We start from the raw sequence: 128,152 nt of genomic DNA, 5'->3' as shown, positions 1-128,152 counted from the left end.
AAAAATGTCATTTTAGTAGCATGACGTTGAGATATTAATTATTATTATTTTTAAAGTCAAAAACAATAAATAAAGTTGCAATTTTTGGATACTTAGGTTGGGGGAAAATGTATAACATGGGAATAAAGTCAAAATATCAGGAGCAAAGAAGGTGAAATATTTGGAAAATTATACCAAAAAAAAAAAAATCAAATGAGAAATTTGACCAGAGTAAAGTCAAAATATTACGAGGAAAAAAATCGATTTGTAATTTGAAAAAATGTGAGAATAAACATGTAAAATGAGGAAAAATATCATTTCAGTAACAATGTTGAAATAAAGAAAAAATACGTTATTTTTAAAAAAAAGATTTAAAGTTAGAATTGCGAGAAGAAAATTTACAAGAGCAAAGCTTAAATGAAACAGATGGAAAATTTTAAACATTAGCAGAAATGGAAAAAACTGCTGTAATTTTACGGGAATAAAGTCAAAATATTAGTCATATTCGAATGAAGAACAGAAGTGCCAATTTTACAAGAATTAACTCGTATTATTATAGAAAAAACGTCATTTTTAGTAGTTTTTTATATATAGCTTCTTAGCATATCTCAATGTGTTGGTTTACAAAATATCAAAGTGGCCCTTACATCCTTTCATTTTTCAGTATGTGGCCCTCGCTGGAAAAAGTTTGGACACCCCTGACTTAAAACCTCATTCAGATCCAAATGTGCAAAATGCAAATTCTAGCAATTTGGTCTTAAGATTTTGATCAGGAGTGTACAATATACAATAATATCCCATAATGCATTTCTTCCCAGCAGAGCAGTTCATTGGCCAATGGCTGCCATGGGCCACCAGAGGGAGCTCGTGAGAAAAAGTTAGCGTTTCCTCACTGACTCGCAAGCGACACAGTATTTAAACAATTAGTTGTAGTTGTGAAGTACAGGAGATGTCACGGGATTACAGCATGGTCATAAATTAGCCACACCGCTGTATAAGCCGCAGGGTTCAAAGTTTAAGAAAAAGGTTGTAGATTATACACCGGAAATTAAGGTAACCATTATTATTATTATTATTATTATTATTCTCGTAACATTATTTTTTTTCCGCAACCTAATTTTCCAAAAATTACAACTTTATTCGTTGTTTTGTTTGTTTTTCATAATATTCCAATTTAAAAAAAAACGTCTTTCTTTAATATTTCAACATTATGCTACTAAAACGACGTTATTTTCCCTCATAATATTACGACGTTATTCTCGTTAAAATTATTACTTTTTTCTCGTTAGGTGACAACTTCTTTTCTGTCAATGTTTTGACCGCATGGTTGTGAAATTACCGCTGATTTGTCCATTTTTGCTATTGTTGTTGTAGCTGTAGTTTGCTTGTTCAATTATATTTTTAGAATGTGCCGCGAGATAATAAAAACAAACAACCGCAGGCCGCAAACGGCCGCCGGGCCACACTTTGGACACCCCTGCTGTCAAGTCTGCTCTTTCCTCACACGATGTGCAGCGCTACAAGTGAGATCCACTATTTATTGTCTAATAGCACTTCCTGTCATTAAGCAGCAGACAGCAGCAATGTAAGCCTTAAAGGCCCCCGCCCCCCCAAGGCCTGGCCTGGCCTATGAGCCATCTTGAGTCTACAAGCATGTAATCTGCCTCTGGTCCATTGTATAGCAAACAAGAAAACGGCTTGCGGTAATACTTTTGAGTGGCTCTCGTGGGGTGAAGAGGGTGAAAGATCGGCAGGCATGACCCAAATCTTTGACCTTAAGCTTGCTGCCGCTGCTGCCGTGCTTTGCAGGTCATGGAAAGGATTAGGAATATGAAGTATTTTGCAAATGGCGTGGTATTTGTAAGGTACATAAAAAAGGATACAATAAGTTAACATGGCTAAAAACAGTTTAAAATGCATAAATATGCTTAAAGTAGTTAAAAGTGGTAATAATTCATAAAGATGTTGGATATGTAAAATTCAGTTGTTAAAAACAGACACCCCACTATTTTAAAAATATGTTTGTCTCTAAAATAATTCAAATCCCCATTGTTGGTGTTCAGGTGTAATACCGCAAGTCCACTAGGGGGTGCTGGTAGCGATAGTGGTATAGAGGAGGTATTAAAGCGACAGAGGAAGAATAAATCCTGCTGGTGAAGATACAACAACTCATTGTGGATTGTCTTCCTTATTCTATACCACAGGTTAGTAGAAAGTAGAAATAACTCACACAAACAGATGTAAAGAGTGGAGAATGTTGATAAAGTAAACAGCTACATGTAAAGTGGTACGTTATACAATGTATTGTTGAGCATTTAAGCACATGCTAAATGGCTAACGCTAACAGGCCTTGGTGCATGGTGAACAGCACTAAGCAGGCTAATTGAAATCTGTGAATTGACTGTGTTGATGATGTTATTGTGCTAAAGTTATGTTATATAAGTATACATTTTGTCCCTAAATTGTCACTTGATTGACATGTGAAGAAAATGCCTTAACATCAGAAATGCTGTTGTATAACTGTTTAATCAGTGTTCAAATGAAGGTTAAACTGATAATACTTGAAGTGTTATTTTTCTAAGAAGAATAAATCCTGCTGGTGAAGATACAACAACTCATTGTGGATTGTCTTCCTTATTCTATACCACAGGATTATAATTCCCACCCCTCTTCAGGCGGGAGGGGCAACATATTCAGCATATGGCATTGCAGAGCAGAGCAATAGGTCTTCTCACGTTACAAAGAAAATCCATTTGATTTTCAATTCCATGTAATAGCTGTCATTTGAGCTGTGTTTTTTTGCTACATTTTTACTACGGGTGTCCAAAGTGCAGCCCACCATTCATTTTTTATTGGCCCGCATTTTTATAGAAATAAAATTAAGCAAACAAAAATAGAGCAAAAACATGATAAGATGAAATTTTGATACTAATTAATAATAACGCAAAGCTTTTAAAATATGTACATAATTTTTAAGCTTTTTTACAAAGTATATATATAAACTATCCTCTGCTTTAAATATTCAAACTAAGTTCATACACGTTGCAACCAAAAAAATTGCAGTGAGGGTTGAATAATTTGGATTACAACCGCATAACTTACATTTACATTTTAATGCTAATATTTATATCAAAACCCGGAAATAATTTGAGACCGCGGACATCATGAGCTAGCAAGCTTGTTGCTGTGTATCATCACTCGCGCACCGACATCAGTGTCGGCGGAAAAGCCTCTAGCCGGTGACGCCTTTTAATGCCGATATTATCGGACATCCCTCCTCTGTACCACTGCAAACTGCAACCACAGTAATACACATATCAAATAGTGGAATGAAAACCTTTCTGATTGCGTCAATCCGAACTTAGCATTATTCGTTTTCTGTAAAGTACAATTTTTGATGATCTTCCTGTTTGACAGTCGTGTACCTTTGAAAATCCACACGAAAATCCACATTTTCAGCATGTCTTTTGTTTCCTACTGTTGTAGGTTCCAGTATGTAATTGATTGTTATATGCAACTTTAACTTCAATATAGATTACCATTATTTGAATGCCCAACTGTTTGCTTAGAGGTCCCATCCTTTCTGTTACTGATCGACACGTTCCTGCTGCAGCCATCTACAGCTGGTCTGTTACTATTTGACTGGGACTTGTGTGCAGAAGGACAGTGACTTCAGCGCAGGGGTCATTTCCAGTCGGCCAGCAAACCACCCACTAACACATTCCCAGCATTGTCGGGCACAGTGATGTTTCATGCGGGAATGTTTCGTCCAAATAACCATCCTGCCGAGACCCTGCATCGTCAAGGGCACAGATAAGATAGTCCTGAAACAAAAACACGAGTCATTTGGGAGCCAACAAATAAATCCAAGACCTTGACCTAGGGGGGCGTTCGCCCAACACACTCATCAATCCAACAAATGCATTTGAGTTTTGAAAAGAAGACGCTGAAGGGAGAGGAACACATCATTTTGACTTCCTCTTGTTTACAGTAAGCTATTGCTCAATTGCTCTGCAAAGGGCGTCTTGCAATGAAAAAGCCTTTAGACATACATTTAAGACCAGTTGAACACTTGCAAGAAGAGCTTCAAAATGCAAAAACAAATGCAAAAAAGAAGAAATGTGAGCGAGACCATTTTTTTTTTGTGAGTAAGCAATTTATTGCAAACAAGCATTAAAGGGATAGTTCGGATTTTTTGACATGAAGTTGTACGACATCCCCATCGGCAGTGGACTACACCAAAAGTGACTTACCCCCCCCCCCAAATGGTCCCGTGAGGAGTCGGAGATGCGTGACGAGGAACGTAGTTCCTCACAGTTGCTGGGTCCATTAAAGTAAAAGAGTTTGGCTTCTCAAAACAACATGCGCTCAAAAGAGTACCGTAATGCATTTGCATCCTGAAAATGCCTGCATCATGAATCATGAAAATGCTGCCTCCTCAAAAAAATCACCTCACGGATCGCTCCCATGAAGACGCTCGCATCTTCTTACGCTGTGGAACACACACGTAAACGAGATGGCCGCGCCGCTCCGTCGTGGAAGAAGATGCCAGCTTTCTTCCACCTTTCAATGTCCCATGTTTGGTGCTCTCCTGCAAATTTCGAATGGGAACTTTTGTGCCGTTGACGGAGACTAGCCTTCTCTCGCAGATGCCATGTGATGGTTATTGGACTGCACTCAGCACCACTAACAACCTTCATTTGGTGTTTGGATGGACAGCCAATGGGATCGTCTGGCTCAGGGCCAGTGACAGTTTTTGGGTCGACCACTTGACTTTTACCCTCAGGATCGTTTAAGAAGTTTGAAATGTCTTACTGTGTCCAACCTCAGCAGCAATGGCGCGCTACGAGAGGCCTTGCTCATGCAGCTCAACAATCCAAGCGCGTTCAAAGAGAGAAAGCTTTTTTGCCTTTGCCATCAAGAGATCATGACAGTGTGAACACCTGAGAGAAAATTACACTGGATCCAAGATTTTGATTTTTAAAGGCTGTGGTCTTAAACTTTTGAACAGCCTTTACCTTTAATGTTTGTTTCCGATAAATTACATTTTTTCAACTGGTCTTAAAATTTTATGTGAGCAAAGTCAGGAAATCTGGAAGATCTGGGTTCGAATCCCCGCTCGGGCATCTCTGTGTAGAGTTTGCATGTTCTCCCCGTGCGTGGGGGGTGTTTCTCCGGGTACTCCGGTTTCCTCCCACATTACAAAAACATGCACGTTAGGTTAATTGGCGATGTGAGACGCCTCGTCACCTTGATACCTGCAGAGGAGCAGGTATAAAAAGACTGGTGTGACCATCAAATATCAAAATTTGTTCCATCAAATTTGACTCATTTGACCTATTTTACAATATAACGTTGAAAGCAAGCATCACGCGACTGGGCATGTATTCATCAATGAGTATGCGCGATTCTTGTGAAGCATGTCTTTCAAATCTTGATCAAATATGAGTTTGATCAAGCTTGATACCTCAACTGTCATTGCAAGGAGAGAAAAGACCGGAGAGACCACCGCGATGCAACATCGATACTGTTGTTTCTAAGCTACGACTGTGTGAGTTGTGAGTAGTAATTTGATGCTATTTGTATTTGATTCGTAACACAACCGTTAACCCGGGACCGTGTAGGAAAATATTTTGCCGAAGATTTTCAGCAAAAACCGAATCATACAAAAACGAGGGCATTGGAAAACCGAGGTTTGACTGTATAACTAACAATGTAAACTTTTTTTTTTCGGGTTCAAATATAAATGCTGTCAAATGCTGGCTTCAAAATAGACGAGACAAGTTCCGTGAGAATAAAGAGAGGAACAATTTATTAGAAACTTGCATGCAAGGGGACAAATCAATACAACCTGAACGGACGGCTTCTAGAGAAAATGTCTAACTTCTACAGGAAAAGATGTTTCCATATGTGCATATGCCGGGGGAGGGGTCATGTAAAAGGAGGGGCTAATCTATCTTAAAATGCCCAGACGTCCAAGGCTGTTGAATCTGAGAATGTGAAGGACATGTTCTGGAGACGAGAGGCCTCGAGCCTTTGGCAGATAATCATAGGAACGCCGTGTGACATTAATGTGTATCATAGCAGAAATAGAGTACAGGCCACACGCAACACAACCCCGTGGTCCCGACCCCGTTAAAAAGGCAAGAAATTCCGCTAAGTAACCCTGACAAGGCACACCTGTGAAGTGAAAACCATTTCAGGTGACTACCTCATGAAGCTCAGTGAGAGAACACCGAAGGTTTGCAGTGCTATGAGGGATCTAAAATATAAGACATATTTTGAGTTGTTAAGTAGATAATTCCACGTCTCCATTCATAGTTTTGATGCCTTCGGTGAGAATCGAGTCATGAAAATAAAGAAAAGGCATCCAATGAGAAGGTGTGCCCAAACTTTTGGCCTGTACTGTACATACTGTATGTATGTTCGTGCAGGTAACAGCACGTTAGCATGTTGGCCACACAGCCAGGAGATCGGGAAGATCTGGGTTCGAATCTCCGTCGGGCATCTCTGTGTGGAGTTTGCATGTTCTCCCCGTGCGTACTCCGGGTACTCCGGTTTCCTCCCACATCCCAAAAACATGCATGTTAGGTTAATTGGCGACTCTAAATTGTCCGTATGTGTGAATGGTTGTTTGTCTATATGTGCCCTGCGATTGACTGGCGACCAGTCCAGGGTGTACCCCGCCTCTCGCCCAAAGTCAGCAGGGATAGGCTCCAGCATTCCCACGACCCAAGTGAGGATAAGCGGCATAGAAAATGGATGGTAAGGTAAATTACGGTAAGGTATATTTGTTGTTTAAAATCTAGATTTAAGTTTCTAAGAACTGTCGATGAATTCAGTTATTTGCTTCTCGTGGCAACGACAAGCATTTGTCACTGAGGTTTCGGCGGTCTGTTGGAAAATGGAAAAACAACAGAGCATAAAACAAAAGCATCTCATTCTCATTCTCAAAGACTTCAGAAGCGGTCTCACGCTGGCATCGCGACTTCGAATGTGCAGTGTAGCAAAGACAATAGAATAAAACAAACAGTGTTTTCCGTGTCTCAGAGAGTTCCTCATGAGGCAGACAAGTAGCTTTGTGTGCCTTCCAGACGCGTTTAGAGGAAAGCACTGATTGGTTTGTGCTATGAATATTCCCATCATCGAGGTAAAGGGTGATGGAAGTCAACAATGCATGTGCTGCAGGTCGTGAAGGTGTTGCAAAGTAGTCATCAACAATGACCTTCTTCCAGAATGTATGAGGTGTGTGTACATACATCGCTGTTTGCGTGTCTTGTTTCTTCTCCTGGCTTCTGCTAATCTACCGACCCCAGATGGAGAACAGTGGCTGGGCAGATTGTATTTCCTGCTTGATTTAATATTTATAGATCAGCATCCTACCCTGCCACACACTCTGCATGGTAAAAGCGGAAGAGTGCCCCTCACCCCCTCCACCCCTGTGCGCTTGTAACCTGGCTCTCTGCCTTCAGACTGCTCATGTAGGATGCAAGGCCTTGTGAATGATGGAGACGTTCATATGAGCCAAATTCTTGAAAGGAAAACTGAATTAACCGCGTAACCCGAGCGGGTGTGAGGAATAGGAGTATGGATTTGCTTCCGTAGAGGAATGTGCTATGAGCGGCCACATGACACCATAACAGGCCCAATGGACAAACGGGTTACAAGTTTAACATGTCTATTCAGCATCTCGGCAAGGCAGGTTTGAAAATAGGATGCATTAACAGCCACGTCTATGCACATTTATGGGAACTGCACATCCTGTGCACCACTTTCATTTCAGACAGAAGGCAGAATTGGACTCCTCACCACATGAACTTTATTCAAAAACTTCTATAATCTTCTTGTAATTAGACCTATTACAGCTGGATTGATTCTGATCTAGTGTTTGGACTGGGATCGTGGACTAACACCCCTATAGTCACTTTTACGCTTGCATTATCCCACATAGTAGACATAACTGTAAATAAGTCCTTTAAGACCTGCAATTGACTGGCAAACAGTCCAGGGTCTACCCCGCCTCTCGCCCAAAGTCAGCTGGGATAGGCTCCAGCATACCCGCAACCCTAGTGAGGACAAGTGCTATAGAAAATGGATGGATGGATGGAAGCCCTTAAGACATAAATAAAACTTGTGCTCGTGTGTGTTGCTATAAATGTGCTCCCTAGGGAAGCAGAGTGAGGGACGGACAGGAAGTGACGTTGGGGGTTCGGAGTTGAATTTTAGCTTGGTGTGGGTTACGGCCGCAACAGGAGCCTGTGTCTTTATTTGGGATTTATGACAATATATTGCAATCTACTAATTTAATATCTATTATGTTACCTTGCGTTACTCCTCATGAGGCTGTATGGCTGACAAAAGGGCTCACTCTGTTCATGCCGTTGTTCTATGGCACAAACGCGCCATAGTGCAGAAACTGTGATAGTGAACAGAATGACAATAACTGTAATGCACACAATTGTAATAACTATAATCATATTGCCGACATCGCCGCCACTCTAGTAAAGCCAACAACATAATAACACCCTGGTTAACTCAGTGAGTTATGTGGGACAGCCGACCCCCGAGACCGGTGAGAGATCACACCCCACAAGGGCAGACGGGCACCGGGGGCCACACAACAGGAAGCCCAGAGACGCCCCCGCAACCGGAAAGGAGGCCACCCACGGCGGGAGCGCCAGCCCTCCACCCCCAGAGAGCGGCGCCCGGGCCACCCCAAGCCCGACTCCAGGGACAAAGGAGGCGTATAAATATTTTTGAAAAACCATGATAAAGTGAAGCTGCAAAATTCAAACTGCGAAGTTGCGAGGGACGACTGTACACCATTTTAAACATACCGTATTTCCATTTGGCGCACTTAAGTCTTAAATTTTGTCCAAAATGGGCGGGGCGCCTTAACGTCCGCCTTATGTGTGTACCAGTTCCAAAATGTGTAAGTGTTGCTGTGTGACTTTTATGAGCGCTCCGCTCGACTGACTGGGAGCGTCTCCTGCCGACACGCTGCTTATATAGAGGAAAGGTGGACTTGACTGAGGACGGTAAAGGCACGCATTAGTAGTTATATAAGTATATTTTATGAAACGGCGCCATCTATCCATCCGGGCAAGGAACAGCAACATCCAGCGGATTACAAGGAAAGCTGGCCATCTTCCTCTCCTGCAGCAGTAAAAAACATTGCAGACAAACACATCCAGCCCGACTACATCACGTGCCGCTCACTTTCGACATCCCGGTGAACCACACTGTAGAGAAGGGAACCAAGCACGGTAGCGATACACACGACGGGGCACGAGGAGTCGGCTTTTACTGTTGTGCTTGGTTGCCATGGTAATGGACAGAAACTGCTACCTTTGGTGATTTTTAAGAGGAAGACGCTGCCTGAAGAAACGTTTCCAGACCAATCAAAGGTGCAAGAGACCGGATGTTTTTTTCCCACGCGTCACGATCCCTGTGTATCTGACTCAACGCGCGCCCATTTCACAGCCGCTGTGAGTGCGGGCACAGTGATGTTTCATGCGGGAATGTTTTGTCCAAATAACCATCCTGCCGAGGTTGCCGAAGTGCAGCAAATGAACTTGGAGCTTGACATAATTCCGGGAGGCTTGACGAAGGAACTCCAACCGCTGGACATCGGTGTCAACACGGCGTTTAAAATCAAGTTGCGAGCGGCGTGGGAACGATGGATGTCAGCTAGCGAAGACAGCTTCACAAAGGCTGTGAGGCAGCGTCGTGCGAGTTACGCCACAATTTTGTGAATGGATCCTTTGGCTAACGTGTCTGATGCACTGTTTTGCGAGCTTTCTCAAAAGCCAGCATAATTTCTGACGCGCCGCACGGCAACGAGACTGACTCTGACAATGACGAGAGGGAACCTGGCGTGTTTGATGGAGAACTTGCCCCGCTGTTCATTTGGGATACAAAAATGAGGACTTTAATGGATTTCTGGATTGATCAAAAATAACGTGGGTGCATTGTTAAATACTTAAAGCGACATGTGTGGCGCATGTTGGACATAATTCACCCTTAGGAACTTTATGTCAGTTGCAGTTTCGCCTGGGCCCTTATGGTTGAGGGACCCTTGTCTTTGCAGTAGAGAGACATGTGCATTTCGCTCTGTCAGGTTGTAAGCTCGAGAGGAGCAGGGAAATAAATGTTGCCAGTTGCTGTTCCAATAACTCCGCCTACGACTCCTTCTTCCTGGCACCACATTGGTGACCCCGACAGTGGACCTGTAGTCTCCGGGACCACGGCGAACACAATGGCGGACAACGCCACACTTAAGTTGCCAGAGTACTGGGAGTCGGCACCTGAAGCGTGGTTCGCGCAGGCCGAGGCGCAGTTCGGTCTTCGCGGCATTGAAGACGACGAGAAGAAGTTCTGGCATGTCGTTACGGCGCTAAACAGCAGGACCGCGTCCCAGGTGGTCCGCTTCATCACCTCGCCGCCGGCCCGGGATAAATTCGGCGCGCTGAAGGGACACCTACTCAGAGTGCACAGCCTGTCCCGGCGTGAGCGGGCCCGTCGGCTACTGGACATTAGCGGCCTTGGCGGACGCTCACCGACTCAACTAATGGACCATATGCTGAACCTCTTGGGCGACGAGGAGCCGGGTTCGCTCTTCAGAGAGCTGTTCCTGCGACAACTCCCCGTGCAAGTGCGCACCGCCCTCGGCAACTCCGACGTCTCGGACCCGCGCGCTCTCGCAGAGGAGGCAGAAGCCTATTTTACTGCGACCCCTCATACGGCGCACGAGCAAGTGGCGCCGGTGCAAGCACCTTCCGAGTACCTGGCCCCTGCGCGCGAGATGCGCGCATCAGCCGACCAGCGGGGGAGTCGACGGGAGCGCGACCATCGAGAAGGCTGGTGTTTTTACCACGCCCGCTTCGGGGCCAAGGCGAGGGCATGCCGGCCGCCATGCACTTACTCAGCGGCGGGAAACGCCGGTGCCCGCCCCCTGTAGTGGCCGGGGTGGCGGGCACTCCCAACCAGCTGCTTTTTGTGGTGGATTCTCTCTCCGGTCGCAAGTTTCTGTGCGACACCGGCGCGCAGAGGAGCGTGATACCGGCAGCGCCTGGGGAGCAGGCTGATGCTTCACCCGGTCCAGCACTCCGTTCAGCGGATGATACGCCTATACGGACGTATGGATTAAAGACTTTGGATTTGCGTTTTGGCAGTCAACGGTTCGTGTGGGAGTTTGTCGTCGCGGACGTCGCCTTTCCCCTCCTTGGGGCGGACTTCCTTTGTGCGCACAACCTGCTGGTGGACGTTGTTAATGGACGCTTGGTGGACGCTCGGACATTCCTTTCCATTCCCGGGGTCAGGGGTGCGGCCGGACTTATTTGCCTTTCCAACTCGCTCGCGGAGGACAATGTGTTTTGCCGGTTGTTACGTGAGTACCCAGACCTCACCCGCCCTACCTTCTCCGCCGTCTCCGCTAAACACGGTGTCGTTCACCGCATTGTCACTTCTGGCGCACCAGTGCATGCCCGCGCGCGTCGCCTCGATCCGGCTAAACTGTCTGTGGCTCGGGCCGAGTTCGAGAACATGGAGCGGCTGGGGATTGTTAGACGCTCCAGCAGCCCCTGGTCGTCTCCGCTACACATTGTGCCCAAGCACGACGGAGGGTGGAGGCCGTGCGGGGATTATCGTCGTCTTAACGACGTCACCACGCCCGACCGATACCCTGTGCCTCACGTGCAGGACTTTTCGGCGCACCTCGCCGGTTGCGTCGTGTTCTCCAAGATCGACCTGGTGCGCGGCTATCATCAAGTGCCTGTTCACCCCACCGATGTTCCCAAAACGGCCGTCATTACGCCGTTCGGACTTTTCGAGTTTTTGAGGATGCCGTTCGGGTTGAAAAACGCTGCGCAGTCTTTCCAGCGGTTAATGGACTCAGTTCTACGGGACATGCCGTCCGTGTTCGTCTACCTGGACGACATTCTTGTTGCCAGCGAGGGCGTTCAGGAACACTTACAGCATCTGAGGGACTTGTTTGAGAGACTGAACGCCCACGGTCTTATCGTGAACCCCGCGAAGTGCGTTTTTGGGGTCGAGTCTGTACAGTTCCTCGGCCATCTCGTGGACAAAGACGGCGTGGTTCCACTCCCCTCCAAAGTAGAGGCCGTCACCGGTTTCGCACGTCCACGGTTGGCGCGGGGACTCAGGGAATTTTTGGGGATGGTGGCTTACTACCACCGTTTCATACGTCACGCGGCGCACGTCATGCGCCCACTGTACGAAGCGCTCAGAGGTACGTCTCCCAGCCAGGTCATTGAATGGTCGGCGGACAGGTTGGCGGCGTTCGAGGCTACCAAAGCTGCACTCGGACAGGCGGCGTTGCTGGCACATCCTCGGCCCGACGCCGACGCGTCTGATTACGCAGTGGGGGCGGTCCTTGAGCAGTGGGTTGACGGCGCCTGGCAGCCACTTGCCTTTTTTAGTCGCCAATTGGCGCCTCGTGAGCGCAAGTATAGCGCTTTCGATAGAGAGTTATTGGCCCTTTGGTTAGCGGTGCGTCATTTCCGTTTTCTTTTGGAGGGCCGTGACTTCACCGCGTACACGGATCACAAACCCCTCTCGTTCTCGATGTCGCGCACGGCGGAACCGTGGTCTGCGCGGCAACAGCGACAACTTTCGTATATTTCGGAGTTTACCACCGACATCAGACACGTCTCGGGGAAGGCCAACGTAGTGGCTGACTGTCTGTCCAGGGCGATCGCCAGCACGGTCCAGCTTGGTTTGGACTATGCCGCCATGGCACGGGATCAAGAGCATGATGACAGCGTGCGGGCTCTCCGTTCTGCAACCTCTGGCCTTCACGTGCAGCGCGTTCCAGTTGGCGACTCGGGTGCCGTTTTATGGTGCGACGTTTCTTCCGGTGTTGCTCGCCCTTTAGTCCCTGCACGCTGGCGGCGCAAGGTGTTCGATGCGGTACATTGTCTTTCCCACCCGGGTCGTAAACCGTCCGCAAGACTGGTGTCCCAAAAGTTCGTGTGGCGTGGTCTCAAGAAGGACGTGCTGGCGTGGTCCGATTCCTGCGTTGCTTGCCAACGAGCCAAGGTGCAGTGCCACATCAAGATGCCCCTCGAAACCTTTCAGGTACCTGAGCGCCGTTTCGACCACGTCAATATTGACTTGGTTGGGCCGCTGCCCGAGTCACAGGGGTTCACGCATCTGCTCACTATGGTTGATAGGACCACACGTTGGCCCGAGGCCGTTCCACTGTCGTCCACGTCCACGGCGGACGTAGCGCGGGCGTTTATTGGTACGTGGGTGGCACGTTTTGGAACACCTTCTGACCTTTCGTCAGACAGAGGCGTGCAGTTTACGTCCGAGCTTTGGGGCGCTGTTGCCGGCAGCTTGGGAGTTAAACTGCACCGCACCACTGCTTATCACCCGCAGGCGAATGGGCTGTGCGAACGTTTTCACCGTTCCATGAAAGCTTCACTTCGTGCGTCTTTATGTGACGGGGACTGGGTAGATCGGCTTCCATGGGTGCTGCTAGGTCTCAGGTGTGCACCCAAGGAAGATCTGCGGGCGTCTTCCGCAGAGTTGGTTTACGGCCAGGTGTTGCGTGTCCCCGCAGATTTTGTGTCTGAAGCGACCGTTCCATGGTCGGCCGCGAGTCAAAGGGCTGACCTGTTGGAGTTTGCCGGCAGGTTTGCCCCGGTCCCGACCTCGCGGCACTGCGTGCCCGATGTGTGCGTTCCGGCTTCCTTGCGTTCGGCGAAATTCGTTTTTCTCCGGCACGATGCGCATCGCGGGCCCTTGCGGCCACCTTACGACGGCCCGTATAGGATTCTGGAGCACAGGGACAAATGTTTAGTGTTGGACATTGGGGGCCGGAGGGAAACTGTCTCACTGGACAGAGTTAAACCTGCGTGTTTGGACCCTTTTCTGCCGTCGGAGGTTGCAGTACCTTCCCGCCGGGGTCGTCCCCCTGGTCGGCGTCGGGTGGAGTTAGCGGATTCGTCGGTTCCTTCCCCCTCCGCCTTGGGGCCGCCGCGAGTCTCTTCCCCCCGACCTTCCGCACCTGCCGCCTCCCCACGGCGTACGCGTCGGGGTCGGGTGGTAGTGCCTCCTACCTATGCTGATTTTGCGTATGGGTGAATTCTGGGGGGGCTTGTGTGGCGCATGTTGGACATAATTCACCCTTAGGAACTTTATGTCAGTTGCAGTTTCGCCTGGGCCCTTATGGTTGAGGGACCCTTGTCTTTGCAGTAGAGAGACATGTGCATTTCGCTCTGTCAGGTTGTAAGCTCGAGAGGAGCAGGGAAATAAATGTTGCCAGTTGCTGTTCCAATAACTCCGCCTACGACTCCTTCTTCCTGGCACCACACATGGTATGTTTCAGCGTGCATACGTACGCCCAATAATAGGGTGCGCATTGTGGGTGTGTTAAATCCAGAAATACCACTTGTAACTGAGACGGCGCCTGTTAATACAGTGCGCCTTATGGTATTAATACGGTAAAATACAGTATTCTGTACATAAGTCTGAAAAGTTGGAAATGTAGGAGAGGGCCCCTTTCATGGTTTCTCAATCATCTCAGATTTCAGAGTTTGTTCTGGAATTTGTACGTTAAGACCATTGGAGTGCATCATTCAACACCTGAAACCCTGCCCCTCCCTAAAGATGGATTTTATTTGCCTGCCAAGCCAAACCACCACACCCTGCAGCACCCGGAGTCACCCACCGCATCTTGTCTGTAAGTCCGTCACGCAACCGGTGACTACAACAACAGCTTGCAGAAGTTGCAGATGAATCTCATACCGTAGCCCAGGGGTAGGGAACCTATGGCTCGGGAGCCAGATGTGGCTCTTCTGGTGGTTGCATCTGGCTCTCTGGCTTTAACACAATAAAATGTTTTTGTTGTAATTTTATTTGACAGAAATCACAGGGTTAAAAATAACATTCAAAATATAAAACTTCTTTATGCACTTTAATCCATGCATCCATTTTCTACCGCAAGCACAGAAGTCACATTAATGGTAAGAAGTATTTTACAGTATTTATTATTGGTTAGCTTCAATATAACAACGTTATTAAAAATAATAATTCAGAGACTTACAGTATTATGCTCTAAAATTGTTGGTCATGCTTAATAACACACATTTAGTTGTATATGGCTCTCACGGAAATACATTTTTAAAAATGTGTCTTTCTTGGCTCTCTTAGCAAAAAAGGTTCCCGACCCCTGCCGTAGCCTCATGTCCTCATTCTCACTATACACCACCCACTGCTGTGCTAATGTTTAAATAAGCAGCTGACACAGCCTTTTGATGTCTACATGATACCACAGTGACCTAATACAGCACGCAGCCAAAACCCAAATTACCTTACCTCCTTCTTGACTTCCTGTGCATGTCGAATACTTAAATACACATACACATACATTGAGAATTGAGCACCACATACCGCCATACACACAGTGTACGGAAACAGCAAATGAATGCAAAGACTCAGCAAGGAATTAGTTTGACTTTTGTGGCGTCACACCATTCTTGAATCCAGCAACACAAAAACACTCTTAACCCGTTGTAAAGAACTTGATGTTATCCAGGTTCAAATTTCAGTTTGCCAATAGCTGAGGTGTAAAATATACAGTATTTTCACGACCATAAGGCGCACTTAAAAGTCTTAAATTTTGTCCAAAAATTGTCCTTATGATGCGGAGCGCCGTATGTGTGTACCGAGTTCCAAAATCTGTAATTGTTGCCGTGTGACTTTTATGGGGTTTTTTCCACACGCGTCACCACAAATTAAGCAAATTAACTTGGAGTTTAACATCATTCCGGGAGGCTTGACGAGGGAACTCCAACCGCTGGACATCGGTGTAAAAACGGCGTTTAAAGTTACGTTGCGAGCGCCGTGGGAGCGATAGATGGCAGCTAGCGAACACAGCTTCACTAATGGATTGTGGATGCTTGGGCTAACGTGTCTGATGCACAGTTCGAGCTTTCACAAAAGCCAGCATCATTTCTGAGGCGCCGCACGGCAACGAGACTGACTGACAACGGCGACAGGGAACCTGGCGTGTTTGATGGAGAACTTGCCCCGCTCTTCATTTGGGATATAAAAGATGAGGACTTTGATGGATTTTTGGATGAGGATTTATCAAAAATAACGTGAGTACATTGTTAAATACTCCAATAAAGTACAACCCAACTCAGTTTTGCTCTCGCTGGCTTTTTAAAAACATACAATAGCAAGCATGCTAGCGTATTGTCGCGTCGCTGGGGAGCACTTCCTGTTCCCCAGCGTGCTTTGCGGTAGTGTTTTGGTGCGTCGCTGGGGAGCACTTCCAGTTCCCCAGCGTGCTTTGCGGTAGTGTTTTGGTGCGTCGCTGGGGATCACTTCCTGTTCCCCAGCGTTCTTTGTGGTAGTGTTTTGGTGCAAATGCTCTTAAAGTTACATGTTTGAGCTACATAGTTGTTAGTTATTCTGCAAAAATAGAGGTAATGTCTTGTCTGTGTTTGCGTTGCTGTGTGATGTTTTTAGTTGTGCACCATGACTTAGACTGTTGTGTTGAGTGATGACCATCCTGATTTCAAGTGGGCTTGTTAAGTCGGTTGGTGCTAGCGTGCATACCTGTGCCTAATAGCAGGGTGCGCCTTGTGTATGTGTTAAACACAAAAATAGCACCTGCAGCTGAGACTGCGCCTTTTAATATGGTGCGTTTTATGGTCGTGAAAATATGGTAGTCAAAACTCAGTTAGCATCACTTTCAGTTGTGCTAAGTTACAAAATGGCAACCGGAACCGGAAGTCAGCAGTGTAGCCCGTCTATGATGTCATCAGCGGCTGACTCTAAAAATGTTAACACAAAACACATTTTTATAGTTTTACATGCATAGAACAATTTGAAATGCATATACATGATGGATTCAATGAATAAATGAACATTTAAGGTTACTTTTACCTTCACTGAAGACGTGATTCTTGATGCGAGCGTTCCCAAAGACACGATGTGGCAGCGAGACACAACATGGACACCGTCTTCGTCTTTTCACCTTCTTTATCCAATCAAAATGTTGGCACTTGATGGGTTATTGAGGCGAGAAACACTATTGAATTCAGGAAACGACTCATGGCAAAACAGGAAGGTGGTGTCCGTGTGGTGTCTTGCTGCCACATCGTGTATTTGGGAACAGTCACATCAAAAATGACGTCTTCAGTGAAGGTAAAAGTAACTTTAGATGTTCATTTATCCTTTTCATTCATCATGTAAATGTATTTGGAAATGTTTACTGCATGTAAAACTATTAATTGTAAAATTACAAAAACGTTTTGTGTTAACATATTTGGCTTTCTGGAAAAGATGAATTGGATTTACATTATTTTGTATGGGAAAAATACATTAACAAATAATGACGCTAACCAAGGTTCCACTGTAAATAAGGGTGTCAAATTAAAAGATGAATTGTGATTAATTAATTACAGTTATAATTTGTGTGTTTTTCTTAAAAATTTAGTTAATCTAATATTTAATCTCTAACTATTCTGTTTCTGTATTCCGGTTGCCTTTTTCTAAAATCTGTTTTTATGCGTTGGGCTCCTTGTGCTGGAGTTGTTGGTGAGTGCAAAACAGTGCTCAGTCACACCCTGATGTGGACATTGATTGAAAAAGAGATGAATTAGATCAGTTCATTACAGATCACACCTAATTAATGAATCTCTCCATTTTTTAAAATCTCTTGACAGCTAGAAATAAACTCAAAATGTACTGGGATGGAGTCGATTAACCTCTTTGGGCAAATCTGCTGAACAATATCAACAAAATATATTTGTTATCACATGCAATTGTTCGAGCAAAACAAAGTCAATAGTGCAAAATGAGTAAACTCGCGCTCCACCAAATCCCTCCTGTGTCCAAGGACTTACTTCCTGAGCCTGTAAACAACATATACAATATATTTGAACAACACTATACAAAAACACATCTATTTGTGAACATACACGTAGAAGAGAACTAAAAAATATCAATCTCATCCGGCTAGTAGCGATCCGATAGCGATACTACCCTTGTACTGATGATAGGTATATTTGGATCAATGCGCCCATCTCAACCGGGCATCTCACCTGTATGTTCCAGTCCAAAATACTGCTTTAGCGGCACATACCACTACTGTGGGGGCGGGGGTCTCCACGGAGTCCGTGAAAAACAGGATTTGTCTTGATAATGTTTCAAGTTTTGTGGTTCACACAGTGCGACGTTACCGTGTCTCCAAAATACAATCTCTTTATCATCTCTCATCCCCATCGCTACGATGATGATAGTCGCAGCATATGGATTCCCCCCTCTCCTCAGATGAAGAGTAGTCAGAGGAGGAAGGAGGAGGAGGAGAAGGAGGAGGAGGAGAAGAAGAGAGCGGGTTGGAAAGAGGAGGGGGGTACGCTCCTAATTTACTGAGATACCTCATGTGACCAATGCTGACAGTCTCGCCGCGGGTGGACGTGCTTCTTTGCCATTCTTGCTTGCTTTCTTCATGCATATTCGGGAAGGAGATTCCACGCAATCGTCTGCTGCGTCCGGAGCCCTCAGGTTACTTCCCCGGGTTTCACCGTCATGGCCTGGAGGCGATCGAGAACACGGTTCTTGTATCACCCAATCCGTTATATCAATTAGGATCGGGGTTGTTTGGGAGCAGGAGGCTCGGAGAAGAAAAGGTAATTTTATTTCATGCTTTTAAACTCACCACTTCAACAATGAGACGCGGTTATTCCCTGTCCTGTCTCACGGCGGTAATGGGGTTTAGGGTAAATCGGGGCTCCCTGATTATAATACAACGCAAGTGTGAATGTTATCTGTGCTCCCCTTGTCCAGCTGTCATTGTTCTTACACAGCAGTATTTGTAATACGTGTCTTTTTTGTGCATGTGGTCGTCCATTGCGTGCAAAGTTGCGTCAATAAGCCAGAGTGCGGTCACATTTAGCCCACTAGTGCAGGCCTGCCGACGACATCCCACCGTGCCAGCATAGCCTGGTTAGCTTAGCTAAGCTAACATTTAACATTCGCCGCTCGCTGACATTTGCAGCAAAAGCACACAGCAGCACCAACATTTGACATTTCCCTACCTATTAATAATTGAGCTCTACAATAAAAATCCAACAAATGTAGTCATTCCAGTGGCTGTCTTATGTGGCGATGCTGAGGTGAATAGTAGAAAATGGACCGCAAAGTTCCGTTATGTTTGTTTAGCTAGCAGCTGTGGCGTTTTCCAGCTTCTGGCGTTTGTTTGAACTGTATTCCAATATGCGTCTGATCTTAAATTTAAGCTCACACTGACTTTTGAGCAGTTTTGTAACTTTTGCGTGCGTAATAATGAGAGGTATACGAGGGGAGGTAGGTCACATTTAGATTGGCTGTTGGCCAGTTGTACTAAAGATGACTGGTGACTTTTTGCATGTAATTTTTTTTCTCGTTCGTATTTTAGTAATTTGTAGCACACGTATTACATTATTTGGGTATATAATGAGGCTTCTCAGAAGATTTTGAATCAGTTAGCCTGGAAACAAGGAAAACTTGACTTGAAACTCCTTTTTGGAAGTCCTGACCAAAATAACAGTATAAAATAGTTTTGAGACATTCTCAAAAGTCCGTGAACTACTGCTGCCCAGCTAAGGGAGGAAATTACATCAAATTTGGACTATTAACTGATAAAAATACTGCAATCACATTCATTTTAAGGATAAAAAAACAAATGAAAAAGAAACTTGCTGCAAATGCCAAAAACACACAGAAACCCCAAAAAACAAAAACAACCCTCACCCCCCCCCAAAAAATCATATTTTATATTTTGCAGAATAATTTAACCAGAGTACACACGGCAATAGTGCAAAAACAATTACACAGTTTTTATAGCAACATAACTGAAATGTGAATCAACACTAACTTCAGTATATGATAGCATAGCCCAGGGGTGCCCATTATGTCGAACGTGAGCTAGGTCGATCGCATAAACGTCATTTTGTAGATGTCCCATAACGTCAGTCAGCTGACCTCAAGCTCCCCTACGGTTGACTCTTGCACCCCCACGGCAATGGTGAACACACGTCTCAAACAACACACGGAGATACAACTTTCATATTTATTATTCCGATAACGGATAAACTGACTCAGCAGTAAGATGCCTATAGCTATAACAAAAGTTATCCGTTCACTTGTAGCGGCTAGTTATGTAGAAAAAAAGGGATTGTTCGATGGTATATTTATAAATATAGTAAATATACAGTCATGGGCAAAATGATTAGACCACCCTTTCTTCAGTTTTTTGTTCATTTGAATGCCTGATACAACTAAAGGTACCTTTTTTTGTTTGGGCAAATATAAGAATGACAACAAAAATAGCTCATAAGAGTTCAATTTTTTGACAGTGCAATGTTATAGCTATTTATGTAAGAACTTAAGTCATTTTGGTTATTATCAAGAAAACCATGGAAGTTGTTAGATATCAGCTCTTAAATTAAACTCATATGAGCTATATTTGTTATCATCTTTATATTTGTTCTAACAAATGCACCTCTAGTTGTACCAGGCATCAAAATGGATCAATAAACTGATGAAGTAATAGTGGTGTAATCATTTTTTCCATGACTGTATATGTTTTCTATATTTATAGTAGAAGGTTGCTCTTGGGACTTGGTCATTTTAAAAGTAGCTCACAAACTGAAAAAGTGACAGCACTCCCGGCTTAGCCTAACCAATACCTTAGGTGTCTCACGCCGGCAGTGACAAGATTTGTGGAGCTGAAATGGAGCACAAACGGCTTTTGACACAGAGTCAAAAGCCAAGATAACACCACTAGATCAGAATGGCGCTATTCAAAGAGATAGCTATGGCTACCAGATCGTCTGTAACAAGAGTAGGGGCGGCTCCGAGGAGGTCAACATTGCTGACAGTATGCCAAGACGGTACTATCTTGACGACACAATAGCAAAGTTGATCGGAATTCCTAAAAAAGGTCGGTAAAACAGCCACCAAAAATAAGGCCATTCCAGACCCAAACTTGAAAACGTAAGGGGCATATCCGTCTCGCGGGTCGCCACTTGCTATGTCTGCTCTAGATTATACATGCATATCCTCAAGGATAAAACATGATCATAGTTTTTATCACAATTTATGGATAGCCTGATATTAAGATGAAAAGGAAATGCGGTTGAGAGCAGTTTTATGGTGCTGGGCTACAGTCCATACGACTGTCGACAATTTGAGATCTTGTGTTCAAAATAGAGAGTGGACCACTCTGCTGGAGAGAGCAGTGTTTGCTATCACATGACATCCAGACTAAGTTACATTTCCCCATTTAATAACCGTGTCAGTCTAGTGAAAATTATTTTAAACTTGAAAACTGTATCTTGAGAGAACCATAAATTAGTCCGCCCCTTTTTTTTTCATGTAACTTTCACACTTTTCGCAGAAGTGAGGGTGTGGTTTCCTAAAACCGTGCTTGATAACCATACCTCTATAAACTGCTCATACGCTGCTCATTTCCTGTAGAAGCAGACGTTAGTTGCATTGTGTATCTCTCTCAAAGCACCAACAAAAACGGCGCCTCCGGTCCACAGTGCATTGCGCTATCACGTACCCTTTGGAGCCCTATAAGCGGCAAGCTTATAGGGCCCCCGCCCAAAAAAATTCTACTGCATTTCAGCCCTGCCACAAAAGGACCAACTGGCATCATGTTAGTGACTCTCTGGTTAACATAGGTGAGAATGTTGACAAGGACACAGGCTGGAGATGACTCTGTCATGCTGATTGAGTTAGATTAACAGGCTGGAAGCTTTAAAAGAGGAGGGTGGTGCTTGGTATTGTTGTTCTTCTTCTGTGAAACATGGTTACCTGCGAGGAAACACGTGCAGTCATCATTGTTTTGCACAAAAAGGGCTTTACAGGCAAGGATGTTGCTGCTAGTAACATTGCGCCTCAATCAACCATTTATCAGATCATCAAGAAGGATCACTTGTTGTGAAGAAGGCTTCACGGTGCCCAAGAAAGTCAAGCAAGTGACTGGACTGTCTCCGAGAGTTGGTTTAGCTGCGGGTTCAAGGCACCACCAGTACAGCGTTTGCTCAGGAACGGTAGCAGGCAGGTGTGAGTGCATCTGCACGCACAGTGAGGCAAAGACTTTTGGAAAATGGCCTGTCATCAAGAAGGGCGCATAGAAGCCGCTTCTCTTCAGAAAAAACATCAGGGACAGAATGGTATTTTGCAAAAGATACAGGTATTGGACTCCTGAAGACGGGGTCCAGTCATTTTTTGTGATGAATCGTCTTTCCGATTGTTTGGGGCATCCAGAAAAAATCTTGTCCGGAGAAGAAAAGGTGAGCGCTACGGTCAGTTTTTGTCATGCAACAGTAAAGCATCCTGAAATGATTTAGGTGCGGGGTTGCTTCTCAGCCAAGGGAGTGGGCTCACTCACAAGTTTGCCGAAGAACACAGCCATGAATAAAGAATGGTACCAAGACAGCCTCCGAAAGCAACTTCACCCAGTCATCCAAGAACAGTCTGAAACAGTCAAATATAATCTTTATCCTGGTGAATCCTACAGTCTTCTCACCTGTTATTGATAAGCAGGGTGTTGAGGTGGTTTAGCAGTACAAATATCTGGGAATGGTGCTGGATCACAGGCTTCGAGTCTCAGGTGGATGCTGTATGTAAAAAAAAACAAAAAACAAAAAAAAAGCTAATCGGAGGATCTATTTTTATCGTAATCTTGACAGTTTTGAAGTGGATAACACTTAAGAAAATGTTTTATTCTTATTTTATTGAATCAGTGCTGACTTTTTCTTTTATCAGCTGGTAGGGCTGCTCACCCTCAAAAACAGGGACAGGTTGCAGGGCATCACTAAAGTGCGCAGCAGAATTGCTGGCACCACACTTAATGGCTTAACTGTGTTGTATCAGAGGCGGACTCTGAAAAAGGCTCAATCACTCCTTGTTGATACCAGTCGTCCCCTGCAAGATGAGTTCAGGTTGCCTCCATCGGGTCGCAGACACGGTGTTCCTAAATGTAGGACCAATAGGATGAGGAATTCTTTGGTTCCGGCAGCCACTGTTCTGCTGAATAACTGTTTGTAATGTTGGTGTTGTATTTATTTTTGTTTGTAATTTTGTATTTATTGTTGGTTTAGTGTCTCATACTGCTGGGTGTAGAACAAGGTCACATGCAGTAACATGTATATAAAACAATGTTGTTGTTGTTGTTTTTTTACAGGGCTTTATAGTCGAAATAGGTGTGTCCCATGATGTGCATTATTAGCTCCTTTGTGCTAACTGTTCTTCTCTTTTTAGAACGCATAGAAAAGGGAAACGTGTGCTCATGGATTGTGGATGATGTGCAAAATTCCCAAAAAGTGCAGTTTTTCTTTTAATGTAACTGTCAATAAAAGCCTTGGAAACATACGAAATGCTTGCAGTTATACTTTGGTATATCATAGTAACATCGGGCAAATGTATCAGAAAACGCTGAAGAAGCAAACATTGTGAAAACCAATACTTGTGTCATTTTCAAAACCTTAGGCCATGACTGTAATGATCGCATGCACGACTGGTGAGCACAAGCAAAATGTAATGTTTTTGGCTGTCAGAATGGTTATGTTAATTGATAATGTATTCATTGATTGCTTTTAACAAAGTTAAGAGACTCTCAAAGGTGGACTTTCATAGCTGTAGCATTCATAGTAACACGCATGTTGTGTAATCGGCTGCATTTTGATTGTCGGAAGTGGGCATCTCTGCAGTGGTACAAATAGTTCAATGTGGAAACTGAATCAAAACAGTAGCCTGGTCGCTTTTGTAGAAGAATCAGCTTTTCTTGGTTGCAACACTACAGACTAGTGGAAATTAAACAGAATATCGAATATTGTATGTGGAAATTGAATTCCTCTCTCTCTGCTCCTCTGTCGTGCAGGTGATGACCTGGATGGTGCCATGTGAATGAGTGAAGACCATGAAGCACACACACAAGCTGCTGTTCGTCCTGTGCCCCATGCTGGTCCTAGGCTTTATTTACTACTCCTCTGGGAAGCTACATCTACACGTATGGGGCCAGAAGTCACGTAAGTCACACCTGTAATCTGACTGTTGCCACCATTTATTCATCACCACGTCATATCAGTCAGAGCCTGTTATCTTTTTGGAAACCTGTGTCCATGTTCTTCTGTTTTAATTGTATTATGTGTCTTTCTGTGTCCCTGATTTGTGCTGTTTGCTTGTGAGCCGTCTGCCCTTTCCAGTCTGTTTTCTTCCATTCAGACCGTCTCTTTAACAAATTCTCTTGTTCTATCAGCTGCTGAAATAATGCCGAGACCAAAAATTAAGTTTAACCATGGACTGTTATCTTCTATTGGAGTGAATACAAAACAATTATAAGGCCAGTGTACTTGAGGAAATCAGCTGTTGCGAACTGAAAGCCCAAGAAGCCGCTAGTATTTCCTCCTGATTTACATATTTCTCTTTCTATTCTAACTTCTACTCCTCTCCCCATTAGGTGTTTTGTGTCGGCCTCCTTGAGCAAAGTTAGCAACGACTGCTTCTCACAACTTCAACTAAGCAATGTGTGTATGTGGTCAAGATAAGTCTAAGTGGGAGATAAATCCTTCGACTAGACTGTGTGTGTGTGTGTGTTCAGCATAATAATAAACAGGATGTGATATCCCAGTGATAAATGTTATTATTGATAAATGTTGTTTTCTGAGGAGAACAGAATGTACCGTACTATTTAGACATAACGCACTACTCTAGTCAGGTGGAAAAATATTTCCTCTAACTCATCATTTATTTCCTCCTTTCTCTCAGTAACCGTGTGAGACTGTCTTTGTTATTTAAATTATTGAAATGATACTCCAGTGCAGTGATGTTGTGGGAAAAAATCTGATCAAACTTTCTTGTGCCGGTTTTGTTGGCCTGTTCATCTTTTAAAGATGAAGCTGTAGAAATCAACAGATGCACCCAAGTAGGTTGTGCAATGGAATATTTTACAGCCCTCTTTCTAAAAGTGATTACATTTACAGTTTCTTTTGACTTTTGAAACCACCAGTAGGAAATGGCGTCTTGAGATTTCCACTTTAAAATATGAAACGGTACCTCGTTAAAAATGTCGTTCTCCTACAACAGATTCTGAATCTGTTTCATTTTCCACCTAAATTGGCTTCCTGAAGGCTTGTGTACCAAGTTCAGACTCAAAATAATTCCTCTGTAATGCCACATTTTGGGCACACTACAACCTACTAAACAATGAAATGTATACTTTATTAGGTTACATTCATGTCAAAAATGTACTGTAAATTCCGGTATGTAAGCCGCACCCACTAAATTTAGAGGAAAAAAACTGATTTGTTCTTATATAAGCCGCACGTGTCCACATCATAAAGTGGCATATTGTTGCGCGCATGAGTCTGTGAGGACCAGTCAGCTCTTTATTTGACAGGAGCCAATCATGAGCTATGAAAAAACTCACAATGAGCTTGTCAATCCATTGCAAATTGCAGGAGGTCATTACTCAATATAACAGTCTGACTCACAGTGTCATCTTACAAACAAACTCATCACACAGCAACTTAACACTCAAACCTCAAATATAGAAACATGTATGAATAAGAGTTTAATTATCCAAATCCGCCATTTTAAAGTGTTCCCATAATGCATTTTGTTTGAGAAAACCACGTCTTTGTTTTTGTTATAAATAGCCAATTTCGATACAAAACATCTTTGTTATAAGTAGCCTAATTTGTGCTAATAATGAATTTAAAATGACGTGTATGTTTAACAGAAGACCTATACTTACCACACATTTATAAAAAACAACTGCTTTGGTGGCACAATCCAAGCTTTGAACGCTAGGAAGACCGCCAACATTGACAGACTTAATGGCTCAAAATGGCTACTAAAAAGTCATCCGAAGTGTGGAAGTATTTTGAAAAGGTTAAAGGTAACTCCGGAAAGTGAAGTGCAACTTGTGGCAGGAGCGTCTTGCATATCACAAGTTATTGTTTTTCAAGCCTTGTTGTTCCTATTGTATGTGCACTTTTCTGACGACAGCGATTGTTTTGGTTTCGTTTGTCTTGCTTTACAGTATGTGTCACCTAAATAAATTTAACGTACTGTTGTTGCACACCAACCATGCTTATTTGTCTATCTGAGTGTTTTAGCCAGTTTACTTGAGGTGGAAAAAGTCTCAAATGAGATGTGTTTGTCAGGATCGCCATTAGCTCTGCTCTAAAAAAAAAAAAAAAAAGGAAAAAAAGATGGCTATGGACAAATTTTAACAAATAAGTGCGCCTAATATATTTAGGCGCACTTGTCTATAAGCCGCAGCTGTCCATGGGATATTTCCACAGACGCATGATAAACCTTGCAATTTTACCTACACTCGATGTTACCAGCGTCACTCGTTAGCTCCAGTGCGACACGAGATGCTTTTTTTTTTCCCATCGGAGTTCAACAGCTGCTGTGGTCCAAGCAGTAATTCTACACTTGTTTAATCTTAAGAACACACTCGCTGCATAAGATTTCAAAACATGTGATTATCTTCTATTGTGGAAGTGCACTACTTTCTGTTTCTGCGTTTTAAGCATCATGAGAACTGTAGTGTTTTTTAATTTTTTTTAATCCATAAATTAGCCACATCATAGTTTAAGCCACAGGGTTCAAAGCGTGTGAAAAAATTAGGATCTAATAGTCGGTACATAGCCAGGTGAAATCCCCATTTTTGCGCTAAATGGCAAAATGACCGCAGCCACGTGTGGTTTGTATCTGCCTTCCTGCCTGTCATAATAGATGCAGAAACACCGACCACAGACAGTTCCACGGTTTGATAAATTACATTGCGGGTGCTAAATGATTAGATTGCATTTTCTCCACCGAGTGTTTTGTGAGTTGTGATATTCTGCATATTCACAAAGGCAAACACGCAGAATGGATTGTGAGTGCGGTTTTGCTCATTCGACAGACGCAATGCTCGGTGCGCCCTGCTAGTCCATCGACTTTGTGCCCACTTTCAAGTTTGCATGTTTTTATACACTCAAACTTTTAGTAGTTCAGGCCCATTGTATCAATATTTGCAAGTATAATATTCAAGACTTTGTCTTTGTTGCATTCCTTTGCTTAGTGTCCTTAAAGGGGTAGTTTGGATATTTTTACATGAAGTTTTATGACATCCCCATCAGCAGTGTAGTCCATCAACAATGATTTACCCCTTACTTGGTCCTGTGAGCCCAGTTGTGGTCGAATTTTGGTGATGAGAAATGTAATTCCACTTAGTTATTGGGGTTACTTAAGTAAAGAGTTTGGCTTGTCAAAACAAATATGCATAGAATAATACACTTGCATGACAAAAAAGGCCTTCTCAAAAAAAATCAGGTCTCACAAATGGCTCGGCAAATGTATTACGCTACTCTTTCAAACAAATATTGTTTTCAGGAGCCAAACTCTTTACTTAAGTAACCCCAATAACTAACTGGAACTACGTTTCTCATCACCTAAATCCGACCAGAACTGGGCTCACGGGACCAAGTGCGGGCTAAGCCACTGTTGGACTACACTGCTGATGGGGATGTCATACAGCTTCATGTCAAAAAATCCAAACTATCCCTTTTAAGTGTCACTCAGAGACCCTGCAAAACTGGGACATCATAGCCATAACACTAGATCAGGCATTTTATTAGCCTGTGCCCTTTTCCCGCATGGAATCCAGCAATATTTCAGAATAATGCTGTAATTGTGTGTACACACCATGACTCAGCTTCCCAAAATAAGCTAATTAGCTCCATGGCAATGCCAGCACCGATGTAGAAAAGACTTGTCCGACAGCGGCAATCGCTGTATAAACACGACCTTGCCCCGAGTGTATATACAGTATCATGGTTCCTAAAGGCATGTTTGGATGAGTGCGTGTGTGGATCAACTTGCAAAGAACCCTGACCTGAATCCCATCACAACTATCTTTGGGATGTACTCAAACAAAGATGTCCCTCAATGCATAAGCAGGCCCTCTCTCCTCTCATATTCTCTGACCTCACAAATGTGATTATACCTAGATTAATGAGAGGAAGCTGTTGAAGTATATTTTCTTCCATTTGAGCTTTTCGTTGGTGCCGCGATCACTTGGCCAACTACTTTAGCATATGATATGAACATGTTCCTATCCAGAGTATGGTTGAGAGTAACGTCCTATCCTTAATGTTTTCATGTTTCCTTCAAGTTTTCCTGTGGGATTTGCCAGCACAACTACTTTGGATTAGTTATGGGATTAATGAGGAATGTTTGCCCCATTAACTGCTTCACACCACCCGACTGTGCCCAGCGTGATGTAAAAATGCTGCCATGTGGCACACTAGTGTTCGGAATGAATGACCGCAAGATAATTCATAGGTGGACTGATTACAGTGGTGTCACCAGACTCTACCATCACTTGTAGTTGTTACACTGCTAAAGCATAGTCAATATTAGCAGTGACCACGTACCACAGTTCACCGCTCTCCAGTCACTGGAAGCAACTAGAGTCTGTGGTGTTGACTAATGTGTCGCGTGCTTATTAAAACATATTGTACGTCTATTTTGAGCTACAGCCATGTGTGTGTATGGTTTGGAACGGTAAACCCTGATCTGGCTTGTGTTTCCACCATAGCTCGTGTAGGCAGGATGGTGATAGCTGTGTCAGCTATGTAAAAATGTGTGATGTCTTACCAGCGTGACACAGTGTAGCTTGCCAGTGAATGCAGCAAAGAGGAATGCGGCACGGTACCTTGCTCATCCATAAACAAGGAATCCAAGCGGCTTTATTCACCCCCACCGCCCCAAAAACCATAATCCACGCTATTTGGAAAATGGTGTCTTTGTGTTGTTCCGGGATACTGTTTTTCTTTTTGTCACACTGATATGATTAGCAATCATAATCCATCGAATTTAGCAATATTTAGAAATATTTGTGTAGGTTTTTATGGTCCCTACAAAAAGTCAATTCTCAAGTCACTGAACTTCAGTTGACTTTCACCATTTAAAAAAAAAAAAAAAAAAAAAAAAAAAAAAAACTGGCTTAATTTGACAAACATGTCCACATAATTCCAAAGTGCCACTAACCAGGTATCAGTGATCACTATAGCCTAGGGCACAACTGGACGTACGATTTTTTGCCATTCCCCAAATGGCTGCGTTTTTTTGTTGTTGTTTTTTTTTTATTGTGGAGAATGTAATTGTCGTGACCATGAAGGAGTACAATCTCGACACGCATGGAGGACATACGAAATATCTGTATGTGCATTGGCCGCGCTAATTACGCATGTGGGTTGCACGTGTGGCGCGCGACACATACAGGAGTCTGCAAGTGCAACGTACGCAAAAATTGACATTTTGCCCAAACCTGACATCAGCAAAACATATAAAAGGCACACGTTGCCTGTACGGACGACGCAAAAAGATATATGAAGTACATACTGTATGTTTGTCTTGCAACCTGGAAAAAATGGTAGCCCACATAGTTTGTTTGACATGACAAAGAACCTCTGCGGCCAGTCTAAAAAATCAGCACAGCACATGCGTGCCCTCCATGTGTTTCCTGTGTTTTTTGCATGTATACCTGCCATAGGAGCCCAGTTGTGGCGTAGTCTTAAGAGACGCATTTGCTGTCTGCAGGCTCGTGGTTCCAGATGTTTGGCTTAAAGAGGGTTAAAGGTTAAAAAAAGAGGCACATGTTGACAGTCCTGCCTGTCTTCTACTCTGGACAGCTGACCTTTGCTGTGTCATTAAGAGGATCACTTCTCAATAATCATTCTTACTCATAGACTTAAGTACCACAGTTGTTGCGCCTCGAAAAATGGAACCTATGGAGGATTATGTCCATATCATACTGTATATTGACATAAAGCCTCTCTGGTATCGACCCTTCTTGCTGCCATGCACTCAGGAGCTGAGTAGATGCTTAGTCATAGGGCCTATTTTCATCTCACTGTGGGATATGAAAATCCATCTGATCTTAAAGCTTCTGTATGTCATGGGGAGAGAGGCCTCTTCCTGGTTTTGAGTACAAAAACTTCACCCTGTGTAACATGTGCACTCTTTACGTTTGTTGTCAGGTAATGATAGTGATTTGGCTGACTTTAACCACACTGGACGCCCTATGGAAATCTACGTGAAACTTTACCTTCTCTTCTGAGCTGGCCTTGCTGATGTACTCATCCAGTTCTATGTACATTTGACACACCATAATTTTTGACCCATTTCTTTTTGACCTTATCAAACTTTTTAATTAATGCGGACCGCTTATCTGCAGACATAGATTAGTGCTTAAATTCTGCTCTACCTGATCCTAAAGAAGCCTTCTCATCTTCCCTTTCTCTGCTGTTGCTGTGTGTACCAGTATGTTGGTAGGAGTTTCTGAAAAGTAGTTTTTCCTATGCCCAAGGCTTGCTACCTCCGAAGAATCTGGTCTAAGCTAATGGGACTGCTGCCAGTACTTGGCTGGATGAGGACTCATGTTGCTGTAGTATATGTAATTAAAAAAAAAAAAACAACAACTTTTTCTACCCCCATCCTATTTGGACAATCTGTTTTTTTCCCCAAGTGCTCTCCGGTGACGTGGCCAAGAATGGTTTTAGCTGACAGGCACAAGCTGTCTGTATTATTCATTCAAGTCTGAAATCACATGGCCGTCTGTATGGTCATGTGAAAATAAATTCAAAAGGCCAACCGGGACACTGTTAAAACCTTATGTTAACTTTTCTAGTGCTGCATGACGGTATTGTCTTCTTTAGAATAAGCACTTTGCTTGTAAGGAGTCTGACGTAATATCGATATACCGAACAATCGCAATATTTGACCCTACAGTGGATTATCGATGTGCTCTCGGCGTGTAGCCTTTTTTTTTTAATTGCAGTGGAACCTTGCCTAGCGTCATTAGTTAGTCCCAGAAGGTCCGACTCTTAACTGAAAAGTACTGTAACTGAATATATTTTTACCATAAGAAGTAATGTAAATCTAATTAATGTGTTCCAGAAAGGCAAAAATGTTAGCCCTACAGCCCTACTTGTAAATGTAACAAGACTAATTTTAGGGGATGCTTTGAGCGATATCGGCCAATTTACGTGGAAAAGCGTCTGATCGGCATATGCCGAAACCCTGATCAGAGCATCCCTTCTAATTTGAATGTAATTTAAAAGGACTGAGTTGTCAGACATGTGGAAATGTGGAAATCCACTATGTTAAACGCAGAATTTGCATTATCCTACCCCCAAGTTTGTTTGGGGGTAGGATGACACATGAGTCCACCCCATGTGGTGTTGCTACATCAAATATATGGGCAGTGGCTTATATGGTGCTTGTTATAGCCTGTTTTCACATTCAAGCGCAACTGAACACTATCAAAAGTTCCCATTGTGTATTAAAATCTAGATGCACTTTTTCAAATGAAAACGCACATCATTTTCAAATTTTTAGTGCTTCCAGGGTCATTAAGCTTGTGCAAGGAGCCTGCTGTAATACATCCCTTACACACAGCTTAGTTTTCTCCATCAGGGATTGTCTTGCTTTATCCTATTGTGCCCATTCGCATATCCACTTTCAGCAACAGAGTAATCAACTAGAGGAATTTGATCCCTCAGAAACCTTTGCATAGACAGGTTGAGCTTTTTTTTTTATTTTTTTATTTATTTTTTTTTTTAAAGCTGTTGAATTTGACTGGCATCAAGAGGAGCATGTTTTCATTTTTTATAACGTAGTTTTATACTTTTTGGCAACATTAAAAACAAAAGAAACGCAGCTAGGGGGAATTTCAAGACTAACAATAAAGATACCAGATACCCGGCTCGTGTTCTGTTCTTGCTCCTTCAATGTGAAAGATGTACCTTGAGCATCCAGTCACATGTTCTCACCGTCTCAATAACAGTTTGCTTGCACAGTCGGAAGGGTTGCTGAGTGCATGATGCACACGCACGCACACACATTGTTGTTAGGTATGCAATGCGGGATTTAATTATATTTACTGTATACAATATTGTATTTGTGTTTTGGTGTGCAGGTTCCCAAAATAGCCCGCAATAAGTGAAATCTGTGAAGCAGCCAACTTCATTATTATTTTTATTTATTTATTTTTTTTAACAATTATTATATGTTTTAAGGCTGTAAAACCCCTCACCATACACTTTACACGTTTCTCATACAGGCAATAACATTTTGTCACATTTCTCTCTTGTTTAAACACTCTATAAAAAAAACCAAAAAACGTTCAAACCTTCGTTTGGATTTTAATTATCAACCTACAGGTCAGACACAATAAATTATTAAGTCACTCATGCGTATTTCAGTCCTGTGATCGTGCCGTTCCGATGTACTGTTGCGTTTTTGTATCCTTGCTAAAACATATTTCTGCAGTACTCCTCCTGTTGCGGTCCTCCTCCTTCGAACCGAAGATTCATTTACAAGCTAGCGATGACACAGGAGACACGGCAGGGCGGCACGAAGGAGATTGGCTGTATACCACTGTCAATCAGGATACAGAAAACAATGGGCGGTGCAGACAGAGAGTGAGAGAAGAGACACTCAACTTCCCACAGTGCAATTCTTCTTAAAGGGCCAGGTGCGGCCTGTAACGGCGTTCATATGCTGTAATTAAAAAAAAAAAAAAAAGCACAAAAAATTTCTACCAAACAGCGAATACACCAAAGGTGAACTGCAATAAAGCGAGGGAGCACTGTACTTTATTTTCTGACATGACAGTAACTTTTTGATGTACACAAATGAGGCTTCCATCACATAACCCAATTTATTCATGTCTTGTGGTACTGTTGACAGACCTGACACACATTACAGTACAATATATTATTCACCATGTAACATCTTCTTAGAATGGGTTAATTTTAACAGCCCTATGAGACATGCACACACAGTCGGTAAATGAGTAAGCGACACTACACCCCTCCATGATTTGTGAGCACCTCTTGTTACATAGGACTGAGCAATCATTTCCTCTTTTTGTTGTAGCGTTGGGTTCAAACCACTCTCTCTCTGTGCCTGTTTAGTTCCTGTTAAGTCTTTGTTGTGCGGCTGTAACTGTATGGAAACAGTTGCTCTCAGAGCTTGCGCTCGCAGATTTTTCAGTGTCTTAATCGACTTTTGTTTTCAGAGCTTGATGCTGATGTGGCAGCAATAGTCCTGACTAAAGGGACTGAAGTGAAAAGAATTGCAGGTAGTGGGACTGGGATCGTCCATTTCAACTGACTGTCTAACTGCGGGCAGCTTGGTGGTGGTTGTTGATTTTCATAGAATATAAATCACCTCTAACTGATCATTTTAAGCTTTGGCTTTATTACTTTCAACTACCTTTCATTTTTTTTTTTTTTACTGTCTGTGTTCATTCCATATTCATGGGTAGAGCTGCAATAATAACCTAAGCGCAATGAGTGCTTTTTTATTTTAGTGTTGGGATGATCAGTGCTGCATTATTTATTCAATCTGCTGGGCATAAATGTACTAATCTGTCTTTCTCCTCCTCGTCCTTGTGTGCCTTCAGACACAGATTGGTCTCAAATGCGTCTAACTGACCCTTTTGTGTTTCAGAGCTGGAAACGGAAACCTCCGTGGGACGAATAGTAGGCTCAGGTACATCTGCAGCTCTACCAAATGAACCCTTACCCATCCTTATTGTTCCTCCACCATTCAAGTACCAATTTTAATTAAAAAAAAACAAAAACCCTACTCCAACAGCCACATTAAGGTGGAAAAAATGCCCACGTCTTCAGTATTATCAGCCCTTTCATAAGCCACAAACCAGCACAACATGTTAAAAGAATAAAATCCAAGTAGTGAAAGAAGTATGTGCATTGTGATGTAACACTGCCCTCTGCTGTCGTGGTTAAATAGCTGCATAATGTAGTCTGCAATCGAATGCCGGTGCATTCGCTATCCTGGATTTTAAACGCCCTCTATTTGCCACCCTGCCTTATGCTTCTCAACAGAAACATAATGCATATACACGCACATTTGTCCACCTTGCTGCTTTGGTAAATGTCCTCATCCTCCAGGGCATTGCTTGGATCCTTCCCTAATGAGCTGTCATGCATTCCCATTTTGCTTGTCTTTATCTTTCTCCTTCAGCTTCTCTGTGAAGACGAGCTCCACAACCACAGGCGTAATACTCTGCTCTTTCTACTTCCCACTAATGCTTATCTTGATAGACATTGTCTCCTCTCGTATTCTGTGGTCTCTGCATTGAATAGAACCGAACTTTTTTAACTTTAAGCATCACTAGAAACTTAACGATGATACTGTGTCACATGTTTCAATGTCAGTTGTATCTCACCAAGGGAACCTCAGAAATGTTTTTCTAGACATGACATTGGTCAGTTTTATATGGGTCATTTTTAAAACATTTTGTCTGATGGTAACTTTACTAGTAGAACGTACCATTTTGATTTAATTTTAATGTGTTTTTGATGAACATCTTTTATGGTACATACAGTGATCCCTCGTTTATCGCCCTTTATTGGTTCTAGACCTGGCCGTGATGAGTGAATTTTCACGTAGGATTCCTTCTTTAAAAATTGTATGTTTTCGTAGTTATGGCATAGAAAACCAGTTTACGAACTTCAATTTTTTAAAACATTATTAGAGCCCTCTAGACATGAACTAACACCCATATAGTCACCTTTACGTATTACCTAATATAGTAGGCATACTACAGTACGGAGGTTAGCATGTTGGCCACACAGTCAGGAGATCGGGACGACCCGGGTTTGAATCTCCGCTTGGGCATCTCTCTGTGGAGTTTGCATGTTCTGCGTGCGTGGGTTTTCTCCGCGTCCTACGGTTTCCTTCCACATTCCAAAAACATGCATGTTAGGTTAATTGGCGACGCTAAATTGTCCTTAGGTATGAATGTGAGTGTGAATGGTTGTTTGTCTATATGTGCCCTCTGATTGACTGGCGACCAGTCCAGGGTGTACCCCGCTCAAAGTCAGCTGGGATAGGCTCCAGCATACCCCTGCGACCTTTATGAGGATAAGCGGCATAAAAAATGGATGGATGGACTACAGTACAGACTTATGCTTGTGTGTTGCTGCTGTAAATGTGTTCCCTTGGGGAGCTGAGTGGTCGGGGGACAGGAAGTGATGTCGGGGGTTTGGAGTTGAGTTTTACCGGGTTGTGGGTTATGGCCACAACACTAGCTTGTGATATTATTATGATTGTTATTATTGTGCCTGTTGTATGATAATTTAAACCTGCAATAAAAGCCTGTTGTTCCGGTGATCAAGTCTGGTGCTTGTCTCATTGAACAATTACTGACACCTAATGACCAATGTTGACCAATGTGAATCGTCGTCTTAAATCTTTCTATTTGTTTTTTTTAGTTAATTTAGCCATTTTTATGCTTGAAAATGCTTAATTTAAGCCAAAATACACACAGTTTGCTTAAATATTCATATTTTTAAAAACTAATAGGCCGATTTATTAATTAATAACCGTGATCAAGTGATGCCGCAAAATTTGAACCATGATGTGGCGAGGGACGACTGTATACAGTATCATAAACAATTGGTTGATGGGATACATTGTGGCCGTCCAAGACCATGTATCTCTCCTGAATATGTTCTCATCACTTCATAAATACGGGGTGTCCTAAAAATGTATACACACTATAACAGTCATTATTACAGTCTTTTTAGACTTGATCAGATGTAAATAATAATGGCAGCCAGACTAAACTTGAAACAAAGGTAAGTCATCCGACAGGATGCTGGAAAATAAGGCTAAAGTATACAGACAGTGTCAAAGGGATTTGTCATTTGATTTACCATTCCTGGAATGAAAAGAAACAACATTTGTAGACTTCATTGCATTTTATTTTCATGTTTTGGCCTTCATTATAATTCAAAGTGTAATACATTTTTGGACACCGCTGTATTTGCATCATTCTGTGCCTCCTGTCTTTTAAATGGCTTTACCCTCTTCAACACCATAGCAGGCACCTATTGGCCGCCGCTTCGGTTGTCCATAGGTGATCGCTAACTTTTATTCCTCACTTTACTTTAGACTCAACAGATTATTTTGGCTGGCTTCTCCCTAACCTTGCTTGTTTGTCTCAAACCCTTTAATTCCAGTTCTTCTACGTGTAAAAATAAGTGTTGTGTACACCTACAGCAAGTGCAGGTACAGACAATGTGTTAAATGGCAAACAAACCAGTGTGAATTAACCCAATATGTTATGTTGTACATTCATTTGATCTTAAACCTACTGAACCCTTTTTTGTTTTTCTCTTTCAGTGTTTGATAATCAGGGCTTTTTGCTACAGCTAGACACAAAATTGTGAGTATATCCTTTTAAATTGTTTTATTGATGCACTACACCGCACTTTCAAGTAGTAGTGAGATTGCCTTCACTTTGTCATACACGGAACAGCCGAATTCGCAGTTCGATATCAACTGTGACAAATAGTTTGGGTACAGTAGGTTTTACAGCTCTTCTCGCTGTATACTTGGTTGATCAATGGTACTTTGTGAAACAACAAAATGTAAGCATTCTTCAAATGAAATGATGTAGACACGTCATCTAATTGTTAGGGATGCTTCAATCAGGGTTTTATGATACCGATCACATGGATTAACTGTAAATTTTTCAATTTATTTATGTGGTATAGGTCAGGGGTGCCGATAATTCCAAGGGCCTCTGGCAAATAAGTAATTATTAAAAAATAAAGCTTTTGGTGGATTGTCTTTATTTATTTTTAATTTTATTTTGCCTTTATTTTATTATTTTGCCTGAAATGATTTTTGTACTATTTAACACAAACCTGAATGTAATTTGATGCATGTTTTTGAGTACTATAATAAAATACATAATTCAATAAATTACTTTAGTTCAAGATAACAAAATCTACAGAATAAAATAATCTTTTATTAAATAGAAATCCTGTCCTGCTTAACTTAGAATAAACTGAGTGTCCAGGTTGCAGCGGTTTCCAACTTTCATCACTATTAGAGGTGTCAACTATTTGTGTTTTATTTACGACTGGCAACATTTAAATTGTACACTACTTTATTTATCAAGCGGATCTCCACTCAAACAGTGTGGCCATCATGTTTATGCTATTTTGTGGTCATTTGTTATTACAGTACATAAACGTTTAATGTCTGAATTCAACAGTTCTCTCAACTAATGAGTTGAAGCAAATATTCTTTGACCCTTTGGTGAGCGACTCAAAATAAGCTAATGTAGTATCACCATCATAAGGTTGGACACACTATGTGTTTATGTTCATTAAACAACCACACACAAATTGAGTTTGGAGGAGAAGACAGAATAATGACAATGAAAACAACCAGAGAGCAAAATTGTTCAGCGACACTTGAAAAAGTTAGTACGTACCCCATGAACTTGATATTCACTTCTAGCTTCCCCGTGGGACAAAATGAGCTCTGAGCTATCCGCATTGCTTGTTTTAAAAACAAAATGTCAGTGTAGTACAAAGTCACATTTGGAGTCCGAAGACGAGAAGCTAGACGGGTAACTCTAGTTCGCAAGCTAGTTAGCTGCCGCCACTGACAGCTAGGCAATGTGTGTGAAGAAAGATGCAAGGTAAGTCGAACGGCAATACGTTTGATAACCGGCTGGCATAGATTGGCGCACCCTGTGTCAAGCTGTCAAAGCCAGTTTTGTTTCTCGCGGCAATACGGGACGTGCGTCCGTTGTGCGTCCCTTGTCGGCTCAACACGAGTGTTGGCAGCCCTACATGACACAGTACACGTGTAGTGTTTGCCGCATTTATCAGCATAAACCGATCATGTGTTTCTTACAGAAATCGGCCGATATTAATCAGAGCATCCCTACTAGGGCAGGGCGATATAGCTATTTTTAAAAATGTTTTCTGTGTTTAACCTGGTGATAAATGTGCATATTTAACTTTCCAAGCACTACAATTGTTTTTAACCAGAGATGTGTAATTTGTACTTTACAAGTGGTCCTCAGGTGACGTACGAGTTCAGTTCCTAGACTGATGTAAGTCAAGTTTTGGTGTAAGTGGGATCTTATACCATTAATGCTGTCAATACTGGTGCCTATTTCTCAGGGGTGTAACAAAATCGCTTGTTGCAAGAACTCTCGAGATTAAAACGTGACAAGATTTCTTGTTCACAAAAGAAATGTCTCGTGGGCACTAGGCCTGGGACAAGAATAAATGAATTAGAAATGAAAATTAACTTGTTAATTTTGCCTGCCTCGATATATTGACACGTGCATAGGTGTTTTGCCAGTCATACAGTCTCTTTGTCTCGGTGGGTGTAGGCAGAGACCCAAGCTCGTCTATCATCTCGCCTCTTGAACTGAGTCTTGTGACACCCCTAGTATGTCTCCTTTCTCAGAACTACGATATTCATTTTCACTTCTGTGGTAATGGCTTTTCTTATCTGCACGGCATTTCCACCAGAAGAGCCTGCATTATGCTTAGGAGACATAATGAAGTGCAAAAAGTAAACTACTGTAATAAGCGATATTATGCTTATTCCAGGTAGTGGCGAACGAGGCACACACTACATCCTGGCAGCGTGTATTCATCCGCTGCGCATGCTGAAACTGGTTCTCGAGTTATTAACGACTTTGCGGGAGCACATACTGTATGTAACCACACAACGCAGAAACTCTTGATTGCCGTAACCCGAGGACCACATGTATTTACTCCAGAGTGGCTGTGAAATTGCAAATGTGTGTCAACCAGACACTCCTGATCAAAATTGTAAGACCAGTTGAAAAATTGCTAGAATTAGCATTTTGCACATTTTGGTCTTAATGAGGTTTTAAGTAGAGCTGCAATATGCAAAAACAAGAAGGGGGAGTGAGACAAAAAACATTTTGAAAAAGTAATTTATTGAAAACAACAATTGAACTGAAATAGGCTGTTTATCAGCTGATCAAAAATTTAATACCACAGGCTATAAAAGCCAAAATCTGCTCAAAATTAAAATGTTCTGTCAGGCATTCACACTGTCATGCCCTCCTGATGGCTAAAGCTAAGAAGCATTCTCTTTTTGAACGTGGTCAGATTGTCGAGTTGCATAAGCAAGGCCTCTCGCAGCGTGTCATTGCTGCTGAGGTTGGGAGCAGTAAATCAGTCATTCTACATTTTTTGAAAGGTCCTGAGCATTATGGAACAAAAAAGTCAAGTGGTAGACCCAAAAAAAACCACACCTGCGCTGAGCCGGAGGATCCGATTGGCTGTCCATCAAGACACAGGGCGGTCTTCGACCCAAATTAAGGCCCTTGCTGGTGCCAACTGGAGCGCAATAACCATCAGACGGCATCTGCGGGAAAAGGGTTTAAAAAACAAATTCAAAGACCTTGTCTCCTTGAACGCCACAAAATTACCCGTTTAGAAACGTAGAAAAAAGTTTTATTCTCTGATGAGAAAAAATGTAATCTTGACGGTCCAGATGGCTTCCAACAATACTGGCATGACAAGGAGATCCCACCTGAGATGTTTTCTACCCAGCACAGTGGAGGGGGGTCCATCATGGTCTGGGGTGCTTTTTCATTCAGTGGAACACTGGAGCTTCAAACGGTCGTCAAACGGCGGCTGCTTACATGCAGATGTTGCAGCGGGCATCCCTCATGGCTGGCTGTCTGTGTGGTAACAGCTGGGTTTTTAAACAGGACAACGCTGCAGTTCACAATGCTCGCTTGACCAAGGACTTCTTCAGGGAGAATAACATCACTCTTTTGGACCATCCTGCATGTTCACCTTATTTAAATCCCATAGAGAACATTTGGGGATGGATGGCAAAGGAAGATGGGCCGCACGGTGGTCTAGTGGTTAGCATTTTGGCCACACAGTTACAGTCTGGAGATCGGGAAGACCTGGGATCGAATCCCCGTTGGGCATTTCTGTGTGGAGTTTCTGTGTGTGTGTGGGGGTTTTCTCCGGGTACTCCGGTTTCCTCCCACATTCCAAAAACATGCATGTTAGGTTAATTGGCGACTCTAAATTGTCCATAGGTATGAATGTGAGTGTGAAAGGTTGTTTGTCTATATGTGCCCTGCCATTGGCTGGCAACCAGTCCAGGGTGTACCCCGCCTGTTGCCCGAAGTCAGCTGGTATAGGCTCCAGCATATACCCCCGCGACCCTAATGAGGAGAAGCGGTATAGAAACTGGATGGCAAGGGAAGTTTATAAAAAAATGCCCATCAGTTCCAGACAGTTGATGCCCTTTGTGAAGCCATCTTCACCACTTGGAGCAATGTTCCCACTAGCCTCCTGGAAACACTCGCATCAAGCATGCCCAAAGCAATTTTTGAAGTGATTAACAAGAACGGTGGGGCTACTCATTACTGAGTCCTACTGAGAACATGTTTTGTTCTTGTTTGGAGAGTTTTTTTTTTTTTAAGCGGTGGTCTTAAACTTTTTATCAGCTGATAAACAACCTGTCTTTTTTTTTTGTTTAAATTACAATCTCCATTTTTTTTTTTGCATATTACACTTAAAACCTCATTAAGATACAAATGTGCAAAATGCAAATTCTAGCAATTTTTCAACTGGTCTTAAGATTTTGATCAGGAGTGTATGTCTATGGTATCTGTTTTGAGTATAATTTGCGCTATATTTTTCACGCTCCATCTCCATGAGCACACAGGCGATAATTATAAGCAACTATCACCACCATGGCTCTTACAGGCCATGTCTGTCGACACGTTCCACACAGTGAAAACACTTTGTCAGTACATACCATTAGGTGTTATCACATGGGCTCATTGTGTCTTGTGCGACTTCTTATAATGCTGTGCTATTAATACGGACATTTACTGTTTTACCAAGTTGTTTAGCATTGATGATGTGTAGATTTTGAGCAAATGCTCTTTGGTCAAGGTGCTGCTGTGGCATATTGGGCCTCCCTCTCCTCTCCCTGTTTATTTGAGCTAGATTCACAGAATCAAGTTATTTATGATTCTGCTGCTAATCTGGCAATTCTAGCTTTAGCCCTGCCGTCATGATTATTTGTACAAGGCCTCCTCTGCTTTGTCTCGCCACACACAAATGATTTCCTGAGCGCTTGGTGACTTCCTTAGCATCACTCAAGCAGATTGTTTGACAAGCTTGGTTTTGAGTGTTATCACTGTGGGTTTGATTAATCCGTGCTTCTGCTCTTTTTATATACAGGCCACCAGAGTTGGCATACAAGTACGGCAATCTCAGTGAAGGAACATGCAAGCCAGGATATGCAGCGGCGAAGATGACAACCATCTATCCAAAGTGAGAGGGATTGCCTTTTTCATTTAATTTGTAGAGATGTTCTTTTCTCCAAACCAATAGAGGAAACACATTTGTGAAAAGTCGGACTTTGAAATTTCAGACCTCTGCAAATAAACAATTTTAATTGCATGTCATGATGGGGAAAAAAGATACAGAGCCGGATGATGTCACCTCTGTAGCCAAGTGTGCCTGAAGGGTTTTGTGATAGAAACAGAGAAACCCCCACATTCCTGTGCAATCTTCCCCAGTTTCAGTCATGTTGCTATCATCTCGTTCCCAACCACAAAAACTCGACTGTTGTCCTCATGCTCCCCCATTGGCACAAAAGAACCATTGTCATTTGAATACAAGGTCCCCCATCTTTCTCCTATCAAATTCTGGATCTTCACAGACTTTCTCTGTGAACTACAGCAACCAACTTCCTGTCTGTCGTACCATGACTCATCACCCGCTTCCTTGTATCCAGCCCACACAGAGAATACTCTACGGCCCCCTCTGATGTCACTGGCTCTTTTGATTTCTTGGGGTCCTCTTATTTGTTGCCCGTCATGGTCGATCTATAGGACATTGTCCCATTAGGATTCTTGGTGCTCGGAGCATTTTCTGGCCTGTGGGACTTCACTCTAATACATAACCTAGATATGGAGCAATCTCCAGTGTACCAAATTGATCTGTTATCTGCTATAATGGTTTACTGAAACATTTCAATCCACAAAAAAAAGTGGAATGCAGATTGATTAGGTAAAACTGAGGCACTGCCCACACGAAAACCCGGGATTTTTTTTGACTGTTTGTTGTCCACACTGTGTCGGATCAGTAAATAGTTGCATCCAGACGATGTAATACATAAGGTACACCTACCTGTGGCCCTGCGAACAGACAGAACCAAGTGACACCAAAACTATAGAAGACAAAATAGAAGAAAAAAGGGTGCGCATAAAGTGGCCAGCTTGTCTGGACTTAGGATGAAGTGGAATTACTTGTGCAAATCATTTTGGAATATAAGACAACAAAATATCAGAATGTTGACAGCGGTGAGTCATGCCAGTTGAAATATTCATATGTTATGTTGCCTGGTCGGCAACGCTCCCTTCTGGTCATGTGACGCCCACGGGGTGACGAAAGTGCGTGGACAACATAATTTTCAGAAAGTAGTGGTTTCCTTGTCTACACCGAAACGACAGCAATGTTGACAGATAGTTCTCCTATGGTATACCCAGAGCAGCGTTTCTGTGTGGATGAAAGGCTGAAACGGCAAAATACTTTCTCGTTTTGACCCGAAACCTTTCCTGTGTGGACTGCCCAGGATTACAGTCAAACCTTAGTTTTCGTACGCCCCAGTTTTTGTATGATTCGGTTTTAGTCTAAAATTTTGCCTTTTTTTATGCACCATCTCAGTTTTCATACAATACTGCACGTAACACCCATACTGTATCGTCCCACAAAATATAGTGCCCAAACAAAAAATAACAAAGCACCCTATGCTTTGCTGACTCACTGTCCTTGCATTTTTTGATTGTGAGTGCTAAATAACTCACCATGGGGCCAAAGAGAGTTGCAAGTGCCAGCACTTTGATAAAGAAGGTGATAAACACTAGGGGTGTGCTGATACAACTTTTTCACTTCCGATACAATTCCGATATTTCAGCCTTGATATCGACCGATATCGATCCGATATCAACACAAATCATACATACTGTACAGTTGTCCCTCTCTGCATCACGTTTCGAACATCGCTCATTTCAAAACTGTATTAACCCTATTAGCCAGAGTTTTCAAGAAAATGTTCAGTTTTGATACTGCCATTTCGAAAGGTTGTAGCTTGAAAATGGTTAGAGATAAAGGCGTACTGGAAATGAGAAAAATCCTCAGTATGACCCAAAGTTTGTGATGAGAGTAAATTCAGTAATCTCATTTGCATATTATGATGTCACCAGGTTCAGAACTTACCAGATCCCTGTCTCCACGATGCCCGACAGGCTCATCGAAATGTTTCATCCACTTGTGATACTCTTCCTCATCTCTGAAGCAAACCCAGCTGTCATGATCGTCCTTTACAGCGGGATCTTGACCACTGCTGCGTCTACCGCTATCTGCAGTGCATTCTCTGCCGCGGATTCTCCCATGGATTCTATCGCGTCTGCCACTATTTCTGTGTTGTTGTTTTTTTTTACATTGTGGCTACCCCACTCACCATTAGCGTTGTTTGGACCACAAGTGCTATAACCACCACGTCCCCTCCTGCCACCCCAAATAGGGTGAAGCAAAGCATCGGCTCCATATGTGCTGCTTGTGGACGGTCATGGTGAGCGGACTTTCTCCCGCCAACGAACGGGGGTTCAAACTCTATAAAGTCATAAACTTTGCATAGAAACACAACCACAACTGTTGCTCAGATTGAAGTTACAGATGTCCGTCATCTCCTGGTGTAAAGTAGTAACAACACGAGGCACCATATTTGCAGCTATGACTTGTTAAATTCAGCAGTGTTGCTTGTTGCAATTTTTGCGACTTTGGCACCCAAAGGGTTAATTAATAAATGGTCACTGTTATGTGGTTGACGGTGGCCCATTATTTGTGAAATACTGAAAGACAAAACATTGATGAGACAAGACATTACATTACATTACCATAACACTGCATGTAGTGTAAAGGTGACTATAGGGGTGTTAGTTCATGTCTACAGGGTTCTCATAATTGCAAATATATACAGTATATATATATATATATATATATATATATATATATATATATATAGGAAGTCATAAACAACTTTTCTATGCTTTAACTACGAAAATATTCCATTTATTAATATTGAATCCTACAGTACTTGGAAATGGTGGAAATTCACTTATCGCAGTTGGGTCTGGAACCAATTAACAACGATAAACGAGGGATGACTGTACTTTTATTAGTTGTTTCGTTGCGTGGGATTTTAGAAAAGTGTGATCGAGTGATATTACTCAAAAAGAGAAGAGTCAGCAACAGTAGGAATGAGGAAAAAAACAACACATGTACTTGATGCATCTGGTGCATACTTTTATTGGCAATAGGCATGATGTAGCGAGGCTCGACTTGCTCAATGAAGCTTTTAAACCCGACATTACTCACCTCCGGCAAGACCTGGCGATTTGTTCTTATACCCAACACCTTTGTGCCGTCCTGTGGGAGTTTCTTACTCTTTGCAAATGTGTCAAACAGCAGTGAATGTTTCAGCAAGCTGTGGTGTTGCAAAAACCCTGCTTCAAAAGCATGATGGGGTTGGTCGTATTAAACTTCCCCGGTCCTGTGCTGCCACAAGAAACTTGTGCATGACAAGTTTTGCACTAAGCTGTAACGTCTTTTTCAGACTTTAACAAAAAATGCAGACAAGCTGTTGTTGTGATCACGAGGGTTCTGCATGCTGACTAGAAGTGCTGATGCGGAGTATGGAATGGACTGTTTGTATCGGAGTGCCAATATTGGAGATTTTAGATACAGTCCTATATAATCCGCTACTGTTTTTTTTTTTGTGTGTGTTGATTTCAGATCGGGACACCCCGATCTTGCAAGGATGTACGGAAGGTCCGCATCAGCAATGAGTTCCATCCTTTCATAATTTTATAATTATTTTAACATGTAAAGCTATAATTGTTCTGTGTAACATTTATTTTTTATATTTTTGGGAAGGGATGAATTGGATTTATATTTTCTATCAGAAAAATGTTTGTACGTTTTGGTTTTCGTCAAACCTTTTGGAACTAATTAACGAAAACAGAGGTAGCACTCTATATTAAATGTATTTTCAGCGTATAGATAACCCATACAAACGTAAATAACTGTCACTGTTCCCTGTAAATTACAGCTTGGTTTAACAAGCTAGGCAATGTGGATCTGTGAGGCTGTGTTAGCAGTGTCCTTCTTGGTATTGACTTCCTTTTAATCAGCCGCACGTGTCGCATCAAAGTTCTGTACAACACACAATCACAGATGGGAGCCCACTGATTACTTACTGACTTCAACACAGTTACACCATACAGGTCAATGATCACAACTTGTCCGATCCCGCACGCTGTGTGTATTTAAGCGTTTGTGTGTGTGTGTGTGGTTGAATCGACACAACTGTGCACATCTTGCTGATTGCTGTATTGTTTTGGAAGGTAACAAAATGAACATTGAGATAAATATTTTGACAGTGCAATTTTGACCTGAGGAGAAAACCGATCAATCAGACTGTCCCAGTTAGTGTGTTGTGTCAGTAGGTGTGCCGGTTAGCTGTTAGGGAGAAAAAAATGACTTAACCTCCAATTTTTTTGTTTCCTCAATGTTTGTCTTCTGACGCTCTTGCTCTCTACAATCCAATTAATTTTCCGCAGCTACCTCTTTCTCTGTTTTACCCCAAACGGTATGGATGGAGTCCTTAATCAAGTGTTGCCAGTGAACTTCCAAGTGGCACGGTTATGAAAATATTGCCAGTGAGAGATGGATTTAGCAGAGGAAATGAAGACAATGTGTTTTAGCCTCTTGGCTGTTTTGCCAGCCCTCACTATTTAACAACAAGCAGTCCCCTGTCTCTGCTTGGTCAGGATGTTAGCCAGTGAGTGACTGGTCAGGGCTCAGTGACTTGCATTAATCTCCGTGCTTTGCTTTGAAGCCGGAGGATAATGAGGCTATCTAAAGACAGATTAGGGTACATGGAAAAGAAACTAGGTGGAAGTTACACCGGAAGGCCTCCACCTATTTCTGCCATATTTGGTCATTATGCTGGTGATGTTTCTTGTGAACCTGTGGCAGTGTTCTAGTAACAAGCTATCTAGTGTTAGAGTCCTACTGAGAAACAAGGAAAAGTGATCATTTTTGTTACCATCTTGATGATTTTTGTACTTTTTTAAGGCTTGAGGCAGCCATTTGTCATCATAATGCAACAGTTCTGCACAAACAACACCGATACAAACACCTGAGACTAGGGAAGCATACTGTACCAAAAAACGTGCCGATGTAAATGGTAGTAACCATCCATCCATCCATCCATTTTCTCTGCTGCTTCTCCTCATTAGGGTCACAGGGCTATGCTGGAGCCTATCCCAGCTGGCTTCGGGCGACAGACGGGGTACACCCTGGACTGGTCGCCAGCCAATCGCAGGGCACATCTAGACAAACAGCCATTCACACTCACATTCATACCTATGGACAATTTAGAGTCGCCAATTAACCTAACATGCATGTTTTTTGGAATGTGGGAGGAAACCGGAGTACCCGGAGAAAACCCACTCAGCACGGGGAGAACATGCAAACTCCACACAGAAATGTACCAAGGGAGAATCGAACCTAGGTCTTCCTGATCTCCAGACTGTGACTGTGTGGCCAACATGCTAATGGTAGTAACCACACCAACAAAATAAGTAGATATTGGTGCCTCCTTCCAGTGCTAAAGTAATAGTATTAATGTTAACTATTTTGTGGCACTGAAATGAGGCAAAAATGGGGTATAGTTACTGTCGCCATAGTGTTGCGCTTGACTTTTGATTTTCACTTGCGCAGTCGATGGTGAGCATCTAGCTAAAATGCTCAGGCCAAAACGTCTTTAAAATAGCTTCATTTTCATTAATTTTCATTGAGTACATGACTCTTATGTAAGATTCAGTAGCAAACGCTGTTGTAACAGTAGTCTAACTTTGCCTCAATTGTGTGTCAATTATCAGTTTCTGCTTGAATTGTGCGGAATGCTAAATAACCCTCCATGAGGCCAAAGAAAGAGTGCCAGCAATTTGCTAAAAAAATATGAGGAACATGATTGAATTCATGAAAGAAGTCATTGCAAAGTATGAAGGTGCCATCCTCTCCCATTCTTCCTCTACGCGTGACGCTGTCTTTGCCAAGAAGAGTTTACAATAAAGGTAAAAGTGATGTTAAATGTTCATTTGTGCATTTCATTTGTAGTGTGTCTGGAATGGATTAATATGATTTACATTATTTCCCTTTGGGAAAATTGCTTTGGTTTTCATACCGTTCCGATTTTGGCTGACCTTGAACAAAATATATAAAAATAAACCTCTCTGAAGGACCTCTGTATATAGTTTATATAAGAAATGTATATAAGAAATTTAATTGGTTTTAGCCTTTTTTTTTCTTTTTTTTTACAAAATGAAACCCACACACCCTTGATTTTTTTAGTGCACGGCCCTCAGTGGAAAATGTTTGGACATCCCTGAGTTAGATATTAAAATCCTACTATGCAGTTGAAGAAAAGCTTTTGCACTCCATCTGTGCCAACATCTGAAAAGAGATGTAAAGATTGTCTCCCCTGGTGTCACCACACCTTAGCATAAGGTCAAATAAACACACATCCATCCTGCAGCCCCAATCGAAGAGATGACATGGCATTTCAGCACTCAGGTCGCGGGTGTGACTCTCAGGAAACAGCTTTCTTTTGATTTCCCAGCATCAATTTGTCAGAGGGATAGATAAAGACACACAGCACACAGGATGGGGAAGAAGGGATGCTGGAAATTAGAGGTTGCAGAGTGTTAAAGCATTGGCAAACACTATTTATTTGCTTTCTTACACTGTGCTGTCACTCTTTAGAGGGAGACAAGTGTGTTTGGTTTGATGCGTATTGGAATAAATTATCCTTGTAGGATGTCTGTTTTTTGTGTGGACGACTCAACTCTTCTTTCCTCTCTCCTCGGTCTCACTAAAGGTTCATGAAAGCAGCACCCATGTTTCTTGACCCGGACTTCAAACGACTGGGAAAAGTCAGCAGTTATTTGCCTCCGTTTGGATTCAAAACGCAAGGTAAGAATGACTTTTTGTGCACTTCATGATTGTTTTTGTTGTCAAGGCAGACCAATGATAAAATCAGACACCTTTTAGTGACAGTGCTGCTGTTTATTTTTAATCGCCCGATTTAGATCGATGAGTTTAACTGTTTATTTTTCGTATTCACAAGAAGAGTTTACCTCATCTGTTGTCTATCTACCTACTGATCACTTGAGACTGAAATACATGAAACGCTTCAGATATAAAACCACTTCACAATGGGACATGGGAACATAGGAGATAACATTATACAAGCTTCGGTGATGTACTTCAAAGCTTTGGTACAGCAGTGAATGTTACCTTTGTGCTCTGAAGTGTTTTCTGTCGCGCACGCACACACGCACACAGATGCCCTCTCTGTTGCACTCGTTATCAACGGTGCACGCTCTGTGTAAGCTTTACACCTGCTTTCTGTTTTCTCTACGGGCCACGATAGCAGTGAGGTTTTCCTTTTATTGGCGCTCAGGTGGAGAGGTGATACGTGTCTTGAATAGCGCGCCACAAAAGCTTCTATATAGGGATGAGATATGCGCTGTCAGTAGTTGATGTGGTTCTTTGAACATTTTAAGTTAGGATTTATCCATAATATTTTCACACTAAATTACACCTACTGTACCATACAGTATTCATTGTCAAAATATGGTTGTGTTTACAAGAGCACTAAAAGCTTAATCTCATTTACCTCATGTTATACGCATTTGGTTGATGACTGCAGCCATGCCAGTTTTGTTTTTCAATTTTTAACCAATTCTAACGTGTATTAGCTGCAATGTGCAGTTATATAATAATTTACTTGTCAGAATGAATATAAAAAAACAACCGCACAGAAAAGGTCTGCAATGTTAAAATTCCTGCTTTCCAGTTGTATGATGCAGCTTGATGAAATGCACAGACTTGCACACAGTTTTTTTTTTTTATTGTTTTGGCTAACTGTCAGAGCAGGATGTTACAGTACAGTAGTGTTGTCATACTGGCATTTATTGCATTCAGTATTGTTTAGTAATGATAGAGCTGTCAGTCGATAAAAATATTAAATCATGATTAACTGCATTTTGTCCATTGTTAACTCATAATGAATCATACTTAATTACAGATAGAAATAAGTTTTTATCTATGAGTCGGGATGTAAATCTCTTTGTGGTAAATGATTTGATACGCAACTACAATAACTACATGACATTTTATGTAAAGGGATATCAATTTTGGAAATATGGGCCATAATTTTATAAACTATTATATACATTTACAAATCTTCCAGTTTTTGAATGATTAATGTGAGCGCCGTTTTGTCCCACTTTGTTTGAACGCACTTTCCAACTTTGTCCCACGCCCAAATGCTGATGCTATGTGGGAATGCATAAAAGTACGATTTGCTGACCTTATTGAGTGCTAATGTGCATATTTGGCGTTCGGTACACAACCTCTCTGGAAAAACAAGTCCAGGCTCGTACTGGTGGGTCTGTATTCATTTCTTGCTTAAAATTTTATGTTGTTCCTGTCATAGTTTTACACAATGCATAATACTGTAAATAAGATATAGTACAGTAGATTCAAATAACTTTGGTCTTGTTTTGAGAGCAATCTGCCAGGGCTTTGACACTAAATTTACCAGTCAAAATACCCTGTTCTTTGTCCATTTCTGCTCAATATTTGATCCCACTTGTGGCTCCACAGTCACCACTACTTCCTCAAACTACGGTGTGGGCCGAGGGTCAAACTGGACGTGCGCATTAATCGTGCGTCAAAAACAATTGTGCCGACTAGACTTTGCACCTACAGTAAATAGACTTTGACAGCTCTAATTGATAACTAATCACTTGTAAGATTATTTTAAAAAAGGTTTGCATATACTGTAAATTGAGGACTATTGAGCGCACCTGAATATAAGCAGCACCCAGCAAATTTGAAGAAAAAAAAAAGTTCATAAATAGGCCACATATGTCTATAAGCTGCAGGTATCCACGTTGTAACATGGGATATTTACACAGAAAGACACACTATAAACCTTGCAATCACACTCGGTGTTCCAGCTTACTACCATAAATTCCGGTGTATAAGCAATTACTTTTTTCTCAAAGTTTCAACCCGGCGGCTTATACATCGGTTTGGCTAATTTATGGCTAAAAACTACATTTTCCATGATGCTTGGTTTGGTCGTGTTGTAATCTCGTGACATCTCCTATACTTCAGAACTACTACAAATCGTTTAAATATGGATTTAGGATATCAACAAACAAGCAATTACTAGTATAGTCCATCATAACGGCAAAAAAAAGTTCAGGAAACGCAGAGAAGCCAGCGTTCTCGTTTGCTAACCCTGTGCTCTCGTTGAGTGGAGCCAGTATGCATGCACACACTTGAGTGAGAGAATAACAAGCACAGTTTATACTAAAACCAAATGTAGAACATTGTTGCATTTGGAATTACTCAGTAATAGTGGTCAACCGGGTACTCTGGTTTCCTCCCACATCCAAAAAAAACCATGCATGTTAGGTTAATTGGCGACTCTAAATTGTCCATAGGTATGAACGTGAATGTGAATGGTTGTTTGTCTATATGTGCCCTGTGATTGGCTGGCCACCAGTCCAGGGTGTACCCCACCTGTCGCTCGAAGTAAGCTGGGATAGGCTCCAGCATGCTCCCGCGACTCTAAAGAGGAGAAGCGGTATAGAAAATGGATGGATGGATGGATAGTGGTCGACCGATTATCGGCTGGGCTGATAATGGGGGCCGATATTTGAAAGCCATCTCAGCGTGTGTGTAATTGGTGACAAAAATGTATTATTAGTATCAACTTTTTCTTTTTACATAACACTTTTTTGCTTGTTTTTCCTTGCTTGCTTTTTTTTTTTTTTTTTTACAAATATTGAATTTTTTTTGCATACCTTTTTATCATGTAATATTATGTTTTTATTTTCATAATATTCTGACTTTATCGCAATATTATAACTTTTACCCAATCAATTTTTCCTTAATATTGCAACTTTTAAAGACATACATATTTTAGTCTTTAATATTTCAACTTTATTTTTTCTCTTAATCTTTATTCTCTTAAAAATCACAGCTCTTTTTTTTTCTTTAATTATTTTAGAATTTGCTGAAGGCCAATAAAAGAACAGTTGTGGGCCATAAATGGCCCCCGGGCTGCATTTTGGACACCCATGGTTTATATACTGTACACTTCATATATAAACTGTATATATACATTTTTAACAGTTGTAGAGTTTATAAACTTGCAGTACTGTAGTTTGCAATCAACCAACAAAACAAATCATGTACAATGGGTGCCAAACTTTGGAAAAGTGTCACGCAGACAACAGCAATATTATTGCATATTCTTCAACATAGTTGGATTGAATTAAAACAATGACTACTTCTTTCATCACAATTATAGTTATGTCAAAGTTTACAACAGTGAAAGCCTGATGAAATACCATTCTTTGATCACTTGATGTTTTTATATTGTTTGGGCTGCACTCTTCCCAGCAGTGTGTCTGTGTTTATATGTTGCATGATAAAGATTTTTGTCATTCAAGAGTTGTGTGGAGACCCTTTGTGAACATACAGCTTTTAGTCTTTGCCTGTGCCACGAGACATACTCGACTGAAATGTTTACTTTGGGTACTTACAACAGTTAGCTATCATGTCATCCTCCTGGAAAGAGAATCCTACCCATTGAGATTTGTCATTTTTCACCCACTTGGATTCAGGTGTGGTCCTCAGCGATGTGTTTATGCTGCTCAGGGTGATGCTTGACGCCAGACATCGACACCACATCCAAACAATGGCCTTTTGCTTTGCTCTCTTCCCTTCAGCAGTTTAATCATTAGGCTTGTTTGCCAAAGTGAACGGGTTGTATAATGTCTTGACAGTCTGGATTGAGGCTCTTATTCACTCTAACTTTTTTTGTTTTTTTTGGCCCCTCGTGTGCAGACTACTATGCACTCATTGTATTAATTAGTGTAGAAATTGTCCCAAACTTTTGACTTGAGTGGGGGGAAAAAATCCCTCAAGAAATGCGCTTATGATAGGACCATACAAGCCATCTTTCCATGATGCCATTTATTATTATGATATTATTAATAGGTCTGTCAAAAAGAACTTGTTAATGGCGGCAGCTAAATTATTTGATTATGTGCATCATGGCAAGCCACACCTCTCCCATATGACTGCAAACGGGGGCACATCAGGGTAGCATCCACACTGTCACACAGAGTGACGCTGTTTTATGACTTTATTCTGACTTGAACACATCAACAGCAGTGCAATTCCATATATATATCCCTCACACTCATTATTATATCATTATATCATTATATCCCTCATTATTGGTAAAAAAAAAAAAATTGAAAGACAAGTTATATGTAGTATTCTGGTCACGAGGTGTCAGTAATGTTACATTTAATGAGACATAACATTAGATTACCTTAACACTGCATGGAGTCAGCCATGGCATGTCCGATATGGCATAGTGAAAAGTAATTCTCCTCTCATTCAGTGTGGAAGTGGAAAGTTTTTGGCTTCTTACTTGGTCCTTTTCCCCCACCCCACTTGAAACCCTTCCTTAAGTTTAGAATAAGTAAATTTGAGGCTCAGTAGTTATCTCTGTAGCATGTTTTTGAAATGCAAGCTGTCTCTTGTGTCCCTGCAGTGGTACTGTAGCTTGTGCAATGTGGTGTAAGCAAAGAATATTCATTCATCCATCCATCTTCTTCCACTTATCCGAGGTCGGCGTTCCCAAGCCAGTTGAGAGACATAGTCCCTCCAACGTGTCCTGGGTCTCCCCAAGGCCTCCTATCAGTCGGACATACCCTGAACACCTCCCCAGGGGGGCGTTGATCCCGGATGACAGCGCTTCTCACCTTATCTTTAAGGGAGAGCCCAGCCACCCTACGAAGAAAACTCATTTTGGCCGCTTGTACCCGCAATTTTGTCCTTTCGGTCACTACTAAACAAAGAATATTAGGTGTGTAAAGGTGACCATAGGGGGGTTATTCCATGTCTACAGGGCTCTAATAATGGTAAAAATTGTATTTAGAAAGTCAAGCAACGTTCCTATTCTCTAACTATGAAAAATATTCAATTTCAATATATATGGTACATTCAATATACTGAATCCTACTTTGCGGAAATTCACTTATCACGGCCGGGTCTGGAACCAGTCAAGCTCAATAAACAAGGGGCGACTTTAAATGGATATTATCACGCGCTTCGTAACTAGTAATTTGTTGCATTTAAATCTCAGAAAATACACTGAAAACCTGTGAATTCAACTTAAATTGCCGTGTCTTTGGACGCAATCCCTCATTGCTCATAATAACACAGTTAAAAGTGTGATTAAAATGTTTTGCTACTATTAAAGAGGCCGGTGTTAGGTTTTTCTAGCTCTCTTAGCTTGATTAAAATTTTTAGGACAGGACATTCCAAGTGTCCTGTCATTTATCTTTCTTTTAATAAAATAGACAGTAAAAAAATGGGATGTACTGTCGTTCCAAATGCTGTTTAATCATGATTGATTAATTTGTAAGATTTCACAGCCATTATTATTTTTAATTTTTATTATATAATTTCCATTATTTCAACTGGGAACTACCTAGTATGATATTATGGGTGGAAGAATTTCAAGTATGAGGCACCTAAACATGGCGAGGAGGAGCGGTAATATATGTAACATCTGAGGCCGGAACCATGACTCTTGCAGAACACAACGTTGAACATGGCAGGAATGTACACTATGACTAAACATCTCCGTTCTTCAGCCTGCGATCCCAGGGGTTCTCGCCATGCAGGGAGATGAGCTCAATATCTCCCACTTAACCGGGAGAATGTGCTTGTTTGAAAACAGCATTCCTCTCTAAGTGTTTTTATGGGAGAGTTTCTTCATACAGCCTCATACCTTTTGGAATCCTGCTTGTCAGTTTCTTCCAGGTTCACTATTCTTAAAAAAAAAAAAAACACACACATCAGCTTTTTTCCTTCATTAGCTCCATCGCCACTATTTCCGAGTGTTGATTTTGTCACTCCTTATCTGTAAGTGAATAAACGGAGAGAGGTGTTCTTTGCTCCGAGTCAACTTAAGACCACCTAGTTTTATCCACCTGTAGTTGTATGTGAAATCCTTGGCACTTTGTTGATTCTTTTGAAGCAGTTAACCACTTTTGACTATTAGGAACTTACAGGTGTACATATATACGTTTGTTTTTGTATTAATGGCATTCATTTCTTTATTCCGCAGAGAGAATCATAGACAGCATTTTAACCACCACCAAAAATTTTGGACTTGGAGATGAGCTGGACAGGTAATTTGATACTCATTTGGATGTCAAAAGGAAGTCAGTCTCTGCATTTGATCTTGGTCACTAATCCTTAAACTGTTTGCTTTTCAGTCTCAGCTGTAAAAAATGTATTATTGTGGGCAATGGAGGCATCCTCTCCGAAAAGTCGCTGGGTTCCCGTATAGATGACTATGATGTTGTGGTCAGGTGAGACATAGCTTTTGACGAAGACACTGTAGCACAAAGATTTCTTATTTTAAAAGATGAATTCCTCGATTGGAAAATTAACAGTGAAATTAATTGTTAGATGTATTTTTACCCATCATCTGTTAATCTCGTAAGACCGATAAGTAAGTCAAGGGTTTTCTCAGTCAGTAACGACTGAACACATGAATCTTACTGATTAAAAACAGCCATGCGCAGGTGGTGAGTGTAAAGTTCTCAATTTGTTGTTAATTAGGATTAGGATTGGCACTCATTACATTATTTCTGAAACCCATTTCATTCACTTTATTGCAGGTTGAATGAAGCCCCGGTGGCTGGTTACAGCAAGGACGTAGGGACCAAAACTACAATGAGAATTACCTATCCAGAGGGAGCTATTCAGAAGCCTGAACATTATGAAAAGGACTCGCTTTTTGTTTTTTCTGCTTTCAAACCACTGGACTTCAAGTGGCTTCGACAGATGGTCTTCAAGGAGAGACTGGTAAGAACTTCATTGCTGATATTGTGATTTGTAAAGTCACACTCATCTACTCTCTATTACTGTGTCGCACATTCTTAAGTTCTGTACACATACCAGTTCAACAGACATCATTCACATGCCGATTATATTCATTTGTGTATGTTTACATGCTAGTAATTTTACCACATAATATACAAGTATTTGATATCAGTGGTGGATGCACACTCCACGATCAGCAATTCCTGTGATTGCTGGGATCCTTACAAAAAGCAGTTTGATTTGGCAGAAAGACGGAACAACAACGTCAGCCACAAATATTATCACTGCACATTATCACGGTGGTTCATCGTACCGAGAATATCTCTCCTTTCTCTCTGGCTTTCAGGCATTTTGTCTGTTTAAGACACTCTTAGGCTTCTTAAATGCTCTCTTTTCTCCTCTTAACAGTTTGTCACCATAGGAGCTCTCTTCAGGCCGAAGAAAAATCTTAAAATTCGAGGAGTTCTACGATTTGTTTTAGGATGTCCCTAAAAGCTACTTTTAGTTTTAGGGCCGCACATTGGCTTAGTGGTTAGCATGTTGCCAGCATACCCCCGTGACCCTCGTGAGCATAGAGCGGCATAGAAAATGAATGAATAGCGGTGGAGCATTTGCATTACTTATAAAACACGTCTTTGTTACGTGTCCTGATGTCCTAGTGAGTGAGCATGCTTTGAGTATGGACTTGGTGGATTATTTTGGAGTCTTTCATTTGATTTCTATTCTCAAAGATGGTAGTTATCATCAGTGGCATAGCACCAAATTCTGGGCCCCGTACATACTGTAAGCCTCTCACACTCAGTACGTCTACATGCACTAAAAAAAACTATTTAATGCGTGATTTTGGTTGAAATCAGCTTTTTTGCACTTCATTTGACAGTCAATGAATGCACCACAGTTATGTGCAATGAAATGCAAAAGTGAAAATTACCGTATACAGTGTTCCCTCGCTACATTGCGGTTCACCTTTCGCAGATTTTTTTAAGTGCACTTTTAACAGCGTTTGAATGCACATTGTTTTCTGCGTCCTTGTGGTGTATTAGAGCGATCTGTCAGTGCTCTGTTGTGTGTCTGCTATTGTATTTACTACTGCTACCATTAGAGGGTGTTGTATACTCATGTTGAAGACATGTGCAGCTCCACCTGGCTCAGTGTGTTTGTGTGCCTGTACGAGCATTTTCGGAACACACATTAGACGATTTCCGGCTAAATATAGAGCCACAACAGTCCTTATTGGCTAAGGGAGAACCTGTCCATTGTGTTTGGCGTCCTGATTGCCTGTAGACCATTGCCAATCAATCTCCTTTGTGCCGTCGCCAGCTAACTGCGTGAGCTGCTTGCTAACCGCCAATAAACAATAGAAGAAGAAGCTAACCGGCTAAATGAATCTTCGGTTCAAGGAGTTAGACGAGCAGGACGACGACGATAGGAGCAATATGTTTTAACATACAAAAACGCTACAGCCGAACGGCGCCAGGTGAAGCACGGTCACACGTGAGTCACTTAATGATTTACTGTGTCCAACCTAGTAGATTGACCATAAACTAAATCTGAACTTGAGTGTGTTTAAATGGAGAAAGGTGTTTAAAGTGTAATGTGAGGGGTTTTACAGCCTTAAAACATATATAATAACTGTAAACAAATAAAGTTGGCTACTTCAAGGATTCCACTAATTGCGGGTTATTTTGGGAACCTGTCCCCCGCGATAAACATGGGAACACTGTACATAACTTTCTCCCTGTCTTCTATCACCTCGTCCTTGTTGCCAAATGCTGGCACTGTGTGTGAATGTACTATAAAGGTAAGCTTTGATGACATTAGGTGGAATGAATCATTTAGCATTTTTGCAAGGTGGGAGTAGGTAGTCACAGGCAGTGTTAGTTTGCTTAAGCAATGTCATTATTGAAATTTCACAACAAGTGTATTTTATAATTGTAATATTTATGATGACATATTTAAACTTTAAAAAACTTTAGATTCCACCTCCCCATGCTTGGCGCCCTGGTACACCATTCCCACTTTTCCCTTCACTTCTACACCCCTGCTTATCATACATCTACTAGGGATGATAAAATAAAACAATGTCAGATTTTTTAAATGAGAGCAAACCCAATCAATAACTAACACTGTCATGTGTGATGTTATTCTTATAGTATATAGTGTACTGGGATGTGACCAACACAGCACACCATACACTTACTGTAGCAATCTGTCCACCAATAGAGACCTGATGCAGTACCTTGGCTGACCTGTGAGAGGCAGCAATTCGCTGCAGGGTACCCAAAATACCGGAAAATAAAATAAATAATGAGACGGAACTGTTAGCTTATCTGGTAACTGTACAGCAGTGGCAATTTTTTATCAAGTCGATTGTTGTAAAGCTTGCAAGAAACAAACACGAGTATTTGCTACAACTCAACTGCTACAACTTCTTTGCTTCCGTCTTCATCATTCTTCATTTGTTCCTGATTGGCTCTTGCTTTGTCAGTCCAAAGCTTGCAATCTGGACTCTGTTGACCCCACAGAACAGGATTCTTATCGTAATTATTGATCATGTTCAATACTTGTGATTGCCACTCTTAACACAGCTCAAACGACAGGATCATCTTTCAGAGCCCTCTTAGGATCGGATCGATTGGTCGGGCGGATCTGGCTCACCATCGACCCGATAATCTTGGTGTATTGTCACATTTTGTGTGACATTAAAGTTTATGTGAACTTATTTAAAAGACTTGAAGATGTTTCACAGAGTCTATTTCACTCTTTCATATTTAGCTTTTTTCCCCCCCACATAATTTCTGATTGACTGACTTCCACCCCACAGAATTATACTGCTGTACAGAAGACCTCTATTTGTTTTAGGCTGTTTAACTGTTTGAGTGTCTGAGTTATGTGTTCTCTTTTTAGCAAAACACAGCAGCCTAACCTCCGATTACATTCTGTACATTCCTTCCCTGGGAAATCCTTAAGAGGACATCATGAATGTCAACCGTATGTTGGAGAGGTTTTAGATGGTTTAAATTCTTAATGTGGAAGGAACGGTTGAGGAGGGGGAAAAAAAACAATGGCTAGCGTGCAGGCCTTTCTCTCTGTGGTAACAGCTGACGTTCAATTTTTTTTTTTTTTATGTTATACTTCTCTTTAGATATTCTGCTTTTAAAAGGTTATGAAAAGCGCTCAAAATCAGCAAGTTCTGACTGACCATACTGTGTTCTTATCTCTTGGAATATATTAGACAGTTACTTTTTAATGGCTTTATCTCCTCCCTATTCATGGTCACCATAAAGCTCTCATAAGCACTTTAGCTTCTCTTTGTGTAGAGCCTTCCAAGTACCTCTACAACTGGGATTATTTCAAGTCTTTTCACTGGACAATGGGAGGCCTATTAAAGCATTTTATAGTCACCAAAGTCATTTTAAAAACGACTAACACATACTATGTATGGCTTTGTTAATCAGACCATTCTCGACCATGTTCTACTCCAAAGCATGCCTGAAAGGTAATATAGTAATCTAGAGACCTGTATGCCCAGAAAGAATATACTTTTTTAGGTTAGATATTGCGTTGAGTCTACTGTAATTTAGCAGCCAGATTTGGGGAAACAACTCCAGGAAGGAAGTGTGACATGGAGCGCCTCTTGAGAGGCCAACAGTTATTACTGTTGTCATTAGTCATGATGGGAAAAATACACAGTGTATTTTCAGTATATGTATCGGAAAAATAATTAACATAAAAGCTGGGAAGACATGAAGTGGTTTAAGTTATACTGAAAAGTGAAAGAAGACTTATGCAGTACAGAAATAAGATCCCTTGTTTATCGCAGTTAATTTGTTCCAGACTTGACCGTGGTAAGTAATTGTTCCGCAAAGTAGGATTCCTTATTTATAAATGAAATATTTTTGTAGTCAGAGCATAGAAAACCTGTTTACGACTTTCTAAATATGTTTTTTAACATTATTAAAGCCCTCTAGACAAGACACCCCTATAGTCACCTTTACACTCGTATTACCTTACATAGTAGACATACAGTACAGACTAGAGATGGTCGAGCATTGTTTTTTACTCAGTAGCCAGTCTCCATACAGTGTAAAAAAACTTGAGTCAGTAAAAGGAATTGAGTTTACCAGCGCTAGGACAGCCTCTTACTCGTGTGTGTTACTATAACTGTGTTCCCTCAGGGAGCTGAGTGCCAGGCAAACAGAAAGTGCTGTTGGGGGTTCAGAGTTGTGTGTTAGTTTTAAACTATTTCGACTGATTTTTCAAGGCACACAGAATATTGTGTGCTATGGCTATATAAACATGGAACCTACCAAAAGAAAGATTAGTCTCGTCTTTCATCAGGAAAAAGTTTGTTTCTGCCCTTTTTTTGTTCTGTAATCAGCAGTAGAACATAGGTAAGTTTCAGGAAAATATCAGTTCCCGACTAAAACAGCAGGAAAAGAGCTTTTTATGAAAAGATACATTTCAAGCATAGCCTCCACTATGACACTTTTTTTTCTTTTATGACAGCACAAATATCTAATGCATTGTTCACAATTTTCACATTTGGCACTAAACTGTGTGTGTGTGTGTGTGTGTTAAAATTTTCCAACAATGCGTAGCTTTCTGCACTGTACACTCAACCAACTCAACTGGTTCTCTCACTTCTTCCTTGCTGTGGTGTGTTTTTACATGCAAAAGATCCATGCTGAGCTCCTATCAAATGCACTTCTGCCACCTTGTGGCCGTTTTTATGACGGATCTAACAGTGACCTCTTTTAGTGTACAGTTGCGTCATCATCTCTATTTGCCTCTTGTGCAAAAAAACGTAAAAGACTTGTAAATACGTCTTTGGGATTGAGCGTTCTGGTTTATAAAAACATATAATGATGGGAAGTAAAATGGATAATAAAGTCAAATGGAGCAAAATATCTTGGTTGTTTACTTGATGGCCTTCCAGACTTTGGTAGTAGCCTGTTGATTCTGATACATCAGAAAGAGAGGACAGTGGAAAGGCCAATGGATCTGGCCTCTGGCGTTCAAGTCAGTAGTCTTTGATCGACGGAACAAGAATGTTTCAAGAGTTTAAACATCAGGTTTGCTTGTATATCATGACGACTGTAGAAGAAACCTGACGTGCAAGAATTATTGTCATACCTGGAGACTTATTTGATGGCTGTACTGGATAATTTAGTATTTTTTTTTTAAAACATAGCATAGAGTTATAATAGAGCGATATATCAACATCACCAGGTGTTTCCGCTATAATTGATTTTAAGGACCTTTTTAAAAATGTTCTCGGTCACAGCATTTTACTTATCGCACCATTAGGGTTTGGTATCATTTACATATTGTCCGATACCAGTGCCAAATTGGTACTTTTGAAATGATGTCTGTGCTTTAAAAAGGAACGCGCACGTTGAACAGAATAGCAATTGAAATACTTCAATAATATAAAATAAAATCATAAGTAAGTGATAACTTCACCAATATGAAATAAAATTCACAGGAAATTGTCATAATCACAGCAAAACCAGCAGCACTCGAGAACATAGGGAATTATATACAGTATAATGACACAATGTCCGTGAATGCGCCTTGTGTTCTTGTCTGTGCTATTTGCTTACTACGCCGCCATGGGGTGCGTGCCATGTTTATGGGCAACTTTGTCAAGACATTGACATTGTCTTTGTTAGACATGACATCGAGTGGGTCAGTCCAACACACAGTAGCAAATATCTGGAGAATATCTCTTTAAGCGCTCCATAAAGAGAGGACAGGGACTCATCGCTGCAGCTCACGTTGTGTTCCAAATACTAGTCTATTTTAAATAGATATAGATGTTTGAGTAGAAGAGATTTTGCAATTTGCATCGCCGCTTGTCACTGACCGGTGATGGTGGATCCTGCAGCAAAACCAGTTGAGAGCCACTGGCCTAAAGGAAGGAAGTACAGACATAAATTATGTTTTTAATGGGACGTTAAAAACTGCACAAAAAGAATTTCCTGTCAAATCTTAATTCAGTTAAGTTTTGTTACACTCATTGTGTGCTCTGTACATTCACCTTGAAAAATACAGCGAATAGCACCTTTTTTTCCAAAACAAAACTTGTTACTGCGGCAACTTTCTGTTCATGATTGAAAGTGGGTTTTGAGTCTTAGCTTGAAAGGAACTGTAGTCGTGTTAAAAGACTGTTATCCTGGCTTTATTTAGCCTGACTCACACCTAACACTCGCTAATGCATTGGAAACATAAACACGAGGAGATGCTATTGTGTGCGTATGGACGTGTGTCCTTTGTGCTCTCGCTGGCACATTTCTAGCAGCCATGCATAACTGCATTTTTGCTTCAATCAAATAAAATATATTAGTAACGGTCAGAAGGGCATTTGGTTTAGGATTACTTTAGAAAGAATAAAGATGACTCCCAGCCAAATGGCAGCAAGCATTCATCCAGTTGCTGTACTTCATGTAACTTTGCACTGTTTTATGTCAGTCCATTTTCTAGGTTTTTCTGTGCAAAACCTGTAAAACAACAGCTGCAGGGGATGTAGGGCCTTTTCACTCTGCACAGTGCCTATGAAAGCATGTATAGTCCCTATTTGTTCTTTTTTAAAGAACAGTGCTTGGTACGAAGCATCCCCTCACTTAGCCTCTGGTCAGTGAACTTGACTCTGCTGTGCTTTTGTGGCTTGCCAGGTGCCCACGGCGTGGTCTAGGCTGGATGAGCAGAATAGGAATCTGTGAGGCAATTGCTAAATCTTTTATTCAGTGTCTTGGACACACACACTCACACTCACACGGCTTATTTAGATTAGAGAAGCTACATATGAGCAGCTCCTTCTCATGGCTTTTCTGTACCTACTTTGCATATTACATCTACACTGTAGATGGTTTTCCCATTGCTGCATGTATGCCACAGCCAGGTTGATTGCTCAGTTCCATGCGATACTCAAACGTGTTTTTGCTGAATATCTTGTCTCTAATTTTGATTGGAACCTTACCCTCGGTGTACAGTCATGGTTCATGCAACCTGTCAGTTGTTTGTATACACAGTGATATTTTTCAAGGAGAGCCAGTGAAGGGAATACAGCAAGCCGTAAACGCATGGTTTGAAGGTGGAACATTGGTGTTCTTTCACCCCAGTTTGTTTACAAGAGCTCTCCATGCTCCCCACCGGCCTAGAAGGTAACAGATGGATAGACAATTCAAGAAATATGGTACTTACCAGATATTTTGAGGAAGCTGCTACTTGTCTATTTATAACATCTCATAAGTACCATATCACTCAATATGTTGTCACCCCCCCATTAATATAAAAATTTGCGTTTTTGCAGGCAATGTCATTTTGGCTGAAATGTTTTTTGTAACTAATATTTAAAATCTAACATCTGTGCAGAAGTCAAAAATAGATACATACATGCATTCATAAATATTTACATACTTGTAAACATGGGATTCAAACCAACCCCCTTGACTAACATATGGTCCAGATGTCACTGATTAGCAGTGAGAGTGTTGTGTTTCAAAGATGACTTGCCTACCAAGCCTACGCTCATTTACACCCGGACCTGCACCTTCACCCTTTTACAAATACAGTGGCGCCTCGAAAATGTATTCCATAGGAAAAAAACGAAAATTCAATTACTCCATTACAGACACCTAGTGAAAAAATCACATTTGATAGAGAATAATTATAGTTTTACATGCAGAAAAAACAGGGAAATGCATTTAAATGACAAATGAAATAGATAAATGAACATATAACATCACTACCTTTTTATTGAGGACTTCTTGGTGTACACGGTGACGAGATTTGCTATCAGTTCTTCATTGAATTCAAGTGTTTCTCACCTTCTTTATCAAAGTTCTGGCACTTGCAACTGTTTTTGGCATCATTGTGGGTTATTTTGCAGCCATACTGAATAAAAATATCACAGAATGACATTCAGAAATACGCAGTGCGCTTGACCACCTCATCAGCACAGGCACACAGTGCTTATTTGGAGGAAGGAAGTAGGCAGAGTTTTTCATCATTCTATGAAGAAATAAACCGCACACACACACACACACACACACACACAATAAAGGTGATTAAAGGATTTCCTAGCTGGGATCTGTTTATTATAGTCTCAACTCTAAAAGAACCATAATCCATTCTTCAGAGACTGATTCACCCACGCGTGAATGCTTTGTTTGGGCACTCGTGGGATGATACATGGGCAAACAGACTCGTTTGTTAGGAGAAAAACAGCGAGTATGTGGGAGCGAACAATGCACGTAATGGGACACACCTATTTTGACTCTAAAGCCATAAACAAACAAACAAACCTCCAAAAAATACCAACAACAATATTCTATTTACGTAACTGACCTGCATATAAACCAAGCTACGGCGACATTGTTACTGTTGCAGCTAACACGAATAATTATTTTTGTGGAGTAGTGACGCAGTGCTTCGCGCCACTGCCAAGAGATACCTGGCCCTCTCCAAAACAATGCTACAGGACACCAATCTGCCTGGGAAACAAGAAACAAGCATATGAACAACTACGAATAGACAACCAAATTATCTGTATTAGCCCACGTTCCATGTTTTATTTGTACACTGCGAGATGGATTGAGTATATAGCTGTGATATCAAGCACTGTGTGCTCTATGTATCCGAATCGTTAACACAGTGACTTACTCGATGACAGTCTTCCAGCTGGCGTGGGGTGTCTCTTCCAGTTGATTTTAGGTAGGTAGAAAAAGTTTCTACCCTTGCAAGGTTTATTAGCGCTAAGAATTATTCGTTCGTTGTAATGCAATTTTTTCAAAGAATGTCCTCCTTGCCATATACAGTACATGAAGCCTTTCCATCAATGGTAGCACTGTATGCCACTCAGTGCAGCAGACACTCCAACTCCAGCAGACACAACACTCCATTGGCAAGCGCCACATTTACACCACAAAATCATGCCGGTCCTCACTCTGTGCCCCCCCCCCCCCCCCCCCCGTCTGCTTCGATGCTCTACTCTCCCTTCTTGCAGGCTCAGCTTCTAAAAACTGTAGCTCATCCTTCGTATAGTCAGGCTCAAAAAGATAAGGTTCTGGATCTTCATTTGTCTAAAAGTTGTCGTCGGCGGAGGCTCTCGTGAAGTCTGCCAAGATTAGTAGTTGCAAACATAAACACGCTTTCTATGCTGTTGTTGTTGATGGAAGTACGTTAGTTCCTATCTGACATCAATGCGCACAGAAAAGAAGTTTCGGTAATGCTTAAAATGACCAAAATGTGGCAAAATCCTGTAAATATTGCATGTTATCATGAATGTACCTGTTAATGCATGGGAACAGCATGTATATAAAACCATAGAACAATTTTTGAGTTGTCTCAGATGGCTTTATAAGTCGAAATACGTGTTTCCCATTACGTGCGTTATCATCTCCTTCCTGCTAACTGTTTTTCTCTCTCTAGAACGCACAGAAAAGGGAAAGGCGTGTGTTCATGTTTCAGGATGTGGATGCTGGGCAAAATTCCAAAAGTACAGTTTTCTTTTAAGTTAGACTGGATGCTTACAATGAGATACTTAACATCCCTACACTTTACTAATAGGCAATAGCGGTCTGAGCTTCGATTGCATCCCACACAGACGCATTGGATTTACTTTTCCCTATCGGGCGAGTCACATGATTTTTATGCCTGTGTAGTCAAATCAAAATTTTGTCAATGAAATACCAAAGATATATTGACATCACGTGGACATGATTATTGTAACAATGAAAAATACCCTGCATAATGAGAGGACGGATCGTGTACCACAATGCCAGTCTAGTTTTTGATATATTTAGAGATGTGGCAAGTGGAATACATTTTCCTTTCAAACAGGCTTTTAGAAATTGCCCAACATGTACACAGTCCTAACAACCTCTAAACAGCTTTAATTGTGTTTGTTGGCAGTTCAGAGTTGTCATTTTAGTTTTTCAGTGACTTTAAGTCTACCTTCCGCAATCCAGTCTACATGTGTGTTATTGTCCACTCCGTAATTAACGTCACCTCACCCAACCACATCCTCAGCCTGGTTTACAAGACTGGAATTGCAAATTATGTGATGCTTCCTTGTCAAGGAATGAGGGGTAACTTACTTATATCATAGATGTAATGAGCTCATTCCAGAGAACTGCATAAAAGCACTATGGAAAGCCAAACCTTCTAATCCCAAAAATTGGATTTGTTTGCGATTGCTTCTGCTGGAAGTCAACTTAAGTGAGTTTTTTTTGTGTTGAGTTTAGACTTTGTGCAGCTGCAAAATCATGTCTTATATTTATGCATGTGTATATATCATTTAGTTGCTCCTGCTGCACTGTCTTTTTAACATTTTGTTGATGTTATGGGTAGGGGTAGAAGTGCAAAGTAATACATGTCTCATCTTAAATTCTTATCCATTTTCCATTTTAGTACAGTGTCACTTCTTTTGGTGTTTTATCCCCCACTTCTCTAGGCTTACTGTAGGTCTCCTCGCCCTTTGACAGTATCTCGCTCTAATCCCGGGCATTAAGATCTTTAGTGATGATTTCTATGGCCATGATTTTCCTGACAAATAAACTTAATGTTCGTACAGCCTTTGTTGTAGTCGAGATGGAGAGGCTGAAACTTGGAATGGTATTAAAGAGGGATTGAAACCAATTAGGGTTGCACTTCCACTAAGTTGGGCAACATTTAAAAGACTAAAGGATCGTAACATACAGGAGATTACATCGGGTTGCTATGGAAAATGGCTAGAAAATCAGTAACATATCAGGAAAAAAAATACAACCTGTACTGGCAAGATTTATTGCAAAATAGGAAACCTCATTAGTTAGTACAAAATAAAAATTCTTCATTGTGTGGAGCCACTAGGTATTCATCATTTCTTGTTGTATTAAACTAGGCCTTTTAAGAATCATGTTAGTATTATCATATACAGTCGTCCTTCGTTTATCGCGGTTAATTGGTTCTAGACCTGACCGTGATAAGTGAATTTCCACTAAGTAGAATTCAATATTAATACATGGCATATTTTCGTAGTTATGGCATAGAAAACCTGTTTGCGATTTTATAAATACAGTTTTTAACATTATTAGAGCCCTCTAGACATACAGTAACACCCATGCCCTTTGCATTTGCATTACCCAATATAGTAGATATAATCAGAGAAAATTAGATATAAATAAGATAACATAGACTCACACCTTAGCAGTTTGTTTTTTCTGGACAGCGTACTTCCTGCGGTGGCTATTGTCTCGTCATTGTATTGTAATGGCGGCATTAAATGGCTTTAAACTCTTATTACCTAATATGGTAGACATAATAAGAGTAAATAAGCAATTTAAGACTTAAGTAAACCTCCTGCTTGTGTGTGTCACAGTAAATGTGTTCACTAGGGGACCTGTGGCGGGCGGACAGATGTGTGGACGACAGGAAGTGACGTACGAGGTTCAGAGCTGAGTTTGAGCTTGTCGTGGGTTATGGGCCTAACAGTAGATGATGTTGTTGTGCCTGTTGTGAGATCATGTCAACCTGCAATAATGGCTTGTTGTGGCGGTCATGTATAGTGCCTGTCTCAACGAACAATTACTGATACCTAGTGGCCAATGTAGAATCCTACCTTCACGGAATGCCTCTTCTGCCTTGCATTTGTATTTTAGTTCATTTAGCTATTTTATGCTTGAAAAGGCTTAATTTAGGCCAAGAATTATCATGAATTATTTTTGAAAAGCGCGATGCCGTGAGGGCGCGATGTTTGAATTGCGATGGACAACTGTACAGTGGAACCTCAGTTAGCATACGCCCCAGTTAACGTGTTTTTCGGTTAATGTAGAAAAAAGTTACACCAAAATCTTGTTTTCTGGTTAGCGTACAATATGGCGTGCACCTTGCCATGTTATTAATACACTGCGTGAGCCCAACTGTGTTCTTAATGTGTGTTTTTTTTTGTTTGTTTTTTTTTTTAATTTATCACAAAACGACCTTGTTAGCGTCATTTTAGCTTTCTAATACATGGAAACAGGAACCGGAAGTCACCTCAGTTGCCCATGTATGATGTCATCAGGAGTTGACAATGGAGCCAAAGAAAGTTGCAAGTGCCAGTATTTTGACAAAGAATGTGGAAAAACACATAAATAAATGAACCAAGTAAATAAATAAATTCAGTAAATAACTCAGAGTATAAAACAAAGGTGGTGTCCGAGTGGACCTCGCTGCCACATCTGTCAACAATCACATCTTCAGTCAAGGTAACCGTGATGTTAAATGTTCATTTATCTCTTTCGTTTGTCATTATGCATTCTGAAGTGTTTTCTTCATGTAAAGCTATAAAAACGTGTTTTGTGTTAACATTTTTGGCTTTCTTGAACAGATTCATTGGATTTACATTATTTCTTATGGGAAAAATTGATTCGGTTCGAGTTTGACCTTCTGGCACGGATTAATGATGTTCCACTGTGTTCATCTCCTTTGTTTCACTGAACACGTGCAGTGTCCAGATGAGAAGATGCTAGAAGTGTTAGGTTATAAAATTGGGCTTTACAGCTAGAACCACCAGAATGTTTGTTTAAATTATACAGAGAGGCAATAAAATGGCTGTAGGTCCTATAAGCTGCTTGTGAGTATCCATGTACAAAGTCGGACTGTAGTTTATGTTCGGGCAATTTTTATTTTATAAATGCGTGCTTATATAAAACCAGCCTTTTGTGCATCTTGTGGGTATAATTGTTTTTAAGAGAGCGTCCCCCTAATCAAGATCATTTATCCCGTGGGAGAACAAGTCAACATGTGTACAAGTAGAAGTGGAACATTATTTTAGGTTTAGTTTAGTGTATGTTGCAGTTCCCAATTAAAGCTTGTTTTAACAGGTGCTTTATTGAAGCGCATATGCACACACACTGTCGAGTTGAACCATAAACAGTTGCAGGAGATGAGAAAAAGCCATTTCCTCTCCAGCCAGTGAAAGCCCAAACTCCAAACTCCTGCTACTCTCTTCTGGCCACCTTTAATGCATGTGTGTCAGAGAGAGTGGTGTAGGACCATTTCTGCAGCTTCCTGTTCTGTCTGTGTTCAAATGCCACTGGCGCAGCCGTGTTGCTCTTGCCTAACTTGCACACTCACACAGGGGTAAGCAGTCAAGCCAAAGTGGAGGCAACATCCTGTTCCCTGGAGGCTGTTTGTGAAAGCTATTTGAGTGCTACTCCCACTCTTCTTGCTACTTCTATTGTCCGTCTTACACAACATGCATTTAACCTTTTAAAGCTGCTCCCTATACTCTTACTAGTACTGCATTTTACTGTATATGCACCATTAAATTCTCACACCAATATGCAAAGAGCTCTAAAAACAATACAGTGGAAGCTTGTTGATTGATAGCAGTCTTTATTGCCTTTATAACAGTTGAGGAAATGTTTTTACTGACCAACTGCTTGTTGAGAAGAGCCGTCATGGATTTATTAATTAATAAATCATGCTGCTTTGTGGTTGAATACGGCCTTGTAGTCAAACAAATATGCATATTGAAGCTAATTTTTACATAGTTTGAACAAAGATACAAATAAGGCATTCGGAAGACTCATTCAATAAGTAATGTTACTGTAATGTTTGGTGAGACACACACACACACATTAGACTTGATTGCCGGAGAAACAGGCTTTTATTGCACATTTTAATTATCTCATAGCAGGCACAATAATCCCTAATAAAAATCCCTAATTAGAACACGACTACTATTACAGCCGTAACCTACGCCAAGCTAAAACTCAACTGTGAACCCCCTACCTCACTTCCTGTCTGCCTGCCATTGGGCTCCCCTAGGGAACACATTTGTAGCAACACACACTTAGATGGCTTATTTACCCTTATGTCCACTATATGTATACTATACTGAATAATACAAGTGTAAATGTGACTACAGGGATGTTAATTCATGTCTAGAAGGCTCTAATAATGTAATTATCCATATTGAAAAGGTCATAAACAAGGTTTCTATAACAAAAATATTAAATTGTCTAAACAAGGATAACCAAGGGATTATCTTTTTTCAAAAAATTAGAATCTGTAGGTGAGTATACTGTGAATATATAGTGACAAAGTCACTAAGGTAACACCGACAACATACATTCGCAGACAGTCCCATTATAATGTGTTATGAGCGAGAGCAAACAGGCAGCGCCACATCTATTTGTGGCGGTCCAAATGTATCTGTGGTGGTCCACCACGAATAAATGAATGTATGGGAAACACTGAGTGTTGTCCTAGTAGTATTACTATAAACTGAGCCGATGACGTTCACTGTAAACAGCTGCAGCCAACACACCGCAGCAGTGCAGCACCTTTTCTCCAAAGGCACCTGCACTTGTCCAGTTTTGTGAAGATCATCAAAGAGTTCTCCACCCCATACATGCCGGGTCATTGCTGTGCAAAGTGAGGGCGTGTATTGTGTGTACCATTTAGCTTGTCTCTGTCCTCGAATAAAGAAAAGTATGCTTGACTGTTTTTATTCAGCGCACTCAAGACATACACACATCCACACAGCATTGCTAAATAGATTCCTGGCAAACACAAGCTGTGTTGACAGGAGAGATGAGCTGCTGGTCCTGTTACAGCTTGCCAAAAGCACAGCACTGGGCCTACGTTCAAAAAGAGCCGCCACTGTTGTTAAATCCAGGAGACTTGTTACCTACGCCAGCGTACACGCACAACACACACAGTCACACACAGTCATGCACGGATGTATCAAAGGTAGCCGAACAAGCGCTATTTGAACAGGTGATTCCCATTTTCATTTTCTGATCCGCCCGGCTTTATTCCTTTTAGGAAGTCACACTATTGGCCAAGTCCATCACGCACTGCCGGTTTGTTGCATGGTCCGTCTGTTTATCATGCGACACCTTAATGTGGAAAAAGAAGATGAATGTCACAGGAGGTGCGAAGTGATTGTCAGGAAGTTGTGCTAAGGTGTAATGCGCAGACAACAAGGCTTTGCATTTGATGCTTTGCATGACTGACGAGAGCAAGTGCATTTCATTAAGTTGAATTATTGTGTTCAGGTGCTGCAGCTTGTCTAACATACTTCCCGAGCACCTAATGATGATGGCTTTATGTAAAAAGTCTTGAGGTCTCTAACAACGCCCTCAGGTCAAGGTGTGATTTGATTCACTTCCTTTGAAATGCCATATTCTCCCTCTGATGTAAGTCGAGGATAATGTTTCAACTCCGCCATGGAGGGGGAGGGGATCCTCCTATCCAGTCAGAGCAGCCTTTGTATGTCATTTCTTATCGAATGAGATATGTAATACATGCTGTACATACTGTATGGAAAGAAGTCATGTGCAACTGCTGTATCCAGATTCACAGAGCTGTGAATATTTCAGTGAATTTGTCTCAACAATTAAAAATCCATTTGCTTGACAAATGGAAACACACATGTGCTACAGAAACGCATTTGCATACTTGGAAGAATATTGTCCCATTATAAACAACTGCCACCAGAAAGTAACACATAAACAAGCCCATATTGATGAAAACACTCTTGAAGGGACCGTATTTAACTCGCTCCAAAGTATATTTTTTAAACAGAAAAAAGGCAAAGCTCTCATATTACCAGTCAATCTGTTTTTCTACCCTCATGAGCTTTGGGTAGTGACCAAAAGGACAAGATCGCGGGTGCAAACAGCCAAAACGACTTTTATCCATTGGGTGGCTTGGCTCTCACTTAGAAATAAGGTGAGGATTTTTGCCACCCGGGAGAAACTCAAGTAGAGTCGCTGCAGAGCAGCCAGATGAGGTGGCTAGGGCATCTGGGTTGGATGTCTCCTGGACGCCTACATGGGGATGTGTTCAGGGCACGTCCGGCCTGCAGGAGTCCTTAAACATGGACATGTTGGAGAGACTGTGTCTCCCAGCTGACCTGGGAACACCTCAGGAGGAGCCGGACAAAGCAGTTGAGGAGAGGGAAGCCTGGGCTTCTCATCTGACGCTACTGCCCCAGCGACCCAACCTCGGATAAGCAGAAGAAGATGGATAGATAGATGAAGAGCTTGTACTAAAAAGATGTCTGTATTTTTTACAAAAACGAATTAAACTGCATAAAAGTGGACTCGCCTGTCTCGTATACACATACATGTACATAGCGCTTGCACATATACAAGTGGCAATTTGAAGTCAATTTGCTATACTGTACATTCAATAATAGCTAACTTTATTGGCTAAACTTTGCCAAATTGCTATCATTAGCTGATAACAAACACGAGTAGTGCACTTATGTGTGTTACGTTGGCGTAGCTTACGTATCCAAAGCAGGAAGAGGGCAGATATAATGCCGCTGCCCACACCCTGAGGGAAGCAGTATCCCTCACACACTAATTACAGTTGTCCTAGGAGCCCCTTGACCTTGTTTCCCAATTAAGGAAGAAGTCCATCTTCTGGGTGGCTTTTGTACCAAACAGCCTTTCAGCTCACTCACTGCAAATGTATTCAGATAGTTGCTGGTTTTGTGTTTTTATCCTAATGTTCTTATTTTGAAATGACACACATTTGTCTTTCTTTTTTTTCCTGGGTTGTGCCGCACCCCAGCGAGGAACAGAGGGTTTTTGGAAGTCTGTGGCTCAGCATGTGCCTCGTGAGCCCAGCGAGATGAGAATCCTGAACCCCTACTTCATCCAGGAGGCTGCCTTCCAGTTCATCGGCCTGCCGTTTAACAATGGCATAATGGGAAGAGGGGTAAGACGCATGCAGGCACACACTTGCACCTTCATGATGAGCCAGCAGTCAAGAATTACCCGCATTAGGCTTGGAAATTGGCTTATAATTTCCTCTTCTGTGTGTAAGGACAGAATCAGGAATTTGTTCAGGATCACAGAAAACAGGCAAAAAGTATTCGCCTTCCTAAGGTGATTGAGAGTTGGCAGTCAGTGGAGCCTAAAATGCTCTCATCTGGCATGAGGGCATACAAAACAAACGGGAGAAAGTAAAAGAATCAATCCGCAACTTTAACTCCATACTAGTAACTGTTGATTTCATTGTAAGAAAACTGCAGTATTTTGTAGTGAACCTTACCAATGCCAGAAAAATACATAATTACAGAATCTTTGTCACACAGCCAAATGTCTTCACAAATGATCTGCTCTTAAACTGTTTAACTGTTTACCTTTCCCTAAAGGTCACAAGTGTAGCACCGCCACGTTTTTCTCAAATTGAATTTTAAGAGAATGTTACATAATGTTGTGCGCAAGAATATTAAAAAACTATGTCTGTCGTTCAAATGATTTTCTACAATTGTGTGTGTGCATGGTGTGTTGCATAAAGACATGGAATAGTTGAATGCAAGGCAATCAAACAGAAGTGAAAGCTTATCTTCCACTTCAGAAATAATGAATGTAGCACATGAAAATAGCGCCTCTCACATGCCTATCTGCATTCTTACATGAAGTCGGGTCTGTATGACTACATTCTTGCATGTGTCGCGATCGCTATCCTGTTAACTTGCTTTAAAGTAGCCGGTCCATATTTGGCTAGATTGTATCGCTCTGCCAGAAGGCCGGTTTATTTCCAGAAATATTTGTTTAAAACACGTGAAGGTGTGTGTTCTCATAGTCTAGTGTCAATGGCGAGAGCATTGTGGGTGTACGTGCGTACGTGTTCAGGGTCATGTTTAGCCGGAAAATAAAGCGGGAATATTATGTGAACTAGTGGGGACGTGAGTGTATCACCCCAGCGTTGCCCTATGTGTCCATCAGAACACCCCTTCATGAACCTAACATGTGTTCAACATGTGGGCATCTGGTGGGCGTGTGTGCGCGTCTGCTCATTTGTATTAGCACATTTGTGTTTCTGAATGTAGTGCTGTTGTCTCATGCAATACCGATGGCAGGATTTTGGTCTTTTTTTGGGCCCTTCCAGCCTTTTCCCATCTCCCCTTTTGATCATCATACTGTATGTTTATGTATATGGAAATGAATGAGTAGGTTGATTGGTTATGTTTAGCTTTTGTGTGTGTGTAAATTAATCTGTATCAGAGCGCTCAGTAGGGGGTTGGCCATCTGCTGGTCCAGGTCCACCTACCCCGAGGGCTGCAAATCAGGGTAATGATTTAAATGGGGTCTCCCTCCACTCTTTCTTCTTTTAAACAAAACACACACACACTCAATCTGTACCCCCACACCTCCCTCCCTGCGATCTGGGGCAGCCCAAGGCGATTAGGAAGCACAGTTCAACCCTGTAGATCAGTGTCATAGAAGGGGGTCACGTCTTACAGGTAATAGTTAATCACCCGGTGTTCAAAGTCAGTTAGCAGAGGCGAAGACAGAAGGGGATATGGGAGTCGGATGGGACCCTTGTGTCCCTCAGCAAGTTTAACACCAAAACATCGCGAGGGTATGAGATTGATCAAGAATTTGTATATGTTTCACCACAGAACATTCCAACATTAGGCACGGTTGCCATAACGATGGCGCTGCATAACTGTGATGAGGTGGCCGTAGCCGGTTTTGGCTACGACATGAGCATGCCCCACGCCCCACTGCACTATTACGAGACTGTCAAGATGTCTGCTATCAAAGAGGTGAGTGTTACACAGATTTAAGATGCTTACATTTTCATTTATAGACAAACACTGCATAAATCTGTAAACAAGTCATTTGGTAACTTCTATACATAAAGCGTACAGGTCAATGTAGTCTAATAATAGCCACTGCTTATGTAGCTAAATGAGTGACCTCAAGGCAGATGCGAGTATACTATTTTACAGCTGTTTGAATGACTTGCATCAGTGCCGTGCAGTGAGGTTCACGGCGAATGAGGCACTGATTCTTTGACAGTTTTTTTTTTTTTAATGTTAATATGCCACTTTATTTTCAAATACAGTCATCCCTTGCCACTTTGCGGTTCAAAATTTGCAGCTACACTTCACATATTGAAGCATATTTTCTTTATTTTTGCCTACATTAAGCATTTTCAAGCATAAAAATGGTTAAATGAACTAAAAATATATAAATATGAGACATTCAGAAGATGCATTTGAAGACGCTATGACTGATATGTAGTATTCTACACTGGTCACTACGTGTCAGTAATGTTACCGTAATGTTCGAAGAGACCACAACCACCAGTCTTGGTTGCCGGAACAACAGGCTGTTATTGCAGGTTTGAATTATCACGCACAATAACACCTAATAGAAATCCCTGATAAAAACAATGTCCTGGCCGTAACCCACTCAACTCTTAAGCTCGGACATCATCTGCTGTCCGCCCGCCACTCAGCTTCCCTAGAGAATACATGTATAGTAACACGCACAAGTCTTAAATGACTCATTTACTCGTATTATGTCTACTATATTGGGTAATAAGAGTGTAAAGCTGACTAAGGGGTGTTATTTCATGTCTAGAGGGCTCTAATACTGTTAAACGTATTTATAAGGTTGTAAACAGGTTTTCTATGCTCTTAACTATTTTAACTATTCCATTGATTAAATAAGGAATCCTACTTCATGGAAATTCACTAATCACGGTCGGGTCTGGAACCAATTCACTGTGAGAAACCAGGGATTACTGAGCTTCTTAGTCCCATTTATTGATTTGACAGAAACATTTGTGCTCCTTACCTTTTTATTTGTGTGTGAAGTACATGCGATGTGTCCTTCTTCAGGAAAGGCTCTGTTACTTTGTTGTAAAAGTCTGATCACCTTCTGTTGAGCTTGGATATATAATCCTCCATCTTGGCGGTTAAATTCATTCATTCATTCAGCAGAGCATAAAAATATATGTAATGCGTTTGACTAAATCTAGCTCAAGTTGATGCTGCTGTCCAAAAAAAAAAAAAAAAAGAACGAACGAACACTTTTCCTCTTGATGGAAGGACAGCCCCGACAAGCATCTTCCAGATCACGCACACCCCCCTGGCCCTTCAAGTGGAGGTGGAGTACTGCAGTGTACTCCACTTAGTCCTTAGCAAGTATAAGGATGTCACACTTACATTAAAGTCACATTATATTGGCGACATGCTGACAAACCGAAACGGGCACGCACCATTTGTCATCCAGTGCACTCAGTGAGTGCACTCGGATGGTAGGCTCAGCGGGCACACTTAAGCTGAGAGGAGAGATCCGCCTCATCTCAGCTTTCTGCCCTATTTGATCAGGAAATATGCAAAATTCAGCATGTTTGCATGCAAAAAATGGTTGAAATCATTCAGAAAATCATTTTTTCCAAATATAAATTGTGATAAGCCAAATGAGTGCATTGTGCAATGCCTGAGTGCTGTCTAAGTAGACACATGAGTCAGCATTCATACTTACAATGAATTACACTGCCGATCTTAGCTTCATGTGCATCAGCAACTCCTGTCCTCAATGACGTACTTTGTGGCATGGTTTATTCCATACGGGAGCTGCATCTGGCAATTCATGTATTTATCTGCAGCTCTGAGTATCATTTTTCTGGCCAGTGTTTGGAAATGCTGGAAAAATGAGTTCACGAAGAAGAAAAAAAGAAGAAATAAACGACACATTTTCCCACATGCCTTTGTTATCACTCAGTCGTAAGGGCCCAAGAGCGACGTGCTAAATCATCTTTTATCCTCTTTCTCACACTGTTTATACTGAAAGCCAGCGCAAGCAGCGATGTCACCCTAGTGCTGATGTGTGTAAACCATGAACGCCGTTTGATGATAACCTTCCTCTAAACTCCCAGTGAGATGTTGGCGTTTATTATCGCCTTCATCTACGCTGTCATCATTCGCCATTCATTGCGGGCCTTGTGGAGCGTTTGATGGCTGCTGTCCCGTGCCGTTGTTTGGTCTTCTGAGCTCAGATAATGAAGTTGATCAATAAAGATAAAGAAGGAGTCTGTTCTGTTATCGGGTTATTGTGTTTCAAGGATGGCTTGTCACTTGACAAACTACAAGTATAAAAAAATAGATTCCATTTTAGATGAGTTCCTTTCTTCACTTTTAAGGGGGTTACTTACTTTTAATCTGACCTAAGCCTACATGTAAATTAGATGTTAAATAGTATTTTATCACACAGCACAATAAGAGTAAATGGCAGAATTTAGCCACTTACCTGCCACTCCTTTAATGGTATCGCTGCTGCATTTTAAGCCAGGAGGTGCGGGGTTGATCCCAGCCCCGTACTCCTGTTTTGTTTCGTTTTAAATTCTGTTCGTTATTTTGCAGTAAAAAATAATGCACCCTCATTAATAAATCAGTAATCCGTCACGGTTAATTTCTTCCAGACCTGACCGTGATAAGTGAACTTCCGCAAAGTAGGATTCAATATTAATAAATGGAATATTTTCGTAGTTGTGCGGTAGAAAACCTGTTTACGACCTTCTAAATACAGTTTTTAACATTATTAGAGCCATCTGGACATTAGGTAACATCCCCATAGTCACCTTTACAATCATGTTACCCGATAAATAACAGTAAACAAACCGTTTAAGACATGCACTCAACAAAAATATAAACGCAACACTTTTGCTTTTGCTCCCATTTTTCATGAGCTGAACTCAAAAGATTTTAACTTTTTCTGTGGTCACAAAAGGCCTATCTCGCTCAAATATTGTCCACTAATCTGTCTAAATCTGTGTTTTAGTGAGCATTCATCATTTATGATTCATAATGTATCCACCTCACAGGTGCGTCTTATCAAGATGCTGATCAGACAGCATGAAACTCTAAAATGTGTCGTGTGTTTTCCGGACTTTCCGAAAAAGTCACACTTTTTGTCATGGTTTGGCTGGTCCTGCGACTCGTACTCCGGAGCGACGTATGTTTTTTTTCACACTGACAGCCACGAGAGGACACTCTAGGCTTGTTTGCCAGTATCTGCTACTCCTATCACTCCTGTGCCACTGAAAATTTACAATGTAAACGTCAACTTATAAAGACTACTGAGGCCTTGTCCACAAAAATACGTATATTTTAAAACCGCGCATTTTTCGATGCGTTTTAGCCTCCCATCCACATGCATACGGAGATTTTTGTCTTTAAAAACTCAGCTTTTGGAAAACTGCGGCCAGGGTGAAGATTTTAATAAAGAACACGTTTCACCCATTTTCACTTTTATTTTCAATACATTTTGCTCACAAATGTGAAATAATGTACTGAAAAGTAACGCTATTTTGCTAGCAATCGACATGTAGCTTCTACTGCACATCGTCATGTTTGTCTACGGAAATGGCGCCATCGACGCCTCTGATTGGTGAAATATGCAGCCGAAAATGGTTATTGAGCAGCAGAAAGAAAGTTTGGAGTGAATGAGACTCTTGTGAGGGGCTGGCAAAAAGCGGAGGATACTCTAACTGCGATGAAAGAAACTAAGCTAATCGCAGGCTAATAGCTAGATGGCCACAGCTACTTCACCAATGGGTGCTTGGACAACGTGCTGCCGGGAGAGGCTTGTCAACAGGGCAGTTACGTCTCCACGCCCAGGTAGGTGCCAAGGCGATGACTATCGATGACTGTGCGGGTTGTTTAGGCTGTAGTTATCTGAACAATTATGTTACGTTAACGTACCACCTATTATCAGATGCCTATTTAGCCTGTCCTCCCCTATTTTATTGTTATTACTATAACTTGCCTTCCAAAAAATGCGACTTATAGTCCAGTGCGAATTATGTTGTTTTTTTTTCCTCTTCATTGTGCATTTTTGGCTGGTGCGACTTATACTTTGGAGCGACTTATAGTCGGGAAAATACAGTAGTTTAACTGTATTGGGGGTGCTCCGGAGAGGTCCGAAAACCAGTCAGTATCTGTTGTGACCACCGTTTGCCTCAAATACCGTATACACTGATCCAGGGTAACCCAAACATGCTCGCTAAAAGTGTCGCGGTGATATTTTTCTTAAGTGTAAAAAGGGCTCGTGCTAGTGTGTGTTGCTATAAATGTGGACCTGAGTGAGTGGCAGACAGGAAGTGATGTTGGGGGTTCAGAGTTGAGTTTCAGCTTGCCAATGGTGTTTTTATTGGGGATTTTTATTAGGGTTGATTGTGCCTTTTGTGAGATAATACAAACCTGCAATAAAAGCCAGCGATCAAGTCTGGCGCGTGTGTGTCTCAACGAACGTTACGCTAACATTACTGACACCTAGTGGCTGATGTAGAATACTACATCAATATTTTTTTTATTTAGCCATTTTTATGCTTGAAAATGCTTAATTTAAGCAGAAAAAATACCCAACCTTTGCTTAAACGTGCACATGTTTGACCAATAATAAGCTGTATTCAGTTGGGAAACCACATGAATTGATTGTTTATTTATTTAACCACTTATTAATCTATTTTTGAAAAACTGATGGAGTGAAGCGGCAAAAATGGACATTAGATTAGTAGAATCAAATGTGCGGTCAGTGTGTTTACATGATGTCCATGCCCATGTGAATCCAACCAATGTTACGGCTAAAACAGATGTTGTGCATTCCTGTGTCAACACAAAATCTTCCCAATTGTTTCGTCTGATTCCCCCAGTCTTGGACCCACAACATATCTAAGGAGAAAGAGTTCCTGCGCAAGCTGGTAAGGGCCAATGTCATCACAGACCTCACCAACGGTATCTGAGTGCGCGGCACTCTGTTCTGCGGCCCCTCCCGATGGACTACCGCACAGGAAGCCGGGAAAAGCAAGAAAGAAACCCAAGTGTCCAAGCGGCCTTCACACTGTGGGGTTTTTCCATATCAAAGGAGATTACTTCAAATCAAATTAGTTTTGTGGTGATGTGCGCACACACGTGCCTTCTGAACCAAAGACGCCGACTGATGGCCGCAGTAGGCCACACGGGGGTGACTGGATCCGCCCATTTCCTGTCCGGCGCCCCGCATTTGAACGTTTGATCTCCGGTGTCACATGAATGACTTTGGAAGAGCAGACGCGTCAAGCTTGGGTGAAGCTGACTCGGTGCAGGGACGGATCGAGTATTAGCAGTGCCAAACGTACCTCGAACCAGGGAGAGGTGGCACTCCTCTCTCTCTTTTTTTTTTTTTTTTTTTTGCTGCCTGAATGTATTCACTTTCCTCAACGTAAATAGCAGATTTAGATTTTTACTTTTTAAACAGCTGCTGCAGCAGCGCCCCCCCCCCCCCCTCGCCTCCCTTCGTTCACTTCTGTCCATTTCCTCCCAAGCAGAGGCCAGCAGCAGCCACCGACCTGCTGCCTGCTTCATTGTGTCGACGTTAGATGTTGGTTGTCTCAAGTGGATGACCGACAAAAGGAGGATTTCATTTTGATGTGTTTTTGGCAACTTTTAAATACAACTTTTATTTGATCTGATTCTCCAATCGGAGTGAAAACAAGAAGAGTAAATTATTTTACAAAATGTTCTTGTGGGATTTATTCCTAATAATCTTCCAGCTCATCATCTCTGATAGGTTTCACTTGGACACTGGATCGAGTGGGTGCGTGTGCGTGTGTACTGTCCGCCTCGACATGTGCGGGTCGGCACTGGACTGAATGTCAGAACCTATTCCGTCCTCCCGCTGCTGCAGATCTCCCTGTGCTTCAGAAATCAGTGACACTTTTTGATTGTGGACTGTAAATATACATATATATACATATATATATATATATATATATATATATATATATATATATATATATATATATATATATATATATATATATATACATATATATATATATATATACATACATATATATACATATATATACATATATATATATATATATATATATATATATATATATATATGTATATATATATATATATATATATATATATATATATATATATATATGTATATGTTTTCATTATTTATTTTGTTACTGAGAGCCATTGTTAGATTCACAGGCAGGCCTGCTATCTGTTTGCCGTGTTCGAGGAAACCTGAATCCCTTTGACGTCACCACGTGTGCTTCCTCCGAGATTGCAGCCGCTTTCGTTGGCAGGAACGAGCTGCTTTTTATTTGCTTCAATCTCAAAGTCCTCTTTGCATCTGCACACTTGTGTCAATTGTTCATCTCGTATTTTCATGCTGCGACGTGTACAATATCAGTAGAAACACAATCAGCATTCTGAAGGCAGGAATGTCCAAATACGTGTTTGCTTGCCAACATACGAATGAGAATCAGCTTTATGTATCCACGCTGCTTCACCAAAGCAGAACGTTCTTGATTTTGGTTTGTCTCAGGTGGGTTTTCACTTCTTTTCTGTGTCTGCTCCTCCTTTGGAAGTGCATAGTTACTGTAGTGTTCATGTTGTTATTCTAGGGGACAGATGACCTTCGAACTCTTAGCAGGCGCTCACACTGCCTTACATTTCATCTCCTGGAAGCTATAATGAGAAGAACCGCCGCTGGTCGACTACAGGTCGGGAGCGGTCGCTCTTCATTTTCGAGATTTGGGTGCAGTCCATTTCCTATCTGTGTGTGTGTACAGACACTTGAAGACACTGGTTGTCTTTATTTTTGGAGTTTTTAGCCTCCCAGTGTTAAGGTTTAGAACAGTGGTGTCCAAAGTGCAGCCCAGGGGCCCATAGTTGCTCTGGATCCCCCCCCCCCGTTTCGCCGTACGCTGGCCGCTTATGCAGCAGGCTGTCATGTGTCCATTTTGATTTTACAACATGGCACACAGTGTGTTGCAGCAGCTTAGCGGTGTCCTTGAACGCACCGACATGTTTGGTCCTTGCTGACAGCTCCAGCACTGCATGTTGATGCTGTGCCACTTTGGCTAAAATCATTACACATCAAAGTGTGTGTGTTTTCAGTTGGACACTAAACAGATGGCGGGTTGAGGTTAGTGCCCCCCCCCCTTTTTGGTTTTAACACGTATGAATGCAATTGGCATTCAGATGGACTGGGCCCAAATCTCCCACCCTGATAAAGAGGAATGTATTGAATCAATCAAGTCTTGCTGATCATTTGATTTTTGTTAACATTTCAGCGTCATCAATGGTAAGGGGGAAGTGATCAAAAATGAAGGTGTTACTGTCTGTTTATATCCAAGTGTAAATTGCTTTCTGCAACTCGATTAAAAGGTTTGTAATGGACATCGTTTGGCGTCTGTTCTCGGTTCGGCATGATACACTCTCACTGCCCACAATTTTAGGTACACCTGCGCAGTGACATCCGGTACAAGATTGTCACATTGTTCACCCTGTTTTTGTCTTCTTGGTGCAAACTACAATAATAAAACCTCGTGTCACTCAGAATGGCCATTATCCTTGGAAAAAGCCTAATAGCTCATCCAGCGCTTCTGTTGGATCATCTTGTGTGACGAGTCACTTAAGTTGCAAGTTTGGAGTCAACATAGTTCCCAGTTAGCAAGGTGACATTGAAACGATGTAGAATCTACGTTGAATTTTGAATGTGGGACTTCCAATGTTTAATTAGCATCAGTTTGCACCCGCTGCTAAAATGTAAACATTGATTTCAGAACCAGAGATCAACACCATTTCCTTTGTGTTTCGACTAATGTGAGCATTGTAATGTAACTTTGTAACTAAAAATCAATGTGGGTTCAGTGATATTACAACGATGATACTGCTGTTCCAACACCAGCATTTCATTAAAATCCTGCTTTATATACCGTCGGGATGTCATAAGCTTCATATATAAGATATATGGTTCTATCTCATACAGGTTTATATAGGTTTTATTTTCTTTCATTCATTTTTGCATCGATTGTCTCAATGTCACTGCTGTCAACATGTTATGTTTGATCGGTTTGGCAGCAGTTCATCAGCATCTTTTCATTGAAATTTCAATGTCAACCATTCTGATGGAAAATCAACAACAACCAACATTGTCTCAATGTTACCTTGATATCTGGGTTGTTTACTATAATTATGACGAAGCTCTCTGTAAGCTCAGTGTTGGATAATTCTTGCCTATTTAAAGATCCTCCTCCTTTTAAGCAAGCTTAAGTGCCTCTGACCACTACCTCTTGTGCGCCCAGCGTGTGTGGGCCACACTAATAGTGATTTTTGATGTCAAGTAGGGGCCCACAAAATATGGTAGACCCCGCGAGCCGTGAGTTTCAGACCCCAGACCTACCCGCTTCCCTCCTCGTTTATTCTGATCCCACTCTCGTCTCCTGTGAGGTGGATGTAGTTTTATTGTTGTGGCCCTGAGGGACCTATTTGAGGCCTGTTGCACAGACACACACTCCATAAACACACAACTTGTCAACTGCAGCCGTCAACCTCAGCGTCTTAAACGAACTAGAGGAGCGTCTGTGGGAGTGAGTGGCCAGTCCAGCTGTGTTGGCTGTGAGTTGAGGAAGGACTAGACGCCAAGGGCCCCTTAAAAGCAGTGCTGGACTGACCCATCCTGCTGTTAATAGGGTGCCGGATCCCCCCTAAAAGTCACGCCTTAGTGTTCACCCTAACGCCCTGAGCTCTGGTCCCTCAAACAGCTTCTTCTGCACGGCTGGGTGGGATTGAGAGGCGGCTGCAGCGGCAGAACAATATTTGCCACATGGGATCTCCTGCAGGCAGCTGGCTGACCAGCAGACCACCGCATGAACAAGCCTGCACCTCTTCAGATGATGGGCCTTTTTATTCTCGGCGACAGGTTCCCTGCCCCGCCTCTTCTCAGAAGGCCACGACCCCCGGGACTGAAATTTAAACTCTGACGAGAAAAACAAAAAAAAACTGGACGACTGAGCCTTTTTCCACCCTCCTTGTTGACATAAAGTTTGGTCATCTGGGATGATCTTTTGTGTCCTATATTCTCTCAGTTTACCTTTGGTACTGGGTGGAACCATCGGCAATTACCTGCATCACAAAGGCAGCATCAATCTTGTGAAAGGATATCTGGACTCTTGAGACAAAAGAATTGACACACCTCTTAATTCAGGGGTGTCCAAAGTGTGGCTGGAAAAGCTATTTCTAAAATACAATTAAACATGAAAACAACAAACAACGTCGACTGGCTTTTTCACTATGTGGCCCTCGGTGGAAAAAAAGTTTGGACACCCTGCCATGATTGATTTCATAATCATAAGACCAGACCTCTCAGTTCACACTGAATCACCTACCAAGATAACTTTGTAGAGTGTTTTTTTAGGGCATGACTGAGCCCTAGTTGCCATTAAGGCATGGCTGGATGAGCTGGGTGTGGAAGAGGACCTGACCCAGCCCCATCAGACACATAGGGATAAAAATTCCCACAGGAAGAATAGAAGCTGCATGTTCACTTCCTGTCAATGTAACGGTCTAAATACTGTAGTCAATGAATAACAATCAATCTGTAATAGTAGTCGAATATATAATAGGGCTGCCAAAGTTAACTCGTTGGGAAGTTTCCTTTAACGGCTTTATTTTTCTTTCCGTGCGATTAATGTGTGCGCGTCCTGTCTGACGCTCGGCTCACACCATAGATTGAGGAAGTAGCGGTGACTGTGGAGCCACAAGCGGGAACAAATATTGAGCAGAAATGCTCAAAGAAAAGGGTATTTTGATTGGTAAATTTAGTTTCAAAGCCCTGGGAGATGATTCTTGCAACAAGACCAAAGTTATTTGTATCTGTGACTGGAATTGTCACGGAGTACGTCGACTTGCCAGAGAAACGAGAAGGTACTGGAGCACTGTCTGTATTTTTTATTGTCATTTATACAGCGGTACCTTGGCATGTGAGGGTCCCAACTAACGAGTGTTTTATTTAGATGCGAGCTGTTACTCGGCTGATTTTTTTTTGCTTTGAACTGCGATCTAAAATTTGGGGACAAGCTGCTCGTTAACAACAGGCATAGCCAAGGACCGCTATTTGGGGGCTTATGTCAACGTGACCGTAGCTGTAGAGCTAGCAGCGCTAGTATTAGCTAGCATTAGCACTAGCTAGTCATCAACACATCAGTAAAACATACGTACAGTCATGGAAAAAATGATTAGACCACCTTTGTTTCTTGAGGTTATTGATCCATTTTAATGCCTGGTACAACTAAAGGTACATTTGTTTGGACAAATATAATGATGATAACAAATATAACTCATAAGAGTTGAATTTAAGGGCTAATAGCTAGCAACTTCCATGGTTTTCTTGATAATAACCAAAATCACTTAAGTTCTTACATGAATAGCTATAGCATTTACTGCCAAAAAATGTAACTCTTATGAGCTATTTTGTTGTCATTGTTATATTTGTCCAAACAAAGGTACCTTGAGTTGTATCAGGCATTAAAATGAACAAGAAATTGAAGAAATAAGGGTGGTCTGATCATTTTTTCCATGACCGTACATTATAGGGATCTAATTTATCTTATTTATTATGCGTTGTGTAAAACTATGACAAGAACAACATCAAATTGAAAGCACAAAACGAATACAGACCCACCGTCCACCAGTACAAGCCTGGACTTGTTTTTCAGAAGGGTTGTGTACCCAACAACTACGCACATTAGCACTCAGTGAGGTCATCAAATCTGACCTTTATGCATTCCCACATAGTATCAGCATTTGGGAGCACATATTAGGTGAAAGGAGAAGGTGGAAAATACTGTATAGTAGTATAGTAGTAAGTTAGAAGGTGCGTTCAAGGGCCGTTAAACAAAGTGGGACAAAACTCCGCTGGCATTAAACATGCAAAAACTAACGGGCTTTTAATTTATATTATTTTTGGAATAAATTGATATCCCTTTTTCCTAAAATTTGATGTAGTTATTGGATCATTTACCACAAAGAGATTTACATCCCTACTTATTCTAGATAAAAACTTATTTCCATCTACGATTAAGTGCGATTAATTATGAGTTAACTATGGAGAACTATGTGATTAATCACAATTTATCGATTGACAGCTCTAATATACTGTATAATGATATATCATATTAATAAATACACATATATATACAATATATGATACATTGTTTTCAACTCCGATGATCATTTAGACATGTTTTCATGACCAATATATTGACAATATGTTATTACTGATTTATATACTATTCATGACCTACTTAATTATGTCATTTTTAAAAATCCAAACAATGTAATGTAATTATGTAATGAATTATATGTGCAATTACATATATAATTGAATTTATTTGATTTATTTATTTCATCTAGCAAGTATTATTATTCAATATTATTTTATAATAACATCTCACATAATACTGTATCTTATGTCTAAGGGATGGTGGCCGCAATCAATGAGCCGATCGATTGAACTGCAATGCGAGCCACGGTCCCCACAGATTATAAATGAGCGATCATACATGTGATGTGTCTCGGGTGTCACGTTATCGTATCGAGCTGAGTCAGCAGCGAGTAGCTATATAACGTATTGGATAACGTGGGGGCTACCTGGAAACCCCACCCCCACTCCACGTCATCTGGCGCCACCCCTTCAGTGATTACAATATGTTGACGGATAGATTCCCAGCGCAAGTCGTAAAAATGAGATTTGAGCGCTGACATGGGCTTCGTTCGATGACTTCAGTGCTTTTTAAAAGTTGCGCCCACATTGCAGCACAACGGTGGAAATGTTCCAATGACGGGAATGACGCAGCGGTGCCGTCGCTGCAGAGGCCACAGCATGCAACAAGCGTGTCAACATCATCCATCAATGTGAGCCATGAACTTGTTTAACATTGTTTGAGGCTTCGGAGCGTGACAATGTTTGTACAATCACCTCGCACAAGCACAACAACACACACGCACACACTACATACCGCTTGAAGGGTCCCTGTAGGAATGTCAAACTTGTAAATAATGTAGAAAAATTAGGAGGCAGAGGAAAAGATGTTACTTTATTTTTGCCTCCGTTTCACATTTTTCCCCCAGAGTCCAATTTTTTGGAATCCTTAAGATGTGGGTGTGAGTCCCGTAACAGCGGCGGGTGGTACATTTCATACCTGGGCCTTCCGTGGGGACTCGAGTGACCTAATCCACCTCGTAATACCAGCACTGCCACATCGCAAATACACAAACCATCAATAATACACAAAAACGCAACTACTGGGATGAATATGTCCGTTAAATGTCCTTTATCTTCGAATACATTGGCTCTGAACAACTGCGAACCTCTACACTACAACATCATCTGGAGCAGGTCAGAATCAATATGTATCTAATAACATGACATTTCAAAAAAAAAAAAAAAAAAAAAGATTACAATAGGCGAATCTGAAATCTGAAACACCTAAACTGGGCCAGCACTCCTGATTCTGAATACCCTGGGAAGATCACAGTGACATGGCAACACATAGAAGCTGAAATCCGATTGGACAAAAAAAATCGAACATACCCATACACAGAGACACGCTACCAAATGAAGTTGGGAATAAATTAATACAATTTCATGGAACAAATACTAAAATTTATGTTGTACATGTAGGTCAGTGCTTCTGATAGTGTTTAGGCCAGCAGAGAAGGCCTTGCTGGTCCGGACCGCCTGCCACTGCAATATAATTATTATTATATTTCAAAATTATTTTGAAAAAATACACAACATTCAAAATTATTTTGCATTTGAAAGATGTATTTAATAGGGTTGTGTCTTGTTTACATGTTGGCTGATACCGGTGGCAAATCGATACTTTTGAAACGGAAGTGGTGGTGAAACGCTGCCTGAAACGGTACTTCAAAAATGGAAAGCACATAAATTTTGTCCAAAAACAATGCCTTTTTACTTTCAGGTGGTGAAGAGCGACGGAGAGTCATTGTACGGAGCACTTGTTGCCAGTGGCTGAGTCTGCATTCATCTAGCACCGAAATGAGCTACGATCCTTTTTACTAGCATTTACATCAGCACCAAGTTTCAGTTTGCATCCCTAGTATTTCATTGGCTTTATTTACTTTATTTTGTGAACGGTTGTTTGTCTGTATGTGCCTTGCGATTGGCTGGCGACCAGTCCAGGGTGTACCCCACCTCTCGCCCGAAGTCATCTGGGATAGGCTCCAGCATACCCGCGACCCTAGTGATGATAAGCGGCATAGAAGATGGCTGGATGGAGATTTTATTTTTTGGGAGCATAAAAATCCCGACATACTAATCCACAAGCTCACGAGTCGAGTCCAATGAATGATTTTTGGACCTGGCTTGACAATATTGTCAAAGACTCGCATATTTTTTGGGAGCACAAAAATCCCGACAAACTCGAGTCAATCCAAATTCATCAAGATTTTTGATGACTTTGGACCTGACTTTCAACATCAATGACTCAAGACCTGACTCGGACATTCGTGTGATGACCTGAAACTAATTTTTCAATGTTGTGATTTTCAGTGAATGTGCTGAGTAAAACGTGTCCCTGTTAAAAGTATTCGACAAAGGCGATGGTCATTTTCCGGCAAGATATTGGACATTTACAAACCGCCCTGAGGAATGTACAGTGCAAACTACAGCCACAGCAACAAACACCTCTCGATTGCTATTCCTCCAGTATTGGCTCTCATTAGATGTGTACAGGTGTCGGTGTTTTATGTTCTCAGTGTGATAAAGTGAATTTTATCTGCAAAACAAAGCATCAATCACTTCTGACTCTGACCTTTCACCTCCTCCTTTTGTAGCCCATCTTATTATCTGACTGTACACATTCCTGCATGTCACACACTTGAGCCGCGCACATTGTTGTCGTGGCTACTATTAATAGAAGCACGAAACGGGGGATCCTCCCTGCATTTGTCTCTGCCTTCGCGTGGTGAGTGGGCCCTCAGTGGAAAAGTATTTACCCAGCCTTTGTGTGCGGCGGGCCTGGTGTTTGCTGTGCAGGGAGTGCCTCGCTGTGTGGAGGGCGGAGAGACTACAGGGTCTGTGCTGGTGGTGATGCTGGATTAGAACCATTCCACCATCAGCATGGGCAAAACAGCTCATTAGCATTAAAGCTACAGACACACACAACGGCATGTTTCCGGTAGGGCTCACTAAAATCCTAAAATACTGGACAATGCCCTTCCAATACACTGCTGTGGGACCTCTGAGACTCGTTGAAAAATAGTACAATACGGGACCTTTCGTATGGGAACTTTATGATGCCACACGGGGTGCATTGTAGTTGTCTACACCAGCATTTATTGAACCAAGGCACATATTTTACAGGAGAAAAATGTCACGGGACACCACCAAGCACGCTTTGACTTATTCTGTTGTATTAATGGCAACAGGTGTTTATGTACGTGTAATTGTGTACCTTCTGCCATCTAGTGGAAGAATATGTAATTGTTCTGCCAGCCACTACACAGTGGTACCTCGGTTTTCGTCATTAATTTGTTCCAGAAGGTCGGACGAAAACCGAAATATACGAAAACGCAGGCAATTTTACCAGAGGAAATAATGTAAATCGAGTGAATTTCAGACACCCAAAAAATACATAATATAGAGAAGAATTATAGAAAACAATGTGAAGTGTTTATAAATGACGAATGGATGGACCTTATTGGTGATGCGGTCTTCCCGTAAATCCTGGCGAGACCGAATTCGACAGTGTTTCTCACATTCTTTATCCACTTGCTGGCACTCGCGACTTCCTTTGGCCCCATGGCGGGTTATTTAGCAGCCGCACTCAATATAAAATGCACAGACAGTGATTGGCTGGGCATTCGATTTCACATTACGATACAGTGCATGGCAAACGGGCTAGTTTGATAAGTGCAATATTACACAAAACTGAGGCAAAGTTTCAAAAATTTTTGACAAAAAACAAAATCGGGTGGACGAAAACCGAGGTTTGACTGCACTATACTACAAGGATACTATTTATAGTAAATTATACAAATTTTCCGACCAACTAGGTGACATTTGGTCATTTACAAGGCACAATTGATGATCTCTTATGGCACACGGCACAGTGTTTGGAATCAGTGGTCTCCACCCTTGTATTTCTAGTGTATGTGTTATTGCGACTGTAGTTTGCACCGGGTAAGAACTACATTTCATCCTTCTTAAAGGAATGAAATGACAAAATATTGGAATATCAGACAATTCTGAGGTGTTTGGCGTGCAAGGAGTGCCTCAGTGTGTGGAAGGGGGAGACAATGAGGGTCTGTGCTGGTGGTGCTGGTGGATCAGAACCATTCCGCTCCTTCTTCATCAGTTTAGACTACACTGCAGGTGAGTCAAGGGAGACGCGCGCACTTGTGCATTTCTGAGACTTTCTAACGACTCGGTGTATTCCATTGCTGTTCCATGAACGTCCCACGATGCTCCTCAGTCCCTATCTCAGCCTCCTCACTCCCCCCCCCCCCCCAGAGGAACAAAAACGACACATGATCTATGTGTGAGGAGGAGGAGGGGAGAGGGAGAGAGCGACAAAACGAGAGCGAGAGAGGGAGAAATCACAGCAGCTTGAGGAGCGACGAGCGCGCTCCGGTTTCACTCTCCTGACAGGCGGAGCGGCGCGCTCTTTTTACGCACAGCCAACACTGCTGCGGGCCATTGGTGGAACGCTTCACTTCGCCTTACTTCACTCAAGCGGAGCAACAGAGGCACTCATCACGGGATACCTGCCCGGAAAACCTGATTTTAAATCAATATCACCCCTCTTGAAGGCGAGGACCGTTGCTGCGTAAAAGCATTACGCACTCACTTTTCACTTTTTGGGGGAGAGAGGGGCAAAGGAAGATTGCAAGTGGTGTGCACGTCAAAGAAGACATGTTGTGAGACTTTTTCCTGTTTACTCATAAAACCATCCACGCTGGTTGGAGGCAGGACCGAACAGGTTAGTAGTGGAGCTGTGAAGGAGGAAAAACTGGCTTCATCACATGTGAGTCAGCGCCGAAGCAAATTGAGGACAAATATTTTAGTATGTCTGAATGTTTGTCTGCCTCTCAGTGTGTGCGTGTGTGCGTGCGTGTCCTCCACCTTGTGGCTTTATTTCTGTCAACACAAACAAACTCTAATTAGATTTAATAGAGACTTCACTCTGCATAATGGCATGTTACAGTCTGTTGGTAAGTTTGGGGTTTTTTTTGCTCTTTCTAGCACGCTTTTCATGTAAAGTACTGTGTCATTTTCAGCTAGTAAAACACTAAGTAGTGTAGGACAGATGCATTCATTTGGGATCCATTCCATCTCGGCTTCAAAGATTCAGATTCCTCCAACTTTACGTATTTGTTATTCACACTTTTTTGCCTTAAATGTGCATTTAAAAAAAAAAACAACTGTCATGCACTGTCCAAGGGATGGTTCTATACGGTCAACAACAAACGCAACGGTGGCCCAAGACTTATGCACGAGTGCTGCAGTGTTAAGATGTTTGTTGGAACGATCTTGTGCGCTTGATGGATCATCCGACTGCTAATTACATCAAATATTTGTCCCGAATGACACTGAAATCCAAACAATACTTTTTAAATTACTCACGGATGTTTACCGCTTCTCTGCTCTTGTCCAGGGGGCTGAGATTGTGCAAGTGCGGAAGGCCGAGGCAAGAGTCCTTCCACAGAAAGAGGTTTTGGTGGTGAAGGAAGCCAGGAGGAGGTGCCTCCAGCCAGATGGATTCTTTATGTTTGCTCCATGCTCAGAGGAGACAGTCAGCTCGGAGCTCCTTCACGCTGTGACAACAAGGCGCTAAAACATGACACACCGCAGTGGATGGATAGGTCTCGTCATGACCCGGCGTGGGACGTGCGCCTCTCCAGGCCCTTCGTGCGCGCGCCTCTGGAGGACATCTGGTAAGGGAGACTGTGAACATTTGTGTCAGCATGTTGCCATGGTGATTTTATGACAGCTTCCTGATTATCAGGAGCTGTTTTTGTGTTTTCTGTGCACTGCTGAGAGCTGTCATTTGTCACAGTGTGTTTGCTGTGACAACATTGGCTCATGTTGGATGGCTTTTTGATAGTGTTGCTTTCACCTGCCAGCTGGTTCGCTCTCGCCATGGCGGGTCAATGTAACCTGAAGGCAGCATTTATGGGGCTGAATTTAGGGTTTATTTGGAGGCTGTGTGAAATGGACACTGGGGAGGAGGAGGCTGGGGAAAGCGTTTGTGAAGGTTTTAGTGGTGATGTGGATGAAGAGAAACTGTGCTTTTGAGGAAGTCTTCCATTCCTGTGACTAGTCTCATTCATCCGAGTCATTGTATTCTCAGGGCTTTGAATCTATCGCAATTTGACTGTTGTCAGGTTGTCTTACAAGACGTTTCACCGCCCATCTGAGCAGGCTTTGTTCAGACTGCTCTTTTTACTGGGAGAAAGTCCACCCGGATTCTTTTATTCTAACAGCAGTGAAATTAGTCTAGGTGTCTCAAGGATAGTCTACAATTTAATTAAAGCAGGAGTAGCAGCAGTAGATACAAATAATTGCAATGCCAGCACTGGAGAGTCCAATTAGCTGCCAAAAAAGGTTTAGCAAAGTCCAATCGAACCAGAGTTCCTTTTTCTTTTATGACTTCTGTCAGAGAGGCGGTGCAGTGGGTGTAAAACGTCCCTTTTTTAGGCTCCAGCCAGTCTTGGTTGGACAGCTAAACGCTCCTCAGACAGAAATTGAAAAAAGGTGGCATATCTAGAAACTAGGTGTGAGTGTGTGCAGACAAAAACAACAGAGTGCAATGGTTCCAAGTGAAAGGTCTTGTGAGTGTGTTATGTCTCTGGGAGATAAGCACTGCGCTTGTTTAAAACAGAGTGGAAAATATTCCATTCCTAACAGCTTCATCAGTTTCTGCTCAAAGACTGGGTAGGACAACTGTAGTTTGACTGGGTAGGACAGCTCTAATCTTACATTTTGGCCCTCATCTGTGGTGACTTGCAAATCTATAGTGCATTGCCCAATGAAAAGCATTTCTATTTCCATTAGTTCCTATGGGAAAACTTGTTTTCACGTCTAAACAAACAGGTTGACCATTGTCTCACGATAGCTTGTGTTACACTGGAAACTAGAAAGCACTCGGAGAGCGCAGACCTCCGCCAAGCGCCACAGTTCCCCCCCCATATCGTGATTGACACCAAAATAATAATCCTACATTGTTTTGTAGAACCTGTTGGAAACGTGTCCTGCATTTTTTTTGAAGGGCTCTGACCTTTTTTTTGTGGAGTTATATGCACAGAATGCCGAAAACGGTCCTGTCTCGCAATGTTAAAGAATCCTTTTAAAAAATTGCTGGATCCAGACTGTGACCTGGGTCGCCCCCAAAATGTCATCAGTTCTTCCATATCCCATTTCCGACAATTCCTGAAAATTTCATCCAAATCCATTCAGAACTTTTCAAGTTATTTTGAACACAAACAAACAGATAAACGCCGGCAAAAACATAACCGCTGCGCTGCGCTTGCGCTTTGCGCTTGGTAAAAATGTATACAGGTACATATTTTTTGTATTTTTTTAAAGAAAAAAAAGGAAATATCCCCCCAAAATTTTACTGTTCTTTGTTTCATCCATGATGAAAATTAACAACAACAAAAAAATCTCAGACAGGCTAAAACGAAAATGGAACAGAAACATCTCTGCAATTCTTTGGTGATTTTAAAACATTTTTCATCCATGATGAAGTTTTTTTTTAAATTTTTTTTCCAAAATCTGAGTACCGGTGTCCATAACAAAAAGAAAATACTACAAAAATATGTACAGATTTTGTGTGTTTTGTTCCCCTTTTATCCACAATAAAGAAAACAATTCAAAATATATCAGAAATTTGTGAGGCTTTTTTCCTTTTAGCCACAACAGCGTCTTGCTTGACTCATGATAAAAATGACACGGCTCAAAATTGTTTCATATTTTCATTTTATTTTATCTGAAAAGAAAAAAGAAAAACATATCTCGAAATTCTGAGACATCTTTCTTTGAATCCACAATTTTTAAAAACTCCTTACAAAATACCTAAAAACTCAAAATGTGGTCGTTGTTGGAGGGTTTTCCAACATTAAACTCCTTTTTAAGGTCATGCCACAGCATCTCAATAGGACTCAGGTCAGGACTTTGACTCGGCCACTCCAAAGTCTTCATTTTGTTTTTCTTCAGCCATTCAGAGGTGGACTTGCTGGTGTGTTTTGGATCATTGTCCTGCTGCAGAACCCAAGTTGGTTTCAGCTTGAGGTCACGAACAGATGGCCGGACATTCTCCTTCAGGATTTTTTGGTAGACAGCAGAATCCATGGTTCCATTTATCACAGCAAGTCTTCCAGGTCTTGAAGCCGCAAAACAGCCTCAGACCATCACACTACCACCACCATATTTTACTGTTGGTATGATGTTCTTTTTCTGAAATGCGGCATTACTGCCACACCAAATAATGGGATACACACCTTTCAAAAAGTTCAACTTTTGTTTCGTGCACAGAGTATTTCCCCCCCTTGGGTGGGGATCATCAAGATGTTTTCTGGCCTTAATGAGATGATCCTTAATGTTCTTTTTGTTCAGCAGTGGTTTTTGTCTTGGAACTCTGCCATGCAGACTGCTTTTTCCCAGTGTCTTTCTTATGGTGGAGTCATGAACACTGACCTTAACTGAGGCAAGTGAGGCCTGCACTTCTTTGGATGTTGTTGTGGGGTCTTTTGTGACCTTTTAGAAGAGTCATTTCTGCGGTCTTGGGGTCATTTTGGTTGGCCGACCACTCCTGGGAAGGTTCACCACTTTTCACCATTCGTGGACAATAGCTCTCACTGTGGTTCGCTGGAGTCCCAAAGCTTTAGAAATGGCTTTATAACCTTTCCCAGACTGATGGAGCTCAATGTTGTTTAATATTTTTTTATTTTATAGATTTTTCTTATATCCCCCCCCCCCATCTTTAGCCCACAGTAAAATGAGAGCTAAAACATAGATCAAACTGAACTGCAGATGACCTCTCTAACCCACTACAAGTTCAAGTTGTACAGTACTAACGGTGTGCTTTGCCAAAACTCCACCTTTGTGACCCTTTAAGGCCACCATACTCAACACCTAAATAGTCGTTGTACGCCTGTAGAACTTTTATTCTTTGGACTGGCCCTACTACATCATGTTTGTTCGTCACACACAATTGATGTGAACGTTGCGAGGGAAAAAGAATGGCCAACCTCCAGACCCCACAAGGTTGAAGGTTGCAACAGTTGCAAAAGCAAAAACCTTTGGAGATACAGTACCGTGTTTTTCAGTGGACGTTAATGGGTGTGTTGCACTGTCACACACACATAGACACACAGCAGACACACTGTCCAGGACCGGTGAGGGGATCAGGCGCACATGAAGTGTCTTAATCTTGATGTGTTTTGACAGAGCGGAGCTCACTGAAGTGTATCTTCATCCGCACATGAAACTGTTTTGATCGCGTCGGCTCTCTGAGCTGCTGGCTGTGATCCTAACATGACCCTTTCTTTTTCAAAATGCAAATCTAGACCTGGGACATCCTTAAAGGAATCTGGCCCCACACCTCTGTGTCCTTCGTGGAATGTCATCGTTTGTGTTTTCTATGTCATTTGTCAGGATTGGAGGAAAAAAGGCACCTGGCTCACTCAGTTGAGTCGACGGCTTTCGTAGTTGGCGACTGACTCAGTGAGCCACTGACTCACACACTCATGTGCTTGCAATGTGTCACGCCTGCAGAACACAGGCGAGGCTCAGTGCAGAGGGCCGGCGTCCGCCGTTACATCCCACTTTCTGCCTTCTCCCCTTTGCCGTCACACGAGATATGTGACACATGTGCAGCAGGCGTCCTCCTCGAAGGGCCCCTCGCAGTGTGCGAAAACATGTCGTGAAACAACCTCTTAAAGCCACATGGGAGTGGCGGCTCACTTAGACTTCTCACACTCCCCCGTCACGCTGCCACAGCTTTCACTTCCTGCAGTCAAAGGTCGGAGGGGGTCAGTGGCCCCGCTGAGGGTCAGGTACAGCCAGCCAGCATGATCTTTGTCGGTGATGTGTGGTCTGGTTTGTTTTAACTGGCAGGAGGCTTTACGGGTTAGCGGACATTTGTTGCTATCATGTGCTGCGATTATGTGTTGTTGTTCTTGTTGGGCTAACAGTCAACCAGTTCAACATTTATCATAAAAATGCCAAATGTGTGACCAGTTTTCTTACTCATTTATCATCTCTATTAGCGAAGGTTGCATTTCAATACACCAGTCCAGGGTGTACCCCGCCTCTCGCCCAAAGTCAGCTGGGATAGGCTCCAGCATACCCCCGCGACCCTAATGAGGATAAGCGGCATAGAAAATGGATGGACGGCGTTCCAATACCTCCAGTAAAAAATGAGAATAACAGACGCAGCCGCTGGCTGTTTTTTATTGGCTCGCGGCACATTTTAAAAATATCATTTCACAAGAAAACAAATCAGCAGTAATTTTACAAGAATAAAGTCAATATATTAAGAGAAAAAAGTTTTCATCTTAGTAATAATTTGATCAGAATATTGTTGTAGTATTATGTATTAAAAACAACATCATTTTAGTAGCATAAAGTTCAAATAATAAAGAAAAAAGTTTTATTAAAGTTGTATTGTAATGAAAAGCAAACAAAACGAAATAAAGTTGTAGTTTTTGGAAAATTAGGTAGGGGAAAAAGTTACATTGTTACGAGAATAAAGTCAAAATATTATGGGAATAAAGTCATAGTATCACGAGAAAAAAAGTCGCTTTTTTGTGGAACCATAACGTCATTTTAGTAGCATTGCGTTGAAATATTAAACCTTTTTTTTAAAGTCATGATATTATGAGAAACAAAGAAAACGTCTGGACGCCTGTCCTCTAAACCCTGCAATCTGCCTCTCACGGTTATTAAACACATTGTACACATTTTACTTTACACATTCAGAAACAATCACGGGCCCACAGTCTCGCACTTACAAAACGTGCAGCTACGAATCACGTCTTGTCAAAGCATCTTCCTGCCGGAAAATGTTGAGTGAATTCACTTGTGAGACAGCCTAAAAAAAAATACAATTTAAAGCAGATCAAACGTTGTGCACTTTGTGTCATGTAATCATGTAAAGTTAGTTAATTATGGGCGTTTTATGGGTATTGCTGGAATTACTAAGCACGTTTGTACTCTAAGGAAATGTTCAACTATGCTCGTATTGTCCTGAGCAATGCACCAGGTGCTTTCCTATGTTGTATGTACTTTACGTATGTATGTTGTATGTTACGCCAATTTGTGGTTCTATGATTATCACCACCATTTTCCTCCTTCCCATCACTGGTACAGAATAGTCAATGCAGTATAGTCAATTAAAAAGCGGAGAAAAAAGATTGACAGCTGAAAAGACAAAAACCACAAAGGCATTACTGCTAATGTTTGAAAATATTTCAACTCAGATTGAAATGAATTTAAGATTAAAACGCGTCAATGAGTGTGTGATTGCACATATCTGGACTTATACTGTACTTAGTGTGTTGATTAAGCACCATGAGGGATGACAATGTGATATATCACATTATCAATATTTTGTTCCACCCCTGCTTTGCTATTCCTACGCTAACTTCCTTTTTAGAGACCACCCTCTCAGGTTCCATAATCATCTCCCTCTGGGGAATGATTTGGAGACAGACTGAAAGAAAAGTCAAATTCAATTATTTGAGGTCCTTAATAAATATTATTAAACGTGCTCATGACCAAGAGGTGATATGTTTCTGCAGACAGGTGCCTGACAGAGTGCACTCGTGGGGGATTTTCTTTGGGTCCGCCCTTATAAATTTGCTGAATTTCTTTCCTGGTATTGAATGTAAATTTTATACCGGCGGTGCACCTCTGAGCCACAGGAGAGAGATTTTTGGTTCACTTGCAAACGCACATTTCCTACTTCCAGATCACTCAAAAGAAATGCTTGAAAAGGCAAAGCTGAGCTAAAAAAAATGACACAGCTCCTAATATTTATAGTATTCATCATATATCACATGCATCCAGGGACTTGGGATAATGTCAGCTAGTGCAAACATGGCCTAAACGCTGTCTGGAACTGTAGTGTGTGCACATTAAATATACTGTATGGGCCGGGCCATGATTTGGGTGGTCTGTCATTAAGACAAAGCATCCAATAATGTGCAAATCTTGGCAATACAGTGGAGCCTGCAAAGTTGAACACAAGCTGTTCCGTGATGTTGGTTGACTTCCAAGTTGGTCTAATTTCAAAACCCATAGGAAATAATAAAATGAATGTGTTCCAGACTCAAGCTGCCGCCATCGTAAACCTTCCTTAACTGCAATGTTGTTAGTCAATTTAACATTCTTAACTATCATACAAGTATAAATAGAAATTAACGACTGTATAATAAAAGTCAATAAATCGACTCACCAGAGCTGAGTGTGAAAATTCTGGGATGAGATTCAACACCTCCATATCTGAGACCATGGCTCTCGGGCAGAAAAAGGGTGGATTTCATCGTTTGTGTTGGGAGTGAAGTTCAAGTATCTCAGGACGAATCGGCGCTGCATCTGCAGTCATGTGATCGATGTACTGGACCGCTATGGTGAAGAGAGAGCTGAACCATAAGGCAAGGCTCCTGATTTACCGATCGATCTACGTTTCTACCCTCACCTACGGTCATGAGCTTTGGGTCGTGACCAGAAGAGCAAGATCACAGATGCAAGCTGCCCTCGGACAGGATGATGAGCTCGGTCATCCGGGAGGAGCTCACAGTAGAGCAGCTGCTACTTCACATCCAGAAGGGCCAGTTGAGGTGGTTCGGACATCTAGACCGGATGCTTCCCTGGTGAGGTGACCGGGCATGCCCAGTTGGGATGCCTTGGGGTGGCCGGAGACTGAGAAGTCTGGACTTCCCTACTGAGACTGCTGCCCCCTATACATACAGTATAGCCGCAGGTGTCCACACACTATAAACCTTGCAATCCTACACTACACTCAGTGTTCCAAGCATCACTCCTTAGCTCCGGTGCGATGTGAGATGCTTTTTTTGCTGTCGTGGTCCAAGCAGTCCAAGCAGAAGCTTTAGTAATTCTACACTTGATCAAAATGACTTAAGATTTGTCAAATCAGAGCATAAGACTTCAAAACATGTGATATTAGCATCCGCTTCACTACTTCCTGAATCTGCGCTCTAAGCATCATCGGTAGTTCTTTTAGCCATAAATTAGCTGCATCATTGTTTAAGGCGCAGAGTTCAAAGCATGTGGAAAAAAGTCGCGTTTTATAGTCCGGAATTTACGGTAGTTAAATTTAACGTGATCAACAAAGGAAAAAATAATGACCACATACTACTAGTACTAGTATGTCACAAATTAATAGAGTGGTATTGCAGAATAACCCACAATATAACATTATCATTATACATTTTCTAACAGTACCAATTAAATCATGTTTATTGGCAGCCATGTATGTGGTTGATTTAATAATTTACTATATAAATTGTGCAAACTTACACAGCACATAATCAAATTTGTTTTAATGGGCTGTTTAGGTAAGCAGTGATGACAAATATACTGTAAATATTTGGACATATTTACAGTACAGTAATCCCTCGCCGGTTATCAGTTCAAATTTTGCGGGTTCACTCTATATCATTGCTTTTCAAAAATATATTAATTAATAAATCATGTTTCGTGGTTGAATATGGCCTATTGAGAAGCAAATGTTACCTATGTTTTTACCTACATTAAACATTTTCAAGCAAATATATATATATATATATATATATATATATATATAAATTAACTAAAATACAAATGTAAGGCATTCAGAAGACGCATTTAAAGACACTGTGAATGATATGTAGTATTCTACACCAGTCACTAGGTGTCAGTAATGTTACTGGAATGTTCGGCGAGACACTTGACACACAACAACAGGCTTTTATTGCACGTTTGAATTATCCCACTACAGGCGCAATAGTCCTACAATAGTCCCTAAGAAAAACACGGGCTACTGTTGCGACTGTAATCAACATCAAGCTAAAACTCAACCCTGAACCTGATGTCACTTCCTGTCCGTCCATCACTCAACTCCCCCAGGGGACACATTTACAGTAACACACATGAGCACGAGTCTTATTTATGTCTTTAATGGCTTACTTGCTGTTTTTATGTCTACTATATTGTGGAATACAAGTGTAAAGGTGACTATAGGGGTGTTAGTTAATGACTAGAGGTCTCTAATCATGTTAAACCCTGTATTTAGAAGTTTGTAAGCAGGTTTTCTATGCTCTAACTACAGAAATATTCCATTTATTAGTAAGGAATCCTACTTCACTGATAACTGTACTTTGCTAAAGTCCACTTTACTTTATTGTAAATACTTTCATGAGCACATATAACTAGGATGTCAAATTCCACAGTGTTTGTTTGTCCATCTGTTTGTTAGTTAGTAGGCTACTTCATGGTTCACGGAGACGGCAAACAGACTGGGGGTGCTATTATGATTCCAGGTGTGGAGTGTTCCTTTGAAGCCATAGTGACTCAAACTGTAATAACTTCCTATATTAGCCCCTTTATCCAGATGCTCACCAATATGTAATGGATTCTTCCTTGGTCTACAGTTTGTGCCAACCCTCCACAAAGTTCAATTAAGTTGATTAAAACAGTACAAAAAATTAGTACTGTGTATTTAGCTCTCCTGTAGCTTCACCTTTATCCATATTTTCAGCAAAATTCAATGCCATCTTTTGGTCTATTTATATAAGTGTCCTCCTATGTCTGATAAAGGTCATGGGAACATCAAAGCTGGTGGTGGTCCAAGATTTTTTCACAACGCTGCATGTGAATGTGAAAATGTGGTTATGAACATTTAAAAAAACCCTCCTCCTCCTCCAACAGTGACAAACTTCAGACTCACACTTCCCTAATAACAGCGATGAAATAAAATATCCATCCATTAAAGTGATGGACGGTCTTTTGAGCTAGAATGAGATAGCTGCATGCTCAGGGCCTGATGTGCAATGAGAGAGATTGATTATGCAACCTGGAGTGCCACAGGGCAACTTCAATCTGGAAGTGCTTAAAGTTCTCAGCGAGTCGCCGTGATGCCTTCAGGTCAAATTGAAGGAGGCATGATCTGACAAAAAGGAATTTGTTCGATGGATTCCTTCGGACAAATGCTTCCCATGCTGTTGTTTGAGTCTTTGCTCGGGCTTTTGTCGCGCCGAGCAATCTTGAGTCAGAACACCGGGGGGAAATTATTCTATTTTTTTCAATCCCCTCCTCTGTTCTGATCTGGAGTTGTTTAGTTGTTGTTCAAGTTCAAACAGCTTCAATAATTTCGACCAAAGCAGCAGTTAATCCTGTTGGAACTGCTGATGAAACATGAAATGAGCTGCTGCCTTTATCGCAAAATCTCCCTCCTCCTTACAAACAACTTTTCCTGAAAATGCTAAAGAATGTTAATGTTAAAGAGTGTGTGTTTTTTAGACATAGAAAGCTGTATTCTGGTGAAATTACCAGCTCCCATTCATTAATCATACCGTCTGCGTGCCGCTTTGAACCATCAGGCCAGGTCATTAGAGCCAGCCTGTCTGGGGCGCGAGCGGGCGACACGGAAACACTTTGGAGAGTTCTGGTTCACCCAGACGCGAGACACACTCATTACGACCAATGTGTGTGTGTCGCTTTTCGCGGCGCGAACTCGGCGTGGGCTTAATTTTGAGGAATAAGAACTAGATAGGAGCACATGAAGGTCAAGAGGGAAAGAAGTTGGTGGATCACTTTCCACATCATCTTGGAGTTTTGCAAGGTGAGAGGTCAGGATTTAAAAAGACAAAGTGATGCAGCCCAGAGCGTGTTTCCCTTCTTCTCTCTCCCTCTGGCCTCTTTGACGGCCTTTAAAGCAGAGCTCCCCTCGCAAGCACCGGAAAGAGAAAATCTCTCCTTCTGATCATCTCTCCCACACGTCCACAATGTGTTCCCATTTAAGGTGAGGATCAAGCCGAGTGCTCTCTGTGTGGCTTCCTTCTTAAAACCCAACTCAATCAGGCAGGAATTCAGGTTATTGGGGTCGGGGACATGGAAGCTGAAGCTGCCTCAGTGAGAAACAAAGTGAAGGAGAGCGAGTGCGTGTCAAGTCTTCATCTCCATAGGAAAGCTGTCCCGACTCTTCCTGTCTAATTTAACCCATCCGTCGACTGTTGCATGTGTGTGTGAGTAATTAGTGCTAACTGCATATTAGCGTAACTTTCCAGTGACCCTGCAAGCTTAATCTTGTAGCAGCGGTTGCCGTGTAGGAAGTTACAGCTGATGTGGAAAATCCTACTGCAGAGTCATTAGAATTCCTCAGTGGACCAGGAGCCCTTTTCTCTCCTCACTTGGTGCTCTCGACTGTGTTAACCTTCATTCCTTTCCCTAAAAATAACATTGTTTTCACTTGTTGCTAACAAGAAGCACAATGGGGCAGCACATTTCTCAGTGTTATATGCTGGTAGCACAAACAAAACATTACATTTCATACATCATACATCAGGCGTCAGCAGCTTCATCGATGGAAGGATTGCTAATCAATGCAGAAAACCGAATCCATCCATCGGTCCGTGCCATGATAGTTAAGTCATGTCTAATAAGTGTTACGACCTGCGATTGGCTGGCGACCAGTCCAAGGGTGTAGCCTGCCTCTCGCCAGAAGTCAGCTGGGATAGGCTCCAGCATACCCCCACAACCCTAGTGAGGACAAGCGGCATAGAAAATGAATGAATGAATGAATGAATGGTCACACTTTACAATAAAGTACACAAAAATACAGTAGTTACTGAGGAACTAACGAAGAACTACTGAGGCGCTAATGAGGAACTAATGACTAAGGCACATACATTTTGAATAGTTACGGATGGAACTAATGAAGACTTAATGAGGAACTAATGAGTAGAGTAGTTACGGATGAACTAAGGCACATCAATTTAGAGTAGTTACTGAGGAACTAATGAAGAACTACTGAGGAACTAATGAGGAACTAATGACTAAGGCACATACATTTTTGAATAGTTACGGATGGAACTAAAAAAAAACTAATGAGGAACTAATGAGTAGATTAGTTACTGAGGAACTAAGGCACATCGATTTAGAGAAGTTACTGAGGAACTAATGAAGAACTACTGAGGAACTAATGACTAAGGCACATACATTTTGTATAGTTACAGATGGAACTAATGAAAACCTAATTAGCAACTAATGAGTAGAGTAGTTACTGAGGAACTAAGGCACATCAATTTAGAGTAGTTACTGAGGAACTAAGGAAGAACTACTGAGGAACTAATGATGAAGGCACATGCATTTTGAATAGTTACGGATGGAACTAAAAAAAACTAATGAGGAACTAATGAGTAGATTAGTTACTGAGGAACTAAGAAACATCGATTCATGAAAACCTAATGAGGAACTAATGAGTAGAGCAGTTACTGAGGAACTAAGGCACATACATTTAGGTTACTTACTGAGGAACTAATGAAGAACTACTGAGGAACTAATGACGAAGGCACATACATTTTGAATAGTTACAGATGGAACTAATTAAAACCTAATGAGGAACTAATGAGTAGAGGAGTTACTGAGGAACTGAGGCACATACATTTAGAGTAGTTACTGAGGAACTAATGAGGAACTAATGAGTGGTGGTTAGTGTTAGGTAGGCCCATTCCTCATTAACTACTGTAATTTTGTGTACCTTATTGTAAAGTGTTACCAAATTAATGGATGTTATGATGTCTAATTACTGCTAAGAGGGTTAATCAATACCAGATCAAATAATGAAATAGCTTGTCACATTGTTTGATTGACAGCTATTGGGGGCATTTATTATGAAACAGGATTTGGGACTGTTTATATTCTTTGTTAAAGAGATGAGGCTAGTAGATGCCTGTAAAGCTAAAATGCAGTCAAATTGCTCACCAGTATAAGACGTCTGACAGACTTGCAATGGAGAGCCAACAGGAAGGTGTCTGCGGAACCACCGCCAGGTGTTTTATTGCTGGAATTAATGGATGTTCCAATGTTACGTTAGCGTCTGCTCAGTATTGTTAATGTAAAGTAAGAGATATTTCTCATATTGTACTAAGCAGCCAGACCCTACCCCATGTTTCATTTCTGGTTCAATGGCAGCTGTGTCCAAAGTGCGACCCAAGGGCCAATTGTGGCCCGCTGCTTGTCTTTTACTGGCCCGTGGCACATCATGGAAATAAAATTAAACCAGAAAAACGGCCAAAAATGGGAAATATTGAGCAAAAAGTCAAAATGTAAAGAGAAGAAGCTGAAATGTTGAAACTAATAACTAATAATAAAGCAAAGCTTTGTCTTTAAATATTGATAAGTTTTCATAGCCTTTTTACACAGTTAAAAAAAGACAGAAACATATCAAAGTGGCCCCCACATCCTTTGATTTTCAGTATGTGGCTGTCAGCGAGAAAAGTTTGGACACCTCTGTTCTATGGCTATCATCACACTTTTGCTCTTTACCATAAGATTGATCACAAAAAGCCGTGTGACATCACACGTGATGATGATTTAAAGATTTGTTTGACTTCTGAGGCACAGCTATCAGAGGATCACCTCGCTGAATGCTGACTGGAGAGACTGAGTCTTCCATCATGGGGGCTAACGCTCAAATATTTTGTACAAAAAAAACAAAAAAAATACAAAATCCATTCCCCTCTACGACTACTACAATAAATTTCCAGGTTTGAGAGATGCCTGGCAGCAGTGGATGGTACATACCAGCCGTGATGACAGGGTGCAGCGTGGAATGTGTAGTAAAAAAGTACTGAAACATATGCATGAAGGGAAGCTTGTTACTCAGTATTTGAGTATTGGGTCTGTTAGTTAACTTGTAGCAAATAAGAAAAGGTCAGAAGCAATGAAGTTGGAATTGTATGATATTATACAACTATGTAACTTTTGTTATTCCCTTAACTTTAATGGTTTTCCTGTAATTTAACTTTATTTCCTCCAATGTGGACGTCATACAAGTTGACTCTTACTGTTTTATGCACTTTATGGAATTCCAGCTTTCCAATTCTTCCAATGTTGTAAATCGCACTGACAATAAACATCTTTTCTTTTATTGATTATAAAACTTGACATGAAATCGTGGCTATCTAGCAGACCCAGTAATTTAGATTAACAGGCTGACTTTGATTCATTTTTCCTGGACACATCACATGTTTGTCCTGCCACTTGTTGCTAGGCAGAGTTCCAGAAGTCAGTGAAAAATGTGGTATACTATATTTACGGTGGCTGAGAGGGCAAACGTACAGTAACGACCAAATGATCCAAACACACAAATGGTCCGTACCAAAAACGCATAAACACGCATGCAACGGGAAAATGCGGCAAATTCAAACGTTACACTCACATCAACTCTACAAGAAAAATGCTGTAAATGCCAAAAACACACACAAACACCCAAAACACATGCATGACAGAAATGCCGCACGATCACGGAACCAAACGGAAGCTAGCCAGGCTACCAGGAAGTTCCATCTTTAAAGACATGAGTAGGATGCCCAGAAGGCTGAATGAAAAGGTTCTTTATGTCTTTGTTAAACACTTGGTCGTAATCCTGTAAAATATCACATCTTAAAGTGCTCAGGACAACAACAAAAAAAATGAACTCAATAAAGCGTTTTTGTCATGCTGCTGTCAACCGTCAGTAAACAACTATAAAACACAAGTGAAATGATGTTGTGATTATTATACACCCCCCAAGCGGGTTTTCTGAACCCCCGCCATCTTGGCCGTAACGTCGGGAACACTTCCAAGCAACTAAACTCCTCAAATCACAGACATGGACGCACAGTAAAGTCAAGAAAGAGAAGTACTTGCGGGCGCAGCAGCCTAAGCAGGGAAGCCCAGACTTCCCTCTCTCCGGATACTTCGTCCAACTCCTTGTGGCGGATCCTGAGGTGTTCCCAGGCCAGGTGGGTGGGGGAGGCATACTGAGTGGCCTGAGCCACCTCACATGGCTCCTCTCAATGCGGAGGAGCAGCGGTTCTGCTCCGAGTTTCTCCCAGATGACAATGCTTCTCACCTTCTCTCCTAGCCTAGCCACCCAACGGAGAAAGCTAATGCAGAGTCCGCATCACTGCAGATGCCGCACCAATCTATCGGTGCTCAGTTGTATGTGTCTGTCATTGTATTTACGACTGCTACCAGTAGAGGGTGTTGTATACTCATGTGAGAGTTGAAGACGTGTGCGGTTCCACCTTGTCTCAGTATGTGTTTACGTGCCTGTACGAGCATATTAGGAACACACAGTAGACAATAGTAATAGTAATAGTAATGTAGAGCCACAACAGTCCTTACTGGCTAAGGGAGAACCCGCCCATTGTGTTCTGCGTCCTGATTGGCTGTAGACCATTGTCAGTCAATCCCCTTTGTGCCGTTTCCTGTTGTGGTCACTAGTTGCTAGCAAACTCGCTAACTGTGTGACCTGCTTGCTAACCGCCAATAAACAAGAAGAAGTAGAAGAAGCTAACCGGCTAAATTAATCTTCGGTTCAAGGAGTAGGACGAGGAGGAGGATTACAACGGCAGGAGCAATATGTTCTAACAAGGATACAAAAAACGCTACAGCCAAACGGCACCAGGACGAAGCACGAGGAGTGAATGCGCTTGAGTCACTTAATAATTTCTTGTGTCCAACCTTGTAGATGTGAGAAAATGGGAGCTTTTACAGCCAGCAAACATATAATAATTGTAAACAAATAGAGTTGGCTATGTTGCGGATTTCACTTATTGCGGGCCATTGAAGGAACACTGGCTTTAATTGTGCAATGAGGTCATGGCTCTGTGTTAAATGTAAAGTACATAATAGTGTGGCGCCACAAAACAGCCATCAAGTGAGCATCTCCAGGTTGCTCCAAGGCGGCATGTATTTTGCGTGACATATTTCTCAGTTCCGTTAGCTCTTCACCACACCTTACTGAAACCAGCTTACAGCTCCATGTGTGAGCGCTATTGCGCTTTAAACACATTGTCCTCCTTATTCATCACCACGCAACAATCATTAGACCTGGTTGGGGGGCGGGGGGATTCTGCAGGAAGCCACTAATCACTCACTCACGTTCATCATCAGGCACCCGATATGTTTCCCCTAATTGGGACTTCTAATTAAGTCCAGGTTGTATTGTCTGACTTGAGGCCAAGCTTGAAATGACTTCTGGTCCTCTTAAATCTGCCACTAGTTAACTGCGAGTATACACAAGCCAGTAATCACATAGATAATCACCACAGTGTGACATAAAATGCATCTTAAAACTGCTCTAATAAATATTTTGACGACACCACGGAGAAATATGAGTGAGCTCAGTGGTTCCCGAGCTCCATGGAGTGTTTATCACCGTTAACGGTTTAGTTTTACGCCATGCAATTTTAGGACGCTGTTTTCAAAATCTGCTCTTCACAAGCTGCACTAAGTGGGCCAGATGTTTTTCTCCCCCGAAGTAAAACAGAATGAAAAGGGAGAGTGAGTCCAGCAGGTGGTCAGAAACACAACTTTAAATAAATCCCGGGACGCATGAATGAGCAGCTGAAGTTAGCCATGTCCCCGCGCTGCTTCCAAGCATGGGAATAAATCTTCTAATACTCATTTTAATGCATAGGAGTAGAGCACAGACCTCCACCAATGCTCAGGAGTAATACAGTGGAACCTCTAAGCTCAAAAGCAATCTGTCCCAAGGCTGAGGTCGACCTCTGATTTGTTGGGATTTCACAACATTCTTTCCCATAGAAAGCAATAGAAATCAAGTCCAACTGTGGCCATTAAAAACCTTTAATAGAGCTGCAACAATTAATCGATAAATTCATGATGAATGATGAAAGAAAAAAAACAACCTGCTTCTCAGTTTTGTGGTTTTGTGTTGTCAGCGACAAAGCGTATTATTAATATGAACTTTTTGTCCTTACATCACACCTTTTGCTTGTTTTACCCTTCTTTTTTTTTTTTTTTACAAACATTTTAAGTCTTGTAATATTATGTGTTTACTCTCATAATTTGACTTTATTATGGTAACTAACGTAGCTGGACCCAAACTAATTTTTCTAAAATTGCAACTTTATTCTCGTTTTTGTTTCTCATAATAGTATGACTTTTTACAAAATCATATGTTTTAGTCTTTGACTTGTATTTATTTTTTCTCTTAATATCATAACTTTATTCTGTTATCATCTTTATTCTTGTAAAATTTGTTCCCCTTGTTTCCATTTTTGCTGTTGTTTTTTTTAGTTTTCTTGTTTAATTGTATTTTTAGAATGTGCCGAGGGACAATAAAAAAACAGCCCCAGGCCGTAAGTGGCTCCTCCAGGACCCACTTTGGACACCCCTGGTCCAGGGACGAACCGATTACTCGATTAATCGAAACAACAAGCTTCAGATTAATCGACTCAGAAAATCATTGTTAGTTGCATCTTCTATTGAAATGGAATATTGCGCTTTTTAAGTAACATTTTTACGTTTTTAAGTGGATTAAGTGATTTGGCTTAGCCAGCTATGTCGCCTGTCTATGATGTCATACAGCGGTTGACTCTCAAAAACCCTGATTTTACAGTTTTGTAATTATAGTTTTACGCACATAAAACAATTCTAAATGAATATAAATGATGAATGAAAAAGATAAATGAACACTTAAGGTTACTTTTAACTTTATTTGAAGACGTGACTGTTCCCAAAGACACGATGTGGCAACGAGATGCCACTTGGACATGATATTCCTGATATTCCACAACGCCACAAAGCCAAGACGTGACACATTTTGCGTTATTGGGGTGAGAAACATGATTGAATTAAAAAAAAGAACTCAAGGCAAAACAGGAAGGTGGTGTGCTGCCACATCATGCCTTTGGGAACAGTCACGTCAAGAAAGACGTCTTCATTGAAGGTAAGCTTAAATGTTCATTTATCTCTTTCATTCACCATTTATATGTATTTATATGCATATTATGTTTTCTACATGTAAAACTATAAAAACGTGACTTGTGTAACATTTTTGGCTTTCTGGAACAAATTAATTGGATTTACATTATTTCTTATGGGAAAAACTGATTTGGTTAGCATCCGTTATCTTTAGAATCGGACCTTTTGGAAAGCATCTATGACGCTAACCGAGGTTCCACTGTATTTTTTACACTAACGTGCAGTGATCACATGTCCAAATAGTTTCGTCTGTATTGTGTATGTGGAGGTGTCACATGACGCCCAGTTTTTGTTTTACTTTACTTTAGAGACATCGCTTTCCTACTCGCTAACAAACACACAAAGAGGTACGAAACATACAGTAACTTCCTCGGTCGGGGTAATGTTTTGCAGCGTTTGGAGAGACACACAGGAATCGAACGCCGTCAAGTCCACTTTATGCCCAGTTTTAGCCTGTATGGTTTGTGACACATTATTCCTCACAGCTCAGCGCACTTACCCTCCACACATGTTGCCCCCCTCCCCATTACTTGCTCTGGAAGAATGAGATGTTGTTAGTGGCTTAATAAAACCTCCAGGTGGGAGACGTGCGGAGTGGAGAGCTGGAGGTGTGGGGGTCACACACGCAGATACCCTCCACTCCTCACCATCCTCCTCCAGGCTCGCCGGTGTCCACACCTCTGATTACTCTGAGCCCCCCACCCCGTGTGCGCTCGGGTGTGTGTATGAGAGAAATTGGCAGAGACACAATGTGGATGTGTGTCTCTGTGTCCAGGACACATGTGTGCGTGTGTGTTTGGAGGTGGTGGGAGGTTCTGCATGTCCACCTGCATGGGACCTGCTATCTGTTTCTCATTTCGGTGCAGCGCTCTGTGGTTTTCCACCAGTGACAGGCCTCTGAGTGGAAACTGGCGCTAACGAGCAATTACATCCCGCCTGCCCGCTCGGGATTATGGGATTACAGTGTGACTGGTCTTCAGTCTGCACTGGCAATTTGACATTCCCATGCTTCCCTGATTTAACGTTATCTCTGCTCTCATTCAGGGCCTCAAATAGCTTTTTTCCCTTCCTGCTTCCCCTGAACAATAATCTATTCTCTATTTTTAATTATTTTTATCATACGATTAACCCCAACACAATTATTATCAATTTTTTATTCTCCTGGTGACAATAAGGGTGAACTTAGCATAGAGACAGTGTATTTAAATATAAAATGTAAAGTACTGTGCAAAAGACTGAGGCCACCACAAGCGTTGCTGTTTTAATGACCTTTTTCGCAGCAGTCTTTTTTGACATAATATAGTGGTAACTTTTAGAAACCTTTAGGCAAACAATGTCCACAAAACTTTGTGAAGTGTGAATGCAAAGTAGAAACAAAAGGACAAAGTAGCAAATGAGTGAAAACACTGGAAATAGTTGGTAGCAAAGAAAAATGGCAAAAAGAGAAATACTACAAACAGTGGCATGGCTGAACGGCGCATGCACGTGGCTGGTGAAGGTTCAACAACAATCTGGCACCTACTGACTAGGCAGCACGGCTTAAGAAGGGCTTGATTACTGACTGGCGGCAGCTGCGCTTAGCAGAGCAGGAGAGCAGATTCCTCTGCAGAGCTGAAACAAGACAGCAGAGGGCAGCAGACCAAGCAGAGCGCAAATCATGACATCTACTGTGGATTATTTTTCAGAGCCCTTGCACACAGTAACTACAGATGACTTTGAAGTTAATTGAACAGAGGCTTTAATTGTAATTTACATTGTGTTTTATGGTTACAAGTTGGCCTTGGTAGGGGTCTGTGCTTAACTGAGTTGAATTTCAGTTATCTGTGCTCAGTATAGCGTGGCTAAAACATGTGGTGACTTCGGCACAGTGCCGTATGTGCGTAATGAGCAGGTTGTCGTAACTGCTAAATGTTCAGTCCCTGTGCTAAACATCCATCCTTCATACTCCATTGGAATCAAACTCTCCTTAAAGTCTTGAGAGAATTTCTTTACACTCGGCACAAACGTCCACGCGGACTCGAGGTTGAGATGTTTTGATTTTAGTGGTCAGAGGTGAAGGCGATTGCTGACCCTACAAATTGTGTACTTCCCCAGTTCATCGGCTGATTATGCGTATGTTAGGTTAGGATGATTGAATTATTTTGACATGATTTGAACGTCAGGTCACCTTCGCTTTTTACATTCCGCGCTTATCTCAACACTAGTATTACTATCAGGGACAGAAGTGCTTTGTAGAATTCCGTCATGCAGATGTTACAAAATACACGGATGTTGATCAATTACTTCATTATTAAGACTTCTGTCCAGTGTGCTTATTACCAGCAGAGGTGCTGCTGATTCAAGAACAAAATACCATAGTGACCCGAATATAACACAATGCCTCTTTTTCAAGACCCGTTTTTGGAAATAATATGTTTTCAGACAAAATCAAGGGCCAAAAAAATTCTATTTTCAATATCAGTGAAATAACAACTGGTAGATTGCACACAAAAAAAAGGATATCAGTTGTTTGGTGACTTGCACAACCTTTGAGACAGAGCTTTTTCAAGCCTGCTTTTCTTTTTTCCAGGTCACCGGTGTGTGTGAGTGACAGGAAGAAAAGCGCAGAGTCGCTCGGGAAGAATTCGTTTGGCGCCAACTGTTGGTTTGCCCGCATAAGTCTCGACACCCCAAATACACGACGACCACATCCATACAGACGTCTATTACTCTGCTTAATACAGTCATATGGAAACAGGAGTCCATGACAGTCAGGGGAAATTGACAATATTATTAAAAAATACCATTTAACAGATGACTTTAGACGTTAATTTCCCCAGATTCAGCCAAGAAGTCCAGTCATTCTGAAATATTCCAATCTAGACTTAATCTAAATAGAAGAACGCACACAATGCATCTACATTGAACAGACCTGGTGCACCTTCATCATTAGTCACATTTTTAGGGACTCCCCCCCACAGTTTGTTGGGTGTCTGGTAGTGATCAGCCAGCTCTCCTGGTGTTCTCCCTCTCCCACATCTCCTCTTACACTGCAGGTGTGTTTTATTGAGCCAGCAGTGATTTACTGTACCGCTGCAATCAGGCACCATGCTAGTGACAGGTTAACCCTCGAGGTCATTTTGCATTCGTGCACGCGCACGCTGCAGAGAGCGTTCTTGTGTCGCTAATAAAGGGTCATTATGAAAGACGCTTGGTGAAACGCGAGATATGTTGGTGGTGTTTTTTTGTTTTTTTAACAAGGTGAGAGGTTTATAGAGACTGTCGGCAAGCGGCCAGCTCTAAGCATGTAACTGTATACAGTAGGCACCCTCATGCTTAATCACAAACACATTTATGTTTAGTTGACCTCTTGTTCATTGCAAATCCAGCTGGTGTATGCATTAAGTAGGATGATTGTTTGTCTTATCACAAGGGATGCATGATTTTCTTTTCGAGTCGATACCGATAACCACTAACTTTTTATCTCCAATCTCCTATCTATCTCTTGATATCTATTTAACTGTATGTTTGTGCACACCTGGAGGTAAGAACAACTCAAATAAAGTTGGATTTGACAAACTGTACTTGTAGATTCATCCTAAACCAAATATCATGACATCACTGCGATTAATAAAACATGAAAAATAGCAACGACTCGGATGTACAAACCGTGGCTCGGAGTGGTTTTCCTGGCCGAGGGAGGCCAGTGGCTTCGGTGATGATGGAGGACCCCGCGGCTATGTGAGCAGACCTTAAGGACGGTCCCTTTAATGCCGTGGCCGTCTTTGTGGGCTTTCGAGGTGCCGTTGTGGCGGTCAATGTTGTTTTCTCTCGTCACAAAGTGTTTGCGGTCAAGGTGCCTGAGGCAGTGAGGTGGTCCCACACTATAAGTATAATTAAGTGCACAGCAAAAACATGAAAGACAGGCAATATGATAGCATGTACAACGGGAAAACCAATTGGTAGTGCAAAAGTGGCAGAACGTTTTGTGACATTTTTTAAAATGTGTGCGGAATTAAATCCCTGGGAAGTTTAACTGGTGAAGTTGGACACAGGAATTTTCAATGAACAGTTTTGAACATGCAAACGAATATCATTTTTTAAAAAATATATTTATGTCCATTTTTAAAGAAAGATTACCATAATTTTTTTTTTCCATTGTACTACTTTTAATTTTCCCTTACAGACCAACCTACATTTTTCTTTAATTCCCATAGAAGGTTTCAAATACAGACACTTGTATTTGCAAAATATAAAAAATAGGGTTGCTCTGATCAGGTTTTTATGCTGCGGATTCCAATACCGATCATCCATGAGTGAGATCGGCCGATACCGATCACATGGATTAACGGTACATTTTCAATTTATTTATGTGGTATTGGTCAGGGGGTCCGTTCCAAGGTGTAACGGGTAATAGCGAGGTGCCGCCAATGCAAAGTACAGCCAGTGACAGCCTGGCAAAGCGTACAAACAAAGACGCAAGAATAATCGAACGGAGATACTGTAGGTTTGGCAAGGGAGCGATCAAACACGCTGGCATCGATCTGCGTAGCCTGTGTCAAGACTAATACGAGACGCGACATTTTGTTGGCAACCCTACGCGACACAGCAGACATGTAGGATTTGCCGCCGCACGCCGATCGGTTTTTGTGATCGGTTTTGAAAGGCGTTTATCGGCATACGCCGACCATGTGTTTTTTAACGGAAATCGGGCGATATTCCCTAGTATCCCAAATAAAAACACAAATAGATACAACTTTATATATATATATACTGTATATATCTACCACCCCTTAAAAGAATAAATCCCCAACCAATTTTGACTACATTTGTGATTCTGACTTTGTATTTCAGTCAGGTCAATTATATTAACAAAATTGCGCCTAATTTAATCGAAAGTAAATGTGGGAAGCTAACTTTACTCTATATAAATGATTATAGTAAATGGTTGGTTTGAAATGAACCAGAGCAGAACAGACTGTGGAATTAGCAGCTGTTTCAATCTTGCTTCAGGAAGACGTAGCCACTTAACTAATTTTGAACAACAACTCTATTAGCGCAGCACTAACAATGCAAATGGAAGGTGGCAACAAGTGCGCTTGCACACTGACGGACAAAGAAGGCTTTCATCAGCCACACGAGGAAGCAACGCAATTGCTCTCATTTCTTAACACACTCATGCACGTCGGATGTGAAAATGTATATCTATAAACTTATATCTACTTGTATATACTTTGTATATGTCTGTTTACACGACATCGGCTTCCAGTGTCCCTCTCCTTCTCTTCCCGCTCTCCTCACACCCTAAAAAAAAATGCCTGAAAAGGCTGCAGGCATCGGGCTGTAAACAGCTCCAGAGTGCCAGGGTGAAATGAACCAGCAGACGGGCCCCCGTAGACTCCCAGCGCAGTGATCTAAAAGAGGCTAAGCGCTCCCAGCTGTGGCATTAGGAACGATGAATGGGACTCCTCCTGAGACGACCCATAGAGGAAAGCCTGCACGCTGCTGACCCCCCAGAACCATCGCGCCTCCCACTGATGTCAGGTTTTAAATCAACTCGGGCACGGAAGGCCGAGGAGTCAGCGTGGTTTGGTTTTAGGTTGCAGCCGTGGTGCGTTCGCTGTCTGTCTGTCTGAATTATGTTCACCATCTTCCTCTCCATCATCGTCGTTGTCCTTGGCCCACCCCTCGGTGTCGGGATGAGGACAAACACGCAGGGTTGAATTAAAATAAGTTATCATGAGACGGGATCCGTTTTTGTCAGTCTTCCATGTCATTGCTACAAGAAAACCGGTAACAGCAGTAACAGGGAATCTAATTATTACAATTTAAATGTTACAATGCCGTTACAGTTACCGACAGTGGAATGTGGTGCATTATTATGCACTGATATCTAACAGCCAGCCCGCTCGCCCAGCCAGCCAGGCACAGGACGGGAGCAGCTGCAAATAAAAGGTGTTTTTTTCTGTTGTCATTCTTTGGTGAGGGGTTTGGAGTGACAGACACATCAATGATGATTGGCTAAAGGGAGACTACGCTTTCATGGTCAGTCAATCAGTGCCAGAGTTGAGGTAGGCTGTTGGTGTTGTTACAAAGCTCAACACAGCGCAGCTACATAAGAAATACATTAAGAAATAATAAATATCAAATATAATAAAGACAAAAATATATACAAAATAAAGTATTATATATATATATATATATATATATATATATATATATATATATATATATTTCTCTTTTTTTAATTAATTTAAAAATAAAAATAAAACAAAAAATAGAAGTATTATTTTTTATTAAAATTAAATACAAATATTATATATATACATATTATATATATATATATATATATATATATATATATATATATATATATATATATATATATATATATATATAATATTATAAATATTATGTCTACCGTGTGTATACATATGTATATATATATATATTGTTTGTATTTTATCTCAATTCTTTCACATACTTGAAGGTTTTTACAAAAAAGTAATGCAGTAATTACCCTCTCTGGTAACTAATTACATTTATGAAGGAGTAATTCTATTACTCCAGCTTTTTTGGCAAAGTAGCTAATAATTACAACTCACGACTGTTGCACTGGTGAACATTTAAAAAAAGACTACTGCTACACTTCATATCAGCGAGATCAGCGAGCGCATGAACGGCTCGGCTGCGTTATTATTGTCCAGCTGCACTTCAGTGCCAAGCGTGTACAAAGAGGCTTTTAGATAACAGAAGTGGTTTTCAGCAAGCATTTTTGATCTACAGATATGACATTTGAAAAACAAATCTTGTTTCTTGTAATGAGCGGCTATTTGAAATGCATTTGAATGCTGATGCTTTCACTGGCCTGAAATGGCAAAAAAAAGAAATGAGCTGTGGAATATCGGCCTGCTTAATTCATCACAACATCCCGTAGCAATCCCAATATAACATGCAAATATGCCCCCTAGAGGCAGTGAGCAGCATGAGCAATTTGGACACCCGGTGTGTGCTTTAATCATCAGGTGATGCTGACTTTGGGAGAGGCAGGTTGGTCACCCGTCAATCATAGGACGCATATAGACGACCATTCAGATTCACATTCACACTTATGGGCAATTTAGAGTTTAAAATGAAACCAACATGCTTCTTTTGGGGCTGTGGGAGGAATCTGGAGAACCTGGAGAAAACCCACAAAATCACCCAAAAATCCACACAATGAGGTTTGAGTCGGATTTGACCTCAGGACCACCAGGCTGTAGGACATACTTTACAATTTATAACCCATCCACCTCACAGTCCACAGGCATATCAAGCTCCTGATTAGACAGCATGATTATTGCTCAGGTGTGCCTTAGATTGGCCACAATAAAAGGCCACTCCAAAATGTGCAGTTTCTGAATGCTCCATAACACAGATTTAAAGAGACTTGTGACCACTATTTATAAAAAAACAGTGTTACAACTTTGAGTTCACCTTGTGAAAATCGTGAGCAAAGGTGTTGCATTTATATTTTTGTGGAGTATATTTGAGGTCTAGATGTTTATCCATGCAAACTAACAGGTGAAAATGACCTTTCCCCAAGCAGATCAGAGCTTTTCTTCCAGTCACTCACAGAAACTGGTAACCTAAAAAAGTGGCTCAAAACTTGGGCACATTAGCATGATGGTAGTTGTAAGATGATGGTGATTAATGAAGCACAGTCATAGCAGTATGATATCATGTTACACCAATTGATGTCTGATATTGAAAAAGTTGGTCTTTTTTGTCTTTGATGTTGTCCAAAAAAGGGTCTTGGGGGGGGGGCTCTACCCTCACACCAGTAGTGTCAGATCCAAGACAGATACGTGAGATGGACTTTTCCTGACACTGAGCGTCACCTGATGCTCTGACCTCCTCTGACATTTGGGGTGGTAGGGTAACAAAGGAACCTGACGACCTCATGATGTTTCAAGACGGGCGGCGGGCGTTAACCTCCGCACTGCACGTACTATATATAAACATCTGCATCCGTGACACCTCTTATCACCTGTCCTGCATGTCTGTGGTTTTTTTGGCCCGGGACCTCCATGAAGTGCTCTCAGCTCTGCCTCAGGAATAACTGCTGAAGAATGCTTTTGACAAGTATATCGCAGATGTTGCCTTTTGTTGCCCGACCGGGACTGTTTACATGGATGTATGAAGCGACAAGCCAACACTGGCTGGAAGCAAACACTGGTCCTTTTTAGCAAGGCAGCAACAAAGCCGCCACCCTCGGGCACGGAGGATGTGATTTATATGACACGTCGCCTCGCTCGGGGGGCCCATCGGGCTGTGTATTGTTTTGTTTTTTTACAGTATCTCAACCATTGTGTGAATGTTAAGACATCATATTGCCCGCATGCTGCGCTTTGAGTTTATGTTAGCCTTTTTCAAAGGGAGAAGGAAAGTTGACAGAGTGAAGCCTTGTTCTCACATTCCTACCGCCCTCTTTTTCTTATTGCATCCAGGTGGGAGCCGATGGAGGAGTCGGAGGAAGGCAGGACGAGAGACGACCTCTGTGATGTCAGCTAAGGTTGGTCAGATGCAGATGCCATTGCTCAAGTGCAGTCCATCTCTGCAAATAACCTCACCCTTATCATTATTTAACCATATATGAACATTGAATTAATCACTATTCTTTATTTGATTGTTTGTACAAACTAAAACACAATATTTGATTAAAATCTTATCTCATTATATAAAATAACATTATTATAATAGTTGGCTTGAACAGTAACAAAGGATATACAGTAGTTCACCCACCAAAGTTACCAAATTTGGTCATGTCTGGTGGTGCTTAAATTAATACTTTTTCCGATCGTGTCAGTCAACATTGAGCATTATTTCCTCAGTACAGGTCTCTCAACTTAGTGCAGGTGTACCTAATGAAGTGTCTGGTATGTATGTATGACTTCTACAAGCCTGTTGTTGCAAAGGACATATAGTAAGGATGAGTACAGAGAACCTACGGCAGGTGAGTTGTCAGCCTAGCTCAAAGACTCAAAGATCACCTCTTAAATAAAACTGTGTGAAAACATGAAAGCCTTTTAGTAATTCATCAACTTGATATTTAAATATACAACCTTATGTACAAAAAAGATCTCCTCTCATGGGTCTTTCTGTGTCCTGTAGGTGCTGCTGTGGGTGCTGCTGTCAGTGCTGCCTCTGGTCGACGGAGCGCGCGTGAAAGCCAACATGGGTGCCGCCGGTGTGGGAGCGGGCTCGGGCCATATCACTGGCCTGCTGGGAGGACAGGAGGGACTAGAACTTCCTGTAACGCTGCCAGAGTTGACAGAGGATGAGGAGCAGGGAGTCGACAGTGATCCTTATTCTCCTTGGCATTCTTTTTATGGTAATGAAGCTCTTAGCAGACAAGAAAGTATATTGATTTTTGTGTGTGTGCGGTACACAGGTCATAGTTTTATTGAGATAATGTTGAAATTGTGCTTGTGTGTTGAAAAGGTTTCAGCAATGAGCACATTTTTAATATCGTCATGAAATAATAGTTTAAGAAGCGAACGTGTAGAAAACACTGATTTCTGTAGTAGAGTTCATGACGCCAAGCAAAGCCGGTAAACAATACACTTTTTTCTACGTCACTAGCCGCTACAAGTGAACAGATAACTTTTGTTTTAGATATAGACATCTTACCGCTGAGTTAGTTCATCCATAAACAGAAGGATAAAGATAAAAGCTGCATCTTAGTGTGTAGCTTGAAACGCTGCAGGGGAGCAAGCGCGAATCAGGAGGGGAGCTTAATGTCAGCTGACTGATGTCATATGACAACTACAAATTGACGTTTACGCGATTGACCCAAACTACCATGGCAATCTACTGGTAGCTCGCGATCGACGTAATGGCCACCCCTGCTGTATATACAGTACTACAGTATATAATACAAACATTTCAGTATTAAGTAGTAGTAACAGGCATATCCATTGTTTTAAATGTATAGTTCATTAGAATATTCTACAATCTGGATGCTAGAATTTACCAGAAACCTTTAGAACAGGGGTGGGCAAACTTTTTGACATGCGGGCCACATTGAGTTAACAAAATTATCAGGGGGGCCAGACTATATATTTGATACACGCACACTAGTTTAAGCTTATAATAAACAGTCCACGTGGAATTATTTGTCTTATTTTGTCTGTAAAAGTGCCAGTCTGCTGTATAATCTGCTATATGTGCTTGTGTCCCTTTTTTCAGGAGCACTTTAAACATCAAAACCGCGTCAAATAAGAAAATTGGATTTTCCAGTTTTTTTTTTACCTGAATAAGACACCCGGAGTATGAAATATGAATGATGAAACATTGACTATTAAAGAGTTTGTGAACATCCCTACTTTTTTACTTCTCAGACAGTGCAGTGGGTAGGTTAGGTTTTCAGTGTCATACATTTGTTGGGCACCATAGGTAAGGTCGTTGTCTGGATCGCTGCATGTGTAAAGCTACTTAAACTATCAAAAGGTTGTCTCAGATTGCCTGACTGACTACTTGCAAGTCATGTTGCCAGCTTGTATGTTAAAGGTTTAAATTAAAAACTTTAGAAGCAACTTTGGAACTTCAGAATTTTGCAAAAACTGTGTTCCCTCAAAATTGTTATCCGTATGTACAATTTTCAAAATGTAAAAGAGCAACTTCTTACAGCCTTTGACAACTTTGACAACTAGAGTCAGTTCCAGCTCAATTTTATCCAAAAAAAGTCTCTTTGGCCAGAGTATGAATCATTTTGGACATAATTGTACATATATTGTGTAAGAGTATTACAAAAAAAATACCCATTGGGATACATTGTGATTGTCCAACTCATGCATGTCTAATTTAAAGTGGTGTTAATTTGTCATTTTCAGACCCTTTTGTTATTGATGAAGTTGACGATCATCCAAGCACTCGCTGGGCTGGCCGCATGCCACGTTCCTCAGATCCCACCGAACCGCAACTTAAAGGCTCGCCTAAGAAAAAGAAGAAGAGGAAGAAGAAAGAACAGGAAGAAGAAGCAGACGGCGCAGGTCGAGGAAAAAACAAGCAGCCGAAGCATAGCAGCAGGGACTGCCGAGTGGAAAAGCGAGAGATGAAGGTCAGGGATCTTGGACTCGGGTTTGACTCGGATGAGATCGTCCTTTTCAAGTTTTGCGTGGGCTCCTGTCAGTCCTCCAGGACAAATTACGACCTGGCGCTGAAAGCTCTGCTGGAGAACGGGTCGCTCCCACGACGCACCTCCCGCAAAGTCAGCAGCCACCCTTGTTGTCGACCTGATCGCTACGAGCCGGTGTCCTTCATGGACGCTCAGACCACATGGAGGACCATCCAGTCCTTATCTGCTGCCAGCTGCATGTGTATGGGCTGAAGGATGGACCAGTGGTGAAGGTCATTTCCTGTGTTTTTTTTCTTGTTGCGGAGGAACAAGTCTGGGTGCAGCCAGTGACTATGGACAAAGGTCAAAGCCTAAGAGGAGGCCATCATGGAACCACAGTGTGGAATTATTGTTACGTCCTCAAAGAGCGAACACTTATCTATGGACTATGTGAACGTGACTGATTTGATTTAACACCCAGCGTGTCAAGAGACAGCACAAGCACTGACTCTGTGTTTATCTTTTAAAACAAGCAAACAGACTGCTAAACGTCCAATATTTACTACTCACAGTGATGCCAGCTCTTCCCAGAAGTTCAATAACAAGTAAATGGGTTCAACGTTCAAGTGAGCTCAGCCGAATGGATGCCATGCATCTTCACGTATTACTGTATAAAAGTAAAATATATTTATTTCTGATAAGTTATTTATTTATTATAGCTTCGTATGAGAGCTGTTTTATCCAACTTTGTATCGTAGATGTATATCTATTTATTGCCAAAAGTCTGATTCCATGTTTGAGTCCGTCTGCTCCCATAGTCTGTGTACATACTTCATAAAGGTGCTGAATTTTTTTTCAGCGTGGTCAAATAACACCTCAAAAAACTCAGACTGAGAACCCTACACAGGGCTCAATTCTGGTTTGAAAACCAAAACACCTTGATAAAGCTTCAAAATTCACCACAACGACGTCCAGTGGAATGGCATTGTGTGCATAATAAATATCTTTACTTAACAGTACCTCACATACTTGAGTCTGATGATTGATTGCTCTTTTGACTGATGTTGAGTCACCATCTTTAACAACTACATTGAAAACATTAAATCATTTGTACTTTTTCATTTGGCTTTTTGTGGCCTTTTGTACTCTTATTTTGAAAGAAAGGTCATTTTCAACAAGAGATGAGAAGATGAGTAAGAAGAACACGTATGGACACTGAAGTTACGTGAAAAAAAGTGGACTGACAAAGCAGTTGTCTCCCAGCACGTTTGTCCGGATGAAGTCTATTTTAACGATATTGTTTACGACTGATAAGGGTTTTATTTTGGCACTTATTCACTTCCGGTTGATTTTGTCCCTCTTCCTGTTTACTTGGTTGGCCTCGCAGTAGATATCCACCAGGCTTTTGGGAACAACTGACTTTATTTTTGTATATTCCGGCACTGGTGGTGTGCATTTGAATCCAGTCTTTGTGCAGTTGGACGAGAAGGAGCAAATGTATCCTGCGACATTAGCATCTTTCGCTAGCTGCCCGCCACTTGTAATCAACAGGTCGAGTGGACCTGCTTATGCTTCCATGACAGTTACCATAGGTGTGTTAAAAATATTATTCCTAACCATACCTGTGCAGTTACCGGGGTGGAACTCTGTAACGAGTTATTCCAAATCGGGACACATTGTTTTGAAATTGGAGCAATTTAAAAGTTGATCAACTTCACCTTGAGTTCTAAATTGGAGGCAGCACTTTATGGTAGTAGCAGTTTTTGTCCTAATTGTTATTGTGTTTTGTGGCATTTTAATATACATAAACATATATATATTACTGTATTAATATATTACTTACCTAACTTAGATCTACAGATATTTATTTGACTTTGTGCCATTAGTTGGCTGCTGTCAGCTTTAATTCGGCTATTTGTGTTCCAGCCCCACCTGCTGGCTCGACCGGAACACGACAGGTCAGTAACTCATTTGCTGTAAATAATGTGTTAATTAGTGTCGTTTTATTTCTCTGCACACATATAACAAACAGCACATATCATTCAACTTACAGTAGTATCAAAATATGTCCACGTATGTGATATAAAACAGGAATTGAATTGTATACATTCACTTGTCCTTGCATCACTTTTTCAGGGCACAGAGTAAAGTAGCAGCATGTAGTTTAAAAAGTGCACCTCAACACCATCATGCATTGTATTAATAAACAAAAATCACATACTGGAGTCACACAAATTTGTACATTTTAAAGATTTGATTGTACCCATGGGGTATAATAATGTTTTGTGTACATTCCCTTGCTTGGAAATTGGCCCAGCAGAATTTTAATGCACTGTGTTTGTTTTTGGACTTGCAGCTCTTTCACTGAAGAAATATTTCATTCAACTCATGTCCATGTTTCATAGAGAGATTGACCCTGAAGTGACACTAGAATTAAACACTGTCATGTCCGGGTATGGCCCACTTTTCATGCTGTTTTTTTTTTTAAGTCAAATACACAAGCTAATTAAATGTAAATCCAATTTGGTTGGGTTGTTTTCCACTGCCACGCTTATCAGTCAAGCTGTCAAAAAAAGTAAAACATGACTAATTAAATGAACAAACACAATATTTTAGACTGGATCCTTGTTGTTTTTTAAACGGTTTTCTGTGCAGCAGGTTCAACACCAGATTTGACCAGTATTATTAAAATATTAGCCACAGATTCTTGAAATATACCAACGAGCCAACCTATTACATACATACATCTGCTCAATCAAATAAGATCCAGTAGCCCCTGTACTTACACTCACAAGTCACAACATTAGGTACACGTGCACAGACCAGTGAAAGCCAAATACAAGAGCTGTATCGAGATAAAAGTACTCGGTTTATTGACTCTGTCAAGGAGGTATTCATCTCTTGTATTACTGAGGTTGCAGTTCTGTAAAGTTATCCACTCATATTTTCCTCATATTTTGCCCTTGTCATATAACTGTAAAAGACTGCCAGAATACTAAAATGATATGTTTCAGTGCCAATCATAATTGAGCGTTACTATTACCGGATGCAACATTGTGATGTAGCTGTTGTAGGTGCAGGTGTTCCTAATGATGTGTCCAGTGAGTGTCATGATCCAGTCATGCGAGCTGCCACTGCTGAGATCACTCAAATCCTAAAGAGTCCTAAAAAAGTCCATTGTAAGATAATTAGAGGTATTTTAGTGACTGACACGAGCTGGGGGTACCGAATGTGCATGTGACCATCTCGTCTCTTCTGATGTGTGTAGAAGGGGCGTGAGCTGGTGACGCCGTCACCGACGACTCCCCCTGCTTTGGATCAACTGGTGCTTCCTCCTCGGCTCCTTGCACGGTGGTCCGTTCGACGCTGAACGGGTGGAAGTTGACCCGAGCTATGTCGTAGTCCCACGCGTGTCTCACTGCGAAGTCTGTGAAAGATGGAGCGTTCCCGATGGCCGCTCGCTGTTCCATGTCTTTCCTGCGTAATGACGCGTAGCTGGTGTCGTTCGTATTTAAAGATGGCGGGGAGTCCTGATCCCCGATCCAGCCTATATTGTCACCTCCACTTTCTTTCACTCGAGTCACTGCCCGCTTGAGCCTCCCACAGCCCTTCAAGAGCAGGTTCTTCCTGCACAGAATGTACACCCACGGGTCCAGAATTGGATTGAAGGAGGCGAAGCGGATGGCCAACAGGTCGCTGCGGTAGTCTGGATTCCCTCCAGCAGAAATATAAGCAGGATCGTAAAGCTGGTTTACAAAGATTCTCACCTGACACACAGAAAGAAAAGAATAGAGTACCTTAAAAAATACCACAGACCGTTTACAATGGTCGATGTCAAAGTATGATCCAGATTGGTGAATGGAACAGGTTTTGTAAATAAATAATAGCCTAAACTAACAATATCAGTAAGGGTACACTGAGACCTTTTGGGCAGGAGTGGACCCCTAAGTGCTCCCATTTGATTTGGATGACGGTTAAGGATTTTTTTTAGCAGGTTTTGTTGCCAACTTGGTTTACTTTTTACTAAATTCCTTTTACTTTACATTATATTTGCCAGTCCCACCGAATAAAACCTCCAGCTGCTAGTGTAGCTTACACCTTGAGAGACTGAAATACATTCCTACTGTGCGTGTATTTCAGTAATGGGTAACAATAATGCACGTGATGTTACATTTGACTGGGTTGAAGATCGAGGCCAGTTCTTACCACTAGAGGGATAGAGCACACCAGGAAAACGATGGTCATGAAAACAAGGAGCCAGAACATTTGGATCTCCGCCGCTGAGGTAACCGACTGCAGTCGCGGGAAGCGGCGCCGTGAGCCCCCCTGGTCGCACACCTCTGCCCGGACGATCCCCGTCCTCTGGTTCATCCCCACCAGAGACTTGCACACGGCCAAGTTACACAGCACCGTCACTGCGATGAGCAACAGCATCACCCCGCCGTAGAGGAAGGAGTAGCAAGCGCCAAGTGGATCCATCGCCCTCCAGTCCAAGAAGCACCAAGTTCCTGGAAAGTGCCTGACGTGCCTACCGAAGCCAAAACTGGGCATGATGCACAGGACGATGTTGGCCAAGTAGGCAGCGAGAAGGGCGAAGCGAGCCATGGTTCTGTCTATGTGCTGGGAGTAGAAGTAGGCGTGGTTGATGGCCAGGTATCTTTCCACCGCCATGGCGCACAGGATGGACATGCCGGCGGAGCCGAAGAAGAGCATGGAGAAGGAGAAGAAGTGACAAAGCAGAGCTCCACCGGGCCAGCGGTTCGCCACGTAGGTGGCTATCACCACCGGGCTGGTGAAGCATGTGCCCAGAAGGTCCGTGATCGCCATACCGCACACCAGCGTGTAGAAAGTGGTCTCCTTCTGCTCCTTCTTGGAGATGCACAGCACCACGATGGCGATGAGGTTCCCCAGGACGCCCACGCCGAACATAGTGGCTGAGGTGGCCAGAGACTTGGACTCGAGCCTCAGCGTAGGGAACACACTGTGGTTGTGACCCAGAGGGAGATGCGGCTCGGAACCATTCGCGTCCAATGCGATGGTGTCGTTGATCATAATTTAGAAAAAGACAAAACAAAGCTCAACAATCAGCGTCCAGTAACTTTATTTTAAAGTTGAAGGAGCCTGTGATGGAAATAGAGCAATTCGTCCCTCAAATACATGATGAAAAGTTGCACCAAAAAAAAGACCATCGGGTGCGTCTTGCTGACTTCCACGAGTGTTTTCATCCCGCATGAAGGCGCGCCTGTTTGCGTGTACACGCTCCCCTGTGCGGGTATTTAAGCTCAGTGCTGATGTCAGGACTGTGACGTGCGGGTTGCATGCACCATCCGGTCCTTGTGGACCCCATTTCTCAAAGAGCATTAGTGAGCAGTCATCACATGGGGAGGGGGCATGCCTGGGGTGCTAAATCATTTTATGATAAACGGCAATATAAGATCTCTGGTGGGAAAAAAACGATTACAACCGTGACACTTGATTGACACAACTGCACCTTATTCATTTATATTCGAAGCACTTCTCAAAATTATGCACTACAGTAGTAGACCGACGCAAACTACGTTTGCAGCATGAATGACACCTGGAAACTTACTAAAAGGGACTGTATGCAACTCCAAATACATTTTTTTGAAACCAGAAAATATAAGAACACCAGCACCGGCTAGCATTTGTCACCAATAGTTGTACAGATTGGTCAAGAAAACGTCAATTACGGATTAAACTGCATAAAAATTGTAATACATTTTTGTTCGGCCTGGATAAATTAATATGGCATTAATAACTCATGGCTGTTAGTATTCAGGTACATGTCAGTAGCGCTTACACGCACACAATTTCAATCATTGTGTGGTTACAATAGTAACAATCTGTACAAACATTCAATGACGGCTAACGTTAATAGATAAACTTTGCCAAATTGCTATCATTAGCTGACAACAAACATAACTAGTACGCATGTGTGTGGTACATCGGCGTAGCTTCCATACTCAAAGAAGGAAGAGGTGGGATATAATGCTTTCAGTATGTTCAGCATTGGGAGAACCCACTGCTTGCAGTCCCTCAAACTCCTTTTCACCATTTCCCACAGTGGAGTTATGGTTACCCTCAGAGGGTCGCCTGTAACTCGGAAACCATATAAGTGTATCATCATGATATTATTACACATTTGATTATTAGCATTTTCATTTTGTATTGTTGACCCAAAAAATGTACATTGAAATCAGAAGTCAAGGTTCCAAGCAGAAATTTGAGTATACATTAATTCATTTTAAACAAAAACCTCCAATTGCATGCAGTACAAATTACAAACATTCAGCAAGAAATGTTATTATTTTAAATATAATAAATAATAAAAAAAAATAAAAAATAAAATTATTTAAATATATAAATATAATAAATATAAATATAATAAATAAAGCAATAATACAATTTAAATATATACAACATGTTTTTTTTATAGTAAAGATAGTAAAATAAAATAATTTTAAAAAGTGTCATATTTTGTTATTTCCAGGCTTTCACGGGCCACATACAATGATATGGCAGGCCGAATCAGGCCCCCAGGCCTCGAGTTTGACACCTGTGCTTTAAGTGGAAGAGTTACACATGTTGACACCTGCACAATCTTCACTTGCCTTGCTCACTTTTCTTGGACAGTTTTGGTTATTTTAATTTGTTACAGAGCTGAATAGGCAAAATATGATGCGTTGCACTATAGAACACAGCAGGCTACAAGTACAATATTAAAAATACTTTCTGACAGTGTCCATCAAAAGTAAACATTATTATCTTTGTAACGGTACTGTTCTTGATGCGGCTCTTATGTTGACCTCTAGATTGTGCAGGTGTAATGAAATGTCTGGCAAATATGATGTGAAATAAAGTAATTGTGCATGCAACTGTTCTGTACCGAAATATTAGTAGGATTAGCCCCATTTTCCGTTTTTTTTTTTTTTGGTAGCTTTTATTTAGAGGATGTTGTTCATATTCTTATTAACTGTAATATGTCTCACACAGCTCAGCACCAATCAAATCACATAATTATGTTGGTTTTCATAGAAAAAACCTAATTTGTTGTCCAGGTCTCAGTGGAGTGTGATAAACCAGCACCAAGGTCAGCTCCCTTAACCGCCATGCTGCTCCTGTTTAAATCCACAAACCCATTTTTCTCTATTAAATGTTCTCCCAACATTTTTGAAAAACGTACTAGGACAGCTTTTTTTCTCCCACTGAGTCCTGGCACTTTACAGGAGCCAATATGAGGCTTATTACTGCCAAACATATTGTTGAAAACATTTTTTTTGCACTTTAAATATGGTGGCTGACTTTGACCTTGTGACAAAGCAAGCCAAACTAAGACTAGCTTTTGTGTTGTGGTTGTTTTTGTTTCAACTTTAGGCCTGTCGCTGATGAAATGATTGGAAGTGTCAAAGCTTCTTTAGAAATCCTCTTGAAAAAGACTTCTGGAAATGATGTCGTCGGGTATTCAAATGGAAATGGTTGTGGATAAACTCTATTTTTCAGAGTACATCCGCGCTACAATTAATGATGTTTGGATGGCACTGGAAAAATGGGGGGTTACATTTGTGTGAAGTGATAAGGTAGGTGATGCTGACTGGGTTGGAGTTAAAGCTCAATAGTAAGTAAACGTAATGGAAAAATAGGCATATAATTTGTGACGTGATTGAAAATGTACTTAGAATAGTAGGAGATCATACAGTATATAAAAGCACTGTATTATATGCAAACTGTCAAAAATGTTGACACAAAACATATTTTTATAGTTTTATAATTATAGTTTTACATGCGTAAAACAATTAGAAATGCATATAAATGGCAAATGACAGGGTTAAATAAACATTTAAGGTTACTTTTACCGTAAATGTTTTACCGTCATTGAAGATTTCATTTATATTGGTTTTCCAATCCTCGCACGACGCAGCGGTGAAAACCTGTCACTGAGTGGGAATCCCCCTACAAATAACACTTTATTGTTGGTTGGATGCATTTTTGTACTTTGGATACTGCTTTATCATCATTGTTAAACTTTCCCCTTCAATTTGGTATTAAAGTAATATTCAGGCTCAAACCATAGCAATCGTGAGTGGACAAAAAAAAGTGAAGCTTACGCAACTGCAAAAAGTTTGGGAACCATTGAATTAGACCACATATACACACATAGTAAAGACATTGTTGTGATTTTTGTGTCACTGAATGCACTTTGCTGTCGTTTAGTGACATTAAGGAAGTGTGGTTCCCATGACGAGCTGACTGGAGACGTGTTTGTGAGTTGGAGATTCATATATATATTCATATATTCATATTCATATATAAGCACCGTTCGCAGGACATTGAGCTGCTGATGGTGAAATGCCGACCTTTTTATTTGCCTCGTGAGTTTAGCGCTGTGTATTTAACTGCTGTTTACATTTCACCACGAGCTAACACCGCTAACGCACTAGGCCTCCTGCATGACATCATTGATAAACACGAGACCAAACACCCAGACGCTGTATTCCACCTCAGACCCTCGGCGCATGTGGGCGGGGCTCCAGCACATCACAGTCTATCGACAGCAGAGTAGCGTAGCCACATCCAGCCAAACCACACTTCCAGATGAGCTGAATGAGTTCTATGCCCGCTTTGACACCCAAACTCCTGATGAGCAGAGAGGGTGGCTGGACTTGGGGAGCACACAGGACTCACCTGTCATGGTGACATCAGCTGATGTGCGCAGGTTTCTGAACTAAACAAACCCATGAAAAGCAGCAGGCCCAGACAACATCTCAGGACGTGCACTTCGGGTTTGCTCATCAGAGCTAGCTGATATGCTTGCTGACATATTTAACCTGTCGCTTGCACAAGCATCTGTACCGACCTGCTTTAAGTCCACCACCAAAGTGCCCATACCCAAGAAGAGCACCAAGACCTGCTTAAATGACCATCGCCCTATAGCACTCACTCCTATTGTTATGAAGTGCTTTGAAAGAATAGTCATGACCCACATCAAAAAGAGCATCCCGGCAACTGTGGACCCTCTACAGTTTGCATATCGCCAGAACCGGTCCACGGATGATGCAGTCAACACTGCCATCCACACAGCCCTTTCTCACCTACAGGGCCAGGACACATATGTCAGAATGCTATTTATAGACTACAGCTCTGCTTTTAACACAGTCAGCCCCCACAAACTCACAAATAAGCTCCTCACACTTGGCCTGTCACCCCCCCTCTGTAACTGGGTGTTTAACTTTCTAACTTTCTAACTTTCATTGACCCAAGAACAAGGGAAAAGGAGCCGCATAGACCCCTGTTTATTGATGATACTGAGGTGGAGAGGGTGAAAACCTTCAAGTTCCTTGGCACACACATCAGCAAGGACCTCACCTGGTCTCACAACACCCAACAAATTCTGAAGAAGTCCCAAAGGAGACTGTACTTCCTGAGAAGACTGAGGAAATTTG

General features: G+C 41.6%; 4 protein-coding genes and 1 long non-coding RNA gene across 12 annotated transcripts; 4 read left to right on the top strand and 1 right to left on the bottom strand.

Moving 5' to 3' along the window:
* The first annotated feature begins 10,237 nt into the window (after positions 1-10,237).
* Positions 10,238-23,916, top strand: LOC129177322 (uncharacterized). Its single transcript, XM_054768301.1, has 5 exons — positions 10,238-10,838; positions 10,940-14,029; positions 14,230-14,321; positions 18,187-18,370; positions 23,891-23,916. Exons 1-5 carry the CDS (start codon positions 10,238-10,240, stop codon positions 23,914-23,916), a joined length of 3,993 nt encoding a protein of 1,330 aa, XP_054624276.1.
* On the top strand, positions 18,335-79,554 carry st3gal3b (ST3 beta-galactoside alpha-2,3-sialyltransferase 3b). Of its 6 annotated transcripts, none has more exons than XM_054754558.1 (13): positions 18,335-18,647; positions 23,891-24,038; positions 33,095-33,157; positions 33,529-33,570; positions 36,232-36,274; positions 41,112-41,204; positions 47,884-47,978; positions 54,238-54,301; positions 54,389-54,484; positions 54,797-54,983; positions 71,562-71,708; positions 73,402-73,548; positions 78,450-79,553. In XM_054754558.1, the coding sequence occupies exons 2-13, from the start codon at positions 23,930-23,932 to the stop codon at positions 78,537-78,539; spliced, it is 1,176 nt and encodes a 391-aa protein (XP_054610533.1). In that variant the 5' UTR covers positions 18,335-18,647; positions 23,891-23,929; the 3' UTR covers positions 78,540-79,553. The 6 variants fall into 6 exon arrangements, with proteins under 6 accessions (XP_054610533.1, XP_054610552.1, XP_054610563.1 ...); XM_054754567.1 differs by lacking the exon at positions 18,335-18,647 and adding an exon at positions 21,616-22,301 and having other exon boundaries at positions 78,450-79,554; XM_054754577.1 differs by lacking the exon at positions 33,095-33,157 and having other exon boundaries at positions 18,336-18,647.
* Positions 79,555-89,182: 9,628 nt separating this feature from the next.
* Positions 89,183-119,768, top strand: LOC129177634 (artemin). Of its 3 annotated transcripts, none has more exons than XM_054768968.1 (5): positions 89,183-89,591; positions 90,267-90,546; positions 116,083-116,147; positions 116,747-116,966; positions 118,468-119,768. In XM_054768968.1, exons 2-5 carry the CDS (start codon positions 90,450-90,452, stop codon positions 118,962-118,964), a joined length of 879 nt encoding a protein of 292 aa, XP_054624943.1. In that variant the 5' UTR covers positions 89,183-89,591; positions 90,267-90,449; the 3' UTR covers positions 118,965-119,768. The 3 variants fall into 3 exon arrangements, with proteins under 3 accessions (XP_054624943.1, XP_054624944.1, XP_054624945.1); XM_054768969.1 differs by having other exon boundaries at positions 89,183-89,636; XM_054768970.1 differs by lacking the exon at positions 89,183-89,591 and adding an exon at positions 89,670-89,823.
* A 294-nt stretch (positions 119,769-120,062) lies between these two features.
* LOC129176753 (uncharacterized) lies at positions 120,063-121,273 on the top strand. The gene is made up of 3 exons (XR_008569495.1): positions 120,063-120,283; positions 120,618-120,649; positions 121,048-121,273. It is a non-coding gene; the product is annotated as an uncharacterized LOC129176753 (long non-coding RNA).
* On the bottom strand, positions 121,054-123,924 carry ptger4c (prostaglandin E receptor 4 (subtype EP4) c). Its single transcript, XM_054767110.1, has 2 exons — positions 122,898-123,924; positions 121,054-122,458 (listed from the first exon to the last, which is right to left on the bottom strand). The coding sequence occupies exons 1-2, from the start codon at positions 123,741-123,743 to the stop codon at positions 121,880-121,882; spliced, it is 1,425 nt and encodes a 474-aa protein (XP_054623085.1). The 5' UTR covers positions 123,744-123,924; the 3' UTR covers positions 121,054-121,879.
* Positions 123,925-128,152: the final 4,228 nt, after the last annotated feature.

The sequence above is a fragment of the Dunckerocampus dactyliophorus genome, chromosome 2 (genome assembly GCF_027744805.1).
Source record: "Dunckerocampus dactyliophorus isolate RoL2022-P2 chromosome 2, RoL_Ddac_1.1, whole genome shotgun sequence".
NCBI classification, from domain to species: Eukaryota; Metazoa; Chordata; class Actinopteri; order Syngnathiformes; family Syngnathidae; genus Dunckerocampus; species Dunckerocampus dactyliophorus.
Note: the sequence above shows the minus strand (reverse complement) of the source record. Positions and strands in the feature narration are given on the sequence as shown.

Excerpts from the sequence above, each read along its gene's own strand:
- LOC129177322 (XM_054768301.1), top strand. The coding sequence starts at position 10,238 with ATGGCGGACAACGCCACACTTAAGTTGCCAGAGTACTGGGAGTCGGCA. Across the intron at positions 14,322-18,186 it reads TCTTCCTGGCACCACACATG|TGCGACGTTACCGTGTCTCC; the intron begins GTATGTTTCAGC and ends TGGTTCACACAG. Across the intron at positions 18,371-23,890 it reads GGGTTGGAAAGAGGAGGGGG|GTGATGACCTGGATGGTGCC; the intron begins GTACGCTCCTAA and ends TCTGTCGTGCAG.
- LOC129177634 (XM_054768968.1), top strand. The coding sequence starts at position 90,450 with ATGACACACCGCAGTGGATGGATAGGTCTCGTCATGACCCGGCGTGGG. Across the intron at positions 90,547-116,082 it reads GCGCCTCTGGAGGACATCTG|GTGGGAGCCGATGGAGGAGT; the intron begins GTAAGGGAGACT and ends TATTGCATCCAG. Across the intron at positions 116,967-118,467 it reads TCCTTGGCATTCTTTTTATG|ACCCTTTTGTTATTGATGAA; the intron begins GTAATGAAGCTC and ends TGTCATTTTCAG.
- ptger4c (XM_054767110.1), bottom strand. The coding sequence starts at position 123,743 with ATGATCAACGACACCATCGCATTGGACGCGAATGGTTCCGAGCCGCAT. Across the intron at positions 122,459-122,897 it reads TGTGCTCTATCCCTCTAGTG|GTGAGAATCTTTGTAAACCA; the intron begins GTAAGAACTGGC and ends TCTGTGTGTCAG.
- st3gal3b (XM_054754567.1), top strand. The coding sequence starts at position 23,930 with ATGAAGCACACACACAAGCTGCTGTTCGTCCTGTGCCCCATGCTGGTC. Across the intron at positions 54,984-71,561 it reads TGGTCTTCAAGGAGAGACTG|CGAGGAACAGAGGGTTTTTG; the intron begins GTAAGAACTTCA and ends GCCGCACCCCAG. Across the intron at positions 71,709-73,401 it reads ATGGCATAATGGGAAGAGGG|AACATTCCAACATTAGGCAC; the intron begins GTAAGACGCATG and ends GTTTCACCACAG.